Here is a 109197-nt window from a genome sequence, read left to right as displayed (position 1 = left end):
GCATGACTTTTGCTTCTTTCTATGGCAGAAAGTGCTGTAGGCAACAACTTCCTTTGGCTAAATCAGTCATAGTGGCTTTCTGATTGTCCTGGGTCCATGTTTACACAGTGAGTGCCAGCAAATTCATACTGTAGATCATATAATGTAAAACCAATCTGCCTACATGTCAAAGTATTAATACAGAAATACTTTTCAAGGGGCACTCTAGCCAAGTGTTACGATGTGGTAGGTTTGGTGGATACGTAATAAAGTGCTGTGAACTGAAATTAAATCAACTACATTTCTTAACAATAAGCACTGCATACTGCAAAAGAAAACTGAATCTGCTGAATCTGAATCTAACCCTAACCCCCTAACCCTTGTTGAGCTCTTGTTTACACTGTTCATTGGTATATTTTTGAATGATTGTGTTATCTGGTTCATGTTATTTTTGCTGTTGCTGTGCTCTGACAATGCATCACATCAGTGCACTTAAATATAGTACTTTACTCTAATTTCATATATTTAGCTATGCGTTGCTGTTTTGTTGCCTGAAAATGAAAATTGAATTACAGTGTTCAAAGAGATATTGAAAAGAAATAGTAGTAGAATAAACAGTTTCATGCCTTGTACTGGCACTGTATTAAAATGCATTGCCCTTATAAAATAACTACATAAATAAAATAACATCACAAACAACTAGATTCAAACTGAAATTGTAGCAGATGGAGCTTAAGCCCCAGAGCTCTAGTGTCTCCCATGATGTAACCAACAAATCTCCCTCATGAATGCCACCTCTTCACATTTCCGTGTCCATAAATTTGTAGTATAAAAGGTTACAAAACTTATTCAGAAGAACCAAACACATTAAAGTATACGTTAAAGAACTGATAAGATCTTGTTAAACACAATGTCTGCAAAATTATTGAGTTGCAGTTTTGAAATTTCTTTGTGCAAATACTTGTTAACCTCTAAAATACAGCAACACTGTGATTCATTCATTCATCTTCTACCACTTATCTGTTTCCAGGTCAGGGGGTGCTGGAGCCAATCCCAGGTCACACTGGGTGAGGGCGGGGTCACCCTGTACAGGTCACCAGTCCATCACAGGGCCAACACACAGAGACAGACAGAGACCAACAACCACTCACACTCACACTCAGACCTACAGACAATTTAGAGTCACCAATTAACCCAAACGTGATGTCTTTGGACGGTGGGGGGGGGGTACCCACACAGGCACAGGGAGAACGTGCAAACTCGGCACAGAAAGGCCCCAGGCCGGGAACCGAACCTGTGACCTTCTTGTTGTGGGACAACAGTGCTAACCACTTTGGCACTGTGCTGCCCTGGGATGAGATTGTTTCACCAATTATCAAATAGAGTTAATCTGTTGTCAGGAATCTTCCATAATTATCTGACCAAAAAGTTTTGTTTTTTGCAAGCAGTTTATTTATGTTTTCTATTTCATGGCCAATTTGACATGTAGTTGATAAAGTGGGATTATTACAGTCGGGTGCAGCTAGGAGATTTTTTTTGTTTGTTTTTTTACCAAAACCATTATGTATATACATAACCCTGACCCCGACCACCTCTTCACAGTGCAATTACACCAATCTATACAGCATTTACTGTTCCCTGATTTATTACAGTCCCCGTTAGCAGAGAGCAGGATAATGAAATGCTTACTCATATAGGACAACCATCATCCTTGCTGAATGTTTTGATGGGTATTCATATAGACAATCCTGTCTTTTAAAAATTATTATCTCTAACTGACAAATGAACAAAGTGCTACATTTAAGAGCCATTAAGAGATGGTAGGGTGTAAAAACAGAATTTGTGTCCATTGTGTTTGTACTGTATATATTACAAGCACTTTGGTTAGGATTGGGGAAAGATGCTTAAATGTTACGTGTTGTTTGTGAAACGAGTGCAAACTGTCTCAATATTAGACCAAACAAAGGTCATTTTCCTTTAATCTTTATCATATGCTGTGAGATTCTAAACTCTATCTCAACCATTTACTTAAATGTTTGGTATCACTGTATTTGTGACTTGCCAAGTACAGAAATTAACAGCATATCTGCGATATGATGTTAGACAAATGTGCAGTTGTAACATTTTCTACAAAATGAATTTGCTGTCATCTCTCATCTCTTGCGAAGACACTGGGGTACGAGTTAAAGTAAAATGAGTGATGTGAAATGAGAATGTGGAATTAGCGTTCAGGGATACAATAGCTTGCTGGGTCAGTACTCTACTTAGTAACATTCAGAGATACAAACAGACAGATTTAGAACATTGTGCGTTTTGAAATTGTTTTCAGAACGCTCCCCTTGCTGACAGTGAGCTCAAATCCTCTTCTGCATTGTACGAATTTTGCTGTTACCCCTGCCACGCAGCACTGGGTCCTATGCCAACCCAGCATCACGGTTTTTTGTACTTGCATTAGCGCTTAGATCTGCTCTATTAAGAATAAACAAGTTTACGAACAATTCAGGATATGAACGGCCGTTTGTAACGGCGACGTAACTTGTTTGTAAATTGCAAAGTGTTATTATTGCTTGTATCATTGCTACTGAAACTCACACTATAGTGCTGCTAAATATCAGATGATAGAGAATGTATATACAGAGTATGATACTTTGAATCTGAGGGAAACTGACATAATGAACTGTTTTATCACACATTTTTAGTTACGTGATCTAGAACCATGTCATAGACTGATCATCTGAACCAGGAGCAACATATAGTGAGTCCACTTTCGCCAGTTTCCCTCGGCCACAGCTGATATTTCGACATTTTAACTAGAGGTCTTATTGTGAATTGGTTCAGTAGCTTGGACTACTGTGTTTTAGTCTTTTTAAACTTTCATTTAAAATTTTTAGAATATTGAAGTCACTCGTAAAAAATCAATCAGAAATTATATTTATATTAAATGAGTTTCCATCAGCAAATATGTTTTGTAGAAAATTCAACTGTCACCAATTTACATTTATTATTAACATGATGAAGATGTGTTGTATGTTGTTAATTTTTTTAATCTGGCAAGTCATAGTCTGCACAGTCTCTCCATATACATATCTCCGTATTTTACTGGGGACCAGTGTTACTTTTCACAATATGAAATTATTTGATTTAACATAGATCATCCTTCTTCCTGCCTCCAGAGTGACTCTGCCTCCGCAGATTTTGTATGAAATAATTTCATGATTCATCCACTGAAGGATGACTAAAAACAGTGAGTGCAAAGAACGGAACGTTTGATTAAAACAAGAACAATGATTATGAGACCATGTGATTTTACATGGTTCCCTCAAAGCAGTAAAATAGTGTCTTCTTAGCTGTAGAGAGTCCAAAGTCTTCATATCAGAGTCCAGGCTCAAACACCAGAAAGTCAATGTAGTCTTTTTCTTTGGACTTGAAGGCCTCTGCGATGATCCGGGCAGCATCCTTGTGCTCCCGCCCTCTCAGAGAAATGCCATTGACCTCCAAGATGACCAGACCCACCTTCAGCTGCTCACTGTTATGAGCAGAGCCTCCTTTCTGTCAACGGGGAAATAAATGGATGGAAGACAGGCAGATGAGTAACTAGTGTTCATGACGTTGCTTACAGTGAACAGCAGCTTTATGTGGAATCTATTATTTTATAAGATTTGAAAAAGATGTTGCTTTTACCTCCACTGGTCTGGTGTGTTTGTTACTATTTAGATTCTTCTCCTGTGGTTCTGAACAAAACTCAGAAAGGAGAGCACAACTCTCCAATTCTCAGATCATCATACATATATATGTGAAATGTTTGATATACATAACTAACTGGAATGGTTATAAATAAACTAGTCATGCTTGATGTTGGTTAATAAGACGGCAAGGCTGAACATTTATTGTATTGTGATTGACTAGCACTTGCATGTTTCCATTTGGCCAATCTGTTACTTGGACAGGGTGAGTAGTGATCCTGTGAGAAATAACTCGGTGTCACACCATGGTGAGGTTGTCTTGTCTGGGCTTACTGTGTCTCGTCATTTTCTGTTTTATTTTGAAATTCCTAACTCTCCTCTTGTTTCGGAACACTTCCCCTTCCTCATGTCGCCTGTGTGCCCTCATGATTACCAATTGTCTCCACCTGTTCCCCATTTTCCCCCACAGTTCAAATAGTCTGTCTTCCCCTTGTCTTGTGGCAGTGTGTCGTCGATTCATGTCCCACACCAGCGTTACGATCATGCCACAGCTCTCGTTTCTTTGTGTAAGCTTTTGGTCCTTGACTGAGTAAATTTTTGTTTGTAATTTCTATACCAGAGTTACCCCTTTTTCCCCATAGCCTTTTATTCTTTCCTCTGCATGAGTGACTTTTTGTTTGTAAATTCTTTTTTGGGTAGATTAATGTTCATAGCTTTTGTGTTTTCCTCGTTAAGAGTGATTTTGAGTTTTAATAACGTTTTCATAGAATTACCTTGATCCTCCGCTTAGTAGCGTGAGTGAGTTTCTTTTGTTTTATTAGTCAGGTTTCCCTACAGAGTGTTTTTTGTTTTCCCCCTTTTTTTCCTTGTGACATCCCTTTAAGTTAATGTTTCATAGCCCTGTTTCCTTTTTTCACTTGGTTCTGAGATCATTGCTGCCAAGAATAAAGGCTGTGTCTTACAAAGCCTCTGCATCTGAGTCGTGGCCTGACACTTGGCCTTTAACAGCAAATATATTCTTTAGATACTTGAATAGACTTCACAGGATCACTGTAACTACAACAACTGTTCTACTGCTGCCTTTATGAAAAAAATGAAATAAACGCACCCCCCCAAAAAAAAAAAAGACCTATATAAATCAGTTTTGATTCAATCACAGACTTTTCAGTCTTGATATCAATGGTGCAGCCACACAGTGTGTGCAGCAGCCATTCAGAAGAGAGAATAATTAGGTTCCACTCACAATATAATTGGTTCAATGTCCATGAAATTCAGTTCAATGTTGCACCAATTGCACGGGACGCTGAATATTGCTGTGACTATGAGGATCATTAGCTCAGTGACGGGCTTTCAATGTCTTGATGGAAACAGGAGAAAAGGATCAGTCTTATGGAAACAACTGCATAGTCAAGGATGTCCTGTTCATCTAACTAGGAGACACTGGGGGGATGGTTCATGTGGAGGTGAACAAAGGTGCAAATGTTTCATTGCTGTTATCATCTTTCACCCTGAGCAGTTACTAAACATTATGGAAATGTACCATCTTCCTTTTTTGTACTGGAAGGTGAAGGGGACTGCAACAGGAGGGCTTTGACTTTCAGGTTGTTTTAAAGAAAGCAAACTGTGCAAAAGAGTTTCTATGAAAATATTAATCTGTAAAATGTACATTGACATAATACTGTCTTACCTGAATGGTGACAATGCGTGGCAAGGGTTGACGTGTATTGGCTCCACCCTCGATAGCAATGCCAAGGGTGTTGGCTTTTTTCACCACTCGGACCAGTGTAGCAGGAGGCTCTGGCAGAGGTGAGCCCATTTGCTGAGAAAAGAGTAATGATGTGATGATGAAGTGTGGTTACTAGGTGAACTTCAAGCTCAGACCTCAGCAAAAATTGCAATTTGCTGAGCCTTAAAAAGGAGCACCTGGTTACTTTGTGATGTCACACTGAAACAGTCCCTGCTCTTTGCCATGTCTAACTAAGCCTGCCTGGACCCACCATCCAACCTTAAGAGATCTAGTATCAGCTGGTTAAACACTAATATAATAATAATCAGCTGCTGTGACCTGAAATCCTATTTTTTAAGAGTGGTACAGTAAAGTAACTGAATGCTGGCATGTGTTTAACTTAAGCTTTGAAATAGTAGGCTTTATGATATCAGAGTCTGTACATGGGGCAAACTTTGCCATTTATTTTATAATTTTTCCATCCAATAATTTTATCCTTAACCCTAATAATGCCCTGCAGCATTTTTGGCACAGTTCAGGGTGTACGGATAGGGAGAGCAAACACAAAAATAATAACAATATTAATCACTGTTAATCAAATGATCTGGCTGACACTCTGATGCTAAATTGAAGTTGTATGCTTGTGGATTCTCAACCTTTCTGGGCCACTCGCAACTCACTGCTTCACTTCACGGCTGTCTACACAGTCTACACAGGACTCAGAGCATATTAAAACATGATGGCTACCCACTTCTACCAGAGCCCTGATTCCGACACTGGATTGAGGCTTTACTCTTTCAGATGAGCTTGACTCTTTTCTTTGTAGAACACTGCTGCTAAGCCATGGCCAATCTGTTACATGTAGACATGAGCTCTCCCTCCTGGATTTATTTTTTGCTATGGTGTGGGAAATGGGAACATATCTTGAAAAATCAGGTGACCTATTAAAATATTGTGAACACCAAAGTGAAATACATGGCTATGCTACTTTCTTTAATATATAGTCATTCATTCAAGTTGCAGGCTAAAGAGCACATCAACTTTCATACTCAGAACTCCATCTTTCATCAGTTTAATAACTGCCCTCCGGGTATATGTTCAATCCTCTCACTTGTTATGAGTACTTTTTGTTTTTATTCTTCATTACGTTTTTTTTTAAACATTTTTGGTATTCAGTTTCTTCGTGCTGATACACATTTGATGATATTTCTGGTTTTAGGAACCAAAAACCATCATCATATAGTTTAAATCTCCTCTCCCCTTCTCTCCAACTGGGCCTAACAGGCCAGTGAGCTGAAGGTTAACTGGTTTATACAATAGCAGATTTCATGTAAATTGCTTGGTTGGAGTAGCTGAGGGTGGTGACTCATATCTTGTGACATCACAAAGTTTCAGAAGTCCTGACAGCTAATTTTAAGGCTCATTTTTTCAATATTCCTCTGTGGTTTGAGCAATGTCACTTAAGAAGTGACAGTGTTAAGTTAAGAACATGAAAAATCGAATGACTTGATCAAGTGGCCCTCACCTGTCTGGTGGGTCCTGAAGCACGTACATGGGCCCCTGGCTGTTCAAGATGACATTTTTGGTTCTTGCTGGGTCGAGGGCTGCCGTCTTTACTGAGGCCTCCTGCCTCAGCTATATCCACCCCACTGTCCTCACTCAGCGTCTGGCCACTGTCTGATAGCTGAGACAGTGTGGCCCCTGGATACAACGCTATTGTTAGTACAAACAGGGACTATGCACACAACAAAGGAAACTGGGGTCACTTCTGGTCTCACACACTGTCCTGTCCTGATGTGTTTAAGCCCGGCTTATACTGAGATGGGATAATATTCTGATTTTAATATATTTTAGCATGATCTGCTTTCATTTTTGTCGTTTACTGTTAGTACAAACCTGCTGCCTTGTTTTCAGTGGGTTATTTGGAAAATACATCTGATAATCATACAGCTTTTTAAATTATGTTAAATATATTTACTATTTTTAATGCATGTAAATACCACTTTCCTTTTTTCCTACCTTTATCCTCTTTTTACTGCCTTCTTGGATTAATAATATCTTAATCTGAAGATTCATTTTACATATCTTGCTCCAGGCAGCTCATTGAATTGTTTGATGTTGTAGATATGTGGAGAAGGATATAAATGCATTTCTATCAATTGGTGTTATTATTATTTACCATTTAAGTTGTATTTTTTGAGGTGGTACTTATTTTAACAACTTCCAATGTGTATATTCAATAAAATGTTGCTAATATTTTTAACAGCTAACTAAGCAAAAAATAAATAAATAAATAAAAAAAAGTCTGGCGTATGTTTTGTTAAATGTTGCACAATATATGATACTAACAATTTACAATTTTGCCCATTAACTGTAAATTGCTTGTGAAAGACAGACACATAGCTTTATAGTGACACATCCTCATGCACTGTACCTCTTTGCTGTGGTCTGGAGTCTGCAGACAGCCAGTTCATGTCTGTTTGGATAACTCTTTGAGTGAGGGCAGGTGAGCAGGGGCGGTCAGGACTACAGGGTGGAGCAGCAGGTGTGATGAGAGAAGGACAGGGGGATGGACATGGTGAAGGATGGGGTGATGGATGAGTTGATGACATGGGAGATGGTGCTTTGGAGGAGGACGCAGACTTTGATAAGATGAAAGACTTCTCATAGGAGCTGGATCTGGAAGAAAGCTTGACAGATCCTTGTGGTTTGGCAGAGCTGGAAGAGTCCCGGTGGTGCAGGAAGCCTGGGCAGGTGTGGTGCCCTGAGCTAGATCTAATGTTGTGGCCAGGATGGTGGTGAAAGTGATGAGCAAAGTGGGGGTGGTTCAGGTGTTCAGCACTACAAGGCTGGTAGAAAGTGCGATGGAGTGCATTGAGAGAAGTGTGGTGGGTGACTTCAGTGACGGGCTGATCAGCGGAGGCTTGGGAGGGCTGGTGGGTGGTGAGGAGGGATTTTAGTGACTTTTGGAGACAATCCTGCAGCAGCGGTGTGGAGCCAGCAAAATTTAGGCTGGAGCCAGGCTGCACCAGCCGAGCTGGAGACTTGCGGCAGAGCTCTTTCTCCCTGGACACTCTGTTCTGGGCCTGGAGAGGAGCACTCCTCCACAGAAATTCCCCTGAGGTCTGCATTTCATCCTGTCAGGAAGAGAAGAGTGAATCCCACTTGAACAATTCAGCTTCTCTCTGAGCTGTGCTCAGAAAAAAACAAAAGAAAGATTTAGATTGTTCTACTGGATGGTGTAGTTACTCATACTTTCTTTTTTTAACACAGCACACATGTGATCATCTTAGCTCATTAAGACTTTACTACTTCTAAAGATTCATTTTTTTTTTTATTCTGTCGACAATCAGAAACATTAAAATGTTTACTGGCCCAAACCTGTGCTGTCTGTGCACAGGACAAAAAACCCAGATGAAAAAACAATGTTTATTGATAATTGCTGAGCTCTGCATACAGTCGTAATTACAGGCTTACACAGATTAACATCCATCACCACAAAAACAGGAATAGAGTATGAAATAAAAAAAAAGATGCAAAATTCTAAACTATAATGTAAAAAATGATGTAAAAAAATAAGAAGAAAAAAGAAAGCTCTGTCTATGTTGCAGGTGTTTCATTTGGGCTTTGGTTCATCCAAAAGCTGGACTCATTTCTGCCCTGACTTTCAACATCAAAGTTTGCAATGTAAAATGAGCGGAGCTCTATCTTGCACAGCAGATGAACTCAGATGCTTTTATCTATTTTCTACCATTTGATCAATTAAAAATTCGCCGATGTAAATATCCAACATATGTGCCATCAATTGTGCCACTTAGAAGGGAATAAATTCTGGGTCCAGGTTGATATACAACCTTCCTGTGTATGGCTTTTTTACTTTTACCTCAGGCAATGTTAATCCTCTACTCCTTCCTGGAGGATGAAACAACTATTGAAGCATCCATGAAACTCCTAAGGGGCATTTTTATCTACAAATCTTGTTCTACTAATGCAATCTGTCCTCTTGAATTTTTTGGCAGATAAAATAAAAGAGATATACCATAGAGAGGTTCTGCAAGCCTTTAGCATTCCCCTCAAGCTCTTTTTCTGTCCAGTCACCAACAGAGATATCCGTCTGAAAGAAACAATAAGAGTATGAAGCACTGTAGCACTGTGAGGCAAGCTCTGTGATAAAAATGTTAACCTCCTTATGAAGGATACTACATGGATTGGGTTTTCCCCAGAAGAGAGTGTAAGAGTGTAATGGGTCCAAGAAGGTTCAATTGAACCAATTAAATACCGATTTGTTTGAGAAAGCTTCTCTTTGGCAACTGCAGCAGTTTAAGTTGCCATCACCGCAAAGCATTGTGGGTTTTGTCTTTGATTTGGACCATCTCTCAAGATACCAAATAAAAAAAAAAAACAAAACAACTATTTTATGATAGGATTACAAAATTAACATCCCAAGTACAGGACAATGTTCAAAAGTTCAAAATTATAATTCGTAGCAAAATCAACTTAAGGTTGCTTCCCTGGGAAATAGGCTGGTTCTCGTCATGCTTTTTGAAAAGGTCTGTTTCTATGCACACACACATTCATCACAATGGCATTTGAATCACTTTGAAAATGCACTGTGGAGGAGCTCAGTCTGAACCACAGGCTGAGAGAAAAAGAATGTAACCATCGTAGTGAAGAAGTAATCTGAATTTAGCAGCTGTCTACACTTCACTTACATTCTGTACAAACAAAACCACAACATGCACAACGGTTTTATGCTTCAGGATTATTTTCTTTCATTTACTCACAATGCTACAGTGATTGTCACAACAGAGAGTGAAGGTGCTCTTTCTCTACACAGGCTGTGTTTAGACTGCAATTCTACAAAATAAATGTCCAGTCAAGAAAATGCAGCATGTGATGGAAACAACAGAAGTACACCATCATTTAATTACCAGAACTTTATGGGGAATTTCGCATGAATCAAACCTTTAGTCAAATCTTTTTCGTGAACTATTAATGAATCAATCAGCAGAACTTTGTATCAGACTGCAAGTATTCAGGGCACATTCACCTCATAATCTAAATCATTGGCTGCTGAGCCTAAGGGGCAACTCACTCTGATGCCAACCTGTTTTAAAACTTCAAGTTTTTAAGTTTGCTGCTCTACCCTGATCAGGCACATCTTGTGTTGGCATTCAGTCACACAGCAGCCACACTGTAATATGTCCACTGCTTTAGTGTCTATTTTCCTTAAATATTACCATTTAAAAAACAACCTCATATTGTATTGAACAATACTTGAAACCGGAGACTGCAACCATAAACTCATTAGGAAACCATTACTGAACTAATAAATCAAGTTGGAAATAGGGGAACATCACAACTTGATGGTCATTAGATAGAATTCAGATCTAGGTACATGATTCCACAATGACTATTCTAAACTAACTAATCAATGATGATTTGGGAAGCACCCGTAGAACCAGAGGGAACAACAAGGCAGCCGTCAGCGTAACCAATGATGACCTTGGGGAGTGCTCCCCTTTGAGTGTTTATGAAGCCTTAGTCTATTTTTACATCGCAGTTGTAGTTGTGGTGGGGAGTTACCGTTGCAGTGATGTTCTGTCCTGCATCACGGGTCATAGGGGCGGCCAGGCTGAAGTGGCCCTGAAAGTGCTGCACTCCCAGTCCTCTGTGCCAGGGCTGGTGGACTTCCTGCTGTTGGTGCAACACCAGCCGGTCGTACAACTCCACATCCTGAGGAGCCACCAGATCCCTCACCTCTGACAGCATGGACAACTGCAGGGAGGTAGAAGAACACTGTGAGAGTTAGGAAAACACATCCAAAATCAGGAATGAGCCAAAAGAGGAGACACTCGTGAGACAACGCATTGCAAATGAATGTTTCCAACTTTCCTTCACCCCATGATGTTTTCCATTGCTGTCAAGCACAAGTAGTTGAGAGAGGAAATTATTTTGACTTTTTTGTTCTACTGTTTATCTGTTTCCAGGTCATGGGGGTTGCTGGAGCCAATCCCAGCTCACATTGGGTGAGGCCAGAGTCCACCCTGGACAGGTCACCAGTCCATCACAATGCCAACACACAGAGACAGACAGAGACCAACAACCACTCACACTCATATACACAAATTCCAAATATGAAATTAATATTATTAATTATATTAATATAAATATTATATATTCCAAATATACACAAATATATTATTAATACTTTTGTAACATTTCATCTATAGCTTCCTGAGAGCCCAGCTTTCATTTGGTATGCATATATTAAGTGTAATGGTGAAGAGAACCCAAAATTCAATCTGCCTATAAGAGGACCATTCGAGCTGTCTTTGGAAAACAGAATGGTGGAGGGAAAAACTGAAAAGTAGATTATCACAAAGTGTACAGTTATTTCTACTGATGTAGCTCAGGCCCTGCAACATCCTGGCGACCTGTCCAGAGTGTACCCCACCCTCACCTGCAACATGGCCTGGATAGGCTCCAGCACCCCCTGTGATCTGGAAATGGATAAACGGCAGAGAATGACTCAGAGTGGGGGTGATGCAGCTCAGTCGCAGATTTTTACCTTTGCATGTGTGTTGAAGAGCTCAAAAAGAGCCATGACCAGTGACTCCACTCCAATGTGTCCATCCTGATACTCCTGTAAGTAGTAGCCCATGGTCTTCCTCTCTGGTTCTGTCAGCAGCATGTAGGCCTGCTGCTCCAGAGACAGCTGAAGACCAGGTGGACCGACACCTTTGCACAAGGCAGGCTGAATGGACAGATAGAATTATCAGTCAATAATAATCAGCTGGGATAGGCACAGTAGCTTTAAAGGGCTTTAATGTCAGGAGGAGGAACACATAAAGAATTTTGTGAATTTGTGTTAACAAAACATGAGAGAGGGCAGCATAGCGACATAGTGGTTAGCGCTGGCTCCCCACGATAAGAAGGTCGCAGGTTCGGTTCCCGGCCTGTGCGGCATTTGCATGTTCTCCCCGTGCCTGCGTGGGTTTTCTCCGCGTACTCCTGTTTCCTCTCACCTTCCAAAGACATCATGTTTGAGTTAACTAGTGACTCTAAATTGACCGTAGGTGGGTTAGTGTGAGTGGTTGTTTGTGTGTTTGCCCTGTGATGGACTGGCAACCTGACAGGAACGTTGGCTGGGATTGGCTCCAGCACCCAGAAACGGAAAAGCAGCAGAACATGGATGAAACATGAGAGAAAGCTGGAGAAGAGGTGTTTCAGGTCTCGCAACATCATACAACCTCGCCCAGGCAACTCAGCCAGGGTTGATCAGGCCCTGACTTGTGTCTGAGTAGCAAGCCCAAGCCAGTCCAAGCCATTTTCGTTCTTGATGGCCTTTCGAATGTGCAGTCCCTTCACTTCCAGCATATTGAGTGCCCTGATGAATGAGTGGCCAGCAAATCCTCTGCACCTGACCTCAATGGGGTCCTCCACCCCCTGCTACAGCATTCGCCTGCCAGCTCCTCGTACAGACCCTCTTCCTTGCACAAGCCTCCTCCATCCGGTCTTCCCAGGGAACAGTCAACTCCAGCAGGAGCATTTGCCATGCGGTTTCTCAACACCAAGAAGGTTTCTGGCCTGAGTGTGGTCACTGCCATGCTCTCTGGCAGTTCGAGCTGTCTACCTAGGTTCAGCTTCAGCTAATGAAGCCAGGAGCCCCCCTGGTTGATTCTGCTGTGGCTTCCCCCCAGCCTTGACAAAGGCAATGGTCTGCCTTGCTGGTTGTTGTCTGCTGCAAGAGATCCCTGTGCTGACAATGTGCTGACAATGTGTCCCTGTGCTGTAATTACCTTCAGCATTTGGTCATGGCGCCAATGGTAGCACCAGTGGTTTTGGGCAAAAACTCAAGATGTGCTCTAGCGACCCTCCTCTCTGGCAGAATGGGCACAGTGTCTCCCAGACCCCAGCAGAAGAGGTTGTCGTAAACCAAATGAACACTGTTATTATCTCTCATTAAACCAACAGAGTGTCATGTGCTAATGTAGCAGTCTGATGTGTGTGGAGTCGTGTGCATACTGGTGCTGTGCTGCGCTCAGACACAGGACCTCCGATTTCAGACAGGGACGATTTTTTGGGTGGTCTGTTACATTCAGGAAGGCTGCAAGGATTAAAAGAGTTGAAGGAGATGTAGCTCACAGATACTGTTCGGGCCACTCATTATATTCCTAAATCAGTGCACAGATTTACTCACATTCCTGCCAAACATCAAAGTTTTGTGCTGATTTAAACAGCTCTGCTAACTGGTGAGTGAATTGTTACACTAATTTACATTTACAGGAATTTTTGCATCATCCATTGTTTGTACTTACCAAAAACGTTCAGTTTCTGTGATGTCTATTCTCTAAGTTCTCAGTCAAACTACCGATAACTCACTTTGCACTACTATAATGTACACAAAGCAACTGGCGTCAAACTGTGCAGTGCTCCTTGAGGCAAAACAAGAGGGAAAGCACAAACCCTATTAGGAGAAACGAACGAAAACTAAAAACAGAAATCCATTTCTGGAAATGCTAATGGGCTGACGGTTCAACTTTGGACGAGAAGTGTACAAAATTGTAAAGCAAGCTTTGTACCTAACTTAACCCTTTATGAGATTTAGATATTTCCTCTAAACTAGCCATTTTAAATTTCAAATATGTGGTTGTTTGTCCACATTAATGGGCTTCATATTAACAGCCCCACAGTATAAAGCATGTGGTGCAACTGCATTTATTCTGTTTCCATGTCACTTTTCACCTAAAGCAATCAGAGCTTCAGTTGATTGTTCTTATTAGTGGCACATTGTTTCACACAGAATTAGATTGCATTGAGGTCAGCAGATCACACATTATAACTGACCAGTTCCAAAACACACACACACACACACACACAGAAGCTGTGTTTTTTGTGGGCAAAGGAGTAGCTGAGAGAGCCTGAGCTACTCACTGCTCTGTCAGGAAACAATAGCACAAATCACAATATTAGATATCTTTAAACATTATGATAGGTGTATGTAAATGCACAGTTCATTACAGAATGACCAATGTGCCCACTGACACTCAGTTCGATGTGAGTGTATTTGTCATGTCCATCCACCCATCTTCATCCAATTATCCAGGGTTGGGTCATGGGTCATGTAAGTCATGTAAGCCATCCAAAATGAATTCATAATTGAGAGAAATCTAAAATTCAAATATCATATTTAGGAAGACAGAGCAAGTAGCAACACAGCAGACATTCAGTGGCTGTGAATACAATGCAGCTATTACGCATGCACCACATATCCAGTGTCCCCCCACATTCTGACGGCATGATTGGTGTGTGTGTGTGTGTGTGATGACTGGAGAACATCTTGGCTTTCATTTTGGTGTCTATGTTATTGGACGAGAGTGGACAAACTGTTTGCGAGACATGTCATGCCTTACAGCTCTCATTGCATGATCCGGAGATTTAGTGTCTCACCTTGTTTTCCACAGGTGACGCATGTCTCCCAGCAAAAGTAGACAGAGAAAAGACTTTCTGACAGTGATAGAGATATCCTACAATCTTAGCAACTACATATGGAGACAGTGGCTGACATTTTCTGACAGAAATAACTCTCCAATTTACGTAAATGGAGAAAGATGGAGCTGGAAATGTTGCATACGGATGACGATGATCCCAAGGGGAAGGTTCTTTCCTCACTACAGACACTGGCCTCTACATGATGTGATAAACAAAGGTATAACCTGAACAAGACTGAGGCTAAATCAGTTAAAGAATATTACTTTCAGTCATCAGTTTAGAGTATTGTAGGACACATTAATTTCTAGTAAAAACAGACAATCGTGCATTTACACGAGAGGTAAATTAAAGATGAAGTTGGCAGAGTCCCACCATTGTTCAAATGGTAGGTAGGCTAAAGGCTGCTCCTTATAAGGAGGGATGGATATACAGCATATGGGGCTGGTAAGAGTCCACTCAGTAATGCACGGCTGCCATTCTTACCTTTCCTAATGCATGTGTAGCTCTGGCTGAGGATGGTCTGCAACAAAGAAGAAAACAATGCATGGCATATTTAAGTGACAAATGATCTCCACTTAATGTGCAATCATCCTACAAAGCATTTATTGAGAGCAACACATAAAAGTAAAAGCATCAACATAAATGCATTACCTTACCATTTGTTATGCATGTAGGACATTACAAACACAACATTAGCGTGCAGCCTGCGGTGGCTACATGAATTTAATGAAGTGTGGAGCTGAGAGCCAACTTGAATGATTTATTATGCAGCAGCAGGCGGAGAAATTTATACTTCCCCTAACTCCCAATCAAGGCCAGCTCCATTAGGGGCTGGGGACAGATGGATGAGCCTCCACTTTACTGTCAGACACAATGGAGATGTCAAACCCAATCTTCCAATACAGGAAAGATTTCCTTGCCCTCAAACTGAGTTATGGAGGTTCTCCTAGATTAGAGGGTGTTCACAGAATGACAATATTTCATTCATTCAGTCATCCCAGAAAGTGAACAATACTCAACGCTAGAGTCCAGCTGGATATTTGCCGCAAAACTACAGATGATCTTTTGGCATGTTACATGTTACAAGTTACACGTTTTTTTTAAGTCAAGTATGTATGTACCTCCCTACAGACGGCCACCCTAAATATAATCTTCAATCTTTAAGAATTTTACGCCCTAATGACAAGACACAGATAAAAGGCTGATGATACAATTTTCCAACTTTCCTTGATCCTGTCATGCTCCTGTTAGAGTTCAGCATCAGATTTCAGTACTAAACAAATGCAATATCAATAATATCCACCACAGCAACTGTGTTTGCATTCTTTCATCTGCTTGATGATAAAGAGCAGCAACATGGAGATGCAAATACCAAAACTACTGTACTACTACAGAGTTATGGCTATTTCTCATTTCTGACTGGAAAACAACTGATGTGTAATGATGTGTAATGATGACAAAGAGACACTGTCACTGTTCTTTAATAACCTCCTGCTGCATTGATACCTCATGGTAGCCAGCACATGCTGCCCAGGCTGAAAAATCACAGCTCAGTCCACAAATGGTATTTGCAGCGGCAACAGACCAGACATGTGGTTGCATTTTTGAAGTTGCAGTGCAGCCTGCAGCAGCAAAACTATAACTTAAGCAAAATGAAATAGAGCAGCCCCCTGTTTATAAATGGCACTTTTCATATAGAGAGGAGCGATTTGGTCAACTCTGTTTTTAGGTACAGAGGTTAGTGCTGTTGCCCAACAGCAAAAAGGTTGTGGGTATGGTACCCGGCCTGGGGCCTTTCTGTGTGGCTTTTGCATGTTCTCCCTGTGCCTGTATGGGCTTCCTCCGGGTACTCCGGTTTCCTCCACCCATCTGGTGTGTGAGCGTGAGTATCAGTGGTTGTTGGTCTCTGTCTGTCTCTGTGTGTTGGCCCTGTGATGGACTGGTGACCTGTCCAGGGTGACCCCGCCCTCACCCTGTGTGAACTGGGATTGGCTCCAGCAGCCCAGTGACCCGGAAACGGATAAAACGGTTGAAGATGATGAATGGAAATGCACTTCAGATGAAGATGAAGGTCTGTTAATCATTCAAATGCAGAGCAAAAGTTCTGTTCCATTGCTTTTGACAGTTTTAGTATCTACCTCAGTATAATGCACTCACCTTGTACTGCAGGTGCCAGCACTGACACTAGAGTGGACGCCAGCACTGGCAGTGGGGTTGGTGACAGAGCTCAGGTTAGCGGTAGCATTGGTCTCAGCTATTCCCTGACTGCAGATCCATTTGGTCTCATCCACCACTGTGCGCGCATGAGGAAGACGACCGACATCCCTCACCTTCATCAGCAGGTGGTGTCCTGTTTTGAGGATGTGAACTGCCTCATCGTGGCAAATGATGACAAAGCTCTGACCGTTCACTTCCACGATCTGGTCACCCACCTGCAACAGACTGGCTTAATCAATATAAGCCCTGCATACAATCATGTATGTAATCAAAAATCTTTATCAGTGAAGGCCAACTGTCGACAGACACAGACAGATTGGGGAGGGCATTTAGCCTTGTCACAAATAATTCTGGAAGACAACCAGAGGTGATGTTAAAAATTATGCAGCTGCTCTCTGCTTGTAGTCTAGAGTGATGTGTGTAGACAGCAAAGAACAACTAGGTGCCACAGAAGGTGCGGCATAAGATAGACCCTTCTCTGCTTACATCATAAAGTAAATGAAAATGCACTGTAGATTATTTTAAAGGTCTCATATTGTAGAAGATAGGATGCACAGTCCAAAGAGAAATACATAAGACACCAGAACTTCTGTAATTTTGTGATGTCACACTGATGCAGTCAGAAATCAGAGATCTTCAATTTAATCCAAAGTCTGCTGTTTGGTATTTATCTTCTAAATGTTGAGGAGTTTCAGTGTCTGATGGCACTGGGAATGAATCGTTTCCTGTATTGTCCTCCCTGGATTTTAAATGGATTAACTGTCCACTGCTGCAGTTTTTCTGATCCACTAAGATATTATGAAAGGGATGGTCTGTGCATTTTAAAACGGCTTCTGCCGTCCTCTGTGTGCATTGCTCAACAGCCCCGGTCAAATGTGGTTCCAATCACAGAGCCAGCTATTTCCACCAGTTTGTCCAGCCACCTTGTGTCCTTTTGTTTGATGCTGCCTCCCCTACAGACTGTAGCATAGAACAGTATACATGCCCCCACCAAGTGCTGCGTTTTTCTGCAGATGTCTAACAATCTGAGCTTCCTGAGCCATTGCCCTCAGCCAAGCCCCAAACTCCCTCAAAAAAGTTGAGGCACAGTCAGATAGCCAATACGTCATTGGACATCCTTAAATATCATTTTAGACCTGTGAATTTGGCTCATATCACCATTTTCATTTAGCGGTGAGCACTATTAATAAACACAGCTAGGTTACTGTGTGTGGTTAGTAATCACCCAAAGGAGACGCTCATTAGACCAACTCATAATCTTATATCCCTCTGAAGATTAGCATTGCACTGAGAGGGTACTCAAATACACAAATATATCATCTTCATCATCTGGAGGACAAAACTTCAACAACAAAAAAACTGACTTTGAATCACCCATCAAAATGTTGACAGGTTCACTCAGTTGTACCCTGCAGTTACTGTTACATTATTATGTGAGTGCTTAGTGCTCAACTGTTGGACTGCAACATCATTCTCTTGAGCCTTTATGTCGAACATGACTGTACCGACAATCCTTTGTGTGGTAGTACCTGCAGTGGGTGTCTCCAGCACAATGCCTGCCACATTGTCTTGCTGATAAAATATGTGAACTCTAACAAACCTCATGAAATGTGCGTTGTTGTTGTGCGTTCTTGCCAGAAAACTGGCTCACATTCAAATGAATGCTGGTTCATTTCCGGATCTTTTGTTCACATTTGAAATGGCCATGTTAATTTTGTGCAGCAGCAATCAGTCTGCCTATTAGTCTGAGGCCGAAGGAGAAGATCTAACATGTTCTCTCTGGCAGGATGTTAATGAGTCAGTTACTGTTGTTAATCCTATACAAATGAATCCCACGTGTCTTAGTTTAATACACTGACCAATCTGGCAAACACAGGTGACCGCCTGCATTTGAGCTGATAAACCACTCACTTCCATTGCTGAGTGAACACAGAAAACTTTGAAGTCCAAGACAAAAATAAATGATTAAAAATAGGTTGCTCCACTATTGTTGTCCCACTGCAAACAACTCACATCATAAGATCACTGCTGATCACCACTCAAAGCCCTTTCAGGCAGGTTTCGGACTGAATACTCGTGCCATCTTAATGATATTGCTACCTAATTTGGTGAATTTGAAAATCCTTTGGTTACTTCTCATAAAAGCTGCCAGCATAATATATATGAAATTTTTTGGACAGACCTCATGTGCGCGTTCTCATTGAAGAAGTTCTGGCCTGATGGAGTTAAGTGGATAAGACAGGGTACCAATAATTTTTTTGTTAATGAGCTAGATGTGACACTTTCACACGTCCCTGGTGCATTGTGTGATCTACAGATTCAAATGTGGAGTCCTCCCTATTTTTCAAAGGTGATGCATTCATATTAATCTTGAATCTTTAGACGCTCTGTAAACTCAAGAGCTGCAGCAGCAGCAGCAATGCATCAGACTAATGTCCAGTGTCTGTCCCTGCTAATAGTGGGGGCAGGGCACCTAGGAAGTTGCCTTCAGTGCCTGTGTGCAGTGCCAATCCTCCTACAGAATGAACAGAAAGAATTTTATGTGACGCTTAGCAGAGAATTGTTGTCATTGCATTTTCAAATGTTTGCCTGCTTAAGAGCAAAATTCACAACTTGTCCATATTTGTCATTGAAGTCATGTTTGCCTTTAATCACAAGGGAAACTTAAACAAATCCTTGGATTTCATCTTTTTTAACAGAGTAGTTTTAACAGTTTATCACTTGTGAATCTTTCTCACTTCAAGAGCTGTCTCAGGTTTTATATGCAGGCCTTTCCAGTGTCATTCTCTGTTGTCACTCTATATATGAATAAAACATAATGACAGACAGTTCCACTGAAATGTTTTTTTCACAACAGAGCAGTAGGTTGTGAGAAAAAAGGTATGGAAGTCTATGAGGCTGTTCTCCAAATGAAAAAAACAAAAAACAAAAACAAACCCTGTTGGTTCGAGCAACTCAGTACAGCCCCAAATAACATCATCTTAACCTTTCCAACAAGCTGACTTGTCTGCAGGATGAGACTCTCTCTCTCTCTCTCTCTCTCTCTCTCTCTCTCGCTCACTCACACACACACTACTAATGCCACACTAAAGCTAATCATCCTCCTCTTAAAGTGTTAAAGTGAGGGCCTGTTCGAGTCTAATGGCACACACAATAATGTGAAGATTATTCGTGTACCGGTTGGAATGAGAAAAATTACTCATGGTGCCTCAATGATCAGTGTGCTGCTTCCATTTCATTATTTAGAATCTAGGTATTACTGTTGGACATTGGGTAACGCCAAACCGATTTTACCATCATCTGCTGGTGTCAACTTCTGCCTGGATTTACATGAAAAGATCTGCAGGCATGAAAAGCAAAGCCTTCAGATCTTTGAGGCTCCATTTTGGCATCATTTCAATTTCTTTAGTATTGTAGTCATGTAACAGTTCCTTTACAAATGCATCTACATCAAACTAGATGTTTCCCATTACACTTCACCGATCACTTTCATGTTTTGCAGATGATAAAGTCTTTTCATTTTTGATCAGTTCATAAGCTATTAACTAGAGCTATCCTAAAGAAAAATAGTGGGAGTGATATCTCCTGATATCCCAGAGAGGACTTTGATGAGGACACTGATGTTCATGCAAAGATCACCACTTGTATTTCAGGGGAGGCATCATGTGGGCTGGGTACATTGTGCAATGAAACATAAACAAATGAATGGTAACCAGCTAGCCTTGTGACTCAGTTTAGTGTTGGTGTTACACATGCACAAGGAAGACAGTGTCTGTTTTGTTGCCAGCGCTTATTGTGCCACGAAATACTTTCCTCTGCGAGAAAAAATGGCGCCAAGAAAACAATGACATCCTATGACATCACACAGGACCGGTCACACTATCAAAATAAAACTAACAAAATGAAAGCTCCCATGGGGGAATATCAAATAAGTTCAAATTAATTTTATTGTCAATCAGCTATATGTACAGACATACAGAGGATCGAAATTATGTTTCTCTCAGAACCCAATGATGTTTAAAAATAGCAGCAAATAAATAAATATATTTTAAAAAGAAAAGCACACATACATTGGAAATAACAGCAATAACAAGATAAAGTGGATTTTGTTAGTGTAATTACTAAAAAGGACCCATCGGTTACACCTGCACCCTGTGATTTTATTGTAGATAATTTTAACCGTGGACGGAAGTCAGCTCATGACTCAGTGACTCTACTTTTAACCAAAAATAAAGCAGTGGCGGAGCCAGAAAATCTACAGTGGGGTGGCTAAGATGAAGCCCGAAACAATCTGGGGGTGGAACTGAAATCATCACTGCACGAACACAAAATAAAATTCAAAATACGGCGCTACAGTATATACTTACACTACAAGAACTACAATAACTGGACAGCAATAATTCTCCACACAATAAGCACCACTTCATCGAAAGCTTGATGTTAGCTTGATGCAGAGATTGCACTTTTTTTTTTTTTAATCCCCCTTTCTACAAAAATTTTGCGTGTGTTAGAGGGTATTCTGGGCACAGCTAAGATGTTTCAAGTAATGATTTTGTCTTTTTAAAGCTTATATAAAGCTCTCTGTTCTGTCCCCCTGTAACTCTTCTAATTTACCTCACCAGCTGCAGTATTTACACCTTCTCATCCAATCTTTGCCAGATTGTCTACTCACGTACCTTGGTAGACAGGTCTCTACTCGGGGGAGTGACTTTTTTTTTTTTTTTCCAAAGACCTGGCATAAGCCATTTTGAAAATACATCATTGAGAGCAAATTGATTAAACTGGTCATTTTATTCTCCCAAGGCCTGTATAACACTTTGGTTTGCCTGAAAACTCACAAAAACTCTTTCAGGAAAAATGTGTCCTGGCAGGCTCTAGGTGGATATTGGAATTTTGTCCGATTGTTGTCTGATTAAAAATCTCACACTCACCAGACTTTCTCACAGTTTACTTTGACACTCCATTCAATCCTATGCCAATCCCTTCCACAAACTACGGTTGTGGGAAGCACAATGATGCATATTTTCGATTAACATTAGCTTTCTTCATCTTTTCTGTTTTCTTTTCTGAGACATTTTGAAATTTTAATGCTACATAATTATAGAATTAAAGTAGAAATACCGTTCGGGGGTGTTTTGTCTTTATCAAATTCACAAGAACATTAGGTCACCATGTCTTGAACTAAAAAATTCCCTCTGGGCAGGAAAAGCAGCAGCATCCTTGTCCATTTAATTCTTTCAAAGTGATTCTGATAATCACAGTTTCCTTGAGGACAGTTGAAAACCATCATAGTTTCCATCTTAAGTGAATCTTTTGAAATTAAGATATAAACTATAATTGACTTCCAAAAGGACTCGTATGTTTAATTTAAACAGTAGTTTGAATGAGTGTTTGACCGTCTCGAGTCAAACACTCTTGGGATGTCAATGGTTGGAACATGGTTCATTCAAACAATGATGAAATATAATAGTCAAAACAGAAATAAATATACAAAGCATGTTACTCATATTAGTGGCTACAAATGATGAATAAAATTAGTTTGTCTTTATATTTCCTAATCTGGTGTCAAAGCACCCTTTTCGATATTAGGACACAGACCGTTATTGAATTTAGAGCCGATTTATATCACTTTGTAATGGATATGACTGAATTGTTTACTCTCCAAAAGTAATGAATAGGTAACACAAAATGTAATTATGCTCCACAAATATATATTAATATAATGGTTTCAGTCAGGGCAATTGAGGGAGAATTTAGTTTCTCAGCAATGCTGATTTCACAAAATTTAACTGCTTTCAGCTTTATAACAGGACCACCATCAATCTCAAAAACATTTCATTATGTTGATTATGAACCGAGTAAAGTATGGCAAAGGTCCCCTGTTGCAGATAAGTACGACTAAATGTCAAGAGGGAAACTTTGGTGAGGAGGAGAGAGACTGAGTTTGCCACTAAACATGCAAACAAGACTGAATCTCCATAGCTTCAAAATGGATCCATACATTTTTGGAATAGAGCCGGTCTACATTTTTCCTCATGCATTTATGAGCTTGCCAGTCCTTTAATCACTGTCAGTTTCTAATCTGTACTCCTAATTGGCATGACTAGTGCAGGTCAGTGTGAAGAATGAAAAAAGGAAAAAGCCATTCAACTTGTCCCATTTTCAATGAAGGCAGCAATTGGGCACATGTCAGGCTGTATAACCTTGAGCAGAAGGAGGAGCTGATATCTATGTAAGGCATGTAGACTAATTTCAAACCTTAACCTCTGCTTTGAGTTGAAAGCACGAGAAAATTACTAAAAAAAAAAAAAAGTTAAAAAATAACTAACTAAAAAAGCTAAAACTGTCTGAGAAGCTCAGTGAATAAAATGTTCATCAGCAAAGGCAGAAAACACCCTTTTATTCATCATTTACTCTTCTGGCTGTTTCTTTGTGATGCATTTACACTGTGTAAATCACATGCTCAACATAAGTAACGAAATGAAGTAATCAAACACAAACCGCATGCGTTCATTCACCTGCTACTGAATGCGGATTCCAATCTAATACATTGTCTGATGTCAGTGATCCCTTCCATAACTGCCTGAGGGTTCTTCATATTCTCAACAGGATCAAACTGACGTGAGCGTGCATGCACATCATAGATCCCCTCCAGTACTTAAACAGGATTACACCTCAATGACTGTCAAAAGCCATGTATCACGTGCTATATGTCCTATTGCCTAAATGAGCGGAAATAAATCTGTTTCAATCAAGATTTTCTGGATGGTAATATGATCTGAAGCAGTGAAAAATTACTTTCTTTTTTTTTTTATAAAATGCAAAAATGGTTTCCAATGTTTCCCAATCAAGCCCCCTCAGAAGATTTTGCACATCAGGTTTAAACTGCAAGGGTACAGCTATTTCCTGGAGGCAGTATGTACCAGTATCAAAACACTTGAAATTGCAAGAGCACAAATGGAAAATATTTTTGTTTTTTCCAGTACCAATGTGGATTATACAGTAATTCCTTAGACTAGGCTTGGGATGTTGAGCTGCAGCTAGCCACTCATGCATCTTATTTAGCATTGGCATAAAGGGAGTAAACATGGGAGGCAGTAAGGATTTGTATGGAAGGACTCACAGTCTCTTTCTCTGCCTGCTCCTTCTCTAACTGACCCACTCGCACAGACCACTGCACACTTAAGGACGGACAGCAGGTCACGTCCAAAGACAATGAAAGGTAGCTGACTACTGAATGGCTGCAGCACTGTGAAGTGAAAATAAAACTCTAGGTTTGCCTAGTGTCATGCTTTCTACTGTGTCCCTTTTTCCTACTTTCAAATTTTCTTTCACAGCGTGTCAAAAGCTCAGCACAAGGAGCTATATCTGCAAAGGGGGGCACACCTCTTCATCTCTCTCTGTCAAGTAAACTGAGACATGTCACACACCATCATTCAAGGGACATTTTGAATTTTGTGCATTTCAGACTCTAAGTAGGGCACAATGTAATACCGTGAGTCAAAGCCATATTCAAGTTTTACCCACATTGTTTACAGGTAGGAAACAGTGGCTCCTCTTCTTACCTCAGGCAAGTTGCAAAATAGCACAGAATGAGAGTGGCCTGCTTTTTGAGGCAGAAAGCTGACCCAAAAGCCCACAGCACAGACTTAACATGGCTACTGAAGCATTTTTGCAGGTCTGACATTGTAACGAAGTCAGCTGCTTGACTGAAGCTGCAAGGCAGGTAGCAGATGCCAACAACGCTAACAGGTTTAGCAGGCTAATAGTGAGCAGGTGGCAGGAATACTAATAGGTTCATCAGAATCCTGTAGCAGATGTTAACAGCTGACACAGGGCCAGAAATATTCACATCAACATCTCATTTAAACCATAACCAAGATTTAAAAGTCAATTTTAGAGTTAACTATATTTTACAATCTTATTAATGATGTTGCTAACAGTATAGGAGATTTTTTCTAACTTTTAGAAACGATAAGATTTTTTAGCATATCTGACAATTGATAGTCGTATTTTTTAAACATATTTGATTATTATTACTATTTTTATTTTAGGGGATGAAAAATGCTACCCCTCTGAATGGACAGAGTTCAAGCTTGATAAGATGGGTTGGCGACTATGCGTTGGGAATTCTATTCTCATTAGGCTGAAAATGGAAAGGGTTTTGTGGGTAGGGTAATGTAGCCATGTACCTTTAATTTGCCAGCATCTGCAGCAGATCCAGGGTCCACTCCGGTGATGTAGATCCCCAACCCATACTCAGCACCACCCCTGATCATCAGGCCAAGAGAGCGACCATCTTCCATATTCAGGTTTACCTGTAAGGAAGAAAGACATTCAGAGCTCTCAGCTTTGTGTAAGGGTAGCAGTGAGACCCAGATGCAGCACAAAGCACAACAAATGCAATGGCCTTCATTTCCACTGCAACAAAGACTCAAGCCGACAGGTAAAAAAATGGTTCAGGTTGTGTTTATGGACATGGCCATTTCAAAACTTCAGAGAGTGGCCATGAAGCTGTGGCAGAGTGACTAAAATGTGGAAAGCAGAAGCACTGGGAGTGAATTCTGCACACACACAGACACACACAGCACTTGTCAGTGTACAAAATAATCAGCCAACAAATGCATTAGTTTGTAATGGCAGCAACAGCAACAGGCAAATATTAATTTTACCAAACATTGAAAGTTTTACGACATTTGCAACGTAACTTGTGCTTCACTCATGTTTACTGATTTTCTCAAATAAATAGCTCAAATTCAAAAATTTTAAAACTGCTGAAAATTGTGTGAATGTCCCCACATTTCTGGACCTGTCTGTAGTATTACATGGTTGACCACTACATGCATGTGATGAATGAGTTTAACTCATTGGAAGTTTTCTAATACATATAATTCTAACCATTTGATTTAAAATGCCAAAGATCACAGAATAAACTCATAATTTTGCATCAGCAAGGAAAATCAGCAGGAAAATAAAACAAAAAACCCTGGATACTCAAGATGTGGCATTTAAGCTGTTATTAATAAATGGGGAAGGTCAATGACAAAAAAAAAAAGATTGGAAGGCAAGTTTCTTCTTTAAGAGACCAGCAAAGACCTGGCTCAGCATCTGGCAGCTTCACCCGGATGCCAAGTAGACCCATCTGCAGTCCAAGAAGCTTATCAGGAATGGTCGGTATGGAAGATTAGCAGCCAAGAAAGTACTTTTTTGGAAGGGGAACGGATATTAAAAGCCTAAAACTTAAGCATGGTTTGGGGCTTCGTTTCCGTCAGTGTTATATCAATATTGTCTGGATTGATGGGATCATAAATGGTGAAAATTAATTCATCACACCATTACTTCTGGAAAGCACCTGATTTGGAACGGTTTTGTTTTTCTGCATATTTTTGGTCCCAAGAATACTGCTAAAGCGATTTAGCGATAAAAATGCTGACAGTCATTGACTGGCCTCCTAAGAGTCCAGTCCTGAATATTATAGAGGGCCCCTGGGATCAACTGGACAAAGACAGATATCTTAATTATATACATTTATTGAATGGATTAATCAATTTCCTGCCATCCTGGGGCAGTACAACATTAATTAATTAATTCATCTCCTACCGATTATCCATTTGCGGGTCAAGGGGGCTACACCCTGGACAGGTCACCATCCGATCACAGTGCCAACACACAAAGACAAACAGAGATGAACAATCACTCACACCCACAGACAATGTAGAGTCACCATTTAACCCAAACATGATGTCTTTGGATGGTGGGAGGAAACTGGAGTACCCAGAGGAAACCCACACAGACATGGGGAGAATGCTCAAACTCTGCATGCAAACGTCCCAGACTATCGAACCTGTGACCTTCTTGTTGTACGGTACCAGTGCTAACCACTATGCCACTGTGCTGTTCCACAGTACAACATTTGGGATATTGCTGTTTTTGACAATTAGAAAAGAGATTCATATTCCATATTCACAGTACTTTAGCTCTACTTTGGCCTCCTGAGAGACACGTCAAAGCTCTCTTTGTTCCCCAGATAGTCTGGTCAATGATACACAGTTGGTATAATACTACTACTACTACTACTACTACTACTACTACTACTAATAATAATAATAATAATAATCATAATAATTTCTTTCAAGCTTTCAAGATCACCTTAAAGGGCAGAACAGAAAGCAAAGTAATATTAAATGTAATATAATTAAAAAAAATGTGCAGTTAAAAGCTAATTAAGGGTTAAAACTAATAACATAATACAGATAGAATGGTGATTGTCATTGTTCTGTTTTTGTGTGGTTTTTTTTCCTGCTGCTGATCCCTCTCACTCAGCAGGCCCGTGCAGAGAGGCGGGGCTGGTCAGGTCGGGAGCGAGGCTCAGGTGCCACACCTGCCTCTCATTGGCAATCAAGAATCAAGCAGCCTTTATAAACCACTCACGCGCTGACTCCTGTGCCAGATGGTTGATGCCCATGCCAGTCTCTGAGTCCTCACTTTCTGAGAAGCTTGACCCTCCAGTGAGTTAAAAAAAAAAAAAAAAAAAAAAGTCCTTGGCACTTTGAATTCTACCTGTTTAGTAAGTCTATTTTTCCCTTCTGGTGATTTTGTTTGTTCTTTTGTCACTATCACCATTGTGGCTTTTGTGTGTTTGTAGTTTTTGTGGCTTTCTGTTTTTCTAGTAATTCCCCGCAGGGCATTTTTTTTGTTGTCTACATTGTTAAATAAATCCTTCTTTTAACATCTCTGGGTCCTGGCTCTCCTTGACGAAACTGGAACAACGATGGTGATTAAATACCATATCCCAGTTTAGATAGATGGATTTCGAGATGAGTTCTGAAAGTGGAGAGTGATCTGATGTTACAGATGGCTGGTGGATTGATCGATGCAACTAAACAAAAGCTGGTATTTCCATTTTATTTGTTTCTCAGGCTTAAATGAAACAAAGCCACTCCTGAAGATTTCCTTTTTATATGGTTCTCCAATTTTATTTATTTATTTTTTTTTAAGTGAAACTGGGAAATGGGACAACTGAGTCTTTAAATTCACCTAAAAAGTCTTCTTTCAGAGGCAAAAAGAGTTAGCATATTGTACAGACTGGCCATCTAGCGCCTCCACTGAAAAGATTTATATCTTGTCTAAGGAGCCAAAGCACGTAAATGAGACATTTTGCCTTTGTAGCAATAACAGCTTTTCAGACATCTGTCCAAGAACCCCACCCTTCCCCTCAACTTTAGCTCATCTGAATATGAACAGGTTCCAGGAATAGCCTCCTTTACCAGATGTAAATCACCTGCTGAGCAGCTTTTGCATGGATGGTCCTTCGTCTGACTCCATTCATATAAGATAATATAAAATGCTTTATTGTCACTATATGCAGATATCATGAAATTGCAGATGCTATCCCAACAACATTTAAAAACATTTACATACATTCATACACAATATATACAAATCTGCAGAAATGCATTCATATGTACCAGTCCCGGCTACATGGCCATATTTAGGTAGCAGTTGCAGTGCAATTGTGATTGCTATCTAAGCTTGTATTAAAAAGATACCTTATTTACAAGATATTAACACTTACATTCTAAAGGGCATGATTAAACTCATAAATAGACCAAAGTCACTAAATGGTGGGCCAATCATCACAAAAATTGCAGGATGAATTGAGATAAATTATTGAAACACAGCCTAATGGTTTTATTCAAATATACCTGTGGCTGGGCTACAAATAAGGCCAAGCACAAATCCACAAATCCAAGTCCAAATGAATAAATGTTAGACTGATAAAAAAACTTGTGTAAAACTAAGTTTTCAAAAGGGTCACCTCAGGCTCCAAATATTGTCATCACATGATCTGAACTATTTATCAAAACAAACTAGTATGACACAGCTTCCCACCAGTTCTCCTCCACACCCGGTTATCATCTAACAGTGAACTTCTTCTGGTATCAGCATTATGGCGAAACCCATTTATTTTATCCCTGCTCAGCTCCCACCAGCCTGACCACTGCTGCTCACCCCTAATTGCTATTAGCAGCTCATTATCTTATGTTCTGCTACATTTATAATAAAAGATTTGATTTCTATTCTTTTTTTTTTTTTTTTAACCTTTGTGGGTACAGGTCCTGTTCACCAAAATGATGTGGTTCATTATCTTGCTGTGAGATGAAACCCTGACCAACCAGTCTATCTCTCTTTGTTACTTCTGTCTTCTGCATTCCAACTGGACATGCACTCTCAGTTTTTCTCAGGTTATTCCAAACATTAATGGTCAGTGGTAAATCTTCCATTGAGGGGCAGCCAAACTCTGCCTCACTGGTCGATGGAGATGGGTGGTTGATGACTGTGACTTCACATTCCAGTCTGGTACTCATTGCTGTCAGATATGAGTGAGAACCATTACAAAAACTTTGGTTCCATTCTGGTTTAGACTTTGATTTTTAATAAAATTTGAAATAAATAATTTCAAAACAATTTAGACTTTTTCTATACCTTGTCTCTTCTCTTTCTGTACACACACACACACATTGCTCTTACCGTCCTCTCGTCCATGTTGGGCCCTTGCCTCTGTTTTGCATCCAGGCTGTCAGGTGGGGGTGATACACTCCGGCCCTGAGGGTCCACCCAACTGTACACGTGGTTCGTAATGTGACCTCCAGGAATCCGTCCCATAGAACATACTGACATTGCCAGTTTCTTGCATCCCTTCAGCACCTACATGAGGAGAGAGAGGTTACAGGTTCCTAAGCATTACACATGTAATAGACCCAGGGCCTCATAAAGCACATTTTAAATATCCCTGAAGCTGTTGTCATATATACTACAGAATGTTACTACATTGTGAGATTATATTGTTTGCATTATTACAGCTGACAAAGAACACATTTCCTGTCTTGACACACAGCAGTGACACTCAGCTGCAGCATTCCTGAACCTTTCATTTGAAGGGGAAAGTGTAAGCGAGGAATTTCTATTAAACCTTGAGCTCTGAACTTAAGACTTAACATCTGTGCTGGCTTCTGCTTTTTGTTTTATAAGAAATATGCTACTATTGATAGCATATGAGCACAACCTGTATATAAAAGTGTATGTTGGTTTATGGACTGTGAAGTGAAGCTCGTATCAGCTCAGGAAATTTGAGGGAGATAAGATATGAAAGCAAAAGCAGTACATGTGGATCCAGAATTAACCCTGAAGGGCTACTCTACTAGATCTCTAACAATAAACAAAAGCAAAAATAACAGGGTCACAACTCTAAATTACCACAGTTCCCCTCTAAGCACACTTTAATTTTAACCAGCAATAATTGTGTCCTCTGTATATGGGTCTTTTCCCCAAGCTGCATTGCATCAGAAAGACTTAACAATATCCTTCATACCCAAAAAAGTGTAAATTTTAGAATGACACATTTTTGATATGTTGAAAATATGTAAAAAAAATATATGTAAATTTTTTTTTGAAAACGTCGATGGAGAACAGCTTCCTGTATGCATGCACAGGATATCAGGTTTGCTGTTCAGTGGGATATTTTTGTATCCTTTCTGCTGGAAACTGGGTCTGGTCTGACACTTCTGCCCTGACTACATCGGTGATTGATGATGCACATCCTACAGCTCTCCCAAATATGTCATCATTATACTGGCACAACAGCTTTTTGATGGAACATGAAAAGTTCTCTTTTTTGTGTGACAGCTCACTTATTTCTGTTTGGAGAGGTATGAGGATGGATCTAGGACAGCCACTGTGATAGGTTATTCTTTTTTTAAAATAGAGTAATTACGGATAATTAAATAGTTGGTTTTATGGTCTCAGAGCAGAATGTCAACTACAGAGGAATCACAGGTGAACCATTTTCTATTGGAAATATAGCTGGCAAGGCTGGACAGTGACACTTTGCTGAAATTATTAACAAGAGCACTACTTGCATTCTTTTTTGTATGGTTGATAAGCTTCACAGAGCCCTCTAAACAGAGAGCTACAGAACTTCTTTCCACAGAAAATTTCAAAATTTAGAATCAGAAATAGTTTTACTGCCAGGTATAAGTAAATATACTAGGAATTCGACTTTCGTGTTTCTATCTTGGAAAAGAGAAGGACAAAAAAAAAAGAAAAGAAATATATATATATATATATATGTATATAGAAATATTTGAAATATTTGTAGTAGGATATAGTACAATAGTGCAATAGTGCAGTAATGTGCAAATGTTCATGAGGGTGTAAGTCGGCTTATAGAGAGATCTGGGAGACAACCTGGTAACTGCCTGAAACTGTTTTTAAATCTGGTGGTTTTGGGGAACAGAGCTCTGTAGCGCCTGATGGAGGGAAGAAGTCTGAACAGTTTGTGTCCGGGGTGTGAAGGGTCTGCAGCGATGGTGCCTGACCTGTTCCTGACTCTGGACCTGTAAAGGTCCTTGATGGAGGGCAGGTTGGCCCCAATGATCTTCTCTGCAGACCTTATAGTCTGTTGCAGTCTGTTCTTGTCCTACTTGGTGGCCGATCCAAACCAGACAGCAATGGAAGTGGACGATGGCCGTGTAGAAGATGACCAGCAGCTCCTGAGGCAGGTTGAACTTTCTCAGCTGACTCAGCTGAAAGTACAACCTCTGCTGTGCCTTGTTCCTGGCAGAGTCTATGTGGGAGGTCCACTTCAGGTCATGGGAGACCGTGGCTCCCAGGAACTTAAAAGAGTCCACACTAGATACTGTTCTGTTGAGGAGTGGTAGAGCAGGCAGGTTCCTCCTGAAATCCACTCTCATCTCCACAGTCTTGGTCAGATTTAACTCCAGGTGATTGTGACCACACCAGACGACCAGTCGGTCCACCTTGTGCCTGTACACAGACTCATCAGTGTCCTGGATGAGGCAGATGACAGTTGCATTGTCTGCAAACTTTAGAAGTTTCACAAACGGGTCATCCGAGGTACAGCCGTTAGTGTAGCGGGAGAAGAGCAGCTGGGAACAAACACACCCCTGGGGGGGCACGAGTATTGATGCTACCAATTTTGGATATTATACAACTGACCAAAAGACTATTGAGGATGTAGTTCTGCAGGCTACACTATGAACATGCTATCTTGATGTTCACCATCGCAACTATGCAGATCAAATCAAATTTATTAATATAGTGCCAAGTAATAACAAAGTTATATCAAAGCACTTTACATATAGAGCAGGTTTGGACCAAACTCTTTATAAAATTATTTAAAGAGACCCAACAAATCCCTCCAAGAGCAAGCACTTGGTGAGAGTGGCAAGGAAAAATTTTAAGAGGCAGAAAACTCGGGCGGAACCAGGCTCGGAGGGGAGCAGCCATCTGCCTCAACTGGTTGGGTTGAGAGAGGGAGAGATGGGGGGGTTGACAGAAGCAGAGGCAGTGAAAGAGACACAGTATGAGTGGGGACTCGCTAGAGGGATGGAGAGGGAGCCATGAAAAATGCAAAACATACAGTGATTGATGCAACCTGGTAGTTCCAAATGTGCATTAGTGAATATTAGCAGTGGGGGAAATACACTATTTGGCAGAAGTAACAATGGGAAATTATCAGTAATGTGTAATGATAACTAATGGTAGCTGTTGCAGCAGCAGGTACTGAGCAGGAGAAGGGAGGGACAAAAAAACTACTACAGGACGAGACAAAGTTGGAGACATGTAAGGTTGTAATGTACTTGCATGGGGGAGAGAGAAAGACTGAGGGAAAGCAGTGTTAGCCTATAGCAGCACAACTAAAAGAAAGCCCTAACTAAACCTTAATTTTTTAAATGTACGCTTTGTCATAAAGGTTTTAAGCCTGATCTTAAAAGCTACTACAGAGTCTGATTCCCGGACCGACACTGGAAGTTGTTCCATAGAAGAGGAGCCTGATAGCTGAAAGATCTGCCTCCTGATTTATTCTTGGAGACTCTAGGAACCACAAGTAAACCTCCATCTAGAGAGCAGAGTGGCCTACAAGGACAGTAAGGAACTATGAGCTCTCTGAGATATGATGGAGTTTGGCCATTCAGAGCTTTATATGTTAACAGAAGGATTTTATGTTCTATTCTGAATTTTCCCAGCAGCCAATGAAGAGCAGCTAAGACAGGAGAGACGTGATCCCTTTTTCTAGTTCCTGTTAAAATTCATGCAGCAGCGTTCTGAATAAACTAAAGGCCTTTCAGAATTGTTGGGACATCCTGAAATTAATGAATTACAGTAGTCCAGTCTAAAGGTAAAAATTCATGTACAAATATTTCAGCATTCTCTTGAGACGGGATGTTTCTGATCTTTTAAATATTGCGTAGGTGAAAGAAGCCTGTTCTAGTGACTCGTCTTATATGTCCTGAACAAAAATGACTCCAAGATTCCCAACAGTGGAACCGTACTGGAGGCCAAACTAATGTCACCTAGAGTGGTTAGGTGATCAGATAACACTTCTCTAAGGTGCTTAGGGCCAAGAACAGTGACTTCGGTTGTGGCTGAGCTCAGGTCATTCAGGTCTTTATGTCAGACATGCCTGAAGTCTGATTAGCTGATTAGTTTCATTTGGCTTCATTGACAAAAATAACTGAATATAATCTGCATAACAGTGAAAACTGAGGCTGTGCTTCCGGATAATACTCTAAAGGAAACATATATAGGGTGAAAAGGATTGGTACAAGAACAGAACCCTGTGGAACTCCATGATTAACTAGTGTGTGAAGGAAGTGATATCTGTCTGATGAGTCTGCATTGAACCAGTTTAGCCAGCCTCTGCAATAGAATATCATGGCCAGTGGTTCTGTAAGCAGCATTGAGATCTAACAGGACAAATATGGAGGTCAATCTGTTATCTGAAGCCATTAGAATGTTGTTGGTAATGTTTCCCAGTGCTGTTTCTGTGCTATGATGAACTGACTGAAACTCTTCAAACAAGTCATTCATATGCAGATGTTCACATAATTGGCTTTGAAACTGCTTTTTCAAGAACTTTGAAATGGAGTGGGGTTAGATATGGGTCTATCATTAGCCAACACATCCTGATCAAGATTAGGTTTTAATAACAGTAATCCTGAAAGGCTGTGGTACATAACCAAGAGATAAACTGTCATTGATCAGATCCAGAAAATAAATGTTACTATCTTCAAATACCTTGGTAGGTAGTTGATGATTTAGATGATGAGACTATAGAAATTAGCTCAGAGAGATTTAAAGGTGAAAACGATTCCAAATACAAAGCAGATGTTACAGCTAATTGAGAAGCTGCTGCACTTGACACTGGACTACTGCCAATTGTAGGTAAGAGCTGGTGAATTTTGGCTGTACGATTTTATTAGTAAAGAAGCCCATAAAATCATCGCTGCTAAGAACTAAAGGACTCAATGGTTGCACTGAGCTCTGACTCTTTGTCAGCCTGGCTACAGTACTGAAGAGAAACCTGGAATTGTTCTTATTTACCTCCTCTGTTTCATTACTTTCTTTGTCACAGGAGCCACAGAATCAAGATTTGAACACAGCGAGGCCATAGCATTATTCATAAGCTCTTCAAGTGTCGAATAGCACCAGGTTAAAAGGGTGAGTTTGAGAGCCCAGGGGGTTGCCTCTGCAGAGACTGGACACTCTAAGCACTATAAGGCCACTATGGAACTGTGAGCTCAAAGAAAATACATGGTAAAACATGATTTTATGTGTGTGTAAGCAACATAGCAATGATCTTATTGAATAAAGGCAATAATAATAATAATGATAAGAATCAAAAGTAATAAGTTAAAATGTAATGATGCTTAATGCACTAAAAAGTTTGATGCTGTGATTGTGAAATACTAACTGTTGTGAAATGGCAACCAAGAAGCCAAATACCCATGAATTTTGGAAAAGTGTTGCTTGACAAAAGCAGAAGTGTAACCAGATGGCCTTCCCAAAAAAGGGAACCTTTGATGAAACAGAAATGAGTGGAAAAGTGGAAAAGTACCTAACTTATCTGATCAGAATAGATTATACGGCATAATGAACGGGTGAGATAATGATGAAAATGGTTGGTGCTTTATACTGGTGGGTGTGGAAAAGCGTGATGTCTCATATAAAAAGGTTGTGTTAGGGTAGTTCAGGGGAGTTTGCTTTAGTCATGTCGGAGAGCACTGGCAAGTGAGGGTGCATCGGAGATCGAATCACCGGAGAAAGGGGAACTCGGCGAGGGACCGTGGCTGAGGACAGTGAGGGCAAAGGAAACAACAAGGAAAAGCTACATCTGACGAAGAACAAAGACTAGTTACATCTGATGAAGAAAGAAGAAACAACAGATCAGCGAATAAACCAAAGAAGCCATTTCCAATCCAAATTTGGCACACAGTGAGCCTCCTGCCAGAGAAAAAGGGAAGAGAAACCTGATCTGCAACACCTGATGACTGAGTACCAAGCGCCTCATCACCGGAGCAGAGACTTCCCCTCCCTCAGCAGACTGAGTTGAGACAGGTTGGCACTGGCCCTGCAAGCCGCTCTCATCCCACCCAGCAAAACAGAGTTAGTTTAGATTTGAGGTAGTGCTGTGATTTTATGATTTTTACTAGGAGAAGGAGAGTAGTGACGGCTCACCAATACTGATCACCAGTGCGGGAAACTTTCCCGATCGAGGAGTTTCAGCAAGGAGAAGAGGTGGACAAATACTGCGACCTCCTGGGGACCGTCACCTGTATCTACTCGACTCAGAGCATACCCAGAACTCTTGGGCGGTGGCCCATGCCTGATGGTGCACTTCCTGCTACCGAACCCTCAAGGGGGAGGGACAGGGGGAAGACACTGGTGATGGTGGTCGTCCGGAACATCGGGACACAGGCATGCAGACGGAGAACGCTGGATGGGTCCCTAGCCTGCCAGGTATGTGGGACTATGACAAGGAGCAAGGGGAGCTGGTTGAGATGGTGCCAGAGGAGATGTTCTGCTCAGATGAGCAGAGGTCCCGTGAGGCCCAGGAGGAGGAGTGGCAGGAGTCACTCCTGACTGAGGTCGGGGAACCAGGAACGATGCCTGGGGAGCTGATGGTGTTGGACGACTGGGTGATGAACCAGTCTACCAACTCTCCTTCTCCTTCTCCAGCGCTATAGTAATCTAAGTGTGAGAGCACTGGCAAGCGAGGGTGCATTGGAGATCGAATCACCGGAGAAAGAGGAATGAGGACAGCGAGGAACCGTGCTTCGGTAGTTCTCTTTCCAACACCTGACACCCGGAGTTGGATAGTTGACAAAGGAAAAGTATAATGAAGAAAGAAGAAACAACAGATCAGCAAATAAATAGTGTAGAAACCAAAGAAGCCATCTCCAATCCAAAATTGGTACACAGTTAGCCTCCAATCCCCCTGCCAGAGAAAAAGGATAGAGAAACCTGATCTGCAACACCTGATGACTGAGTACCAAGCGCCTCATCACCGGAGCAGAGACTTCCCCTCCCTCAGCAGATTGAGTTGAGACAGGTTGGCACTGGCCCTGCAAGCCGCTCTCATCCCACCCAGCAAAACAGAGTTAGTAGATTTGAGGTAGTGCTGTGATTTTATGATTTTTACTATAAGGTTGTTTGATTTGATTTATGAAATGATTCCATTGACTGCGCTGCTGTATTAACCCTGCAAATTTGAAGCCACTGCGTGTTGCAATAAAGATAGCCAATCTCATCCCTATTATTTTAGCTTCTCCATCACAAGTATAAAATGATAAATTTTGGCTGCATGATACAACCTGAGGTTCTGAAAGGTTATCTTAGCTGTTTGTGTCCACTGTAATTTATAAGCAGGCCCTTAGAGCTATTGTGTCTATTGTGTCTTTTAAACATTTCCAAGCGATTCATCAAGAGCCAAGAGGAAAGCTGCTGTTAACATGTGCGGCCAGCAGTGAGTCACAGTCAACACAGATACTCCACTGTGCATTGACCTCTGGAGGAAGCAAGGTAGACGCCCCGACGTAGGTGGTTAGAAGCTAGGCGAATTTCCTCCTTACCAGCTTAAACAAATCTATTGAAATTCTACTCAGGATAGTACCTGTTAGAGCTAGAGATTCTGACCCTTGAGATGCAGAGCTGGTCCAGTGGAGTCCTGTAGCAGGGGCTTACACCGGGGATCTGACAGAAGTCTTCTATCCAATTTAGACATGGCAGCAAATGATGTCTAAATTCATCCATTCATTCATCTTCAACCACTCCATTCCCAGGTCGCGGTGATGTCTGAATATTCTCATTAAATTTGCCCCAGCATTTTCAGATAAACATCTGCTGTAGCTGAATTTATTCCCAGATGCTTTGCAGCCATTTATTGTAAACTCATGTCATTGGAAAGAGGGGGGTTATCAGAAAATGTTATTAATTGGTCAAATTCAATGCCACCAGATAAAGTGCATGACTTAAACAGTGAGTAGTGAGTTCATTCACACACTGGGAAAAGCCAATTGAGTCCAGTGATGATTTCAATGCAGAACTAAGGCTGTCAGTGACAAAATCTACACAGACATTGAACTCACCCTTTATAATGATTTATCGGCACTAAGTATTAATTCTGATAGGAAGAGAACTCCGATAGAAAGTAAGGACCAGGTGGACGATATACTGAGAGACTGAGCCAAAGGCTTTCAAAAGATCTATAACCAGATTTTGGTCTAGGATTGATGAATAAGCTGGAAGGAAATATCGCTGCCAGCCCTCCCCCTCGATCGATGGTATGGGGAATATGAAAGTTAACATGAGCGGGGGGGTATAGATTCATTTATACTAACATATTCATTCTGCTGTCTTTGTGTGAGGAGTGGTGATGGCTGGCATTAGGGGGGTGACGCTGGGACGCCAGTGTTCACGGTCTAGCCTTCTGGAGGTGTTGTGGGCCTAACTAGACGAAACACCGGTGAACGGAGGTTCCCACCTGATGACCCCAACGACATGATAGCTATCACCGCTCACTGGCCTAGCTGGATATTATCTGTAGGGAACAAAGTCATATCTTGATATTTTTAGCTGAATGGCGAGGCTCATTGTTTAGTATCAATACATTTTCTGTGGCGTAATTGGGGTTTCCTGAAAGCATTATACCATACTGTCTCAGTTTAATTTTTTTCAAGGGAAACCCTCAAAAACAGCCAGTTATAAGTTTAAGCCATGTAGAAAATGTCACACAGGCACGTTTATTAACAGAGGGCACTCTGTGCAATATCAGTTTGGATAAACCAAACTGAACAAAAAATGTCTGTGTATGAAATAAAGTGCTCCGTGAATAAAATAAAACAAATCCTTTGACACACTCCCTGTATTGTACTGCGCTGTTGTAAGTGGTGGAAGAGATCTGTCGTGCTCAGATTTTTAGTTGCCATCGGTTTTCGACACTCTTCACAGAAAACGTTCTGCTGCTTGTCATCTAACACTTAACAACCAAACCATTTGCAAATTATGGAGGTATTGTTCTTTCGCTTACCAAGCAACTCTTCTTCAGTGGCGCTCTCCATCTCCATGCTGCAAATGTGTCATCATTGATGAGTGTAGGTGAGCGTGGAGGCAGTGGGGGAGGGGTTGTGGAACAGAGAGGCTGCGTGTGTGTGAGACAAGGGCACAGGGAGGTAGGGAGAGGAGAAATAGGTGCGAACTTACAGCTCATGTATTGTCATTTTAATGAAAATTATGTATATCAATATGAGCAGTACTGTCCCAGTTGAACCAAAATTTAGTTCAATTAAGTCAGGACAAAATTGAGCTACTTGGGGATAAAGAGAAGAGGTAAAGGGATTTATCCACTGTGAAGGAGTATTTCTGCAGTGGTCATTCATGCTTTCATCTCCTGTAGGCTCGAATACTGTAAGAGTGTTCTGGCTGGACTTATAAAAAATTAAATAAATAAATAAAATGAATAAAAAATAAAAAAGAGAAGAGCCTGCCCTTCGCTCCCCGGTAATTCAAACCATGGAGCCCAGAGTTCAAACTAGACATGGTGAAGCAACATTTATCAGTTATGGTGTACGCAACTAGAACAAACTAGCAAGAGAGATGAGATCAGCCCCAAATGTGTTTTTTTTTTAAATCCAGGTTAAAATTTTTTTCTTTTTCTAAGTGCTTCTTTTATTTACACTGTATACCATTTTTTTCTTGCAAATGAAAATCACTACTTTATGCTTCATTCTTATATTTTATGCTCTATTTTAGTCTAACGTTTTAAATTTTATTTTCTTCCACTCTTTCTATTTTTCTGTGATTTGCTTTTATATTGTGCTTCCAATTCTAACTGTTAAACATTTGTTTTTATTTAAAGCACATTGAGCTACCCCTGGGTATGAGCATAAATGAGGTTACCTTGCCTTGCCTTCATTGTTTCGTATAAGAAAAGTGAAAGCTACTCCTATAAAGGTGGATGTTGTTTCAGGGTGTTGCGCTGCCGTTTGGAAATGCTGTCGATTAACGCTCACCTCTACTGCAGAGTGATTTGATCTTGGTCTGAATGCCAGTTGTAGCCTTTTCCACAGCTGATAAAGGCTATATGTCTTCCAGTGTCCAACAAAAACACCAGAAAGACAAAAGGAAAGACAAAAACTATTGTGTTTTGGGCAACATTTAATGTTGACTATGAGATAAATATCGAAACAACTTTCTTCTTTTGTCTCTCACACAGTGCATGTATCTCTGTCTCTTCAAATACTGTATGTCCCCAAAGAATAACTTTGCCTTTAATTTATTCACCTGCAGAAGATTACAGACGTTAATAGTTGATCAATAGCAGTTGCTCTCACTTGCATAGTTAAGCCCTGCTGCAATAAGATTATTGTCTCATTTCAAGTCTCTGGTGTTTCTTTTGTTTAGTTGCTATTTAGATGAGCTCGCCGAAAAATCCACTGTTACTTCAGACAGACCTTAATTTCGGTGCTTTTACTGCCTTAACTGAACCACTCACAGGACTCAAGATGTGAACCACTCCTGTGTAACAGTCATGCACTTTATTGCACCCACTATCTACCCCAACCACTTTCTTCAGCTGGTAATAATTGTCGCACTTGATTCATTCATTCATGGGTGTGATTATTGGACTGTGGGTTGTTGGTTTGGAAAAGCCTTTGCATGCTAGTTTGTTTCACATTGGCCTGTACCTGAGAAGCAGTGATAACATACAGATTTATTGCTTTAATGCTTAAAGAGAGTATATAGCATTTCCTATGAAGGAAATGAAAACCCTGAGAATTTATCGCACCTCTGTGATTTTATAATGCACTGCCAAATGACACCACTAATTATGTGCTGACCCATTACCAATGATTATATTTATTATAAGCCATTACTGTCCACACACAAATTGTTTACTTCACTAAATGTGTTCTTTAAGTTCAGGACCAATTAGGTTTCCCGTTCATTACGTAACACAGTGAAAAAAAAAAAGGCCATTAAAGGATGTACCAAACATTACAGTGTCTCCTCTGCCCAATAATAGCCCTGATGAAGTTTTCCAGACTGATAAAAAAGAGTGACCCAGATAAACCCAAGTGAGTGATGGTAGTTTGCAACTAGAGCTTCACTAACATATGACAGACACAAAATGCTGCTTGACAAAAAAGGTCTCTGCAGGCGGGTCCATTCAATTTGTTCAGCGTTGTGTCACAAGAGTAAAATAGAGGTTAAGGCAGATGTAGCTGCTTTCTATTCTGGGCCCACGTTTCTGCAGGCTCAGAGCCATTCAGAGATAGAGTGAAGCAAAGATCAGCCTCGTGACCAGCAGAAACAAGTGACACCCAAGTACAATTTGGGCTATATATGAATCCCCACAGTGCTTGAGTGAGGATGGAGTGGGTGTAAGAAGAGCTCTCAGAGGGTCTTGCATGAAGCAGGACAGGTAGGTGGATGAAGATTGGATCTGAGGGAATTGTTGCTATGGTATAGATTGTAGATGGGTTTATTTTTATGCTGGAGGAGAGGTGATGCACAAGAAAAGAAGCCAATACAGATGTCAGGGCCAGCCAGCTGGTCTAGAGAGGCCATTGTGAGGTGTCTTCATTGTGACTGAATTGTTAGCTCAACCTCAAAGTGATGTCGGTCACAACAGTAGCTGGGCATGCTGGACTCAAACTCTGCAAAACTCAGTCAGGCAGGTGGTTCACAGTCTTCATCTTCAAGAGCTTCAAACGCAGGCAGTCAGTCAAAAACCAGTGGACTGTCTTTCAGTGGTTTCCCTCAGCTCACAAGGAAGGTGGAGTGGACATTCATGTGCCTTTGAAGCTTTAGTCTTACAGCCCAGGGGTGAAAAACCTTGGAAACTGGGAATGGACAAAACTTAACCCTTAATGTAAACTTCAACCCTTAATGGCTGGGGTAAGATCAATAATCATATACTCTGGAGTGGGGGGTCTGCCACCCACTTGTACTGCTCCTGGTTTCAAAGCAGGACATGGTGGGCCCAAATCATAGGCCGTGGTGTTACCTCCTGAGGGGCAAAGACTAGTCACAAAGTCCTGAGACATGCCAGGCCAGGGTTATGGTTAGGGTTACACACAGGCAGCAGCTGCAGTCTTGTTCAGGGTGCAAACAGGACAGGCAGCCCTGTACACTGCCACTTTCCTCTTGGTAAAGGGCCAAGAGAAACACTGTTAGAAGTCAAATGGTGTCATCTTCACCCCTGTTTGACAGGAGAAGGAAGAGGAGTGGCTCAGAAGATGGCCTGAGAACGCAGAAAAGAGGCCACAAACAGCCAATTCATATGGCCACCCACTCCAGGTTCCCATCATTATAATTTCTTTCCACCAGGGAGAGCTTCCTGGAGAGGAAGGCACATGGGGTCATTACTTTTTACAGGTCATTACCTTTTGGAGATATCTGGGAGAGCACTTCCCCCAACCACCATATCAGAGGCATCCACCTTCATCACCACCTAGCATTGACGGTCAGGTAGAGTCAACACAGGTATGGAAGAAGATGCGTTCTTGAGGCCCTGGACAGCCTCCTCAACCTGTGGAGTCCACAAAAACTTGGCCTTGGAAAAGGTGTTTGCATGTAGAGGAGCTGTCACAAAACTGAAGTTCCTGATACACTTTTAGTTAAAGTTAGCAAAACCAAAGAAACACTGAAAAAGGTTACAGTTAGCGAGAGTGAGCCACTCAGAGAGAGGGCTGACTTTCTCTGCGTCAATAACTCTTGGTCACAATGGAACCAAAGCCACTTTTTGCCACCAACATGGGGAAGTCATGGTGGTCAGAGGCTATCTACTTTTCTTTTCTCAGATTCACAAGGATTTTAGCTGCCAGGAGAGATTAATTTGAGAATCTGAGTGGAAGTCTTAGAAAACAGTTTGAGGGAGTTGCAGGTGGTGGATTTTCTGCTCCACTTCGTCGCCATCATCTCTACCCTGTCCATCAAGGGGGGCATGAAATGGAGGTTGCACTGTGTGAAGAAAGCACAACAACCTCCAGAGTCTTTATAGGTGTGGCTTCGGTGCAGGAGCCAGAGTTGATGGGGAAGGCATCCCGATTGCCTGCTGGTAGTGAGGGGAATCCAACTCTGAAGAAAGCTGGCTGACTCTGCATTCTCTACATATAGTCCACAAGAGAGGTTTAACTGTCCACCAAAAACAGCCATGAGACTCAGTTGGCCATATCCTTCAGAAATTAATTAATTAATTCATCTTCATCTTCAGCCACTTTATCCGGGTCACTCAGAAATTAAATCAAATCAGAATTATTTATATAGTGCCAAATCATAACAAAGTTACATCAAGGCATGTTACACATAGAGCAGGTCTAGACCAAACTATGGAGTTGTTAAGGAGATCAAACAGATCCATCCAAGAGCAAGCACTTGACGACAATGGCAAGGAAAAACTTTCTTTAAGAGGCAGAAACCTAGGATTAGTCAATAGGCCGAAGAATGCTTGTGCATGTTTGTAGTTGTGCGTTTTCCTGAGCTATGATTTGAGAGAAATGATTGTCCTCCCACACCCATAAGACAGGCAATAGAAAGAAAATATTGTTTCATTATTACATGGAAAATATGCTTGATTTATATCAGAAAGGGAGTTAAGATTTTCATTTTCTTTCATAAGAAAAATATAGTTAGCCTCATGAAGATTTGAAGATTTAAAAAAAAAACTGTTACTTGGTGGCTTGGTGCAAAGGTTCATGTGGACCTGTCTTTGGTAATAAAGACAAAACAATGGAAATTTCTAATGTCTCCAATTAATGATTTTGTGCCTCTCCAAGATATAAAAACTAGAAATGCATGTGTGTATACAACTGGACGTCACAAGTTCTTTGCACTAGAAACTGAACCCCACAAGTGACGGAAAAATACATGGAAGGAAAAGGTTTGAAATCCACTGATTCTAAGTGGCATTTCATCCATTCATTAATATTCTATCACTCATCTGTTTCTAGGTCGCAGAGGGTATTGGAACCAATCCCAGCTCACGCTGGGCGAGGTCGGGGCACACCCTAGACAGGCCACCAGTCCATCACAGGGCCAACACAGACCAACAACCACTCACATTTGAGTCACCAATTAACCCAAACATGATGTCTTTGGATGGTGGGAGGAAACCCATGCAGGCAAAGAGAGAACTCCTTCCTGAAAGGCTCCAGGCCCGGGAACCAAACCCAGGACCTTCTTGTTATGAGGCTTTGGACAGTGCTAACCACTGTCTAAAGTGGTATTTGTAGATAGGATTTTTTTTTTTTTAGCTTCTCTGATTTCTTCGAGCTCTAGAAGCACTGAAAGGGTGGACCCTGCAATTGGGAAAAACAAGTATATGTGTGTGTGTGTGTGTGTGTGCGTGGAGGAGGAATATTGAGTTAAATTGACTGTCACCTCAAATCTCCTGAGCCAGCTGCTTTCCGTCGTGTTCATTTATCACAGTTACTGCACCAGATTTCTCTCTCTCTTTCTCTTCCTGCTCTCACAGGAACACACGCAGTATGCATTCATGTTACAGCAAGCTTGTGCATTTACCATTGCTTCTCCACATTAAAGAGCTGATTCCCACACACTGATGACTTTTTTTTTTAATGGAGAGCTATATTCAAGGACACTGATGAGTGAATGATTGATGTGATTATGTAATCATAATTTCCATACAGACAAGTAGAACAGTCATTGTTTGATTAAAATCCTTTTTAATTTGGAATACCCGATAAAAAAAAAAGTTACAGAATAACTGTGAGGTAAAATGAAATATAGTTTGAAACATAAGCTCTAGTTTGTGAAACTGCTTATTGGACAGGACTCGGACACAATCTGAACTACATCATTTCATACCTTGCTCAAAAAGTAGTCCTCACCTCAAAAAGCCATATTATAAAATAACTGGGACATAACCATGAGGCAAGTAGTCAAGTACATGACTGGAATACAAAAACAGGTTTCAAAAGTCTCATCAGCAGGCAAAAAAGGTTGGTGGATTAGAGAATAGGAATGTAAATAAAGGAAATAAATAATAAGTTGATGCAAGGTCACAAACTGAGCAAAAGTCACACATTAGGAAAACAGACTAGAAATGGGTTTAAAATGGGTTTATTGTATGAATAAATACAAACTAGTAAAAGGAGAAAGGAAGAGAAGAAGAGGAGAGCCAAATGCACCATGACAGAAAAACATGTGTAAATTACAGCAGCATTTCTGTTTGTTGGGAGGGGCACAGCCCAGACAGCTCGCCAGTCTGAACGCAGGCATGGGGAGAACATGTAAACTCCACAAAGAAAAGCTACCATCTGACTTGGATTTGTTCCATAAATGCTTTTGATAGGCTTTCTCCTATTTTTACATGGTGGACTACGTAGTCAAGACATGACATCCCTGAAACAGCAAAACTAGCTTGGTTAATTAGCACCTGAAACAGGAGGCAAATCTTGAAAACAATGCACCCATGCAACACCTATGCAGTGGTGGACAAGAGTACACAGCTTCAGTACTTAACCCAAAGTAGAGATCCTCCTGGTTAAAATCTTACTCCAATGAAGGTGAACATAGCTAAGTTAAATTATGTCTTGATTAAAAGTACAGGAGTACTTCCTTTTGAAAATACTTAGATATTCAAAGTACTTTACATGGCAATGCAATGTGTCCTGATCTGCCCCCCGCCATTTCGACTTTCCCCTGTTTGGGGTCACCACAGCAAGTTAGCTTCCTGCTACTTGCAAGATTGATTTGGCTGAACGTTAATGTTGGCTGCTCTTCCTAATGCAACCCTCCCATTTATCTTGGGTTGGGACTGGTAATAGAGTACCACTGGTGGGTGCCCTGTGGCTGCTGTTCCGCGTCAGGGAACGGAACCCCAGCCTCCTGCATACCAAGCGGGTATTCTCACTACTACACTAATGATTTATTCAAAGAATCGGACTCTAAAATAATGCAGTGAATGAATTGATTTGAAATGAAGTGAAATGATTAGAACTGAAAATGACTGAATAAGAAGCAAATCCTATAGACTATAACTTTAACTGGCAAAAAGACCAACACTGTAATATAAAATATAACCACCCCTGTTAAAAATGAAAATGCTAAATAAAATAAGTTAAATAAACATCTTGGCTCAGTGACGAAGCCTCCGTAAACTGAACTTAATCCTAAACATTGCCTGCCAAAGCCATGACCTAGCTGTCCTCTCTGGCTTTATGTGATTTGTCATTAGCGAACAATCCGGCTCTTTGAAGTGAACGATGGCAGCCAGCTCTTCGGTGGGAACTGATTTGTTATTTTCGTCTCTTTTTTTTTCTGTTAAAGTCACGTGTGATTGTCCATGCTGAGCAGAAGGGGGAGGGTAGAGTGAGCATATGAACAGGCGGAAGATGAGCGAGGGAAAGAAAGTTTGTGTGCTAACCCTAACCCAACACACTGAAAGGTGAGGAACACCTTTCCAGAGAAGTGAAGACCCACTGAGGTGGTAGGAGACAAAAGCTTCAGTCTGCCCATGTCTTACACTGTGATGGCACAGAGACTCTGTATTGTATAGTGATGGGAGGCTCCGATCTTTTTACTGAATCTTAATCTCTTTTAATCTCATTCAGTAAAATTAATAAATGTGTTCATTCCATTCATTGGAACCATTGTGGCCCTGTAGCTGTCATTTGAGTAATGATTGAAAAAGCACAGCTTTCTTATGCTGAAGAGTAACGTTGTTTACTTCACTTGGCATATAATACACAAGTTAGCTTTTTTTAAATTAAATTGAGCACCCTTTTGGGCCATAGCCTACTGAAGGTGAAATGACTGATTACTTCATTTGCTTGTAGGAGAACACTCTGCCTATAAAAAAATTCTCATTCTATGATGGCTGTTCATTTTAGCCCATCTGATCACTGAAGACCTGTAGTGTATGAATTCATTACAACAGAAAGGCAAATTAAACATCCATCCCATGGCTGCATAGCTAACGTTAACTTTGTGCTAACGTCAGATAGCTCTCCTCACCAGTAACAACAACATTGGTCATGTTACTGCTGTAACCACGTGAACAACGAAAGAAAGACCCGAAGACCCAAAGTTATGAGTCATGAAGGAATCAGTTATTTCTATACTGGGCTTGTGCAGCAGCCATGAGACAAGTGAACGACAGACCTTGTGTCCTCCAAAGGATGTTGGGGGCCCTGAGCCCTGACTTGTCAAAACGCAATAGAGGTGTCTGCCACGTTAAAGCACAATGAAGCCAAATTATTGTCCACAAAAAAACTTAATCTTCATCATTTGCCATTAAGACAGCTACCAATTCTGTGTATCTAACAGCTCACTTTGGGTTTGAGAGATACTTTGTGGGAAACTGCTGCACTGAGTAAGATAGATTTCCTCCTGAAACCAGGCATCAGGAAGATCAGTCCACAGAAAGGAAGCTGCTGAAAATGGATGTACTAATTGTTATGCCCATTCAGAAACAGGACTATTGCACTCTTATTATTGTAAAGTCACTTATATACTGCCTGTTAAGTTTTTCATTTTTTTCTGAAATACTGAATAAAATGTGTAAAATCACATCATGTACATCCATCCTGAAGACCAGGTGCTGTTTTAGACAATTTTAGAGAGAGCTAACACTAGCTCACTTGTGTGCAGTGTGCAAAAATAATCAATGTCATCATATTTCAGGTTAGAAACATAGACTGTGTAAAATAAAAGTCAATGTAAATTCTGGGTCTGTAAAGGAAAGCCAATGTTGAAGAGCCTTAGGCTAGCACTCTAACATCAGAAGATCAGATTTTCCTCGCGAGCTTATGGTCTCAGTTTCAGGTTTCTATTCTGGAATACAACATGATTTAAATTTTTTTAAATAATAAATAAGAAAATAGACCGTAAATCAGAGTATGCTTGAGGGCGTGGCTAACAGACTGTACCAATCAGGATGCAAAGCACAGGCAGGTCAGTTTCACCCCTCGCACCTCCATAGCTCCACTTTCTCCTCTAAATGTGGTCTCCATAAAGCTTTAAACAAAAGGACAACAGTGACAAACATCCTCATTCAGATCCCTTTTGGAGAGATGAGATTGATGATATAAATAGCAAGAGTCAAAACACAACCCAATTACACATAGGTTCAACGTTCTTAAAAAGTTACTCGCTTATTGCTAGTTACACTGTGCAGTCCATGAAATTATGCTAGTGGTGGTATAGATAGAGGGCTCACCATGTGTCAATTTTCAGTACTTCTCTAAACACTTTTGTTTATTATTTACTACTGAGCGTCAGAGACATCTAACGCAGTGGCCCTAACTCTCAGAATCCTTAATTCAAACAGAAATAGACTCATATCGATGCCCTCTCTGTGGAACAAACATCACTGAAAAACCCCACAAATATCTCTTCCCAAATTAAGCATGGTGTGGTGAGGCAGATTTTGTTGATACACAATCCTCTGTGGAGAAGATTGGGTTTAATATTCTGTCAGAACCTCTAAAAAGAATACACAACTCTCACCAGGGAAGGAGAGATACAGCTACTAAGACAGATGAAGAAATTTGCGAGAGCCAGGACGAGTAAGGCTGAGAGTCACATGAGGACTTAGTCTGGGAGTTTACTAAAGTCTTGCGAGTTAGAGCAAGGTGACAGCTCAGGCAGAAGGAAATAGAGCATGGCTGTCATAAGGTGTGACAGTTTGGTAACGCAGCCTTCATGCTGGCTGTGGTATAAGTAGTATATTCCAGCTACAGGCACTACATCTTTGAATAAAGGCAGGAAAAAAAACCTGTTTTACTAAAAAGGCAGAACACCTGCTGTGAACAGCTACAAACAGTGGAGCAATAAAAAAAATGTGCTGACCTTCTCATGACTCATTTCTGAGGCAGTCAAACTGCATCAGGTTTTCCAGATACAATCACTGAATGGAGTGGATGTCATTATTGCATTTCTTGTGAGGGAGCATTGCACAAATGTTCAGTCATTTTCCCAGTTGGAATCTATATTTATTCAGCTCCTGATTTACCAAGACTATATGCACTGTCAGCGGCTGGATCCTGGTCCTGCTTTTAACAGGTAGTCTGCATGCAAAGGAGCACTCAGCATCTTGAGTTCCTATGAGATCACCCAAGTTAGAAAATAAATCACTATTTAGAGATCTTGACTATGCAAAGAAAACTGTTTAAATGTCATTTTAATGACGCACATAGAGGAAATAAACAGAAAAGGAAAAATCCAAGTTGTACAAGACACATAACACAGTGCAGCCAGTGTGTGTTTGTGTGCATTTTCAAATTTCTGTGTCTGACAACGTTAATATTATGGAGATAGACTTGTGTTCAATATTATTATCATTGCATAGCCATAAATCAACTTGATATCACTGTTTAAAGCAACCAGACTTGTATCTTCCCTTAAAAAACATGGGAGTGGCTCATCTCCAGCTGTTCTGTTGATCACAGGCTTATCGTTCATACCCAGTAGTAGAAAAATTGCATGATTTCTGTCCCCATCATTCACTTAGACTGAAATACATGGAAAATTAAAGTTCAGGTTCTCAGCATCAAAAATCAAAAACTCTTCTTTTCCAAAGCCCTTACATATCACCACTCCAAACCTGCACATTCACTTACCTCTGTTTTGACAGAAAGCTTTTTAAGTGACCTTGAACATTAAGAAAACATACGTATACATTTTATCCTGAGAAGTTGCAGGAACATAAAAGCTGCTATTAATTATGTTTTGCTTCAACATCCATTACGCATTAGAGCTGGCATCCCTCCTGGAGTTTTTGCAGAGCTGTCTTATTTTGAATTACCTGTAGCCAACACTTTATAGACCTGAACCATTTCTAAATGTTGCTGATGCACAGACTGAGACATTAGGGGAGTTAATTCACCCTTTTAAAACTACAAGAAGCTTCAAAGTAATGTTTGAGAATAAAAATAAATGTTGAATGAAAATTATTTCATGTGAAGTTTGTTGTAAACCATTGACTGGGCACGGGAGCGTCCACCATCCCACTTGTAAATCCATTCTTTAATGCAAGTAGAATTGCAACCAAATAAGATAAAGCAATAATTATTGTGCACAAGGAGTTACATTTTCATAACAGGCAGAGTGCTGTTTCCTCTCACGAATGTGTTTGCAGAAATCTATAAAGCGCGCAAAATAAAAACGTAATCCAGACCGCAGGCACATACCTGGTCCCTGACGTTGGAATACATCACATTGTGAGCATAAACTATGGATATAGATTTTGAGGGATACAGCTATGAAATTTATGTGTTCAGAAAAACGTGAAAAAAAATCATGGTTTTTATTGCACTCTAGCAGTTGGACAAAAGTCTAAACATGTTAAAGTCTGGGAATATATAAAAATGTAAAGTTGTTCTGTGGTAGGTCATCAAGAATTAATGATGCTCCACACGAGTCCCCGCACTGATTCAAGAGCTTTTGGTGCTTAATCTGATGATTTGCCCCGCTCACTGTTTAAAGGTTTGCTTTGTTCTTCAAGCTCAAGACGATAGGGATGCAGAGGAATGTTAGTTAGCGTGCATTTATTAATGAGTTTTATTTCACTCGTATTATTTCATTAGAGTATGCTTGTTTTAAAAAAAATTGTTTGCTTGCCATTCTAACAAGGAAATGCATTTAGCCCTAAAAAGTTTCTTTCTTATACCTGAACTTATTTGTTCCTTTCCGCTCACTCTTTCATTTTCAATAGATGGATCACTAATCTAATCAGATGCCCTCTGTTCTGTGTGATACGAAATGGACATATTGGGACTATACATTCCAGCGTTGCATCTTATGCTCTGAGGACCATAAATCTTTTGAAAGACAAATTGATATTGGATTTTTAAAAAGCTTCTCAGTCCAGGTAACTCCTGAGGAATATCTTGCTGCTTTTCTATTCATATTTGCTTAAGCTGTGTAATATGGGTTAGATTTTTTCCCCAAATATCTGCAAGGCAGTTCAATTTAAATAAAATCCTACAATACTTTGCAACAGTTAATCGTGGATATTAGAGATGGATAATAAATAGGGGTCATAAAACAGGATTTCGTACCCACAGACAATTCAACTGCAATATGAAGATGTTGATTTCACTGTAAAACATTGTCATTAATAATATAAAGAAGGTCCAAACTCTTCCACCATCCACCCTTGCCACTCCCCACACAGTGTGCTTGTCCCTTTGCCATCAGGCAAAAGACTGTGCAGGTTCTACAACAGCCTTTTACTCAAATGGTCAGATTTATAAATGCTGCAAAACAACTCAGATAAACCCCCCTACACATGTCCCTGCTACCTGCAAACCCCCATGGAAGCCATTTTAATTTGCACTAACTTTTACTTGTGTCTTGGGTGTTATTATTTATTCATATATATCCCTTATCAATATTATTGTACTTTTTAAATTCACTGCAGGCAGCTTTTGGTCATATGCAGAGAATGTGGATCGAGAAACAACTCATTCCTCTGTTTAGACTGAGGTTGAGCTGTGCAGACTGCCAAAATGGATCTGTCACATCTCATCTGTGGGTTGGTGGGCGTAACTGCAAGCAAGCATAACTGTAAGTACTGCAGCCCGCTGTCTGAACCACATGTGCCAGCTTGTCAGTCACACCAGATCTTTAATCAGGAGGAATGAATTTAGCCAATGACACTCTAATAAACTGAAATAAAGAATTGACTCAGTATTTAATGATAGAAGCCAGCCCCCCAGTAGCCCTCAGAGGTTTTGCACTATAATTTAATGATGTCACTGGCTTTACTACTTGGACCCAGTGTCTGTATGATTTTTAAGTGTATATGTTCTTTGTTAACTTTTAACAAGCAGTGGCTGATAAAGCACAATAGTAGAATTATCACCCACTAGCTCAGTAATGGGAGCTGAGTGAATTCTCATTGTGTCAGTGGCACCAAGTAAGCGAACCACACAGAGCCACAAACAGGAAGACTAATTATGACATTTTTAGGGTCGATGATTCAGCTCAGAATGGATTGAAGATTTTGTTGTCAAAAGTGCTACACTTGGAGAAATCACAAAAGAGGCAGGAAGCCTCACATTTTTACCATTTCTACTATAGGTATCCAAGCAAAAAAACTGCAGCACATTTGCATTTTCATTTCATAGAATCATGTTGTAGTCTCTCAAAGCAACCAAATGCGCAAATTACAGCTGGTCAGCGTTGCCAGATTGTAACCACCTAGTAGGATTTAATTCATCCAGCAGCATCATAAGGAAATGTAAGATGACAAACCCTGCACTGACAGTATGTTGAACAATTTCACAGTATGCCAGAGAAGTATGCTACATATAAGCTTTTTAGACCTTTGCTGATTCACTGTTGTTCCAAAGTGGAACCAAGCAACCGTGGTGTTGTCAGCTCATAAGATCACATAAACTTCGTTATCATACAGTGCTCTATAAGGCAATTCATTTCTTTTATCAAAGCCATTGTTTGGTATTGATTACCTACTTTTACTTAGCCCTCATAAAAGTTAGAATTGCCTTTATGCCTGTCTAGTTTCCAGCAACCATACTGACTCTGTTGAAAACTCTCATTTCCTTGTTGCCACATATTTTCATATGCATATGAAAATATTGAGTCTGTGCGTTCAGTCCTGCAGTCACAACAGAAATGGCTCTCATGTTGGTGAACATAAAAACAATGCTGCTATAAATACAAACAAGTCCAAGTGTTGATCCACTCGAGTTCTGTTTTAGACATCTGATCAAACAGTGTCATAAAAGGAGAACTTCTGACTGTGGGGATTTTATTATTATCTCTGTTATATAAGGGTTCCTTTTTTTTTGGACTATATTTGCTGTGGCTTTTTGCAAAGATTCTGGATAAAGGTCTTTGCCCTCGTGCCTGCTGGTGTATAACCATAACGCATCATGTTTGGATGTGTGGGATTCTAACACAGCCTTAATAACTGGAGGAGAATAGAGGAAAATACTTCAGTGTGTATGTGAGCAAGATATTAGAAATATTAATGGCATAGCAAGCACAACTGCATGACCATTAAGAACACAAGATGACCTCTGCTGATGAAGCAATTAACATGAGTGATGTCTCAGAGCAAAAGTGAATGTTATAGTGTCATTGGTAACTGGCCATGACTTCACCCACTGATTTGACATTGCCATTTCCAAGCCTTGAGTTTGGCATTTGCATCACCATTTTGGATTATTGATAGCAAAAATAAAAATTTTTTGAGAGTGGGGCATGAGTTGAGGTCAAGGGTGGAGGTGAAACCTGAAAGCTGAGTACATGATACACACTCACCTTCACCTGGCAGCTCCAGGCTGCTGAAAACATCAGCCCCCATAATTCATTGTAATTCATACAGAGCTGGGATATTTGGAGGCCTAGTTAACATTTGCAGTGGTTTTTGTGTTCCTCACAACATTTGAGCATTTATAGAATACTTTTTCTGTGAAGAGGTGGACTTCAGGTAGGTGGAAAGTGCAGAGTAACATCCACACGAATGTCAGGACCTCAGGTTTTTCAGAAGAACATTCCTAAAACCATTAATGTACATTGCCATAGCTGGGGTCATGTTTGCCCCAGATAAGGGATTCATACATACCCAGACATCAACATGACATAAAACATAGCTTCCTTACATTGCTGTAGGTGCAATGTCCATTACACAGTAGGATCTTTTGGTGGTGGACGGGCATCAGCCCCATACACAGCAAACTGTGATGGGGCTGTGTGTTCTGACGCCTTCTGTAAGAACCAGCAAAAACGTTTAGCAGTTTAAGATACAGCAGCTCTTCTCTTGGAGCTGACCAGTGATCCAGGCTACAGTCCCTATCACCATGAAAAAGACCAGTTTGCTGGTTCTCCTTCCTAGGGCCACTTTGGATTGGTCCTGATTACTGCAGACTCAGCCATCTAAACATCATGGTTTGGTCTTAGTCACAGTCACTCACATCTTTACACTTGACCAGTTTCCCTGCTTCCAACACATCAGTTTCTGATTTTTTTTTTTTATTATTATTATTATGACGAACTCGAACTAAAATCCCCCTCTGCCTGGGCTGCTTTGGCCCCTAAAAGTCTTTGAGTACCCCATGACAGCATCACAGTCATTATGAGCAAAACCAACAAGCTCTTAAACAACCTCGTTGGTGGGGTTTTACTTTCATTCCAGAAAACAGCAGCTTCATGTGGAGGAATTTTTAGGGGCAAAATGCAGAGATTACAAAGATGACTAAGAAAAGCAAGTTAATGTCACAGCAAGATCCGGCCTTAAACAGGAAGCCTGTGCAGCCACCAAAAACGAAGAAAATGCACTTAAACCCCGTAACATTGTTGGCAACCCCTGCATCAGACAGCAAGGCTTGGGATCAGCACACTACCATCAGTTGGGGAACACAAGTGCATGGATCGAGCAAGGCATGGTCCGCTCTCAAATACCTAGCCAAGAGGAGAAGCTGTCTAGGACAGTGGAACTGCTAAAGTGTAAGATCACATTAGCTGAGCTGTGAGGAATGGAGCCTTGCCACATCTCTTTTCTTTTGTGTACAACTTCTTTCACCAGCACATATGCAGACAAGGGGCCTGAGCGAGAACCTGGACTGCAGGCTCTGTTGATAAAGGGAACCCTGGCACACATATTGGCAGGGTGCAGAATATCAACATATGCCATGATATGGTGTTCCAGTCTCTTGCCAACACACAATAGCAGGAAAGGTGTAAAAAGAGACCAGCTTGCACAGGCTTGAGGAAGACCACCACCTTCATCAAGCAGGGGACTAGGCCCTTTCCTACTAGGACAAAAGGGACGTCCATCCTGCTGCAAGCTGCCAGCTCTTAGGAAATGTGGCTCAATGTGGGAGGGAAGCTGCAGTTCACAGCGATGGTCCACACAGCTCTTTACCCTGACATCATTCTGTGGTCCGCCAAAGATCAAAGAGTCATTCTAATAAAGGTTTTTTTTATAAAATCAGACTTTTGTCTTTCCTTGTCAAGCGTACAGATTTTTACACCCAGGTGATGTCTAACATCTTTACTGTAAATTATACCTGCTACTTACAACGATGTAAAAGATTCTGTCTCTTTTTAATATGTACTCGTGACATTTTAAGTACTTGTATACTGTTTAATTGTAAATTGTACATGGCATTTATTAATTCATCTTTCCATTGTTGCTAATTTCTGAAATTACTGCAGCTTCTAATGCATCAGTATGTGTCACGGTGGGTGGGGTTTTGCCAGAATGAGGACCCAAATGCAGGAGCCACAGACTGGGTGTAGAGGTGAAGATTGAACTTGAAACTACAAAATAACAGAGAGGCAGGCAGGCAGACCAAACAGGAAAACATACACTGAGGGACCACAAACATAACCAAGAGATAACATGTGATCAAGAGCCACAGAGCCACACTGGCCAAGGGACAAGGAACCAACACAGACTAACCAGAAGACAGGACTTAAATACAGTGACTAGACAAGCCACAGGTGAACCACATTTGGGCAGGGAAGGCAATCAACATGAGGGAAGCGGAAGAACAAGATTTTCAAAGCAAAACAGGAAGTGACAGCACAGACCGAACATACTAGACAGAACTCGAAATGTGACAGAACTGTGAAACTCAAGCACCGACAGTGAAACCAAAACCATGACAGTATAATCACTATATTTCACTGCAGAGGAGCAAACCCAGCCTATATTTTCAGATGAAATGGAATGGAGGAAAATACATATATTTTTTTTTAATAACATGTAGATTAACTATAATTTATAGGCTGTTTCCATTATTTTAATATTACTAAATTGTTGGTTTTTGGAAAATGTTATTTTATTAACTGGCTAACATTCAAGCATGGTTGGAATGGTGAAGTTTGGTGATTCGTATCAACAGTTTAGACATAAGGGTGTTATCTCAAATGTATCTGCTTCAAATAATGATTGGTACAGACTTATGTGATTTGTTGTTGATGGAGGGAGCACTCAATGGTTTCTGGTATGGCCATCAATTTTACTGATTTCATCTTTGTTTCAGAGAAAATTAGTTTTGTCTAACCCTGTGGCTTCACATAAATTTCAGCCATCACTGACATGGAGAGTAAATTGTGTTGTCATTGACACAGTGACTCTAAATTTACAAGTGAACCACAGGACTGTGTTGCAAGACTATGATGTCACCAAATCCAGATCTCATTTTTGTGATTAGTCTGGATCCAAAACAATAAACTCTCCCAATCTTTCCAATTTCTTTCAACTTTTATCAGCCAGCATATTGTGTTGGGGGTTCATCAACTCATTGCTTCCAATTTACTTTACCACAATAATGTAGTAAATCTATATTAAGTATAGTTATATTAACAAATGAGGTCCTCTGTGAATATTGCTCCCTTCCTATCCTTTTAGTACCCTGCTGATGAACAGCTTTGATGTCATGGATCAGACCAGGAGAAGAACCTTGAGGCCTTAAATCCTTAGCAGCTTCATTAAAAGCTCTAACGGAATACTTAATTCATGCTGAAAGTGGGGATGTGGACATACAACCAAGGGAGAGTCTTTGGCCTTCAATAAGAACTGGAAATGTTAGTTGTGTCTACATCCCTCTGAATATTAAGGGGTCTAATAATGAAACACCACATTGGCCCCAGGAGAACTGCATTCATGGATAATCAGTAAACATATATTATTGGGTGGAATGAAACTTGACACTATTGTCTTAATTTTTGTTAACATAAGAAAGTGATTATACCTTATATGGCAACTAAACAATGTTATCCTTAACCTTAAAGGCTCAACATTTTCATGAAAATTAGATCAATTTCAATGTTGTCAGTGTTGTGTACAGATGAAGTGTCATGACCTGCAGGTGAAATGACTCTTTGATTCCTATTGCTTGCCTTATCTGTCTTTTGGATTGTTTAGTTCCTGTCTTTTTCAGATGCACCATCCTGTTCACATGTTCTCTGTTACTCATGTTGCCCTTCTGTGCTCAAGTCTCAGTGATTCTGGACTTCCAGCTGATTTTTTTCATCGTCTTACTTTCTGCTACCATTAACATTTCCTGTTATCTAGGTAAATATATATAGGGAAAATGAGGAGCGCAATATCAAAGGGGAAAGAAAGAGAAAATTGTTTTAAAGCTGTGTGTTGTTTATCACAAAATGTTTGCGACTAAAGTTGTGAAAAATGGGTCAGGGTTGGGGTTTAGAAAAGTTTAGAAAAAGGACATTTAAACTTTTCTAAACTAACATTTCTTTTAAAATGCACTTTTGTCAAAGGCTGTTTTGTATTACAGCCATTATAGTTAGATTTATTTCTTTTGCCTGGAGAGGTTTCCTAAACTCCTGTTGTTGTTCCTGTCAGCTGGCCTGTCATTTGCCTGTTCATCCACTCATCTACACATAAGCCTTTGTTCTTTTTAAAAGCAACTTCACAGCTTCTGTCTTGTATTTGCATTTTAGGTCCACAAATAACTTAAAACTGTGACATACAACAGTAAATAAATTTGATAATGAAAAAAGGAGCATCATTGTAACAGGTTGTGTGGTGGGCATTGGAAAATAATTAGTAATCCAGCAATATTATCAGTTGACAGTAAATGAGAATTTCATAAATCTAAAGTGTATAAAAAAAATTGTTTCATGACTGTTGTGGAAAAGAAAGCAAAATCTAGGAACTTCCTCTGTATGCCACAAATGTCCAGGCTTACTGATTTTAAAGTGAGAAAAGCTTACAAGTGGGTAGCATGGTGGCATTGTGGTCAGTGGTGTTGCCTCATATAGTAAGAAGGTCTGATTCCCACACCCTGTGTGATACTTGCAAGCCCTTCCCGTTCCTGTGTGGGTTTCCTCCGACTACTGGGGGTACTCCGGTTTCCTCCCTAACCCTAACCATCCAAAGACGTCATGTTTGGGCTAACTGGCGACTCTAAATTGTCTGTAGGTCTGAGTGTGAGTGTGAGTGGTTGTTTGTCTCTGTCTGTCTCTGTGTGTTGGCCCTGTGATAGGTTGGTGACCTGTCCAGGGTAAATCCCGCCCTCGCCCATGACTTTGCCTGGGATTGGCTGCAGCACACCCAATGGCCGGGAAACAGAAGCGGTAGAGAGTGAGAGAGTGAGCGAAGCTCACAAGGTCATCAAAAGAATTCTCCAGTCAGACAGAAGCTGAAAAATGCAGTTTTATAAGTGGTAGTTCTGGCAGTGTTTGTATGATAGCTGCTTGCAGCTCATATCTGGAGTTAAAGTGATAGTGGGGTTAATGAATATAAGGCTGTGTGAGGCACTCATCTACAGTCAGTGTGTAACCTTAGGCTGAGTGACAAGCTGCTGTGGATAGGGTCAGCAAGGAAAACCTTTTTTAGGCTCTTTTAGAATAAGCCCACCGGAACAATTTAATATCTGTTTAAATCTATACTTTAAATCTTTATTTTCCAATAATAGGAATGTGAAAATTTAACAGATTCCTTTAGCTGACCGGTAGCTTCAGTATCATACTTCGGGCCCCTTGGCCACAGAAAGTCAGGAGCTCAGCAGCTGAGATCAGAATATAAAAGCACCTATGTTTGCTCTCCGATTGGATCATAACAGCTTACACATCCAGCCCTATCTATGTCAATGATCATGTTACATTTACATAAGTGATAAGGTTTGTGATGTGCTGTCTTAGGATGCTTTATCTCAGTTGAAAAGTTTCCTTTGTGGCTTATTTACCAGAAGCTGTTGAAACATAGTCTCTGGGAAGTTGATAAATTTTCAATAAACGTGTGACAGAAATACAACTATTTTGACAATTTGATTTAATTTCATTCAATTTGGCTCCAGCAAAGAGGCAAAACATTTGACATTGTATCATTTTATCAAACCTAAATGTGGTGAATACCTTCTGACTTAGGTTTTTTGGTTCTTGGCATGAACTGCCATAAATCAGCATTATAAGAGTGAGACATACTGTAGACTGCAGACTACATTTTGCTGAAATTTTTTGTTTATCTTGGTTCAGCAGCCACTGAGCATTAAGACCTGGTCAAGTGGTGTAGCAGAATTAGTAAGAAAGTAGTGACTGGAGAGACCTGAGGATCCAGCACTGCATCCAGCTCCATCATGTGCAGCTTTTGTGGCGGTGTTGTCTGCCTTGAGCACAGTGTTATCATCTGGAACACTCTGTCCACACTATCACTGCCACACACTGCCTGGACTCTTCTCATCCTCAGGTTGTTTGAGAAAGCTCAGACTCACCAATGCGCACACATGGCTGATAGCCTACCTTCACCGCGTCTATGTGAGTGACATTGTTGAACACCAAGTCGTTGACGGTCACGATCTGGTCCCCGATCCTGAGTCCCTCTCTCTCTGCCGATGATCCCGGCTCCACCAGGGACACGTAGATCCCCACCCCGTGCTCCGACCCGCCACGAATGCTGAAGCCGAGCCCCTCGTGGCTCCTGCTGCGGGTCAGGGTGACTTTGCGGACCTCTCCAAAGCAGCCCGCAAGAAAGTGCGGGGCCGCTGGCGTCGTCAGCTCCGCCGCGGCACTGAGAGCGTCCGGACAGTCCGAGGTGAGGGGCTGTTCGTGGATGGAGCTCACATATTTTTGCAGAGCTGAGTCACATTCTTCTCCAAAGTCCTCGGCGCCGCCGTTGCTGGAGAGCAGGTCGGTCTTCAGGTAGAGTCCCTCGGATGTGTACTGGTCGAACAGCAGCTGGTCGGACCGCGGGATGACCAGGCGCAGCATCGGCAGCAGCTGGCGCTTGTCGGCCGTGTTGAGAATCACGTTGAGAGTTTGGACCAAGTCGAAGACGTTGCGCTTGGCGTGGTACACATTGAGGCAATGGATGAAGTGCTGTCTCTCCAGGTCGCTGAGCAGCAGGTTGAGAGCGTTGTGGAGCCTCCGAACATTTGCCGAGAGCGCACGGCCGCCGGAGCCCGCCGAGTTCAGCGATGTGTTGAGCGACACTCGCTCCAGATCAGCGCTCATCCTACAACATACCGGGGACACGGCGCATCACACAGTACGGATGGGGCAGCTGTCGAAGTGCTGTTCGGGGAGATCCTCCCACTTCGGAGCAAAGCGCCACGGAACTTCAACAGGTGAGCGGAGATCCGGGCCGCATGGGGAGAACAAGCCGTTCCCTTCAACCAAAGCGTCTCTGTCCGGTTGCCTTTGATTACCTCACCGATTCAAAAGCGGACTCTAACGTCTTGAGTCCGCTGAAGCCCCCCACCCACGCCCCCCCACCCGTTTTTTTTAATCACAGATCATCCAGCAGTGCATTCAATAATAAACTATGTTCATCCTGTCCAAAACAAACTCCAGGTTCTGTCCCTCTATGTGCGCAACTGTCTGGGATGGTGAATTAAAACCCCCAGACCTTCGGCTGATAGGAAATGACGCAGGTGTGTATGTGTGTGTGTGTTGGTGTCGCTCACAGACGTGCGTGTGTTGCTTAGAAACCTTCAACACTATTCACTCTTATCTAATGGGCACGTTTGTCTGATGTCATGCACTGCAAAAGGGAAGCAGGAAAGAGTTTAACTACAAAAACCTGAAATGTCAGAATTCTCTTATTTGGTTTCCTGCAAAAAAAAAAAAAAAACATTCTGGTGACTTCATGCTTAGGACCATCACACTGATGTTCTCTTTGTTTTCCTTCACTGAATGTTTTGGTTGGTTCGCCCACAGCAGATGACAGTAGGTGTCTGCCTGTCAGCCTGTAAGCTGATCAAGCTGCATTACAGCAAATACTTTCCTGAGACTCCTTGTCATAATTGTGGCCTCAGGCTATTTTTAAACAGCCTGGGTATTTATAGAAGCCATAGTCTTCCTCTTAATGACAGTCACAAGCTCTTTATGTTTGGCCTACTCACGAAATAAGAGTCCCTGGAAACATTCCTGTCACCCCAGGGTGCTGCTGAGGAGACATGTTCCTGACAGGATGGAGCATTGGGGTTCCCATCTCAGATAAATGCACTTTAGGACAAAAAGCATATAAATAAAGCTGCTGGAATTCTCATCAAGTCAGCAAAATCCCTTGAGACCCTTATGAAGTGATCCTACTGCCACCTACTGTCTTCCACTGTGAAATGTTTTCATGGTGAACAACAGGTAAATAATTGTGTACATGATAATGAGCATTTAAAAATTTTAAGATTGTTCTCTGCCATATCACCCACCCCATCGACACAGCAGCAGCAGAGTCAGACACAAAAGCATCAGTCAATAATATACATTTATCCAACAAAATAGTAGACTGAAACCCACACAATGTGTTTTTGTCATCGATGTAAAAGAGTCAATTTGGACTATGAGGTGGAAAGGCAATGCTGAAATACCTTCAACTTGCTTTCTACCTAATGATGGTTAATTGTAAACGTGAGTCTGATTGTATGAAATTCCTTCAATGCATCCCTCAGTTAACCATTTCCTCTTGAGTTTATGTTTTCTGTCTTCTTCAGTACGACATGATGTCATGTTTTAGACTGTACAGACCACACCACACATGGTGACCTACCTGACAGTCAGGATAGAGTACAGAGAAAGTAAGACCCGCCCCTCACCCCTCCTCAGCTGCACCTTGTCCTACAAATATGGCTTCCTCTGGTTTCAAAAAACCAAATTACAAATTAAAAGTGGTCATGATGAATGACACTTTGTCCACATCAGACCAAACAGGCCTAAAGATTAAAAAAATTACCTGCATTTTACGCTAAAATAATGACAATAACAAAGGTCACATCCCACACTTTAACAATTACTTGCTACAGTATTTTGAGTGCATTCACATTAACCATCCATCCATCCATCTTCTACAGATTTTCCATTTCCGGGTCGTGGGGGTGCTGGAGCCAATCCCAGCCAACGTTCCGGGCGAGGGGCGGCAGGTCGGTCACAGGGCCGACACATTGAGACAGACAGAGACCATTCACACGCAAACTCAGATCTACAGACAATTTAGAAGGCTGGGAACTGCGACCGCAGCCTTCTTATTGTGGGCTAACCACTATGCCGCAGTGCTGCCCTCTCATTAACCAATCAGGCAACTTTGCTGACAAGATGCACATTTTGCTCTATATTTGCTTCCACTTCTAAAGGAAATAAAATGTACAGGGCATCCATAGTTTTGAATGTTTTTATAACCCCAAGTCATAAATGTCCATCATTATCAACAAGCCAGCTACCAGCAGTGGCTCCTCCTACACTTGCAAACAGAGCCATGTTGAAGGACTTAAGTCAGAGGGAGTGACATTTATCTTCAGATGACATTTATCCACTTCCTCCCTTAAGTTAAAATTTCTATCGAAACAAGCCGAACCAACTGTCTGTCTTCTTAACCAGGAGTTCAAAACAGTTCACCCCTTCAACTTTAATCCAAATTACTTCTCATTTAATGACTATCATCTCAAGAACTTAAAGATAAAAAAATTCTGAAATTTATTTCGCGTGTTATTCCTGAGGGCTTTGGTGTTTACTTGGTGTTTAATTTACCCCTCATCCTTCATTTTGCATTCAGAACAACTGAAACCACTCTCATGTAAATCCCACTCAATATCAGAATATATATGTTTTCTTTGCTTGTTTTTTTTTTTGTTACCTTGATACAAACTAAGAAATAAATATGTGAACACCTGAATACTTGTTACTGGTGTTCTGGGAGAGGCACTTTTGCTCATGCTTTTGCTTTTGTTAATGCTTGAGGGAGAATCACCCACTTATTAATGCCTGCTTCAGTGCTCTTGTAGATGAGGATTTGATCCTTTCACATTTTTTCTACCGTGTAATTTTGAGTTTATTCCAACAAAGAGGTCACATCATTGAGAAAATGCAAGGTGCCCTCAAAATGCCTACAACTTGTCACTATGTTGCTCTGTATAATGTCACAGTATCTGTACAAGTTCAGTTTCAGTATTCCTAATTCACTTCCAAAGAAATCAGAGGTGATCACCTTGAACAAAGCATCCAAAACAGAAAGATGGCTGTGTGTTGTATTTCTGTTCTGCTCTGGAGCAAAAACCTGACACACAAATGGAATGGATACAGTCCCCATACTGGCCATCCATCCATCTTCTACGGTTTTTCTGTTTCCAGGTTGTGGGGCTGCTGGAGCCAATCCCAGCCAATGTTCCGGGCATGGGCAGGGTACACCCTGGACAGGTTGCCAGTCCATCACGGGGCCAATGCACAAAGAGAAACAGACGAACAACGCTCGCATTCACACCTACAGACAATTTTGAGTAAATTAGAGTCACCATTTAACCTAGAAATTTGGAAGGTGGGAGGAAACCCACACAGACACATACAAAAAGTATCCAGGCCGGGAAACGAACCTGCGATCTTGTGGGGCGACAGCGCTAACCACTATGCCGCCATGCTGCCCCCATACTGGCAAATTAATTTCTGAAAGACTTAAAGAAAAGGTCTAGTGTTGATAGCATGCTAACACAATAAACTAAGATGTGCAGCTTCACAAAGCTACAACCTGGCTGCAGTCTTTTTTTTTTTATCAATATTGCCGTGTTCGGAAAAACACTTGCCTAAAGAAAATGGAAATTTACGTTTACTAAATAAAATTTTCATCATTAGTCATTTTGAATGACTGATGTTACTCTTTATGTAACTAATATAACTCCCACTGTTACCATCCCTACTACTGGCAGTGGTGGCAGAGGGAGGTGGGTGTTGATAGTGTGTTTTGAGAGTAGTTCAGCAATTAGAGGCCTCTGTTTCATAATCCATTTGAATAGAGCTCTGAGCAACTCTAGTACCCCCATCGCACCATTTTTATATACCATCTGTGACAATGGCTAAAAGCACCGGACATTTCCTCCGCTTGCAAATACAGCTGCAGCTGAGGAAGTGAAACTCCCCCTGTCCGTCTAATACACAAACCCGGATCACCACCCAGAATAAAAGTTAAGAGAATGCGAAAGGTATATGACTGCAAAATGTATTGGCCAAATAATACACTTGCTCTAATCCAATGGTTCTCAAACCTTTTTGGTCATTCTTCACTTTGAACAAGTGGGGATTTTCAAGCCCCACTTGACCCTGTCGCCCCAACAAAAATCTTGACAAATTACATTTCATTTTATTGAACTTACTAAAACCAAGTATATCAGCCAAATTTTATAATGAATCAAAACACAACAATCTACACCAAGTTAAAAAAAAGGAGTGCAGTTGTGCCATCATAATTGATGTCATGAATCAAAAACAAAAGGTACAGTAGTCAAATAATGAAAGTGTTTCATTTGCAATCTGTCCAAAAAACAAAAACAAGTGAACTTTCAATGCACCTGTTTTGCACTGCACATCCTCTCAAAACGGGGTTGCAGGCATGAAACTGCCACTCTCAAGTCATGCTCAATGTTGAGCTGAGATCTGTATTTCGTTTTCAGAGAAGCAACAGTGATGGTGCTGGCTCTTTTGTAGTCCATGTCACAAATGTATTCATGTTGCTCACAGCTACTTGCTACCTTGTTGTCCCGCTGCAATTTTCATCCCGACATCAGTCATTGTTTTTGCACTTTAGTCCCAGGTTACATTTTTCTCCTGGTCTCTCAATGCTCATTTTAGCAATCAATTATTACTTTGTTTGCATGTGGGTGTTTTGTTTAGAGTGAAATATGAATATATTGAAAATTTCCTCCCGTTTGTTGCACCCCACCTGTCATGTCTCTGTTCCCCACCGATGGGTTGCGTCCCCCCACTTTGAGATGCACTGCTCTAATGAATTGCCTTTTGAATTTTCACTTGATTTTGCTGCCTTGAGCAAATATTAAGCAAAAATAGGCATAGATTAGAGATTCCAGATTAAAAAGCAGCCACGATGCATTTGAAAGGGTACACACATGCTCAACACACACAAAATTGTTTTACTGGTCGTACTATCCTCATTTACCACTTCATTAAGTTGGGATCATCATTTAATGGGATTTAGTATCTGAATGTAGTGATGGCAGACAGACCAGCATAAACATGTGCTTTTGGACTCCCGGTACAGTTGCTGTCTCCAGGACCACAGCTTGCCGCAATGACACACAGAGACTCACAAAGTGAAAAGACGACACTGACACAGTATGAATAGCATGAATGACAAACTCATATTGACCCTGGTTTCTCTGTGCCATCTAAACCAAAACGCCATTGTCCAGCTCTGGGAAATGATCTATTTGAAAACATGATGTAGCGCAGAGACATGGAGATTAACTGCTTTTGCATTACAGTGTGTGATGGAAATGTCTTTAAAAACCACAATGATTCCAATAAAAATGCAATCCAGTTTTATTAGAATAAAAATAAGGCACAGCCATAGGTACCAAGAAAGTGACACCACTGGGAGGGAGATGCTTTAAACCAAAATCATTCAGATTAATTAGATGGTGCAAGAAAGAAGGAGACATTAATAATTAAAGTAGTGTCTTGTATGTGTAGAATGTAGTATAGTTGCGAACTACGCTCTAAGAGGAGACAATCACCAATCAAAGCATGTCACACTGAGGTTTCAAGCAGCTGCAAGTCTGCATGGCAGCTAATAGCTCACTCTTTGTAGTGTAGGGGTTTAAATTTTCACTTTTTAAAACAGATTTTTTTAAATTTTCCCCCTTTCTCTGTGTTCATGCCCCAGCCAGGACCCCCAGTAATTTTTTTGGCCCACCACAGAAGCACAGTGTCCCCAAAAGGGTCCAGCAAGCTCAGATTTAGTTTGGTGGTAGTGTGACGTGTTTTTCCAGACAAATGTTTTTCCATCATCTCCAAACAAGTAACAGATTTTTTATTCTTTACACCTCTACACAGTTATTACAGATAACACACTGGCACTGATAAACCACCATCAGTCAGAATACAATATCTACTTCTATGGCATTTCATAGCAACACATGCCAAACCAGGAACATTACAGACCTGTAGAGAAAGTTAGGACAGAATGTTGATACAACTTGGATAAAATGATTTGACATAGTATGTCAAAGGTGTCATTATTGACCTTAATTTGATAGGACAGAGAAACTTCATCAGGTTTAATATAAACATACTCTTCAGTACCATAGAGATCCACCAGTCCACAATCACATTTCATTTCATATGGGAGAGGTAAATTTTTAAGGTTTATTAGAGGTGACTGTACAGCAACTTAACTTTTATAACTCAGCTCTGGGTTATGTTGTTGTTCTCTCTGTAGGCAAAGCAGCTGGGGAATATGCCGATATTTCCAGCACAGTGTCCTTCCAGCCATTCCTCATTCACTGAAAGAGAAAAACAAAAAAAAATCTGAGTGATGAAGCAGTGGGAAAAAAACAATGGATCAAACTAACTAAAGCCTACTGACAAACAACTCAGAATGATGAGGGTCTCACCTTGTCCCAGGATGTCGATGGTGTCTCCTTCACTGAATTCCAAATCCTCTGGGCCCTGGGCATTGTAGTCATATAGTGCCACCATTTGATAGAGGATGTTACGGTTGGCCAGTGGGTCTTCCACCTGAAGTATAATGAGGGGGGGGGATGGCACTGAACTGTGTATTGTACTTTTACTGTCAGACCACGATGTGAATGTTCATGAGTGACTGACAGATTTAGTTATGGCTTTGCTGCTTGTATATTGCATCCAAACAGTCAACCCACTGTGACGTTACCAATTAATCTGTAAACTGTTTTGAAAGCTTGAGTTTGTGAGTTGGATCACTATTTTGATTTTAAGAAACCAGAAGAAGCTATTTTTGGGGGAGAAGGAGGAGCTGAAGTGGAGCGAAGATTGGATCTGACCTGCTCTCTACTTTCTCTGGCAGGTTGATGTTTCTGGTAAAGTCTATTAATCACACAGTACCCTAGCACTAATGCATAGCCTGTTTATGCCTGTCTCCAAATATGACCATCATTTAAAAAGTATAGTAAATGTAACAAAGACTTGAAACTAGTAATTGAGACCACAAACAATTTTTTTCTATAGACATCAGTCTGACTTATATCTCAGCCAGTGGAATTGCCCCCGTTGGTCATTAGACAGAATTAAACAGTCTGCTTCCGATTAGAAGAAGAAAAAAAATGCTGCTGAAGATCTGGCCTGAGGAAAACTGTACACTTCTGCACCTGTTACTTGATGGCAATTTTAAGGCCTGATATGCGTGCAATTGTGAGTTCAAATGCTCACCTGGCACCACAGAGTGGCTCTGCCGGCCTCAGCCACTTCTTGAATGGTGCGTGCTTGCTCTCCCTCTGCATTCACTGGTGTCAACACCTGGGAGCCATGCTGTTTATGTCTGATGTGAGAGAAAACAGTTGTGAGATACAATAATGTCACTGGAAAGGATGGTAATTTGAGGGCATCATGGTGGAAAAGGGTGTTGGCAAAGAATACAAAAATGGCAGAGATAAATAATTTATCACCTAATATTTTTACTTTGATGCCCTGCAGTTCATGTTTTCTCAATTTTCTCTGCTTGAGCATATATTAGACCCACAGGGTTGAGTGGACAAAGAAAGCATATATTTAGAAATTAAGTATCACTTGTTGAAATTCATGTAGTAAGAAGTGGGTTGGCATGCCTGCAGTTACCTGATGCGCAGCTGAGATGCAGGCTGGCCCAATTTCTGTGCGATTTGTTCCTTCACTTCTTTGAATGGAGTATCCAAAGGGACAGACAGAGCCACAGTGTACATATAGTGGACTTTCACCACCACTGAGCCCCCCTCCTCTGCCTGAGCTGAACTGGTAGGCTAGGACCAATGAAATAAAACACCTTAAATAATCATGTACATACAAAGTTAATCATTAATATTTATTTAAAACTATGTTCCAAGAGGAGTTAATTCTTTTTCTTACATAAGCATAATAGCACTAGATCTGATATTAATACCTGTAGCATTAGCTTGGATCTTTAGTTCTGGTTGTACCTTTAGCTATTTTATACACCAATCTAAGACTCTTCATCTTGATTCATCCCCAGTCTAGCATATTGTAAAAGGAAATTAAGCTAGATTTTTTTTTTTTTTTTTATATTCTTACATTAAAATAAAAAGAATTTTAATATAGGATTAGCACACTTTTCCAATCTTGTAATGTCTTGTCTGATGGACAAAGTTCCATGACATGCCAGTTTAATTGTTTCTTATATTTGTTGCTTATTATGAAGTACATTCTGGAAGGAAACACTCTGGGGAAAGTATAGAAATAGGACTTGAAGTCCTTAATCAGGCTTTTCGTATTTGAAAAGTTCACCATACATAAGTTCTCTAACAGCTGTTAGTTCAGTATAAATCAGTGCCCTCCTGAGCAACTCAGTATGAGAGAGTTTGGAGTGAAGTGTCATCATAGGTGTTTTCAGTCAGAAGGCATTACAGCGCCCTGTGAAGTACACAGCCTGATAAAACAAACATGTCCTTTAAATGTCATAGTGTTCTGTTAGATGTCAGTGTGGTGCAATGTGCTTGGCTTGACGTTCCATACCTGAGAAAAGACATGGAATCTATCATAATTTAAAAAAAAAAAAAAAAAGGAAAAATTTACTCTTAAAAAGTGAGCTAAGAGGAACACTGTAACAGTTTGAGTGATGTATGACAGTGAAGACTAAGGGTGACCACCAAGAGTCCCTCTCCTGCAGGCTCCACTACTTTTACCAAAGCTTCAGTCATACATTCAATTCCAAAAAGGTGAAGAGGACTGCTTTTGATTTTCCAATGAGTTGGTATATGTTGCAATTGAGTTATGTGAACATGATTTCTTAGTGACAAGCCTCACGGAGTTGCATAAGCGGGATGTGAGGGTAAAATAACTACCATGTGAATCCACCTCACAGCTCACACAAATGAATCTGGCTTTTCAGAAGGGAACACTACCTGGTTGCTGGCTGCGTTGGCTGTATACTTTGGAGCCTCTGAGGCTGGCAGTGGTGTGTGGGTGGCACTAGTGTAGGATGGAGGTGGAGTGTCTCTGGTACGGGCTGCAGGGGAAAACAGTTCAGGTATAGTCTGAGCACACACACAATAGAAGGTTGGGCAGGTATAGTTTGTGTTTTTTAAGTCTGTTTAGTCGTTTTTTAAATTAAATTTACTCTCCAAGGAATGAAAGAAATTAATTTTTCTACAATAATTTTACATATTTTCCTCTTTAAAAATCATTAATTAATGTTCTACTGCTCATTTCCAGTTCCAGGTGCTGTAGCCAATCAGCCTCAGCTCACATGGGTGAGGGAAGGATCACCCTGGACAGGTCGCTAGTCCATCACAGGGCCAACATACAGAGACAGACAACCACTCACACTCAGACCTATGGACAATTCAGAGCCACCAATTAACTTAAACACAATGTCTTTGGATGGTGGGAGGAAACTGGAGTACCCGGAGGAAACCCATGCAGGCACAGGGAGAACATACAAACTCCACACAGAACCGAATCGGGAATCCAACACGCAAACTTCTTGTTGTAGGGCAACAGTGCTAACAACTATGCCGCCGTACTGCCTCTTTAAATTCAGTCAAATTAAATGGCCTGAATAACCTGATCTTTTATTAGTCATTAAAATAATTTATTTCTTTTGGGAGTAGGCATGTACTCAGTAAACATTCAAATCATTTAAAATCTGCTTGGACTAGATTATGATAATCTCTCGAGTACATATAATTTTTGCCCAAATTGTGGTTTTCCTTTCTCTATGCTCTAAACTAGGATTTAGCAAATCTTTCATGGAGCTAAAGTATCGCCTAATGACAAAACATAACTTTCCATTTCTGTCCCATATTTTCACAATAGCAAAAGTGTCACCAGCTACTGCAAATCAAAATCAAAGTCAAATCAAACAATGCAGAAGCCCTCCACTCTTGAGGAAAGAGTGATTGTGAAAAGGATTAACAGTCTCCACCTGGAGGGGCTGCAGGGCTGGGCCCAGCCTTTGGGCGAGTGGGTGGTTTGAGTCCTGGTGGAAGAGGAATCCCACTGGGAATTCTCTGAAAGAGAAGAACATAGGAAGGTTCAGTGAAACAGGATTTTGCTTATTATTTTTAGCTGGAAAAGCAGAAACATATTTGAATGTTTGAATAATCCATTACAGTGTCCTTTTTGCTTTTGGATGTCTTCAGATCTATAGGATCAAGTAGGGACAATGGCAGAATTCCTCTCTGAAAAAGGAAGGAAAAGAAAAATCAGACAGACAAAATACACGTCCATGCACCAGGGTCAAAAAGATGACTACATACATGCAACATTTTGAGGTTCTAATGAAGTAAAATAATTGCAAACAAATGTAAAGCCAGCAGCAGCAAAGAGTAGAGAAGGCCAATATACACTGATCAGGCACAACATTATGACCACCTGCTTAATATTGTGCTGGTTTCCCTTCTGACAAACTACAATGCCATGTTTATGTTTCAGCTTGTTCTGCTGTCACTCGTGGGCCAAAACAATACATGAATGCAGCTTTAGAACTTCTAATTTTATATGGCTCTTGGAAGAGTTGGGTTTTGCCCTGCTCTTGTGTAGGGGGAGCTATTTAATACAGGGATACTTCAAAAGTCTGAAATCAAGGATCACAGATATTGTTCATTCAAAAAACTGTGGAAGCAAACAGTTTTTGACTGTTCAAAGATCACTAACTAAGGATATTTAACTTATGAAAAAGTAAGTATCATTGTATCTTTCATGCCCAAAGAAAAAAAATGTCAGCTTTTTAAAATGGAGTTGGTCTGCAAACACCCCAACTCAACAAACTTGGAACAACATTTACACAGTATCTGTGGCTAATATTACAGCTGCTTTCTTACCTTTCCATCATATATGACTGTTGCCATCCCATCCCTGTCCTCCTCACCAAATAAAAACACCATGGCCCCTCCTGGCACAGTCAGCTGTCCTGGACCTCGAGCCATGTAAGGGATCCGCATGCGCATGTATCGAGAATCCCTGATAAGCAGCAAAAAGTTTAAATCAGTCACAATTCCCCAACCAATGTTCAGTTGTAGCATCATCCTCAGATAGTGATAGTACCAGCTCTGACTGACAATATTTCTCTTTGATCTGTGACAATACTCACTCAACTCCAGCCACCTTGGGCTCATAGAAACCAGGTTGCTGTTGAGAGGAGATAAAGACATTCAGCAGAGGGAGGAACTAGTAACAATATCAGATCATCTGTAATCTTAATTACCTGCAGCCTTAGCGGTTCAAAGCCTCCAAAGTCATCATTGGGAATCATGGAGGAAATCACCTACAAGTAGATCTTCATTTGTTACTGGATTCTCCAGCTTTGGCTTGATTGATTTGTACTTGATGGATACTAAAACACTGTACACATTGATACTAAGTCCTACGGTGGATATTGCTCTTATGAGCTCCATGACATCATATAATCCTAGTAAATAAAATATACAATGTAGCTGTATAATCAGGCTCAATTCCAAACATCTGCTGCTACATTAGCTGACTTTACTGCCTTTGGACTCCAGCCTTACTGTTGAGCAAGTGTCTGCCGCAAACACTTTAAAATAACAACAGGCTGCTGTCAAAAGAGCCCACAAGAGATGTTATGCACTCAATGATCACCAATCTCTCTCTCTCTCTCTCTCTCTCTCTTTAATTTTATTTAACCATATAAAAGTGATAACTGCTGGTTGGAATAAGTCCAGAAACTTATGCACAAGTGATGCAACAGTCATCCAGGGGATACTCTACCTTTGCTTTGCCCAAGAAGTCTCTTTGTTTCAGCTGCTCCACATCCTGTTTCCTGGGACGAAACACCTCACCCTCTGGCACCAGGAGAGGATCGAGGACCACTCTTTTCTGTGTTTAAAGTTAGGTCATGTTTTTTAATGGTAATGAAACTGATTGTATATTTAAGAACTGACTTTAAGGAGCTTTAGTAGAGTTTTAAAAATACATCTTAAAAAGGAATTTTAAGATGATACTGGATATACTGGAGTCAACTCTGTACTGACCAAACTGTACATATCCACCAGTTTTATCAAAATAACCTTAGACTTTCCTTTCATTTAGAACCAAACACTTGCCTAAACCGCCTAAAATAAACAGTGAGAGAGAAAGTTGGGTGTGTTCAATTGAAATCAAGCCAATGCACATCATTCTCCTATTAGTATTATTACATGCCTGCTGCACAAAATAGTTCAGATACCTGAAAATATTGCCGTTGGCACCTGTGCCAATGAGATACAATTATTATTGAGAACAAAAACAACCAAAAAAAACAATTGACAAAGGCTATGTACTAACACGCATGCATGTCTTGTTAACATCCAGTTGTCTGTGGAGCGGTCACAAGAAACAATGTTGTTTTCATACAAGATAAACATATCTGTGGAAATTTGTTTTCCAGTGTGTTGTGGACATTGTGACACTCACTGTGACACTGTCTAGAGCAGCCTCTATGTTTCCCCCTCGACCTCCTGTTCTCTGCTGAGACGCTGACATCAGGACATCCTGTGCCTGCTCCCAGTCACCCATTCGAGAGTACACAGCTGCTGCATTATATAAAACCTAGGGGACATCGCATTTATATCATCTCATTCATTTGGAACCAATTAGAACATGTGTGTAGGCCCCCATGTGTGCCTATCTTTTCTTCTTCATCATGTTTTTAAGGCAAATGTTATCTAATCATTAAATCAGCAGAGATCTTCAGTCCAAGCCTCAAAGAGGTACCTACCTATCACAGCAATGCCAGTGAAAGGGAAGTCATATGATATCCCAGCATTGCTTTTTATGTATGAAAACTAAACTTTGAACAGTGAATGTTAATTAGCATTTTGCCTTTTAAATGTTAGAACTGGCTGAAAATCATAATTCATGTTTGTCCTTTTTATGGTTTGTACAGGCATTTACCTTGCTAGTTGCATGTTATTTCATTATTTCTTCTGTATCTTCATACACCACTTTACCACATTATGACCTGACTGTATAGTAAATTACTACTAAATTTGCGATGATTTCCCTGATCTATGACTGACTGATTTACAACCAAGAAGAAGATGCACTATTTTCTGTTTTTTTTAACTCAAGTGTCCATTTTTTAAAGTGTTGTTATTGGTGTGATGTTTCAAAAATTGTACTTCCTCTAATTCTAAGCTAGAGTTTGACTGAGCAGGTGCAAGAGCAGGTGCATTGTCTGTTGAAGCTCCAGCATGTCCTATCTGCGAGAGATATGTGATATTGTGTAAGGTCTTCTTCAGCCTCTATCAATGAAGCTTTGTTAGCTCCAGGAGTATGTGACGTTTCAGATATACAATGGAGGTGCTGACACGGTGCAACATTCTCTCTGTTTTCATTCCTCTGTGTAAAGACAGGTGTTGGCGCGCATGTGCCTGTTAGTGTGTGTGTGTGTGTGTATGTGTGTGTGTGTGTGTGTGTGTGTGTGTGTATGTGTGTGTGTGTGTGTGTGTGTGTGTCTGCATGCGTGACTGTGTTAGACCTGCCAGCTGTAGAGCTTGAATCGTAGTCCCAGCTGCCTGTAGTCAATGACCGTGTTTCCTCTCATGTACTGCTGTGCCCAGATACAGTCTGACAGAGCCTCCTCCAACCTTGAGGGAGAATTACATAAAACAGACAAAAAGTAGTCAATAACAAACAGCACATTCTGTTTGAGGCTTTATACAGAAGCAAAGCTTATAAGCAATGTGGTTTTACAGGATTTATGGCATATGTCATTGGACAAGGTACCTTTGTGGAGTCTCCGCTGGTTGCTTGGCAACCTCTCAAGACGAAAAATTTCCAAAAAGTGGCTATGTCACCAATAAAAAAAACAATGTGGCCTGTAGCTAACATTAGCTGAAATAATCACACACAACAACGAGGCACTTTTTGAAAATGTTGTCTGAACAGTTTTATACTATTTCATGTCAAATTGGCATTGTCAAGGAGGCAGGTGTGGAGCAGATGATGTTCTTCACTTTCTGTTATTCTGTCAAAAAGACTTTAAATCACCCATAGTTTTAATAAAGGCAGTGGTGTTTAATGTGATGTTTCACTGAACAGCAGCCATTGCTGCCATGAGTGGCAGCTTCAGGACAACATCGGCACGCCAGGCTCATTGTTTTAAGGAAACTTCAGCAATTACACTATGATTTGCTCTCTAAATTTTTGGAAGTTATTTAGGACAATCTGATGGCTCCTACCTGTCAATCTGCATCATGACTGCTGCTCTCTGAAAGAATCCAACAGCAAGACGTTCATCCTTGGCAATGGCAAGGTCTAAAGCCTGGTCAAAGGGAAAAAGACAAGTTCAAGTTGGAAACAAAAATTATTAAAACAAATATTGTTTTCCACAAAGCATGGAATTTCTCCAGACAGCAGTTAATACGTACATCTTCATGTGAACTAACACATCCAGTTCATTCATTACTAAAATCATGAAACAGGTACTCTGGGCAGCACCAGCACCTGGTGTCCTTAGGACAAAGGTAACACAAAAAGCGATCTGCTACAAGCATCACAAGAATTATTTTTTAAAAATCTGCATGGAACTAATCAGGTCTACCTGGAAGTTTAACTTCTATCATTTATCACATCTATCATTTGTGGAATGTTTCTAGTCCATTTCGCTAGATTTGACATTGCTATGTCCGTTATATATGCTTTCACTCCTTCCACTCCTTGCTTGCAATTATCCTTTAGCTGGAATAGAAAACTTTCACACTCTCCAAATCGTACAAAATGCGAACCACTAGAGCCTACCCAAAATGTACTTCCTCTGCCTAGCCATAATTTTAGTTCATGGCAGAATTAGTCTCTTATCAGCAACCTGTACATACTGAGATCCCAGTGGCTGTTCCCAGTCAGCTTTAGTATTAATGGTAATAGCTTATCACCTTTTGCAGGTTAGCATTTATTCTATTCTATTCTTATTTAGTCTTTTTGTCTTTTTTTACCTTTTTAAATAGATAAGGAAACCTGCTGAAATACATTATTTGGCTATCTACCCTTTGAGGAAAACCTTCTCCTCTAATAATTTGATGTAAATTAAAGGTCTGGATGGTCCAGAGGCTCTGCACTTGTTTTCCTGAGGAAGTCAGTAAGACGACGAGTTGCGCTAATAAACTGCAAAGTGCTACAGAGGTATGGTGAAACTTTGAATAGCTCATCGCTGATCTATATATTATTGGAAAATTATTTATAGATATATAAATTCCTAGAAGGCACTGTACCAGTTGTCATGAATATTATTATTATGATGGCTGATATACATAGTTTGAATCCTTACAGTACAGCGTTCTCATCATTACATCATCAGTCAACACACTCACTTTGAGGGCCTGATCCAATTGTCCCAGAGCAAGGTGAGCTGAGGCAGTGTTGAACAAAGTACGAGATGTGGGTGTATTAATCTTCCCAAGTATGCTCAAAGCTCCTTCCCAGTCCCTGGCATCCACAGCCTGCACGGACTCATCCCACAACTGTAGTAACTCAGTGTAAAGCATCTAAAGACCAGAGGGAAAAGAAGCAAAATACTGATTAACAAACGTTATGACTGCTGACAGGTGAAGTAAATAACATTGATTATCCTTTCATCATGGCACCTGTTATTAGGTGGGATATATTGGGCAACAAGTGATCTGATCTGGATCCTTTAGAAGCAAAACATTGGCCAAACATAAGGATGTGAGCAAGTTTGATAAGGGCCAAATTGTGATATTTAGACCACCAGGTCATAGCAACGCCAAAACTGCAACTCTTGTGGGGTGTTTCTGGTCTGCTGTGGTCAGTATCCATGAAAAGTGGTCCAAGGAAGGAACATCGTTAGCCAGTGACAGGGGGCATGCCTAGTCTCGCTGATGCATGTCGGGAACAAGGACTGGCCCGTGTGATCTGATTCAACAGAAGAGCCACTGCCGCTCAGATTGTTGAAGAAGTTCATAGTGGTTCTAATAAAGGTGTCAGAATAAAAAATGCATCACAGTTTGTTGTGCATGGGGCTGCTGACCAGTCAGGGTGCCCATGTTAGCCCATGTGCACCGCCGAAAGCATCAACAATTTGCTCGTGAGCATTAGAACTGGACCATGTAGCAATGGAAGAAGGTGGCCTGCTCAAATGAGTCATGTTTTTGTTTTACATAATGTGGATGGCCGGATGTGTGAGTGTCGCTCACCTGGGGAACACATGGGACCTGGATGCACGATTGAAGAAAGCAACAATGTAGAGGCAGTGTGATACTTCTGCTGGCAAACTTTGGATCCTGCCATCCAATGTGGATGTTACCCTGACAAGAACTGCCCACCTAAGCCTTGTTGCAGATCATGTACACCCCCTGGCCTCCAAATTCTTAAGATCTTAATCAAAGTGAGCATCTGGGATGTGCTGGACAAACAAGTCTGATCCATGGAGGCCCCACCTTGCAATTATAGGACTTGCAGGATTTTTTTGCACAAATGAGTGTTTATACCAGCTGCCGTGCAATTTGATTTATTTATGAAAATGTTAGTAAAATGTCATTTTAGTAAATGATGAGGACTAAAATGTCATTGTCTCCAAATACAACTGCTAAGATTGTCAAAAAACGTTTGAATTTTTCATGTGACAAGTTCAATTTGACCTGGCAAATAGCTTAGCCAGTAAGATTATGCCGATGCAGCTGAAACAGACCACACCAAAGAACTAAAAGAAAATTAGCTACCAAATGATCAAATCACTTTCATACTGTTGCATTGTGTTTTACACAAACACTTAAGACTTAAAAGCAAAACTGACTTCATTGTTTCTTCATTGGTAAGACTGAGAAATTTATCACACAAAGAAATGCAAGAGAGATGAACAGGAGAGGTGGACAAACACTGCAGAATAATTCAGAATCAAAGAAAAAAAAAAAAAGCTGGATTTAAGACAAGTGCATACACTCATTCTACACTAAACCATAGTGAATTGATGAATCATTAAAATACATTAATATGAAAAGAATAAAAAAGAAAAAGAAGGAGCAATCATAAAGTTCCATTGGTGCTTTTCTACAACATTTGGCACAATTTCCTGGAATAGCCTACTTCCTGGCAGTTTACCTACTTTCTGTATGCACTGGTTCCTCCCAGTTCATCCAAGATTAAGATTTTATAGGAGAAACTTTAGGAATCAGCTCATTCAGAATGCTTACCTTTTGCTACTTGGTGAGAGATCAGTGAGAGCTCAGTCAGTGTCCAACCTGGCGCCTGCTGTCCTCTATGCTTTGTCAACGAGGAAGTTATAGTGATTGAAATAGGTCTCCTCCACAGTCTCCACCCCTGTAATAAGGAAGTTTCTATCCACATTCCCCAGACAGGTCCCACAGAGGCACACAACCTCTGGAATTCACCTTCCAATGTGTCACGTAGACATGACACTGACAATGTATGAGCCACACAGGTATTAATTACACTGAACTCTGTTAATGTCACTATGTGTACTGACTAGTGTTATTCATAAATTTCATACAGCAGGTGCCTGGCTTCAATCATTCTCACCTAACCTTGTGAATTACAAATAAACAGATATGAAAAACATTTTCTGGTTGGTGTAATTGCATTGAGTCATCTTATCACAGAAGCACATGGAACGGAAATTTGCATCAGATAAAGAGAGGTTTTGAATTTTTTTTTTTTTTGACCACATGGCCTCTGAAACAGAAAATCACACAGGAGGTGCCAAAAATGCTTAAAAACATGGGATAATATATGTTATTGCCCTTGCTTAGCATTACTGGGACAACCTGCTGCACAGGTTGTGTTATGTTGTTAGTTGTAGTATTACAACCACAGTATTGCCCCGCCCGTCACAGGTGGGGCAACACCTGTGACGGGTGACGGGTGAAGGTGGAGGAAAAAACATTTAAATTTAAGTAAATGTTGATTGACTTGCATATATTGAATGTATCAGAATATATAGACTCCTCATTTTTTAAGCAAATGTGTAATTGCATGTATGCAGCATATACATTTGTAAAGTAACTTGTTAGTATTTGCATTTCTGTCCTAAGTTGAGCCCCTGTTACACTCCGACAATTCTTAATACAGTTTATTCAGTTTTTCATATATCTTTTAAACAGGAAAAATATATATCAGTTTCCAGAAATTAAAAGGGTTTTGTGAATATATCATCAGAGTCGCCTCCCTCTGGTCATTAGAAAGAATGCATTTAACCTCTGCTTTGGCTTCACTTGTCAATTCACATCCACTTCCACTTCCTTAACAATCTATGGTCCAACCTCATGCCAGTGTATTGGTTAATAAACATTATTACAATCCAGCCCGCTTCAATGTGCAAATTCAGTAATCATCATTAACTTGACCTTATGGACAAGAAACAGTTGAAATATATAGCTGTCAAGGTTCGCATATGTGAAACAATAAGATAATTACTATTAGAAATAACAGGGTATACTTTCTAAATAAACCATAGTCATTTTGTAATATAATGAGTTATCGGGTCTAGCCCTCCTTATGTTTAAAGGTTTACACTTGCGCTGTCTGTGGGTCCTCTTTAAACCACGTAAAAAAAAAACATTACAAAAAAAACAAAACAAAACAAAAAAACTGAAAAAAAAAAAACCCCTCAAAAAACAAATAAACAAAACAAACACTTCAAGAAACAAATACGCCTCGTACTACACTGAAATTCGGGTACCATACAATATTTTCATATGACATACGATTTAATCCAGACAATAGAACGATAACTGTTGAATGAGAGCGTTCGGAAATATTATACCATTCGTGGTATTTCCCGAATTTTGGGAACCAGTGAAGGCAGCATGGATGCTTCAGAGTGAATTGTGTGAGCGAGCTGCATCACATTCGAAGCTGGGAGTTGGTCCATTCGCGTTAGCAGTGTTTTAACGGGCTCCGTCATAGTAAGCGTTTGAAAGATGAAGAGACTATTTCACTGATGCTGAGCTAACGGATATCAAAACGTTACCCACTCTCCCGGCGGTGGATTAGACCGGTCGCATATGTAACATCGGTCACGCCAAGGTAATGTCAGCACGCCTTTTCATTTTTCTCGGTTGTCATGAAAAGTGAGCGAAAAATATTCAAACTATTTTTTATTCTACTTCGAACGCGCCCGTAGTGTTTGTCCATGGTGTCGGTTGCTTTAGGCCTCAGGACATGCCTCGACCCACAGTGGGACTGCGGACCCGCTAAAACGTTACCTCAAACCTCTGACGAACGAGGTAGCCGCAAAAGGTTTCATCTCCTGTATGAAAGGTAAATTAACGTTTTGTTCGTTTTTCTGCAGTTTCCGCATAAAATAATTTGGAGTAATGTACGCCTTGTAAAAGTTAAAGCTATCGGATACGCTATAAATATCGTATGGCCAGCCTGTTGGTTAAACTTGCGTCGGAAGGTGAGGTTTGCAGATATCACTGTTGATGTTAAATGCGGAAAGTGAGTGTGTGAGGGGCGAAACTCAGCTGTACAGGTGTGATATTGTGATGATAGCTTGTAATTAAACCTAGAGTGTGTTTTCCAGCCAGGCTGGCATGCTAGCACACCCTTTCCCACCGGCTCGTTGTTTTTATTTATTTATTTATTTATTTATTTTTTAGCTGGGTTCATTTCGCCTCCCCAGATGTTTTCGTCTGTGTCCTCCCCTCACTGACATTACACTGACATCTGCGTCCTCCTCCAGGGCTGGGTTACAGACATGCACCCACCTTCTCACCGGGACTATGTGTCTGTAAGCCTTTCTGGACAAGAAACTGGAAGTTATAATAACAGTAAACAGTGGAGAAGGCAATCTTGCTGGAGGGTAAGTGAGTAGCATCGCATACGGATTTCCCTCCTCTCTTGTATCTTCTGTTTTGCATATTGTATATCATTTGCATACTGTAATTGTTATATTTTGAAGGCAAAGGGGACTTTATGGCAGGATTCTTTTAGTTAGATGTACCTAATAAACTGTCCACTGAGATCAGTAAGTGTCTGAATTTAATTCGTTGGTTGCTTTTAGTGCTACTCTCCGCTGATAGCCTAAAATTTTTCTTACATTTTGTATTATGATTATTTATATGCAAGCATATTATAGGAACACATTTAGTAACTGATATTCTTTATCTCTTTCTTTTCTGTCTGCGTGCAGAAATGGAAGCAACTGTCAAGATTGCAGCGGAGTGTCATTCTCCTCATCCTCATCCTTGTGTTTATTTTTGGAATGGCATCCTATCCTACGATTACAGAGCACCTCAGAAGTAAGGTTCTTCAAACATTTAACATTCAGCCACTGATATCTTGTCTTGGCCTCCAAGGAGCTGGATTTGTTGCATGCAAATAGAACAGGAGGCATTGCACAGTACCTTGTTTGCAATGAAGACATATAAGCATATGGTTGTTTCCAGAAGTTTGCATAAGGTACAGTTTTTGTTCACTAAAATTTTGTTGTTATTTTAGGTGAAAGGAAGGGTATACAAGTCAACTATACAAGATACATATACATACAAGTACAAGATAGCTTGGAGATGATTTTCATATGACTATAAAAAAAACCCTGCAAGAAGGGCATTTATGAAGAGCAGACTGTGCCAAAATACTTTTTCTCTTTCATGGAAGACAATTGAATGTGTAACACTTCAATAACTTTTGAAAGCATGTATCTTTGCTGAAAGGTTTCGTTTATTCATTTTTAATTCAACAAAAACCAAACCACCAAATTATGAAATTTGCCCATGGATGCACAAGCTGCACTGGAACACAATCTCTATATTACAATGTGGGTCATAAATCAGTTTTACAACCTAACTTTTTTTCTCCCAGTAGTAGTCTCATACCACGTTTTTTGTGTATTGAGGCCTTACAGATGGAGTGCCAGACACAGGCAGTGACCATGTCCTGAAACCTCTCATCCCTCATGTGCTGCCTGAGCCTGTCAAACAGGGTCATCCAGCACTGCCAGAACAACTCTCTCAGGTTTTTATCCCTGCCTTTCTGTTCTATCAGGGGTTTAGTTATTTTGCATGGTTGTGAACCATAGAGTTGTTACAAAGTTCTTCAAATGAACAATTATGTTCAAAGCTGTCCTTGGAATCTTTGAAGTAGCACAAATCACTTGTACCCCCTCTAGATCTGGACTGTGGCACAATCAGGCATTTGAATGCTGTAGGGAGTTCCTTCCACCTTGTGGCCTGGCTTTTACTCTTATCTGCATTGTCTGCTGTGAGATCTCAAATGTCTCAGAGATGATCAGTAATGGAACCTTTGCTAAATTCAAGTGGCACAGCCTATGGTCTGAATACCTTTGTTAATGATATATTTTAATTTTTCTTTGTAAGAAACTTGTGATATATTTTAAAATTATATTCAGTTTTTCTAAGTATAGGGTATAATATGTTTAAATGGGAGGGGGAATGTAAACAATACAATACTGTCATTGAAAGATGCATATTAGTATGAGTTATAGGAAAAGAAAGGCATTACATGAATCAATTGCTTTGAATATCAGGTCACCTTGAGAGTACACATTTAAATCAGGGACAGAATGATTCTTACAACTTAGGAAAGTCACTTGATTGTTTGTTATATTTAATTGGTTAAATATGGTTAAGGCCTATCACTGACAGGTACAATAGAACAATGATAACAATTAGGGATGCATCAATACTGGTATCGGTCCGTTACCGGGCATTAATACTCGTACTTCATGGCAGCGTGTGGTTTACAGCACTTGACTGCAAAGCAGGAAGTGAGGAGTCATGTTAGCATTGTGGAACTATTTACAGGCAAATGAGAGCAACTAAAACAAGGCAGAATGCAAATTGTCCAGCAAAACTGTCGAGAGGAGTGTATGTGTGGCAGTGCCATGTTGAATGCACTTTTTTTTCAAATGCCAGTCATGTTACTGAAACCTTACGGTACTATATGTGTGGCAGTGCCATGTTTATAAAAGCACTAATAAAGTAGAATGTCAGTATGTCACAATTTTGTTAAATTTGTGTTTGTCACACACAAGTTTCACTGCAGTAAAGTCACCCATTTACAAGAAAATCAGACTGACGAATGTTGGTCAAATAAGATGATATCTGGAAAAATAAAAAAAAATTCAAAGTAACTTAATGCGTCTAATGGCGCAAGTACTCGGTATCAGTATTGGTGAGTCCTCAAATGCAAGTGTTCATTTGGAAAAACGTGGTATTGGTGCATCCCCAATAACAATGTTTAGGTCAATGCCTTAATCACAGATATTGTAAACCTATAACGTTAGGGGCTCTAAAGTAGGCCACCACTTTTTTTTTTTTTTTTCACTTTTTAAGATAACTCCGAAAAAGCTGTCAACCACTTATTTAGAGTTTTCCTCTATCCCAGTTATTATTATATCCAAGTTATTATTCTGCCATGAGTTCATTGACATGTTACATGTTATCCATATCAACCATTCTGCGCAACCTGCACATGTGAAGTAAAGATTTAAAAGTTTTTTGTTTATATCATAGAGGAAATTATCCAATAAGAGAGGGCCGCCTGTCCTACAGAACCGTCTTCAGAAGAAAGGAAATGCTTCAGATGCAATTGTAGACGAAACGCCAGTGGATGGTGAAAAAGAAAGGAAGGAGGAGGGAGTCATTAGGTGAGACTTTGACTTGAATCGCAACCAAAGTTTAGTTATGTCATCATACAGTATGTTTATTTCTAATTTCCCTGGTTACTTTCAGCTGGCGGGGAGCTATGATAGACACAGAACAGGGCACAGAGGGCACCAAGGACCAGGAAAAGGTGGATTCCCCTTCTAACCTAGATGCCAAATTTTCAAAAGAGTCAGGTATGTTCTGGTTTACCAATTTCACTGTTAATTATTCATCAGTAATTTCACTTTTACCAAAACACATGACAAAGCATCCAGTTTCTAAGAGGCTTGACTGTGTTTGAATCTGAACTTAAGCTTCAAAATCCCAAAGTATAATATTGTGTGTATTGTGTGCTCAAGGAGCGATTCGGCTGGAGGCCGTGCGGGAAGCTTTCAGACATGCATGGAAGGGTTATAAAGACTTTTCATGGGGCCATGATGAGCTCAGGCCCATCTCCAAATCCTACAGCGAGTGGTTTGGCCTTGGTTTGACGCTTATTGATGCCTTGGACACCATGTGGATCCTAGGACTTAAGGACGGTAGGCTCTGCATTCCAACACTACAAGTCTTTTCCGTGAAAAACTTGGACTCGGCTGAAGATAAAGCTGTTGTCTTATTCTGAGCTTTGCCAAACTTATTTTGCAACATTAAGAAATTCTATCTTGCTGATCAACATGTTGTGACATGAAGTTCACAATTTCTCCATAACAGAATACATTAATTAGACACAACATTATTGCCACTGGCAGCTGAAAGGATTGCTACTATCTGATTACAGTCGCACTTGTCTGTGGGTGGGATATATTAAAGGCAAAGTAAATATTTTTTTCCAGAAGTTGATGTGTTGGAGACAAATTATAGGACTAGGCCAAAGCATCTGCAACACTGTAGCTCTGTGAGGTGTTCCCAGTCTGCAGTGGTCCAAGAAATGAAAACCAGGGAACTTGAGCACTTGTTGGCCTGATCCAGCAGGAGAGCTACTGTACTTTCTGGTTCTGATAGAGAACTGCCAGAACACATAGAGCATGACAATGTGCTGTGTATATAGCTGCGTAGCTGCAGACTGGATGCCCATGCTGGCCTTTCCTCCCACAAAAGATCCTACAGTTTACATGTGAGCATCATAACATTTGTTCCCTAATTGCAATGACCCCTTTACAGCAGGATAATGCTCCCTGCATGTTAGGGCTAGACTAGTGAACCCAAAAGCAGTACACCGAGGCAAGCGACAGATGGCAAAAGGATTTATTTATGAAGCAGGGGCTGGGAGCCAGGCACCGGGGGGCTTGGGCTGGGTACAGGGAATGGAAAGGGGAGCCAGGCAGAGGGACCGACCATGCAGATGAGGCAGGAAGGCTGAAGGAACACAAAAAGAGGAATGAGTGATACTGACAAAAATTTTTATCTAGTTGAGGCTTGAAGCATGACTGACTGTGTGAACAGTCTACGATCTGGCAGGGCTGAGTATAAGTAGAGGTCTTGATTATAGAATGGGTTGCAGCTGGTGTGTCTTGGCTCTGACTCCAGCACACCTGTCTCCACTCCTGCCATTTGGGAAGAATGACACACACGCGCACGGAGGAGGCTGCTGAAGTGGAGGGCATGACGCTGCATTTCTTTAGCAATGATTCAGGTTTGTTTTGAGAAACATCAACCAACGCAAGGTGTTCCCCAGATCTCAGCACAATCCAACATTTGTGAGATGTGCAGGACAAACAAGTCCAATTCATACAGGCCCAACTTCACAACCTGGGGGGTTAAATTACCTGATTTCAGGCCTTCAGGGTCTGGGTTGTTTGAGCAGCAAAACTAGGACCTCCACAATATTAGGAAGGTGGTCATTATGTTGTGGTTGGCTAGCTTAAACCAGTTTTGCACTGCTGGTTTCAGGCAATCATAGCACAGTCAGAAGTAATATAGTTGGCAATATATAGCTAATGGGAGGACTGTGGCATGAATGAAAACCAAAAAAATGAAGCCTTTTTGCATGAGCTAATTTAATATATATAAGAACAATTTCTGATAGTTGCAGAATACCATGGTTAATTTTGAAGTCATTGCTACTCTTTAAAACATGCAGAGTTTGAAGAAGCAAAGATATGGGTGGCGACAGAGCTCACATTCAGCAAGAATGTAGATGTCAACCTCTTTGAGAGCACCATCCGTATCCTGGGGGGGCTACTGAGTACGTACCATCTGACTGGAGACACCCTATTCTTGGACAAAGCTGTGAGTCAACACATGTACTCATGTCAAAAACCTTTTTGACCACACAAAAACAAATGAAAGTCTGTTTTAAATACAATGAAGAAAGCAGACAGCAGTAGTTTGCCATGTACTTAAACTGATACCTGTACAGACAGAAAATATTTGGGCCTTTTCTGTCATTTGACACACCAGCGGGCCTCTGCCATTCACTCAAATAGAAACCTAAAGGATAAAAAAATCTCATTAAAAAGGGTTTCCCATTTGCAAATGCCATCAATTTTAAAAGCATCCTGTAACTCCTCTTGTGCATTATAGCATGTTTACGTACAAATTGAACTAAGGAACACTGTAAAATGTAGGGTCAAGACACACTTCATTCAATGAAACGTTTAGCTTTCAGGGGGCATTGCTAGTGCTTAATCACATTTAATACAATTTTTGCTCTCTACGTTTAGGCTAATGTCTGTTGAGCAGTGTATTAGTTAGACTTAACTAATAAAATGTTAAAGCTACATTCCAGTGAATCTTTATCAGAACATAATTTCACAGCAAGCCCAATAGTTTTACGATTGCATAACCAAATCCTAAGCTTGCTCCTGCCCCATAAACTGAGGCTCACATATCTGTTGTTAAAGGGGTATGACAGCCAATCATAACATGGTGCAGCAGGTGTTAAGCTGTCACGGCCAGGCTAATTATTACTGTTTGCCTTGTCCTGGGTTACTTTGAAAAACCCACCTACCACTCCTCCCCAGTTTAAACATGTCCAATATGGTTACAATTTGATTCAAAGACCAACATGGAAACATGCCAAGTCCATAAATCAGTCTGTGACATCACTGTGGATTTTACATCCTTTGAAATCGTAGGAGTATAGTAACTTACCCGCTCTAGCCCAAAAACAGACACCTTGGGAAAATACTTAAAACAGCAAAGCACCTGTTTGCCTTTTTTTTTTTTTCCCTTCTTCTTACATCTAAAATCAGTCAACAGATAATCTGTGTTCTCCCTCTACAGAAAGACATTGGCTCCAGACTGATGCCAGCCTTCAACACTCCCTCCAAGATCCCTTACTCTGATGTGAACATTGGGAAAGGAACAGCCCACCCTCCTCGCTGGACCTCAGACAGCACTGTGGCTGAGGTTACAAGCATCCAGTTGGAGTTCAGAGAGCTCAGCCACCTCACCCAGGATCCACAGTATGAGGTAACCAACTGACCAAGTGGTACAACTGTGCAGATCCAGTGTTTGGCACTTGTATTTTCTGTCATATAATTCCAGCACTTCTAAACAACACTGACAGATATTGAGTGGATGTTTTGCTGCTTATATATTCAGCTGTTGCGATCACAGAATTGTGTGGATTATCAGGTCAGAACTGAGGTTGAGGGATTATAGTTGAAGGTGACAAATATCCAATCTTATATTACAGTCTTAAGTCATGAAAAAAAAGTATTCTAGTACTTTTTATTCTATTCAGCATGTGCTTTGTCATTATGAGCTACTGAAGGTAGCAATATGAAGACTTTCTAAATGGACAGCAACCTTTCCTCTGGTGCCATTCTATTTGCACTTTTTTTTTGTCAGGATATATGTTCCATTAAAGTTACACCTTCATAGGGCTGCGAACATGGCAAGCCTTTCATATAATTTAATGGGGGAGGTTTTCTCAAAAATTGTACCAGAATTTTATGTGATTTATCCCTGAGTTATTGCAAACAGAAAATCACAACTTCTTGGAGAGACTGTTTGTTCTGTACACTGGAAAGTTAGAACCCAGACTAGACACACTCCTGCTTTAAACTGTTTGAATCAAGTCATGTTTAGTCATATGAAACCTGCCACATTAGGCATGTTTAATGTGGCATAAGGACTGAATGTCCTGCAGCTGATCTGCCAAACAATCATGTTCTGTGCAATTACTTGTGGTAATATTTAAAAACCTAAATTGTGATTGTTGAAATTAACTGATAGTCATCATGTATTCTTCTTGCCGAAAGCAACTTAAAACAATTTTAAGTGATTTCAATGTATAGTTAATTTAAACTGATAGTCTTACCTGCAAGGTTTTATGCAGGGACCAAATATGGAGGATAGATCAGATAGATTACTAGAAATTGCTGTGCACACAAAGTAGAGGTGCAGTATAGCAATAAACGTTACAGTTTTAGTCCTTTGTATGTACAAGAAGTAGCTGTGCCAGTATTATAGATTGATTATATCTAGTGATGCACTGATACCACTTTTTTCCAAAACGAGTAGTGTACAAGTGCGATATTACATTTGAGTACCCACCGATAATGATACTGCTGATACTGAGTACTTGCGCCATTACACATAGTTACTTTGATTTTTTTTTTTTTTTTTTTGTTTGTTTGTTTTTTACCTGTTTACAACAAGCATGTGCACTAAGATAACAATTTCTCTTCTAACCATTTCTTTTTGCTAGTTTGAGAGTTGGGGTTACATGTAAAATGTAAAATGGAGAATGTATTATATTGTGTTGACCTAATTCATTTTGAACCAAATGTGTGTGTAAATTAGTTTTGAGTGTTCAGTCTCACTGTATTCCTGCCTATTAAAATAATCTGCCATTTTTTTAAGTTTGGGTTTGACATTTAGAATACTTCTCTTCTTTTTTGAGTCATTAAAATACTGAATATCCAGAATTTCACTCATTTTGACCCCTGATTTTAAATTTTCCAGACTGCTGTTGCTGAGGTTATGAATCAGGTCCATAAGCTTGACGGCAAGCTGGATGGCCTTGTTCCCATGTTCATCAATACAAACAATGGGCAGTTCACCCATCAAGGCATCTACACACTGGGAGCCAGAGCAGACAGCTATTACGAATACCTGCTGAAGCAGTGGATCCAGGGAGGCAAGAAGGAGACCCAGTGAGTTGGACAGTGCACATCTAGCAACCACAGAGCGGTCAGGAAGTATTCAGAGCTCTTAAACGTTTTCCATATCCCAAAATAAAATATTACACTCAGTTACCCTTGATGACAAAAATCAGCTTAAAACTCTTACATTTTTGAATTTTTTGCTAATTTAATAAAATATTAAAAACTGCCACTTAAAATTGACAGCTGAATGGGCAGGGTCTGAAGACACCTGCCTGTCCATCTGTATGTGATATCAGAGCAAAAACCATACCAATACAGGGAATGAGCTGCCTGCAGAGCTCAGACTGCGTGACACAGGACAATGTCATGGCTCAGTTCAGGGTAGGGCAACCAAAAAAGGTTGAAGGTTCCTGACTGCAGTGCCTCAATACGGAAGGGCATCATTACTGTTTGATGGAGCCAAAGCTGACAACTCTTCAATAATTGTTCAAGAGATTTACTTTGTTTTCAGTTAAGAGAAAGAAAAGCAGTGAATTTTAGAAGGATGAACCAACTGACTGAAATATTGGAGACTATAACAGATAATCACAGATATAATCCAATATAATCACAGCTCAAAGTGCATCCCTATCTGATTTTTGTTCATTCTGTTTGTACGTCTGTGTGTTTGTGAAGGCTCTTGGAGGACTATTTGCAGGCAATAGAGGGTGTAAAGAAGAACCTGCTACAGAAGTCTTCACCTAATGGCCTCACCTTTGTTGGAGAGCTCTCACATGGACAGTTCAGCCCTAAAATGGTCAGTTATATGAGAACCATCCTCAGGGTTCTCCTGTTGGTCTGTATTCTTAAATTTCATTGTCAACCTTATACTAACTCATCAGATTCAAAGCCATTTGAATGTCTGTCAGCCTTGTTGGCTAAAACTATTGTGATGTACTTTTAGGAAGGTTTAGTTACCTGAAACATATGATAGTAGTCACTAAGTCTGTAAGCTGTATAGAAATAATAAACTCTCCATTAGTATTTAACACTGTTTTTTTCAGACCAAACTTTTCACATAAAAATAACTCACCTATTTCCAATACATCCCCAAAACCAACAGGACTGGCTCAGTACCTCGGTGATGCTGTAATGAGGTTGCATGAGAAATTAGCGCAGATTTCTTTTTTCCTAAGGGTGTCAAATGATTTAAAAATCATTTTTAAATGAAATAAAAAAGGTGGACACATTTTATGCTAAATGTACAAGTTCAATAAATGTACAAATGTACGAGTTTTATTCACTCACATATTGGTCATTACAATATTGAACCTGAAGAACACAAAATTGTATTTGTAATAGATTGGAATGTAAGACATGTAGTCACATACTAAAATTGTTTTAGTCACCCACAATGACTTCTCAATATTTTGCAAACAAAAATACACAGCATAGGCCTTCTTTGATAGTGTAAAAAAAGAGAGGAAAAAGGCAACGGCTCTTGAGGGTAATTCACAAAATTGGAAGCTATCTAAATTTTGTAGCTAAGACCATCATCCCCCACTTTGTTAGTTGGTCTGCATGCTGTGGCTGTCCATTTAGCAGTTGATATCAGTAATTTGAGTGAGATTGATGCATCCATTGTTTTCTGTCAAGCATTTTTGAGTGTGGTCTGTCATACATTGTCAGAGCTCAGGCTTTGGCTGCAAGATGTGTGCTTGAATGTACTCCAGTGACAACTAAACCTCTGATAATAGCTATATACAACCTTTGTGTTTTTAAATGAGCCACTTGGCAGAATTTGGAAATGAACGTTTCATTCACCACTTGGGCAGGTCTACTCCTCAAATGCCACTTGAAGGTTATGTGATGCCATGCACAGTCAAATTTAAACATGAACTAAAAGTGATTTTAACTGTGTCTGTGCATTGAAATATGAAGTTGGTTAATTTTATGTGGTTCTTAATCTTGAGTGTTTAATGGAATTTTGTGAATGTTTCTGGGAGTCCTGTCAAAGACAAATGTCTGCCACCATGTGGGACAGACAATAATGGACACTTCTATCTATGAAGCACAAGGCCAAATAGCACCTTTTTTAAGTGAAATTGTGATCAATACATTATTATTGCATTGACTTTGACAGTCCTATTTTGTTCGTTTTGGTATCTCTATTGGATAAGTCAGTGACAAAACAAGAAATGCAGTAATGTGAAGTCAAGCTGTTGTTCAAAACAATGACGAATCTTATCTATTCTGCTTCCTATTCACTGCAATGAAATCCAGAACCTGTACCTCACAAAATGCTAGACAAGCGGTGCTCTTCATGAGGCATCAAACTTAATCCACATTCATTCCATAAGTTATTGAATGCACCAAGTCTCAGTCATGTTGACACTATAATAAAACATAATTTCCTTTTACGTCAGTTGTGTCAGAGGTTTCAGTTGATTCTTTAATTTGACCCTGCTTGATAAGTAGAAAGTGTCGCCACCAGTTTGTCAAACTGTAATTTGGCAGCAATGTGCAATTAAATCATAGTTCCCTGAATTTACATAAGTTCATGAGTTGATCTAACAACTCTGAGCTAATGGGTCATGCCATTTGAGAAACTCCACATTAAACTTGATATTTGACAAACCTACTTAGTCAAATCAAGTCAAAACAAATCAAATCAGATTTATTTGTACAGCGCCAAATCATAACAAAGTTACATCAAGGCACTTAAAATATAGAGCAGGTCAGGTAAAATTATTTAAAGAGACCCAACAGATCCCCCGATGAGCAAGCACTTGGCAACAGTGGCAAGGAAAAACTTCCTTTAAGATGCAGAAACCTCTGCCAGAACCAGGTTTGGGGGGTGGCCATCTGCCTCGATCGGTTGGGTTGAGAGTGGGAGAGAGAGAGAAAGGCATGGGGTGGAGGGTGGAGACAGGAACATGTTGCTATAGGAAGTTCATGGAGATGAGGACAGAATTCATGACACTATGGGACCAGCAGGTGTTGCAGGAACATGGGATGGCGATGAGTCACCACCTGCAGGATGAGGACAGGGTGAGAGAGGAGAGGAAATGGGAGAGATAGAGACTTTGGGAAAACATGGTTAGTAAATTCAGTACACATACTTAGAACTGGGAGAAGGGGAGGGAGGGAGGGAGAGAGAGAGACTCAGTCCTTCCCCCGGTAGCCTAGGCCTATTGCAGCATAGCTAAAGAGTAGATGGACTTTAACTTTTTAACTATAAGCTCTGTCATACAGGAACATTTTAAGCCTGGTCTTGAGTGACTGGTGGTCTAAAGACTGCGCTTTAACGTTTGAGATTTAATATATTACCCAGTCAAAACAAGTGCCTTCATTGATAATACCAACAAACAAGTGAACTCAGTATACAAAAAAAAAACTAATAGAGTGAATGGGTCATATGTGTATTGTAAGGTCTCACACACACACACACACACACACACACACATATTTGCATATTGAACAGCGACACTAAAGAAACGAAATCTGCACTGTGTCACTCTTATTCATCCAACTGGTTAACTAGATAGCTACAGCGTTGAAACCATATTCAAATTAACTTGTACATAAAGTCTAAAGTAATTATTCATGCCATTGTTATTGTTGGCATGGCTGTCTCTTTATTCAGGATCATCTGGTGTGTTTCCTTCCGGGCACGCTGGCCCTCGGTGCTCACAATGGCCTGCCTGCTGATCACATGGATCTGGCCAAGCAGCTGATGGAGACGTGCTACCAGATGTATGTCCACATGGAGACAGGCCTCAGTCCAGAGATTGTCCACTTCAACCTGCATCAGGGTAGCACACGGGACATTGAAGTGAAGGTAAGTTGAGACAGATTGTCTGCTCTTACGTATTCTGTTCTGTGCTTTTTAACATTTTTAAATCATGTACCTTTGAAAATGAGAAGGCCATTGTCTTAATATCCAGGGCTCAAACTGATGAATCCACTAAACTCACCTGAATAAACACGCCTACAAAGGGTGCTCTGAATCAAGGAGATATTAAAACTAATTATTGTCTCTCCTTTGTGTTGTGTGGCACAGCTTGCAGACAGACACAACCTCCTCCGACCAGAGGCAGTAGAAAGTCTCTTCTACCTATATAGATTCACCAAGGACAACAAGTACCAGGACTGGGGTTGGGAGATTCTACAAAACTTTAATAAGTACACCAAGGTTGGTAAAATAACAACAGCCACAATAAACATTTAGAAATTTACGAGTGCTGAACAGTACAAAAGTTGTTTGTCTCCCTACGGAGGTGCAGTGGAGACGTACTACGACAAACAGATGTCTCATATTATTTGCTGATTTGAATACTTTTTGTACAGAATTCTATTTAGGACTTTTATTTTTTGATATATTTTTCATCGTTGATGGCTGTCCTCTCAGTCTTTGGTGAGGCCTTTGATCCAGAGTGTAAGCTGGTCACAGCCAAGAGCTTCACCGTCATTCATATGGACTGGTATTTTATCCAGTGATACTGTTTTGGAATATGAAGTAGAATATACAGAGCCACAAGTTAAATTTGTATGTGAGAACTTAGACTAAGGTCATAAACTCAGTGTGAAATGAGGGTCAGAACTCTGAATATAATAATTCTACAGTAGATGCTGTAAACATAAATGCCTGTGTGTTTCAGGTATCCTCAGGCGGTTACACTTCAATCAATAATGTACGTGATCCAGAGTACCCAAGTCCCCGGGACAAGATGGAGAGCTTCTTCCTGGGAGAGACCCTGAAATATTTGTATCTGCTCTTCTCTGACGATCCCAATCTGATCAGCCTAGAACAGTATGTCTTCAACACTGAAGCTCATCCTCTGCCAATATGGCCCTCCCCAGCATGACTCACGCATGCGCACAGGCACATGCGCACGCACACGCACGCACGCACGCACACACTGATTCAGACAGCACATAAAAACACAACAACTCAGGGTTGGTCTAACACCAAGGTGACAGCTGTGTCTTTCCTATTTCAATGAGTGAACTCTGCCTATGCTTTGCTAAAAATTGTCGCTGTTCAACAAAAATGGCTATACCAGAATCAATTCCTCAAAAACTTTCAAGGCTGATTATTTTGTGGTTTGTGGAACAGAATGTAACCCACTGTGACACAAAGCCAGTACCTGGTGGCCTGACCTGAGTGTTGGGTGTGACAGGAGGCTGGTCACCTTCGTAGCAACATGTTCCCCAACTGAACTGAAACCAACCACTGCCTCCTGCACCTGAACCCTTTTCGCTCTCCTCACATGTTTTTAAATGGGTGTGACTCTCACAGGGAAATGAGGACAAAGCTAGTTCCTCGCTGTATACAGTCATTAAGTGCTATTTTCAGATGCTGAAGCTTCCTGACACCGATTATGTGTTTGCTGAATTCATGTCATAGTGGACAAGTGAGGAAATGCTGTGTGAAATTCTTCTTCAATCCCTTCACATCAAGAGGAAAACATTGCTGTGCGATTGAATCTTGACTCATTAAGGTCGGTCAGTCAACAGAAAACAAGGTTTACCGGATGACAAAATTTCAATAAAAAATTCTGTCAAGATTTTCTCCACAGCCCGTTTATCAGTGGACACTAATGCCTTTATTTAAAGGCTAATATGCCCAATTAATGACTTTTTTGCTTCCTCACAATCTTGAGGTTAACTTAATGCTCAGTGACAAAAACTATACAGCAGTGTCTTTGTAAAGTATTTGATAAAGCAATCGGTAAAAACATTTCTGCCCATGACTTTACGGCTCCATATTGTTCGAAGTAGGGTCTCCCAAGTCTCCATGCACTTGATCTACAGATAAACGCACACACCCCACGTTAAGACACAGCCATTAAGATTTCTATAAATTTGTGATGTCAAAACAAAGCAGTGCATTTCAATACTGACTAATCTGAATCTGAATTAAGGGTGTTTTACCAAACTTCATAAGTAGGGTAAAATTAGTTAAGGCAGCTGTGTGTCACATAGAAAAGTTTCAGACAATGAAAAGAGTTTCTGAACCCCTCATGTTGTTTGAGAGAGGGAATATAGACCTACATTCAGATTGGCTTTGATTCTTCAACAGCAAATAGATATTTGTATGGTAGCTTTAATTATTGCAGCTGGTGGAGCTGTAATGTTTGCAGCTTCTTTAACAGCTTTGTTTTATACAGCTGTAAGCTGATAATACTGTACACTTAATTCAGAATCCTTATGTGAATTAGGTAGTTTAAAAAGGTTGAGAACAGATGTAAGGGGCAAAGTGCTCAATTATGCCAAAACGATATAATAAATCAAATACTTTTCTTAAGCAAAGATGGTGGCACACATGGACACAGCAGCTCTTGGCTCCCCCAGTTAGTGCCTGTACCATGTCAATAAAGATGATCTTTCTTTACGACCACTATTAACTAATATTGCCATCAGTTACTTCTGGTAGAATTAGGTCAGTTTGGGTCATTTCACAAATTCTAAAGCGAACCATTTTATTTATTTATTTTTTATTATAGAGAGATAACTTGAGTTGACATTTGGTTGTTTTATCAATTAGGAATATATATATATCAGTATCTAAATTTCAAAAGGAGAAATATTTTTGAACAACTCTTTGCTATTGCTATTTTTTTTAATTCTAAAGTTAAATGTGTAAATAAATAAACATCTAGGTAATAACATTCTGCAAGGCATTAAGTCTTGCATTTGTTTGGTCGTCCATTGTGTGAATGTGTAGTTTCATCATGTCATCTGTGATGCCATGAGCAAGAAATTATCAGGTGTACGGAATGATTTGCTGCTAAATCAACTTCGCCAAATCTACTAAAATGTAAAGTCTGGCAGGTCCAGCTCACTCAACAACAAACGCACCTTCCAGCTGTTTCTCCCTTATGACATGAATGCAGCACCGGTCTCTACACACAGATTAACTTGATTGTATTTCAACTGCTCCAAGCAGCAGATGTTATGAACTGTGAAGCTTGTGTTTTGTGAGGATAGCAATGAGCATCAGTGATTTAGTTTAAGACGGGGGGTGAGAGGGAACACACTGAATGTTTCATTTTATTCTTCTTTTGGCATCTTCCATTTTTAGGTTTTGCGTTTGTTTTCTCCTTTGACTGAGAAAGTAAGTGTTTGGTGTTATATAGACTTAGCTTAATATATTGATTTTTAAGTTGTAATTACAGCTATCCTTCAGTTTTGTTGTCAAATCCCTTAAACAGCAGTTTGCAGTCATTCCCACATGTAGGTAGTTTACATCATAATTGTTTACCTGAAACCGTTTTTAATTTGAACTGAGACCAAACTCATTTTATATATTGTCTTTTTCCTCACATGTGCCTTTTAATATTGCTTCAGACAACATTCAAAGCAGTTAACATTCATTCCTCTCCATTCAGCCAACCCCAGGTATGACCATTTTTGCAGTACAACAGTGAAATGGAATCGTTATTTTTCCAGCAGTCCATCAAAGTAATGGTTGGATTTACATAAAGCTAAACTCTACCAGTATATGTATTTAAATAATGCCTACAAGGGCTCCGTGACCCCACTGTGTGTGTTTCTGCATAATTCCTGAGCCAAATATGCTGAACATATGATCAACTGGTATTTCAGTTAGTTTTTTCAGATGAAAAGCCATTTATCCAAAGCCAGATCTTTCAGGAAAAACTAACAAAGGGGATATTTTCAGTGCTTTTGATAAACAGTGTGACTGATTTTTAGATTATTTTTAGATTTTTGGCCATCGATGACTGATTCATTTCTATATTGGTTGTGGCCATCCAACAGACTGATTTTTACAGTGGGCTACACACACAGATGCCTGCAGCTTTGCCAATAAAGAGACAGATTTTACAGAGTCTTCATGTCCCTGATCAGTGACCAACAATTTGTCATGCTAAAATAATGAACAGTGAAATCACCATCATCATCAGCTGTTCCGTCACTTTGACGGCGAGACTAAGGCCCGTTTTGGAACAGTTGGTTTAGGGTTGGGGGTGGTTGGAGGCCTCTGTTAAGGGCTGCCGTTCTACGTATTGTTTTTGGTCAGACCTTTTTACTGTCTTAAACTATCATAAATAAACACGATGGAAATGTTTACACAACCTGCTGTAATTATAATATGGTGGTCATTTTAAAGAGCCCAGGTTTCCCAGGTTGACTGATGACGAGCAACTTGAGCATCACAGTGACGGTTGCTCAGTTTTCTCTCCTCTGGATTTGACAGATGGCTAAAAAAAGACTCAGATTCTCCAAAGAAGGAATTCAGAGACATATGTAACATAATTGACCGTCTATCTGTATGTTTTGAGCATTCCAAACAGCTTAAATATGAATTAATGTTTTAGAGACTGAAAGGGTCATTAAAACCATTAAAAGCCATTGAAACTGATTCTAAAAGCCAGATTTGAGTCACCTGTCAGGTCCACACAAAAGGAGTCGCTGAGTGTTTGTTGAAGCGGGCACTCAGCTGACATATCTTGAGAAGTAAAGCGTGGAAGACCTCTGTCGTTTTCATGTTGTGTGTCGACCTAACGTGTCCTCGTTTCAACTTTAAGTGTAATCTTTGTCCTGATGCTGTGGGATGGGATCTAAATACATGAATGTGGAACACCTGTTAAACAGCTTTGTTCTGATTGAGGGAACGGCTGCACTGGTTCAATGTTTCAATGTTGTTGTTTTTTTTTTTTTTTTTTTTTTGATTTCAAACATATAAAATGTTATTGTTGATGTCACTGGGTGTATACAAATCTGGATCTGCTTTAATTAAAAAAGTATTCACCAAAACATCTGATTTGATCATTTGGGGGTAAAATGGGGGACTGGCTCACTTTTTTTATTTCCAGTGTTATGACCCTCTCTGCCCAGTCTGCCTGTGGCTTTAATTTGTGTGGCTGCTCTGTTTCTGCAGGTACTGGAGGTGGGTGTGGCAGCATCATCAGGAACACTGGCAACACCTGGGGCTCTTCAAAAACCCTTGGTAGTGCAGTTGCTGCTGAGACAATTATTTGGCTGTTGAGTTGACATTTTGATTTGCCTTTCTGCACCCTACAACATTACATTCATACATTGTTCCACTCATGCACTCACCTACACTACTGATTTCACTGATTACACATGCCATTGTTAGGTTAGGTTTTTCTCTTGAGTTACTTCCCTTTTTTTTTTTTAATAAATTGGTTAATTGGCTCTGTTGTGTGCATCTCCCTTCTTTGTCATGACTGTGCGGCCCGATTCATAACAGGGGGCTTGTTGAATCTGATTTGTTTGGTGCCCTTCTGACGTAAGTTAGGTTTGGGAGATGCATTTTGGAGAGGAAAGTTGATTTGGTTCTTGTTTCAGTAAGGGGAGTTTGGTCCTGCAGTATCTCATGTGTTGACATGAGTGGGCAGGTGTGAGCTATCAGCAGTGATTGCATGGTCCTCTAGTGTAGTGTGGCTTTTGTGGAGTTTCCCCTGCGTAGGCATAGCAACATGGTCCATTTGGGCTTGTTTTTTTTTTTGCGGTGTGGGGTCAGAGCTGGGTAACCAGCTTGCTGGTGACTTAACTGAGCTACTGGGTTGAATGTTTAAATAGCCCACCGCTACTCTGCATGAAGACTAGGGGCAGTGAGATAGATAGGTTTGGGATAGGCAGTCTAGATAGAGGGGGACTTCAACATTAGTTGGGGGACGTTGTTGTCTCTTTTTGTGCACTGGATGACCTTGACATCACTGTCTGTTGGTTCAGTGTTTGTTTTGTTTTGTGCATCTTTAGACCAAGGCTATTATGGCAGGGATAGAACATTTTGTTGCTGGCCCATGTGGGGAGTTGCTGGATCGGTGCACTAAAGATCAGTTTTTTTAAAATTGCAGAAGAGTATAAAGTGGATCTAAGTGGTCTTGGTGATTAGGCGGCGTAAAGGGAATATAAAGGATATGGTTAAACTACATTTGGTTGAGAAGTGGGTGCTGGTTGCTAAGTAAGAGATCTGGTCAGTCACTGGCAGCTCAGGCATTGGCAGGTCCATCAGGTAGTTTAACTTTTGAGCAGCAGAAGGAATTGCTTTTATTACAGTTGTCTCATGAAAAAGAGAAACAAAACTTGGAACTAGAAAGGCAAAGGATTTAGATGGATAAGCAAGTGGCTATTGAGCGGTTGCATTGTGAGACAGAGTTGCAGACTGTTAAGTTGGAGTTAGTCAGAGATGGTAAGCTTTCTGAGGACGTTTTGCGAAGGGAAGAAAGTTCATCATCACTGTCGAGGTCCCCAGATGTTGGGAATAATCTGCATCTCTTGCCAAAGTTCAATGAGAGGGATCCTGTTCTTTTCTCTTTTTGAGTGGATTGCGGAGGCAAGGAGCTGGTCTGACTGTGCAGATTTTGCTGCCGCAATGTGTATTGTCAGGGAAAGCACAGGAGGCTTATGCATCTTTAAACAGTGGTAATCTAACTTATAAATCAGTTATGCCTTCTGTATTGAAGGCATATAAGTTGGTCCCAGAGGCATATCGCCAGCGTTTTAGGACGTGGGGAGAAAAGGGTTAAGAAGTCTTATATGGAGTTTGCAAGGGAGCTGACTAATAATTTCAATCGTTGGTGAATGACTTCAGATGTTGAGGATTTTGAAAGGCTGTGTGAGTTGGTTATCTTTGAGCAGTTTAAAAACTCTCTGCCTAGTCGGGTTGCTGAATATCTGAATAAGCGTAAGGTCACAACTGTAACAGAGGCAGCAGGATTGGCAGATGAGTATGCACTTTGATAAAAACTGGCCTGGGGAGCTTGGCGGTGTACCTGTGGTGCACAAAGAGGGTGGTGGTAAGTTACCTGTTGGTCCCAGGCAGTGCTGGAGAGAGGCGGGAATGTGTGCAATAACTGCCGGGAGTCAGGCCATTGGAAGTCAGACTCAGGGCTCAGAAGCTGCACGTTGGAGGCGGGTGTGTGAACTCTGATGCACTGGCTGCAAGTGTTGCTGGTCTTGGGGATGTTGGTGTATGGCAAGGTGGGCATATGAAATCTGGTGTGTCTGGTGGCCCCCCTGAGTCTTATCTACCTTTCATCAGAGATGGGTCTGTGACACAAGTTGGTAATGACACGAAGGTGCCTGGTAAGATTTTGAGAGATACCGAGCGTTACCTGTCCCTATGCATAGGCTGAACCTAGAGTGTGAGTTGGTTCAGGGTGATGTGTCTATGGGTGTGTGACTAGCGTTGCCAGTGGAAGGGATTGATTATAATATTGGTTAATGACTTGGCTGGCAGTCGTGTTTGGGCTAGTGTGTCACCACCTCCAGTAGTCACCCTCTTTCCTTCAGGCTCAGAACAGCCTGATGGAAGTGAAATGCGCTTTCCTGAAGTTTTCCTGGAATGAATGGTAACGCGAGCCAGGTGGTTGAGACTGTCTTGCCATGTTTACCCAATGTTCCTTTGTCTGTGTCTGACAGTGAGCTGCGGAGTCAACAGCGGGCTGATCCATCACTGGAGGAGCAGTTAAGGTCTGTCCTATTAGCAAGTATGTTGAAAAATGTAGCCAGTGGTTACTTTCTTCAAGATGGCATTTTGATAAGGAAGTGGGTGCCCCATGGTGAGGATTTTGTTGGGATCCCATTTTTCAAGTAGTAGTTAAAGCTCTAACACAGTTCATATCTGTGTTTTAGTATTCCTAGAGTCATCCAGAGTGACCAGGATCCCAAGGAGTCAAGGTGCTTTGGAGCTTTTTCATCAGACGCTCAAGTCTCTTTTGCGCGCATATTGCACAGAGCTTAATAGAGACTGGGAAGAAGGGCTGCCATGATTGCTTTTAGCTGCACGGCAAGTAGTGCAGGAAAGTACAGGGTTTAGCCCAAATGATTTAGTGTTTGGCCATACTGTTTGGGCTCCTCTGCCTGTGTTGAAAGATGGGTGGAAGAACTTAGATCCACCCACCAACCTAATTGACTATGTGAATGGATTTGCTGCAGGAGAGTTGGCAAAACAAACAATGGCTGTGTCAAAAGCAAAAATGAAATGGAGATATGATCACAGCGCTGAGGTGCATGAGTTTAGTACTGGTGAGTCTGTCTGTTGGTGAGTTCACCCTTACAGGCCAAGTTTTCAGGTCCTTATACAGCGGTTAAACGTATTTCAGATCAAAATCATTTGATTTCAATCCCTGGTCATAGGAAGACTGTAAAACTGTTCCATGTCAATCTGCTTAAACCATATTATGCTCTCTCCTCTAGTGTGTCCAGTGCTGACCAGAAGGGAGCAATGCCAGTGAGTCCTGCCCTGGGGACTGGTACAGTGGGAGTGGTTTCAGGTGAATGTATGGATGATGTTCTTCCTGAGCCTGATGAGGGTTGTTGTTGGGTCAGTTTAACATTTCAGAGGCCCTTAAGAATTTGAAAGGGTTGCTTGGCCCTTTGACAGAAGCACAGGCTATGGAATTTGAAAAGATTATTTTGAACTATCCAGGATTGTTTGGTGATGCACTGATTGGGTTGAGAATGATATTGATGTGGGTGATGTGCAGCCTATCCGTCAGCATTTTTAAAGAATTTACAGAGTAAGTTTACTCCTGTGAAGTGTAAATATCTAGATGCTGTATTTGGTTGACAATGACATTCCAGTGCCTTCTTCAAGCTGTTTGTTGGTGCCTAAGACTGACAAGACACCAAGGTTTTGTTCAGATTTCAGAAAGGTCAACAAGGTCACAAAGCCAGATTCTTTTCCATTGCCTCTGATGGAGGATTGTATAGACCAGATTGGAGCTGCCAAGTATGTCAGCAATTTTGATCTGCTGAAGGGTTACTAGCAGGTGCCTTTGTCCAAAAGAGCGCAGGAAGTAGCAGTTTTTATTACTCCATCCGTGCTATATTCATGTAGGGTGATGCCATTTGGATTAAGCAATGCACCAGCCACCTTTCAACATGAACTGTGTAGTGGCTGGGCTGGCCGGCTGTGCTGTTTATTTAGATGGTTTAGTGGTCTACGGTGGTTCTTGGACATCTCACATGCAGCGGGTTAGAGCGCTATTTGACCGGTTGACAGAGGCGAATCTCACAGTGAATCTTCCAAAGTGTGAATTTGTGTGTGCAACTGTGATGTACCTGGGTCGGGTGGTCAGACAGGGGTGTGGGCCAAGGTGGTGGCAGTTGAGCAGTTTCCACAGCCTGCCACTAAGGCGCTCATGAGATTTCTTGGGATGGTGGGATATTACCGCTGTTTCTGTAAGAATATCAACTTTTGTGGCACCACTTATGAACTTGCTGAAGGCCAGAGCTCTGTGTGGTCACCTGAGTGCCAGGAAGCTTTTTTGAACATTAAGTCTCTTTTGTGTTCAGTACCAGTGTTGTCCGCACCCTGTTTTGATCATCCTTTTGTCTTGCAGGTGGATGCGAGCCATGTAGGTGCAGGAGCTTTGTTGATGCAGTGAATGGACAGACCAGTTAGCTTCTTTTCTAAGAAGTTTAACCGATATCAGTTGACTGAGAACTACTCAGTCATTGAGAAGGAGGCCCTTGCTTCAATCTGGGCCCTGCAATATTTAGCAATTTATGTGGATTCTGCTGTGGCACCAGTGGTGGTCTAAACAGACCACAATCCACTAACCTTTGGTCACAGTTCCTGCAGTCTCGTGATTTAGACATTCAAAACATTAAAGGTGCACTGTCCTGGGCTCCAGTTTTGGAGTAGATTTATTTGTTCATCTGCTGTTCATTTTTTTTTGTCTTCTCTTGCTCCCTATAGGTTGAGGTTGCTGAGGAGAATGGTATGAACTTTTTGGGTTTTTGGGGTGGTAAATGGTAATATTCATTTTGTGTGGGGTTTATTTATTTTTTGGTTTGTAATCATTTGACGGAAATCCTGTGGGACCCCCCGTCTTATTGGAGAGAGGGGGGTGTCTGCCCAGTCTGCCTGTGGCTTTAATTTGTGTGGCTGCTCTGTTTCTGCAGGTACTGGAGGTGGGTGTGGCAGCATCATCAGGAACACTGGCAACACCTGGGGCTCTTCAAAAACCCTTGATAGTGCAGTTGCTGCTGAGACAATTATTTGGCTGTTGAGTTGACATTGTGATTTGCTTTTCTGCACCCTACAACATTACATTCATACATTGTTCCACTCATGCACTCACCTACACTGATTACACATGCCATTGTTAGGTTAGGTTTTTCTCTTGAGTTACTATTTTTTTTTTTTTTTTTAATAAATGGTTATTAGTTGGCTCTGTGTGCCTCTCTCTTCTTTGTTATGACCATGTGGCCTAGTTTGTGACACCAGTGATAGATACAAAGATCAGTGGAAAGACATTTAATTGAGATCATCATCAAATCTGCTAAAAAAAAAAAAAAAAAAACCCAGCAGTGAAGTGTTTGTGTACATATCTTCTCCACTGAAACTTCATTGCTGATAGTCTATTTTCATTTACATCTCTCTAACAGATAGGATATTAAGTTCATACGGTAACTGGCTTTCTTAGGCTTCCAAAACTGCAGTGCATAGCTCGGTTTAAATACCAGCTGTTGGAACACATCAGATTATGTGTTGAATTTGGAAATCCGATTAAGAGCTTCACCACTGTCCCTTTTCAGCACACTCAAATCAAGAAAATTCATTACACACTGAATTTAATCAATAACTGTTTTCCAGAATGAACATGGATGCAGGATGCAGGTGGATTTGTTGCGTTCAGCATTTCCTCTGGACCAAGCTTTTCTGAAACTAAATCTGACCCTTTGCCTTAAATTGACTGCAGTCTGGTCCTCTCCATCTGCACCCAATGTGCGATGATGTCAGCCTCAGTTTTCCTGGCTTTGATAACTGACTCGGGATCAGCATCATCAGATCCTCTGAGTAAGGGGAAAAAAAAAACACCACAGAAAGCAAACATTAGATTTTGCTTTGCAAGTTAAAAACTGTATCCAGTGGCCAAGAGCTGGCTGTACCTCAGATCCAGGTGGTGGGCTCCTCCAGGAATATTGATGGCAATAAGTGATGAGCTCAGGGACTTTCGCACCTAAACAATAAGAGGGGAAAAAAAAAAGATGGACTCAGAACTGTGAGGCTACCAGTGTCAGTGTGTTTTTGCTCCGTTCAGTCTCCTACCCCTCCGTTTGCCCAAGGGTCCAGATCCCCGTTTGAGAAAATGATGTTGCTGGCTGTGGAGAGGGCTGAACAAGAGGAAGCTTGTTAGAAACAAAACAAATATGAAAATGCAAATCTAAATCTCTTCCAAAATGTAAATTTCCAATAACAAAGAACACAAATAGAACCTCTTTTAAAATAACTACTATCAAAGCATGACACTATAAGCTGCTGAATTAATGGGAAAAAAAAAAAAAAAAAACCAAACCCAAAAACATCAGGCCATAGTTCAACTCAGTACCAGTCTAAAAGGTTTTGGAAATCTGCATCACAACAAAGTCAAAACCATCAAAACGGACTGAACATATTTTGAAATGGAGTATGAGATATGCATCAGTTTTAAGATACATTTGTTCCTGTTTGGAAATTTTAACATATCACCATAGTAATCATCCATAAGATATATTCTTTTGAAATAACTGCTAAGGAATATTCAATTGAATCCATCATGCCATGAATAAATATGTCACGGGCAATGTCATACATTTCTGAAGACTCCAGTAGAGCAACATTCATACGCACTGCTAATTTATCTCAAACTGTCAGTAATGCAACCTCTCAGTGCATTAAATCTCTGTACTTTTCATTTCTAGATCACAGCCCAGTATTCTGTAATGTTTCGGGTCAGTCTGATGTGTCTTAGTCAGCGGTACTCACCATCGCCCCAGAACTGGGCTTTGAGCCAACCTGGTCTTGGAAGCACACCCCAGCGTTTAGAGCAGTAGAGCTCACGCTCTTTCTCAGTGAAGGTGATTGGAGGAAACATGTCTGTCACATTGTTGCTTTCATAGCACAGATTGATTTCAGTGCACGCCTGCAACCATAACAGGAGCAGCAAAAGTACTAAAATTATTGAGATGAAGCGCTGCAGTTGATAAGATAAAACCTGTCTATTATGACACTTTCAAAACTTTAGTGACACTCAGTTCAGTGGCCTTTCTAGGTGTAAAATAAACAACTTGCATGTCTAAAGTGTTTTGTGTCTGTAAGTATATCAAGACTAACCGCAATTTTGGTTTGTTCACAGCAGATTTAAGTACATTTTTTAATGACATTTTTTATTTGAGAAATTATTCTTCACTTCCAACACTTTCAGTTTCCGCTGGTTCTTAACAACTTGGACATTGTGTGATATCAATCTACAGTATAATCCTATAGGTTACTGCTGTTTTGATTAAATGCAGACACTGTTTGTGTTGTGTACTGTGGATGTTGGAGTACCTGGTAGTCCCAGGCCTGGCTGTCGAAGCCCAGTCCACATCCAGTGGGATCAGCACATTCGACATACAGACTGTACAGGTCAAAGCAGGTCAGCAGGCCGGTAGAGTTGTACACGATACCTGTAGGACAGGAAGCCTTTTGCTTAGTTAAGTCCCTTCAGGACAGAGTGGATGAGGAAGAGTCTCTTTTTTTTTATAAACCAATAAAGCTTTTCATAAGTTCAATTCTAAAAACAAAACAGAAAAAAATGTCATCTAAATCAAATCCATACAGCAGACTAAGTAAGTGTCAGTCCTCCATGGCTAATGAGCTGCCATTTTGAAGCATCCAGTTTGTAATGTGACCATCACAGAACAAAACATTTTGAGGAGGAGGAAACTCTGTAGAATCCAAGACTGACACCCTGGCCTTGGGTCTAGAAGCGCCAGAGGAAGTGGCTGCTGCTGACCAACATTAAGACAAAGCCTTCAGTTTGACTCCTAGAATGAACTAAAAATTTTAGTGGTGAGAGTAAATTATGATGAATTGTGATTTCAAACTTGGACCAACATCCATCTTCCAGCCACTACATAATCCATTCATATGATTTACCTGCAGTGTTTCTGAGGTTGGCAAGAAGGTCAGATCCACTCAGCATGGTTTCACAGGCCACCTACAAATTAGACTTGGTTCAGGTGTTTTGGTAAAACAGAACTGAAACAGATCCAACCCGAATGAAGAGCAGGCCCTCCTACACAACTTCCACGCAAGCATGTCGAGTCATGTCATATTCTTTGAAAAATGTGTATTTATATTAATGTATTTGTCTTTTTCTTTTGTATGCCCTGTAAACGTGTTTATATCCGCAAATTACATTTGTTCTTTTGAAAGCAGTTCACAAGTCACTGTTGCTGCAACACATTAACTGTGAATGCAAATACAATTTCCTATTCCAAACTTTTGGACATTAATATTAGCAAGCATACATTTATGTTGGATTTTTATGATATAAATCAACAATCAAAAGGACTGAATATGAAAACTTTCTGTTCTGCTTATGCAATGTGTGATACACCTCACTTATCTTGATCTGTGGTTTTCACACTGTGTATACCTTGACGGGGTTTGCCGGCATGTTGCCCATGAAGTGAGTGCTGTAGGGGTAATCCAGCATGGCCATCAGGGTGAATGCATTCCTCAGCAGGCCGTACAGCTGTTGGATGTCCTTAGCAGATGTTGGAGGTTTACACAGAGCAAACTCTGACTGGATACGACTGTAACCTGGCAGATATTGACTATTAATCACAGTTACTACACTTAGATGATGGACTTCTGCAGCAAAAGTTCACTTTGGCGAAGAAAAATTTAGATTAAAATAGCTTGTATACTATCATCTGATGTATGTGCCCACACCAGACACCCAGGTAAAAGTGAAGGATGTCCTTCAATAAAATAATCAGTAAAATATCAGTCTATTTCACTTCATGCACAATGTTTAACAATGTCTTATCTGTTTCAGACATGAAACCATCATTTTGTAACTGTTAATTCAGGTAATAACATTCACTTAAATCTGTTAACTTAAACCAGCCATAAACTACATGCAGGAAAGGAAAGACTGGTTTTTTTAAAAAAAAAAAAAAACACCATGTAAAAAGTGCATGGAGATGTGGAAAGTTTGTATATGAAGTTGTTGTACCCCCCCACTGAGCACATTTAACAGATTTACCTTGATGTTCAGCTAATTCTTTGAGCTGATGGAACGCTCCTCTCACAGCATCTCTGCATTTTGGGGTAATGCCTTCAAAATCCTTGGGACGAGAAACAACTTGCAATCATCAAACATGCACGTTTATATAATCACATACTGTTCATGATGGTGCATAGATTGGTTTGTTAAGGTGAAGTAGAATTATTCACAGAATGAGGACCAGTAAAATGGAGCCACTTGTTAACTTACAGCTGTAACATCTCTAAAAAACTGCTGGGGATCTCCCAGGCCAGCAGTGGACAGTATGGGGGCGCTGGCTGCCAGAGCTCCAGCCACTTTGTTTGGATACTTCAGTCTCATGTAGACGGACAGCATTCCACCATAACTGCAGAAACAGCAGACAACCGAACACTTTATACTTCAGGGTGAACTAATACAACCTAATACTTTGAATCTGTGTCTCTTATCTTATTCATGTCTGGGCTAAAACAGACTGAAGAGTGGTTTTTAAGTATCTATTTACACATATGTAATCAGAAACTTGTCACTGGGCCCTTCACTCACTCGAGTTTGTTAAATATGGCATCTGATTTCCAACCACAAGTTGATCTGGAAACTGGAACTGAAATTTTTCATTTTTTCATTAAACAATAACTTGACTGACAGAAAATGTTATTGAGTGGTTTCAAAAGTAAGGTGAGTTGTGTGTTTAAAGCAGTTATTTCATGTTTTTCTTTGTCTTTTAAATATGAATTTGATGCGAAATTAGGGGGCGAAATTTAAAGACTGCCAACTAAAATGTACTTGGATATTTAAGAAATAAGCATTAGATGAAATTCCATATTGAGGCGATTCTCAGCTCGGTGGATCCTACCTGCCTCCGAACACGATGACGGGACTAAGTGTGGCCTCCAGCTGCTGTTTCAGCTCAGTGATCATTACAACGTAGTCGGCAAGAGCCTGCTCCACTGTCAGCAGGCTGATCTGAGGGATGCTGAAGGAGTTGTTCCCAAAGGGGAGAGACCTGCCGTAGTATCTCTATAAGGCAGAAAATGATGGTGCTTCATCAACCAAGCGACACTGTGCACCCACACAGAGGAAGCAATCTAAACATGCTTAATATTTTCAACACCACAAAAAACCAGAGAAAGGAATTAGAGGGCATTTAAAAAGTGGGCACATTTTTTATCTTTTCTGGGCAACAAAGTATGTGGTCAATACTTTATATATGTGTGTGTGTGTGTGGTTTCCTTGTTAAAGTGACTGATTAAAAACAAACTGCCTTGTAAAACTGGAGAGGAATGTGGGAAGAGGAAATCTGGTGACTGAGTCAACTTTAACCATTTCTCATTTTGTCTTGTCACATGAGCTGCATGCTCTCCTCACCCAGAAATGTTTGTTCAACTATGAAAACGGAGCGTTTTCTCACATGTTCAGCAAATATGACGAGGGCCTTCTGCTGAGCTGCCAACTCTGTGATGAAGCCCGAGTTGAGGGCGAACTCCCAGATGTCTCCCTCATTCCCCGTGTAGAAGAAAATGGGACCGTGGCCTTTCTCCCAGTACTGATCTAACAGGAGAGGGGAAGACATGCTGAGTCATTTTGTCAGTCACCGGTTGCATTTGTAATGGAGATGTGGTTTTACCTGTGATCAGGTAACGCTGACTGAATGTCCCGTTTCCCATGCTGTTAAAGTTGAAGTGATCCAGAGTCTGACTGAAGTACTTCTCTGTGAACTGAGCTTCAGTCTTCAATCCGTGGCCCTCTCCTGACTATGAGAATGAATGACATGTAGATTATAGTGGATGCTTTTCACAAACTTCACACAGCTGCTGAACTGAATTAGCGCCAAGTGATTCTGTCTCTAATTCAGTGGTATGATTGAAAGTCCTTGAAGCGCAGTCACTTGTTTGACAGAATGTGGCTGATGATAAATCTCCGCAAAACTGTTGTAGTTAAAAAACAAAACAAATTAAAAAACACTTCCTAACGGCTTTTATGTAAATTAAGTGAATGTGTGATTTGTTGACCCTTAAATAGTGAAATTAAGGCGGAACTGACGTTCAGTAAAGGAAGCAACAGCAAGGAACAGAAAGCAGCTCTTTACCTGAGAATGGCTGCCCGACAAACCGAGCAGCAGCTGCACATACAGCAGGAACACCATGCCTGACAGAAGGCCGGACATCTTCTCCATGTTCCTCACATTACCGACAGAACACCGGAGAGCTGCCCAACGTTTCAGGGTAGGCTCACACGCCTGCGCAAACGGCGGCTGTCACGTGACTTATGTTATGGTCTGTGCTGCGTTTAGGACCGAATCGTAAACTTGTTCATTTGCAGATTATAAACATTCTAGAGTATACAATATAATAACCATTATATATAACTGTATGGAATAAAAACTAAGGACTGCCATTGATAAGCCATAATGCTTGACCAAAATTAAGTTGGCCTACACTGTGTGATAACAAAGGCCATCAATATCTTTTGATGGATTTGCAGAGACACAAACATTTTCTATTTCATTGTAAGATCTGTTTAAAAACACAGCCAAGCCCAGTCTAGATGCCGAGATCTGTGAAGAGACCTGAAGACAGGTGTTGCCAGGTGTGCCTTTAATAGTACAGGTATGTATACTATTATATTGTGACAAATTAGTTAATGAATACACCTCCACCACTTTATTTTTTTTAACAAAAAACTAAAAGAAATTGACAATATTGGACAAAATAATTCCAACTTGATTCAGCTTTTGCCATTGACAGTAGCAGTAAAGTGAACATGGTTCATCTAGAGGTGGTTCATTCAACTGATAACAGACGGTTTTATTTCATTCTTTTTTATTTCAAGGGACTTTGCTCCATACAAAATGTTTAATGTAGAAACAACTGTAGAATTCAAAGGCTGGCAAAGAAACATAAAATCAGGCAAACAAACATCTCATTGACTCCCGAGACTCAAATAAAGGAGTGTTCCAGCTCTGCTGCATGGGTGGAACTATCAACAATGTTCAATACTGTCCTGAATAGAAATTTGTCTTTTCAACAAACCTACAATTTATATCAAATATTAAAAATCAACAACAAAATAACACAGAGTATCTAAAAGTACTAAGTTTTCTACATGCACATACATCAGAGCATGCAAACGTTTGTGTTTATTTTCTCAAGAAAAAGCTGCATCTACGCTGCCTGTAGTGCAGAAATAAAGAAAGTGGATCGCTTCTACTGTTTGGCATCTGATAGTTGTGACTTGGACACAGGTATGCTTCATTTGATGCTACAGAGAGGCCACATAGGAACAGGTCCATTGCAAATTTTTCTGCTATAGAGTCACAAACCCTTAAAAATAATGAATTTGATCTATCTGCAGAAGAATGTGTTTCTGGCTTTGACAAAAATAATCACTTGGACAGTATTCAAGATTGATTCTGAAAACCGCTTTTTTATGGCCTAAAAGGAAACACCTCCTCCCATATTGTTCCTCTGTGTTTCCATTTGACATTGCCAAGTGTGTAAATGCTATGCATGCAAATATATGTATAAAGTATATTCTGCTTCTTGTTTACACTTTGTGCCTTTATGCATTTTAGACTTTTTTTGTCAGCATTATTTTTTCAAAGCATTTATTATAAAACATTTGGTCACACTCATGCTGAAGCTTAAATCTGAAAAGACCAGCATGTTAAGCTACAGAATGGATTGAGAAATGGGTTTGTCTTGTTGCATAGCCCTACTCTACGTCAGGCCCATTTAGTGTGTCACTATGGTTTAACAAGGTCCATATCTCTGAGGGGTCTCTAAGCAAATCCTCCACATAAACTTTCTAACTAGTCAGAAGCTGCACAGTTTAAAGTCTTTCAATCATGTCGCAAATCAGCATGACAGAAAAACTGAACAGCACATCAACATTCCTAAATCTGATGTTGATGCCAGTGTGTGCATCAAGCAGGTTGCATATTATTGATCAGAGCAGAGGACAGTTTCAGGCAACACCACGCTGTCCCAGAGAGCTCTGTGACAGAGATCAGTGAAGCAGCAGGGCAGCTGCTGACCTGTAGCAAACCTTGAATGAAAAATCTACCTTCTATTTTTGTCAGTTCCTCTTCTGATCATTGAGAGAAATCAGTGAAATAGTCATAGTTCTGCACGGTTCACGAGTTGATATCACTAAACCAGACTCTTCAGTATTTCTACAGTATTTCATTTCTAAAGAGTTAATTTCCCAGAGTGC

The 109197-nt window shown here is 40.6% G+C and overlaps 4 protein-coding genes across 5 annotated transcripts; 1 reads left to right on the top strand and 3 right to left on the bottom strand.

Moving 5' to 3' along the window:
• Positions 1-3205: 3205 nt before the first annotated feature.
• On the bottom strand, positions 3206-59382 carry whrnb (whirlin b). The gene is made up of 12 exons (XM_029509831.1): positions 58672-59382; positions 29632-29808; positions 25293-25418; positions 17041-17315; positions 15367-15403; positions 11960-12145; positions 10975-11166; positions 9428-9502; positions 7823-8525; positions 6941-7101; positions 5350-5481; positions 3206-3528 (listed from the first exon to the last, which is right to left on the bottom strand). Exons 1-12 carry the CDS (start codon positions 59380-59382, stop codon positions 3352-3354), a joined length of 2952 nt encoding a protein of 983 aa, XP_029365691.1. The 3' UTR covers positions 3206-3351.
• A 5286-nt stretch (positions 59383-64668) lies between these two features.
• On the bottom strand, positions 64669-76602 carry noxa1 (NADPH oxidase activator 1). 2 transcript variants are annotated; one of them, XM_029511669.1, is made up of 16 exons: positions 76485-76602; positions 74646-74819; positions 73518-73600; positions 72815-72923; positions 71749-71883; positions 71065-71172; positions 70541-70600; positions 70427-70464; positions 70158-70296; positions 69447-69515; positions 69251-69344; positions 68238-68341; positions 66958-67118; positions 66553-66661; positions 65760-65883; positions 64669-65648 (listed from the first exon to the last, which is right to left on the bottom strand). In XM_029511669.1, exons 2-16 carry the CDS (start codon positions 74817-74819, stop codon positions 65551-65553), a joined length of 1605 nt encoding a protein of 534 aa, XP_029367529.1. In that variant the 5' UTR covers positions 76485-76602; the 3' UTR covers positions 64669-65550. The 2 variants fall into 2 exon arrangements, with proteins under 2 accessions (XP_029367529.1, XP_029367528.1); XM_029511668.1 differs by having other exon boundaries at positions 69260-69344.
• Positions 76603-78117: 1515 nt separating this feature from the next.
• man1b1b (mannosidase, alpha, class 1B, member 1b) lies at positions 78118-95702 on the top strand. Its single transcript, XM_029511429.1, has 15 exons — positions 78118-78336; positions 78434-78570; positions 78995-79114; positions 79445-79553; positions 80150-80268; positions 81789-81922; positions 82008-82114; positions 82280-82459; positions 84001-84149; positions 85146-85334; positions 86835-87025; positions 87653-87773; positions 90603-90797; positions 91020-91151; positions 91618-95702. The coding sequence occupies exons 3-15, from the start codon at positions 79010-79012 to the stop codon at positions 91822-91824; spliced, it is 1938 nt and encodes a 645-aa protein (XP_029367289.1). The 5' UTR covers positions 78118-78336; positions 78434-78570; positions 78995-79009; the 3' UTR covers positions 91825-95702.
• A 5550-nt stretch (positions 95703-101252) lies between these two features.
• On the bottom strand, positions 101253-107212 carry dpp7 (dipeptidyl-peptidase 7). Its single transcript, XM_029511105.1, has 13 exons — positions 107072-107212; positions 106610-106736; positions 106394-106533; positions 105839-106002; positions 105214-105349; positions 104983-105064; positions 104368-104534; positions 103866-103926; positions 103275-103393; positions 102711-102867; positions 102015-102079; positions 101855-101925; positions 101253-101758 (listed from the first exon to the last, which is right to left on the bottom strand). Exons 1-13 carry the CDS (start codon positions 107156-107158, stop codon positions 101650-101652), a joined length of 1485 nt encoding a protein of 494 aa, XP_029366965.1. The 5' UTR covers positions 107159-107212; the 3' UTR covers positions 101253-101649.
• Positions 107213-109197: the final 1985 nt, after the last annotated feature.

The sequence above is a fragment of the Echeneis naucrates genome, chromosome 9 (assembly GCF_900963305.1).
Source record: "Echeneis naucrates chromosome 9, fEcheNa1.1, whole genome shotgun sequence".
Taxonomy (NCBI): Eukaryota; Metazoa; Chordata; class Actinopteri; order Carangiformes; family Echeneidae; genus Echeneis; species Echeneis naucrates.
The sequence above is the reverse complement of the archived record's forward strand: the minus strand, read 5'-3'. Positions and strand labels throughout refer to the sequence as shown.

Bases quoted from the DNA above. Each gene is read 5' to 3' on its own strand.
- noxa1 (XM_029511669.1), bottom strand. From the start codon at position 74,819: ATGCTTTACACTGAGTTACTACAGTTGTGGGATGAGTCCGTGCAGGCT. The intron at 71,173-71,748 runs GTGAGTGTCACA...CTTTAAACACAG, and splicing joins CTGCTCTAGACAGTGTCACA to AAAAGAGTGGTCCTCGATCC. The intron at 70,465-70,540 runs GTAATTAAGATT...TCCTCTCAACAG, and splicing joins TTGAACCGCTAAGGCTGCAG to CAACCTGGTTTCTATGAGCC.
- man1b1b (XM_029511429.1), top strand. From the start codon at position 79,010: ATGCACCCACCTTCTCACCGGGACTATGTGTCTGTAAGCCTTTCTGGA. The intron at 82,460-84,000 runs GTAGGCTCTGCA...TAAAACATGCAG, and splicing joins GATCCTAGGACTTAAGGACG to AGTTTGAAGAAGCAAAGATA. The intron at 91,152-91,617 runs GTTGGTAAAATA...TGTGTGTTTCAG, and splicing joins ACTTTAATAAGTACACCAAG to GTATCCTCAGGCGGTTACAC.
- whrnb (XM_029509831.1), bottom strand. From the start codon at position 59,382: ATGAGCGCTGATCTGGAGCGAGTGTCGCTCAACACATCGCTGAACTCG. The intron at 17,316-25,292 runs GTACATGGCTAC...AGTCTGTTGCAG, and splicing joins CAGATGCTGGCAAATTAAAG to GTGGGTGACCAGATCGTGGA. The intron at 7,102-7,822 runs GTACAGTGCATG...TACTAACAATAG, and splicing joins CTCCAGACCACAGCAAAGAG to CGTTGTATCCAGGGGCCACA.
- dpp7 (XM_029511105.1), bottom strand. From the start codon at position 107,158: ATGGAGAAGATGTCCGGCCTTCTGTCAGGCATGGTGTTCCTGCTGTAT. The intron at 106,534-106,609 runs GTAAAACCACAT...CTCTCCTGTTAG, and splicing joins TCAGCGTTACCTGATCACAG to ATCAGTACTGGGAGAAAGGC. The intron at 106,003-106,393 runs GTGAGAAAACGC...TCTGCCTTATAG, and splicing joins TCGTCATATTTGCTGAACAT to AGATACTACGGCAGGTCTCT.